Below are 144179 nucleotides of genomic sequence, written 5' to 3' on the forward strand. Positions count from 1 at the left end.
AGTGTGGCCTTAGTATAATGCCAAACTAGATTAGATCTACATATATCCTATTGGGAAAAAATGCCACTATGGAGACTTATTGTTGAGAAAGGGACATTAGTTTACGATGTGTGTGTTGGTGTTTGAACCATGCAATAAGAGGGTTGAATCGAAATGCATTAAGAAGGGCGTGGAAAGATAGGGCTCATTGTTTAGATCATGAAAAAATGTTTGTAAGAATATGTTTTATGAAATCGTGCATGTGTTCAAATATACTTGCTAAAATTTATCTCAATATGAAAGATTATAGAGGTCCACATAGATTCATTGCATTGTTCCCCTTATTGTATTTTTTAGATAGATGACTCTTAGTTGAATATTTGGAACATACACTTATAACCCCACCTCACACCATTTTAAAAATAATCCTAAACTTGATATTGTTCAAATTGTTTTTAGTTTAATGAATTGAGAAAATATTTTTATCCTTGTGTAGATTTGAAACATAACATGGAACTTGATATGATTTGCATGGTATAATAATAGAACATAAGACACAAAGTTAAACCATAATAATAAAAATGAATATAAGAAATAGATTATAATAATGAAAAAGAATATAAAAATTAAATAAACTAATATAGTTTTATCTCAACTTAATACTTTTAAGTATAAAAAAATTGTGCCTCAATTTTTTTTTAATCTTCATCAATATTTAATAGGCGCAGTCTAACCAATAGAGAAAATGGCTTATTTGGCTAGAATCCGAAAATACAATTTTTGCCAAGATTGTGATTTCTTGTTATTTAAAATGTCCTTTTGAATGTACAAATGGATTCAACACCTTAAAAAACCCCCAAGGCACTCAAACTTTGCAAATTAAACAACTTAAACTTATGATTCTAAAAAATCTCAATCAATTTTTGGATAAAATTGATTAAGAAGAATGTAAAAAAAACCATTTTTTTGATTAATTAGACTGCACAATATCTAATATATTTCAATACAAATCTATATTTCTTCCCGTCATTTAATATTTATTTTACACAAAAATGAGTATTTTGTTATTAAGTTTGTGTCAGGTCGTTACAAATACACATGGGTTACATCAACATTTTTAGAACTAACGAGAGATTAGAAAGATCACAAACCCATTACATAGTAAGACCCCAAATGACTAATAATAGACCCAATTACATCCGATTTTCAAATTTACAAAAAGGGACCAAAGACACATGTAGCAACATTCATGCAATTTAATCATTCATTGTCGTTGGCCCGTTGATATCAATATCTTGCTTTCCTGGCTCCTCCTAGTGTTGGTATGGACCTGTAGGTGCATCACTGCTTAGTTTGAGATCCATGATTATATTCTAAAGTGCATTTGTCTCATTTGTCAAGCAAGAAATCTAAAACTAGAGTGCTCAGTGTCTTCCATTTGAGTGTGATACATTTAACAAAATTTCACTTGCAGATCATAGTCTGCCCTATGGAGGGCTTCATGGGAAGACAAACAATGAGAGTAGGGGCTTGCTGCTGAGGAATCCTCCAAATTAGATTTTGAATTCATGAGAGAACGTTGATCAAGGCTTCGTCGCAGACATATAACAAAAGGGAGCGACCAAAGATTCCCCACGAAGACTTCAGGGCCAACCATAAGAAATTGAGAATAAGGGGACTCCAATTCGACCTTCCTAGATCTTAACTTGTATGAGACCCAAACCCAAATGTGATTACATAGACCATGCGAATTTTATGATGTTTCTATGGAGGAGACTAGGGTCGGCTGAGGAGCGAAACACATTGATAAGTTATTGGAAAATGTTTGATCTGAGTGTGATACATTTGACAAAATTTCACTTGTAGATCATAGTAGATCATAGTTTGCCATATGGAAGGCTTCATCAACAGATAGACAATGACAGAAGGGGCTTGCTGCTGAGGAATCCTCCAAATTAGAATCTGAATTCATGAGAGAACGTTGATCAAGTCTTTGTCACAGATGGATAGCAAAAGGGAGTGAACTGGGATTCCCTACGAATACTTCAGGGCCAACTAGAAGAAATTGAGAACAGGGGGGGCTCCAATTCGACCTTCCTAGATCTTTACTTGTATGAGACCTAAACCCAAATGTGATTACAATGATCATATGAATTTTGTGACGTCTTTGTAGAGGAGACTAGGATCAGTTGAGGAGCAGGGAAGAAGAAATTACAACACCACCTTTGAACCGAAGACATGCACATAGCTCCAAGGAAGTAAGACCATTGAGTTGTTGGGGCGAGGACTAACAAAACCAAATTTTTTCTTAATTAATTCAAATTGCAGCCTAAAACCCCAAGAAGCAAGCCTAAAATTTTGGAATTACCATCCAATCTGAGTTGATTGTCGTGAATTGAATCGAAAACGAAAAACAAAGAGATACCTTCCTGAATTAGAGCCCGAGTCAGACTGAGGTCAACAGGGAAAGGGAACCTAGGCAATGTTGGGGTGGCTTCAGAACCAGTGACCCCTGACCTCCATAATTCCCACAAACTGAAGTGTTGAACCCACAAACTCATCCCTGGAGAGAAGGAACAACTAAAACCCGAAGCGGAGCTCTTTCCAGAGTTGTCAAAAATTTGGCTGCCTTAACACCACAATTGAAACCAAAGACTGAACCAAAACCAAATTCACAGAACCATGAGGAGATGGAGTAAACAAAGATGTGCACACAGGCATGAATGGAGCTAGAGCACGACACAATCCAAAATTTAACATTACTTCCCCTGTCAATCCACACAATTTTCATTATAATGTCATTAAATTTCCAGTACTTATTTCGAAGATAACCATCATTATTATGAGAAGAGGGCGATTCCAAGGCTGGGGAAGATATATGCAGTAAATCCAAGCATGTGAGATGAAGAACATTGCCAATGCATGGCGACGGTTCATAATATATGACACGTAATGGGAGAAGAACCATTTACATAAAACCAAACCATAGAGCTTTTAAAATGATTATAAAGATTAAAAGGGACAAAGCGACGTAGGGAGGAGGGAATATGAGGGAAGGGAAACAGATTATGAATGAATATGAGGGAAACCATATTCAAATAAGGGGAGGGCCTAGGGGACAACCAAACTCTTGGGACCATATAGCAATTAGGGGATTGGATAAAGTCTATTAAAGTCATTAATTTCTAACATGGCCTCTTCTAAGGAGCGCACCTTATTAGCTTGCAGATCAACTTTGATCTGGACTTACATAGGGAGATAACATAATACATATATAAACATAAACACGAAGATAAAGGAGAAATAAAACTTCATTTCATTAATATCAACTAACTTAAATATGCTTACATACATAATGGAAATAAACTAGCTCGGGCGATGGTAGCTTATCTTTGAGAAGAGGTGCGAAGACTACATACCTTTGAACTATGTTACAATGAGGCTCAGGGGCCTTTTTATTATTCAACAACAAGGGAAAACCATAAAAAATCAAAACCCTAACCCCAGGAGATGGAACACAAATAGTTTGTGGGCCTCATTGGGGTTAGTTGGGCAACCAACTTCCCGGGGTCATAAGTTGGTCATATAATCTCTGTTTGGCGCGTACTCGTTGGAAAGATCTCTCCAAGTACTATAGGACTTGTGGCAAGCCCCTTTCCATGTCTGTGGTCCTGCTGTGGACCTCAAAAAAATGTCGTTTGGGGGTCAAAACTGCTCTGAAAGTTCAGGACCCATAAAAATTGCTAAAATAGTAAATATTGCTATAATAAAGGAAATAGATGAAACTGAATGGAGGTCTATGTGGAATAGGCGGGTGGCCACAAACATCCACCTAGATCAGTTCTCCCCCCTTAGGAAGCGATGGCCCCCATTGCATGCGGAACCTCCATAAGGTGAGGGAATTTCTGTTGAACTTGGTCCCTAGTGAAGGAGTTGGCCTGCTTTGACAACTCGATATAGTTGGATTCTCTGTTAGCATGTTTTCTTGATTTTTGTGTCCATAATCGTGTTAATTGTGGCCTGTTCGATGCAACTTGGGTTGATCTATGTTGGTGTTAGTGGCTCAACAACGTCAGATGTGTCCAAAAATGAGGGAAAATATGGATGCAATTGGGCCACATTGAATACTGGGTGCAGGCCAACAAACGGTGGAATGTTGAGCTCGAAACCATTGTCCCCTGCAACCTTTGTGATGGTGTACAACCCATATTAGAGAGGGAAAAGTTTGCAATGGGGCCCAACGAGGCGCTCCTTCTGCAAATGTAACTAAACTTTGTCGCCCAACAGGAACCTTTGTGGCACTTGATGATGATCATGACATTATTTGTACTTAGCATTGACTTTGTCCAATATGTCATGGAACTACTAGCAAATGTGCTAAATGCGCTCAATGAAGTTGTTAGCCCTGTCATCTTCAGCCTAGACATGAGTCGAATCTGTTTGAGTAGTTCCAAATGGTATGGCCACATCAATGGGACATAGTGCCTGGAATCCCAACCCCACCAGAAAGGGTTTGTGGTCGGTTGAGTTATGGAGAGATCATTAGGAGTTTTTCATCCTATGTGCATGGATGCTTCAAGTTGTACATGCGTAAAATATGCATGATCATCTTGTTGACAACCTCTATTTTCTCATCAGTTTGAGAGTGGAAGATCGTGGACTTAGTGACTTTGGTGTCCAACATCGACCAGAGGCTTGACCAAAATGTACTTAGGAACCTATTGTCCCAATCGGAGATAATGGACTGTGGGATCCCAAAGTGTACCCACACTTGTGCAAAGAAGAGCTTAACAATGGCTTTTGTTGTGATACTCTTCTTGCAGGTCGCGAGAATGGCCATCTTAGAGAACTTGTCGACGACCATGAAAACGTAGTTGTTGCCATGCTTAGTAGAAGGAAGGTCCGACATGTAATCCGTGGAGATGGATTCCCAAGGTCGACTAGGAGTAGGTAAAGGAGTATATAAGACTTATTTTTTGATGGTCGGTTTGGCATTGGTGCAGGTAGTGCATGATCTGATGTACTTCCCAACATCATGTCGAAGGTTCGGCCAATAAAAATACTTTTGCAACACTAACACTATTTTCTCTACACCGAAATGTCCAATGAACTAACTGTAGTGTGCCTCCCAAATCATCTAGGCACACTCACTTGAAGGAACACAAAGGTGTCCCATGTGGCATAACAGTGCACCTTGGAGGTGAAAATTAGGAACTTGCTTGCTTTCTAGGAGCATTTGGTATGTGTTTCCAAATTCTGGATCGCTCTCATAAAGATGTGGCCACCCCGAAATATCAGGTCCACAAGAGTTGAGCACAATGGTCAACGTCATGACCAACAGTCGGCTGAGGCAATCTGCAACATTATTGGTGCTGCCCTTCTTGTACTTAATGTTCAAATGAAATTGTTGCAAGTATGTGAACCATTTATGATGGCGATTGTTCTTCAACTTTCCTCGTGTTTGTATGAACTTCAAGGGTCGGTGGTTTGTGTGGAGACTGCTTCCTTCCCTATAATGTAATGCTTCCATTGTCGCCAAGTCTGCACAATGGAATACATCTCTTTGTCATAGGTGGGATGCTTTCAGACTGTGTCTAAAAGTGTCTCACTGTGATATGCCACTGGATGCCCCTGCTGAGCAAGAATTGCACCAATAACATAGACAAAGGCATATGTCTCAATCTCAAATAGTTGTTGCAGGTTTGGTAATGTGAGCACTAGTACAGAGCAGAGGCGATGCTTCAACTCGACAAATGCGTTCTGTTGGGATTCAGACCAAAATAACTTTGCTTTTGCTCCACCCTTGGTGACTTGACTCAAAGGCTAAGTGGTATGAGAGAATCCCAACATAAACTTGCGGTAGAAATTCGCAAGACCCAGAAAGTTGCAGAGCTCTATCAAAGTGGTTGGCGTTGGCTAAACCTGAATAACTTGTATCTTGGTTGGGTCCACCTACACATCCTGGTCATTAATGATGTACCCTAGATATTGAAACTTGGACATACCAAAAGTGCATTTATCCAAACTTGCACACAATTTGTGTTGTTGTAGGGTTTGGAATACATGTCGAATATGGTGGAGGTGCTCTTCCCAACTCTAGCTAAAGAGCGAGATGTCATCCAAATACACTACCACGAATGAGTCAGTGAAGGGCCGTAATATGTCGTCCATCAGCCTCATGAAGGTTGCAAGGGCATTCGTCAACCCGAAAGGCATGACCAACCATTTGAAAAGGCCCTCCTTGGATTTGAAGGCAATCTTCCACACATCAGAGGGTTCGATTGGTACCTGGTGATAAGCAGACTTCAAGTCAACCTTGCTAAAATATTCCTCCCCTTGAGCTAGTCCAGATGATCATCAATCTATGGGATTGGATACATATTCTATACAGTGGTCTTATTCGGGCCTGATAGTCAATATAGAGTGTCCAGGTCCCGTTCTTCTTCTATACCAACACGATCAGACTCTCGCAAGGTGATGAACTTAGCCTGATGTGCCCTTTCTGCAACAAATACTAAATTTGCCTCTTGATTTCATCATTCTCATAATAGAGCATCGATAGATCAGCCTATTGGGTATCGGTGCACTCGTGATCAGGTCAATGGAGTGCTTGACCTGACAACGTAGGGGTACCCTTATGGGTGATGTGAATATGTCCCTGTACTCCTCTACGACCTTGTCCATCTATTGTTGCCATGTGGAGGAGCCATGTTTGGAGGTCGTGGATGTGGCCACAATATTCTTCTTTCCATGAGGGTGAATCATAAAGAAGATAAATTTCTTGGTCTAGGTAATGATCTTATTACATTTCTTCGCAAAGATCAAAGAGACGGTGGTAGGTGGTGCTACCTTCGATATCCTGTATAACTTATTGCCCAAAGTAATATTAACAGTGCGAGGCCTAGGCTCATACACAACATGACGCTTCCACAAGTATGGTTGGCCTAATAATACATCACAAACTTCAAGAGGAGAAACATCACACAATACCTCAGCTATGAAGGGCTTGATGCTATAGGGAAGGTGACCTTCCTGGCTGACGTGGATAACTCATCCTTGGTGAAGCCACCTGATGATGTACATATGCGGGTGTGGTGTTATCAGTAGGCCGAACTGCTTCACAACCTCTGTTGAAATGAGGTTCTTTTGGCTCCCGTTGTCGACAATGAACTGCAGCGGAGAACCCTTCACCCACATTTGTGAGTGGATGAGGCACTCCCACTCCTCTAGATCTTCGGGCTCAATCTTTTGGGTCTTGGTGGTGGCAACAATGGCATTGGGCTCCGTGTTAATAATCTCCTTCCCTTTGTCATTCCCCTTGTTGGGTTCTGACTCATAGTCGAAACATGCATCTGATTCAAAAGCCTTCAACTCAGTCACCAATGACTACTTGGTTTGACACTCACTCGTGTTGTGAGTGGGTCTCTTATGAAACTCACACCATTTTCCTGTGTCCTTCTTTATCGTCATGGTGTTGTTCTTTGCTTGTGACTTTGGCAGGTTGTCCTGGGTCGCCCTGCCTTGGCTTTATCCTTTGTTTTGTGGTTTGGGGGTGCCTTTCCCTTGGTTCAGATTCAATATCCAAAGTCTCGCTTCTTCTATTTAAATTTCTGCTTGATCTTGACAATGTATCAATAGGTGACGCCGAGCGAGGAGATGTCCAGGAACTCCATCTCGTTCTGGATATACTTGTGTAGATAGTCATGGTACTTGAGTACCAAATGCCTCTCAGAATCCTTAATACCCAACTTTGTGTGAAGGGTATGAAAAATATTTATGACCTTTGGCACGTCTTGGTCCCTTCCTTGTCGTAGCGTGGTCCACTTTATGTAGTTATCTTCATAGCTATTGACAGGGTAATACTGCTACTTGATGGCTTCTCAGAAAGAATGCCAAGTGGGTGCGGCTAAAAATAGTGAGGGTTCCCTCGCATACCTCTTCTCACAGTAGGTTTCACACTAATCCTTGACGTGAGGGGTGACTTTGAGGAGTGAAAAAGTAAAAAAAAAAAATATTTTATTTATTTATTATTATTATTTATTTTATTTTTAATTTTATTTTTAATTTTTAATTTTTTAATTTTTTTTTAACCATTTATCTACAACATCTGCATTTATCTGGCCTTCAAATATGGGGATGTCAAAGTTGAATTGTACCTTAAGGGAAGTGGCGCCTCCAGAGTGGTTGTTGGATGAAGATGCGTCGCATGTGGGTAGCCGCCGAAGGATCTGGACAAAGTTTTCCATCATCGCGTTCCTTTGTCGCTCGAGGGCTTCTTCGAGCAATATTTTGAAAGGATCTCTTGCTCCCTCGTCTTTCTTTTCTTTTGCCATGGGAGGTCGTCAAGGTTTGCGAGACTAGTCTTACAAATGTTCAAATAGTTCGAGCCCTAACTCCTTATACCTTGACCTTGTTGGGGACATACAAAGAAAAGTAGAGAAATAACAAATCGCTCTGATACCACTGATCTAGAGCAATAGAATACAAATATAAACATAAACACAGAGATGCAACAGAAATAAAACTTCATTTCATTAATATCAAAGAACTGAAATGTGCTTACATACAGAATATAAATAAACTAGCTCGGGTGATGGTATCTTATCTATGAGAAGAGATGTGGCGACTACATGCCTCTGAACTGTGTTACAATGAGGCTCAAGGGCCTTTTTATTATTGAACAACAAGGGAAAACCCTAAATAACCAAAACCCTAACCCTAGGAGATGGAACACCAAGAGTTTGCGGGTCCCGTAACTTCCTGGGGTCGTAAGTTGGTCATATGATATTTGTTTGGCATATACAATACCTTGTTGGAAAGACCTCTCTGAGTACTACAGGATTTGTGGCAAGCCCTTACCCACATTTACGGGCCTACTACGAACCTCAAACAAACATCGTTTAGGGGGTCAAAACAGCTTTGGAAGTTCAGGGCCTGAAAAAACTTGCTAAAAATAGTAAATGTCGCTATAATCAAGGAAACATGTGAAACCGGCTAGAGGTATAGGTGGAATAGGAGGGTGGCCATCATTATCCACCTGGATCAAACTTCCTCATTGTTGATTTTGAGAATATGATATAACTTTTTGGAGTAAAAAAATGCAACCAATCTTCTAATCCTTTGGAACTCTAAGGCAAGGGAGTTATCTTTCAGACTGTGCTCACTATTGAGATACTGAATCGTAAGTAATGAATCTCCTAAAACAATAATATCTTCCACACCTTTACCTTTAGCAATGCATAGACTTTGTAGGATTCCATACATCTCTGCTTGGTTGTTGGATTTCCTTCCTAGGCTACTTTCGTTATTCCATTGCGATTAAGTGAAATCCCTCCCCCGCCCAACACCCCTCCCATCATTTAATATTATGATTTGTTATTTTTAAAATAAATTATTCCTATGCACTGGCACCCATGGGGGCTTCACTGGGAGAGCAATACCATATCACGTGGGTTCTTATTAGGGGATATATATTGAGGAAAAAATGACATAATATATTGGGGCATATATAGGGGGTAAAGGGTTTTTATATTGGCAGGTATAAAAAATGGATCTCAAAGTTAATGAAAAAATATAAAGCGGTATAAACAATGTTAATGAAAAAATGGATACCTACAATATCTAGTCAAAGTAGGGGCCTTTTAAATATAGGTAGTTGTTTTTTTTGACTCGCACATAGGTTGCCCCCGCTGATCGCCCTCGGCCCTGATCGGCCCTTCCTTGGCCCTGATCGGCTCTGATCGCCCTCGGTCCTGCCCTGTCCCGCCTATTCACATCCCTCAGGCTGCGCGCAAGTGTTCTCTCTGCTCTCTGCGGAAGGAAGCTTGCTTTATACCATGAGGCCGGCTGGTTCAATGAAGGTTTGAGTCCCGGATTGAGCTTGGCTGGCTGCTTGGGTCCATGGAGGCGTTGGGCACTCCCCAGGCGGCCCCTCGCCCCCCCTCCGTCCTCATCAGTTGAGGCCTTCAATCGACTTCTGGAAGGTCTCCCTAAGAAGAAGAATGTCGAAGCCGCGAAATTTGTCAAGGAACTGGACGATATTCCAGAGATCTCCCTCCTTGTGGAAACCCCGATCCAGGTTGCACTGTCTTTGTCTGAGAGAGCCCTTGTAGGCCAGTTCACCGGACTTTGGCCTTCTCCCAAATCCACATAGAACTGGGTCAAAAGGAACTGGACGCCGTTGATCCAAGAAAGTGTGACCTCTTACTTCTTGGGGAGAGGTTTCTTCCTCTTCGAGTTTACCTCAAAGGATGACAAAGACCTGATCTTTCGAAACGACCCCTACTTCATGGGCCCCCAGGGTCTGTATCTGAACAAATGGACTCCGGACTTCGATCCGGCAGTGGATGTACCCAAAGCTGTCCCAGTGTGGGTCAGGCTGCCAAATCTTCCAGTGCATTGCTGGAACTGGGACTCATTGAAGCATATAGGAAATGCCCTGGGGAAATTTATAGATCGGGCAAACAACAAGGACCAATATGATTGTGCCAGGATATGCGTGGAGGTGGACCTGGAGGAGGGACTACCAGAGGCCATTAAAATCAAGGTTGGAAGCTGGACTCACATGCAGAAACTAGACTACGAGCAGCTGCCCTTTAAATGTCGGAAATGCCATGTTTATGGCCATTTCGCCAGAAGCTGCCCGTCCAATACTGAATCTGTCCAAGGGAAGGAGGACGGCTGGAATCAAGTCAAGCGTACGAAAAATACTCACAAGACTCAAAAGGTGGGAGGATCCAATGGCAATCCTCATCAGGGCCCTGCTCCGCAGAACCAACCCAAGACCGCCCTAGAAAACAGGTTTGACCCCCTCAGCTCTCAACCAGAGGACACATATGAAGTCGAGGCCCAGAAATTGGTCACTCCAGAGAAAGGTGGACAACCTAATCCTTTCAAGGATTCAGGCATAACAGAAAGTTCAAAAGGAACCTTAGAAGAAGTTGAGGATGAGGACCAAGAATCGGAAGATTCGGAGGAGGAAGGAGAAATAGGAGACTCCCTAGCCTCTGTAAGGAGATCTACAAGAGGGCGCAAAACAGATCGGGAGAAAAGGGAGCATGAAACGTATAAGGACAAGTTGCAGGGTAGCCAACCTACATTGGAGAAATTGTTAGCAAAGAAACCAAAGATGGCCAAAAATCAGCATCAAAGCTCCAAGGGAGCCCTCCAAAGCAAAGGTAAATAATGAAAATTATCTCCTGGAACTGCAGGGGTATGGGGAGCAAAATCAAAGAAGAGGCACTAAGAAACTTAATAAGAATAGAAGCCCCGGACATACTCCTCCTCCAGGAGACCAAGATGGAGGATTCAGACCTCCTTCATTTAAGTAGAAAACTATGGAATAAGAGCAAAGCAGCTGCTGTCTCAGCCCGAGGAGCCTCTAGAGGGCTAGGATCTCTATGGAATGATAGCAAGTACTCGCTAATATCTGAAACTTCAACCACCCATTGGTTGATGTTGAAGATGCAACACCTAGATACTAAAGAATAATTTGCCTCTTCAACGTTTATGTGCCGGTCAGCGCTGGAGAAAAAAAGTCTTGCTGGGATTCATTAAGAAACCAAGCGGATCTGGGCATACTAGAAAATATCATCATTGCAGGAGACCTAAATCTCACGCTGCACTCTTCAGAAAAGTGTGGAGGTACCATTGTGCGAGATCTGGCAAGGGAATGGGCAGAAGATCTTCTCCATGATTGGGATTTGATAGATATCAAGCCAGTTTCAGGTAAGTTCTCGTGGTCAAACAAAAGAATAGGGCCTGGTCATATTGCAGTAAGACTAGATAGATTTTTTGTGCAAAGTTCCTTCCTCCAGTTTGGATTGGATGCCAGCATGCATATCCTTCCCTGTAGTACCTCTGATCATAACCCCATCAAGTTGACCCTTCGAACCCTCTTGGATCTTGGCCCCATCCCCTTCAAATTTAGCCCTCTTTGGACCAAGGAACCCAGCTTTCTTCAGATTGTCAAGCATTGTTGGTCTAAGCTAGTCAATGGCTCTCCATTCTATATCTGGGAATAGAAACTCAGAAGAGTGAAATCTGCCCTAAAAAGTTGGGCCAAATCTCTCCCTAATCCAGCCACTGAAAGGAAAAAGATCCAATGCATGTTGGATGCCCACCATCAGATCGTGGAAGAGGCCCTCATCACTAATGAAATTCTGGACAAAGAGACTCATCTTCAACAGCAATATCACAAAGCCTGTCTGAATGAAGAGGAAGCCTGGAGGATCAAATCTCGCTGCCTTTGGCTCAAAGCAGGAGATAAAAACACCTCATACTTCCACAAGCAATCCCAATCCAGGAAAAGCTTCAATCATATAGCAAAAATCAAAGAAGAAGCCGTGTCCTATAAAGACTTTAGAGACATCAAGCAGGCTGCCTTTCGCCATTTTCAAAATTTGTACAGCGAAGAGGTGAATGGCCCTCATAATTCTTACTTGCTGGACGGGGTCCCCTCTTCAGTCTCGGCTCAAATGAACCTCCAGCTAGAAGCCAAAGTCACCATGGAGGAGGTCAAAGATGCTCTCTTTGCCATGGATCCTGATAAAGCTCCAGGACCTGACGGGTTTTCTGCCAGATTTCTTCAATTCTGCTCGCATATTGTGGGAAAATATCTCCTCAAAATGATTCAAAAATCGCAGGATTGCCAGAAAATAGGAGGAAGCACAAACTCCTCGTTCCTTGCTCTTATACCTAAGGAGAAGGGCGCCAATTCGTTTAACAGATTCCGCCCCATCTCTCTTTGCAATATAGGCTGCAAGCTGGTCACCAAAATCATTGCTAGCAGGTTGAAACACATCCTGCCTAAAATCATCCCTGAGAATCAAGGGGGCTTCATCCATGGAAGACAACTGGTGGATAACTTCATCCTAGTTCAAGAGGCAATCATCTCCAGTCACCAGCGCAAGGAAAGAGGTATGGTCATCAAACTGGATTTAGCAAATGCATTCGATCGTGTTAGGCATAACTTTCTGTTGAATGTTTTAAAAAACTTTGGATTCGGAGAGAGATTTATAAAATGGATCCGGGCTTGTATCTCGGAGCCATGGATAGCCCCTTTAATCAATGGCAGAGCTGCAGGGTTCTTTAAAGCTACAAGAGGAATAAGGCAGGGCTGCCCCCTGTCTCCTCTGCTGTTTGTTATCCAAGCATCAGTTCTCAGCTTCCACTTAAACAAAAAAATGCAAGATCAGGAGATTCCAGGGATTTGCATTGCTAGAGGAGTCCAGAACATAAACCATGCCCTGTTTGCAGATGATACTCTGCTTCTCGGAGCTGCTTCAATCCACTCAGCCACCAGATTTAAAGAGGCTCTGGATGAGTTTGGCACGATGTCAGGAAGCTGTCTTAATAAAGGAAAGTGTCACATATACAGCTGGAATACCCCTCCCCCTATGCTCATCTCCATTGCCAGATGCTTAGGATTTGCTGGCTCTGTTGTATGGACCTCATTTAAGTATTTAGGAATGCCTATCTTCCTCAAACGTGCCTATAGCAGGGACTGGATACCTCAGCTAGAAAAATTCAAAGTCAAACTTCAAGTATGGGGTTATAATTGGTTAAATATTGCAGGCAAGACAGTTCTAATCAAATCTGTCCTCAGTAGTCTCCCTTTATTCTAGTTCTCTGTGCTCCTAGCTCCCGTCGACATCCTTCAGAAAATGGACCAGCACATTCGAAACTTCTTTTGGAAGGGAGGTAAGCAAAATGAGAGGAAATTCCCCCTGGTCAACTGGGAGACAGTCCTCAAACCTCATATGGAGGGAGGCCTAAACTTAAAGAAGCTTCCCCTCCAAAATATAGCCATGGGAGCTAAGCTTCTTTGGAAAATCATAGCGCCCAAGCCTGGCTGGGCTCAGCTTGCGCTTTGGAGGAAATATTTCACTGGCGAAAGGTCAAGATGCCTGGACGGACCTCTTCCCCAAGGCACCTCTTCATTTGCCAGACTCTGCTCTAAAGCTGCCCCTTTGATTCGTTCCAAGGCTTATTGGATCCCTGGGAATGGGAAAAAAATCAACATATGGTCAGATCGCATAATGGATCGCGATCCGATTGGGGACTGGCATTCTTTGAAGAAGCTGCGTGATTGGATCTCAAATACAGGTAAATACACTCTCTGGGACATTTCCAAGTGGGAAGGGACGCGATGGGTTGGCTGGAACTTCCTCGATACACCGGCGGAATTTCTGCAGGACGTCAGCGTTCTATGCGACTTGTTAATCGGTGCTGCCCCCTCACACATACGCAGGAGAGACAGAAGAGGTTGGGGCTCTTTGGCGGCGGGATACACGGTGTCGAGTGGCTACACGAGCCTTGCTGCAATTCCGTATGCGCCCCCTGATCCAGCTCCGTGGAAAACAATTTGGGACATACCAACATTGCCCAAGATCGACATTTTCAATTGGTTGCTCTGTCACGGTAAAATACTCACCGACGAGAACCTGCAGAGGCGTGGATTCAACGGTCCGTCGAGATGCTCGTTATGCAGAGAAAAGACGGAGTGTGTCTCCCATCTGATATTAAACTGCAAATTTTCAGAGCAGGTTTGGAGAGCGCTGATGGAGCAATGGAATCCTAATTTCGTGCTGCCTGCCTCTATATCCGAACTCTTCACTAAGTGGCAGAATAGATATCCAGCACCCCCGCCTAAAAATAAAATGATAAAGGCCGCCTGGTCCTCTCTTCTTAAAATTTGCTGTTGGCAAATCTGGCTAGAGAGGAACAGTAGAATATTCAGAAATACCCAGCATGATGTAAAAGTGGTAGTGACTAAAATAAAAACCCAGCTAAAAGAATGCCTGGAGGATTTTAAAGACGATTCGAATCTCAGCCAACTTGACAATATTTGGGGGGCTTCTTTAAATCTTCAATTCCGCCAAGCCAACAGAAGCATTATTCCTGTTGAGGAATGGCAAGTAAGAGGCATAAATAAGGAAGAGTTTCGTGCCTGGATCTCCAATCATAAGCTACATTCTCTCTTCTTCGATGGGGCAGCAAAAGGAAATCCTGGCAAGGCCGGGGCAGGAGGAACGGTTAATAGCACGGAAGGCACTCAGATTCACAGCTTTGCCTGGGGGCTGGGGTTCAATTCCAGCATCCAAGTGGAAGCATTGGCCCTGTATCAAGGTCTCAAACTGCTATTGAGCCTGGAAATCAAGGAGGCAATCATTCTAGGGGATTCTCAAGTGATCATAAAGCTCATGGTAACCAACACTGCCCCCCGGGACTTAAGATTAGCAAGGTAGATACAAAGAATTTGAAGCCTGGGAAAGCTGTTCCAAAATCTGAAATATTTCCATGTACTAAGAGAAAATAATAAAGAAGCAGATCGTGAAGCAAATAAGGCCACTCTTCTCTCCGCTGGGGCAATGATAAGGGACGGGATAGAAACTTGGGATCCAATACCATAATCACTTCAGCACCTATGTTTTATTGCCTGATTCTAAATCAGTTTGTTTGCATTTTCAAGCTTGGACAAATTACAGAAATCAACTCCATTGTAGAGCCTAAAAAGAGCTGGAAGAGGAACACAAATTCAATTCTTCAGGAGGTCGGTTCTATTTTGGATCTGGACAACTCCCTTTGTAATCAGAACTCTGGCAATTAGGCCAATCAATTAATATAATCCATAATCGTTCTTGTGAAAAAAAAAAGTAGGGGCCTTTTAAATTGGGAAGGTGTATTGGGTTCGTATTGGTAAGTGTTAAATAATGTGAATTTTAGAGGTATTTTCCAATATGTAGTCAAATTAGGGGTATTTTTTAGTATGCCACGAACGCACGTGATATGTCAGAGGTTCATTAAGTGACACCCCTATGCTGGCCCCTAGGACGAAGAGTAGGGGGTGGCGTGGCACCTCCTACATGCAACTTGGCAAATGATTTATTTATCACATGTGTGATGGTGAAGTTGGTGGATTATAACTCCAAAAGGTGGTGTTTTGAATTCAATAGAGTTTGTATGGGGGTTTTGGGTGCAACAACATCGAGGGACTCCTCTGCAACTCCAAGGAAGGAGCTAATTTCAATGATTGCGAGTTGTTTAGAGGTGTTGGACAAGGATAAGAAGGTTTTCTTTTTAGCCTCTTGTGGCAAGACCCAGACTAAGGTGTGCGCAAACTATAGCAAAATTTGGGACCTTGACATATTTAGGGTATACATGACTCCGAGGTGAGTTAAAGAGGCGTCCCAGACCTTGGTTCGGTCCATGCAGAAAGCTCAATTAGAATCTCTCTTTGTTATCATGGTAAGGTTCTTTCTCCCTGTTGGTGATGCTAAGTTTTCCATTGAGTTTGTTATTTATGGCCCTTGTTGTCTGCAGAACCTTGGAGTTTTGAAGGTCCTATTGGTTTTTTTTGTGGGAAGGTTGGAATTAATTGGGGCTAGTAATTGTAGCTACATTTCACTTGCCTGGTTTCTTTTGCGTCAAGATGTCTTGTAAGTGGTTTTCTTGTTTCTATATGGTGGTATTCCTCACGGTGGCCAAACTAGGCTCTTATATTGGCTCTGTCTGTTTGCTTTGGGGGGAATTATTTTATTTTCAGTGTAACACCAACAGTTAAGGATCGGTAATTAAGAAGTGCAATTTGTGTGAGGGTTTTCCTTACTTGGGGGCTTGACCGTACTCCTGGGGGTGTCAAGACTAAGTGGGTCATGCTGTAGAAGTGGGGGTGTGTTAGACCTTTTGCCAGTGGGGTTTGGGATTTCTTGATCTGGTGGTTTTCAGGTAGGTCCACCATGTCATCCCACCATGGTCGGGTTAGAGGGGATGAGGGGGCCGATGGGCAGTCAAGCTGTTAGGGTCCAACTGACGGTGACCTCGGTGAAGCATTTGACCCCCTTGATAATTTGAGTAGTGTGGTGTAAGCCCATTCGAGGGTAACTTTGGATAGTCAACTTGGACAGGTAACTAATCTTCTGGAGCGTCTCAATTAAGATCGCCATGAAGATAGTAACACAATTATCGATGTTCTGAATGATATACAACACAACCAGAGGGATCTGCAAGATTAACTGGTTAGCATTCAGAAGCCAAGGTATAATTCAAGAACATTTGGACCATTTTGAGGGGAAAATTACTCACATTGAGAAGCATGTTCACAGTGACCCAAAAGCCCTTCGCCTCCTGGTTTTGGTCCTCACAATCCTGTTCGAGCCCACTCAATATGAAAGATTGTAGAGGTCCACATAGATTTGTTGCATTGTACCCCTTATTTTCTTTTTTAGATAGACATCTCTTAATTGAATATATGGAACATAAGCTTGTAACCCCACCTCACACCATTTTAAAATAATCCTAAACTTCATATTCTTCAACTTGTTTTTAGTTTAATGAATTTAACAAAAAAATTTATCCTTATGTAGATTTGAAACATGACATGGAACTTAATATGATCTGCATGGTATAATAATAGAACATAAGACATAAAGTTAATCCATAATAATAAAAATGAATATTAGACTATATTAATGAAAAAGAATATAAAAATTAAATAAATCAATATAGTTTTATCTCAACTGAATACTTTTAATTATAAAAAATTGTGTCTCAATTTTGTTTAATCTCCTTCAATATTTAATAGGCGTTGTCTAACTAATATATGAAATGACTTATTTGCATCAATATTTAATAGGCGGTCTAACTAATAGATGAAATGACTTGTTTGTGTGGAATCTGACAATATAATTTTTACCAAGATTGTGATTTCTTGTGATTTAAAATGTACTTTTGAATGTATAAATGGATTCAACACCTTAAAAAACCTCAAAACACTTAAACTTTGTAGATTAAACAACTTAAACTTATGATTCTAAAAAATCTCAATCAATATTAAGATAAAATTGATCAAGAAGAATTTCCAAAAAAACCCATTTTCTTTATTAATTAGGCTACACGATATCTAATATACTTCAATACAGATATTTATTTTTTCTCATCGTTTAATATTTTGATATGTTATTTTTTAAAAATAAATTATTCCTATGCACCAACCCTTTGAACGAAGAGTAGGGGTGGCGTGGCACCTCACCTACATGCAAGTCAACAAACAATTTATTTATCGCGCGTGTGATGGTGAAGTTGGTGGATGATAGCTCTAGAAGGTGGTGTTTTGAATTTGGTAGAGTTTGTATGGGTGTTTTGGGTGCAACAACATCGAGGGAATCCTTTACAACTCCAAGGAAGGAGCTCGTTTAGGTGACTGTGAGTTGTTTAGAGGCGTTGGACGAGGACAAGAGGATTGGAATTTTAGCCTTTGGTGGAAAGACCCGGAATAAGGCGTGCACGAACTATAGCTGAATTTGGGACCTTGACATCTTCATGGGATACATGATTTGGAGGTGATTTAAAGAGGCGTCCCAAACATTGGTTTGGTGCATGCAGAAAGCTCAGTTGGAATCTCGCTTGGTTATCATGGTAAGGTTCTTTCTCCCTACTGGTGATGCTAAGTTCTCTGTTGAGTTTGCTATCTGTGGCCCTAGTTATTTATAGAACCTTGGAGTTTTGAAGGTCTTGTTGGTATTTTCCATGGGAAGGTTGGAATTAATTGGGGCAAGTGATTGTAGCTACATTCACTTGTTTGGTTTCTTTTGTGTTAGGGTGTATTATAAGTGGTTTTCCTGTCTCTGTATGGTGGTATTCCCCACGGTGGCCAAGACAAGCTCTTATCTTGGCTCTATCTGTTTGCTTTGGCGATTTATTTTATTTTCAGTGCAACACCGACTATTAAGGATTGGTGGTTGAGAAACGCAGTTTGTGTGAGGGTTTTCCATACTTGGTGGCTCGACCCTACTCTCGGGGGTGTCGGGACTAAGTGGGTCATGCTGCAGAAGCAGTGGTATGGGATTTGTTGGGTTTCTTGATCTAGTGGTTTTAAGATAAGTCCACCATGTCGTGCCACGTGGTTGGATTAGAGGGGATGGGGGGACCAATGGGTAGTCAGGCCGTCAAGGGCCAACTGACGCAACCTTAGTGAACCATTTGAACCCCTCGATAATTTACGCAGCGTGGTGTAAGCCCCTTCACTAGTCACTTTGGATAGTCACTTTGGGTAGGTAACTAATCTTTTGAAGCGTCTTAGTGAGGATTGCCATGAATATAACAACACAATTATCAGCTTTCTGAATGATATACAACACAATTAATGGATATGCAAAACTGACTAGGTAGCATTCAAAGAAGCCAAAGTAGAATTCAAGAACATTTGGACCGTTTTAAGGGGAGAATTACTCACATCGAGAAGCATGTTCACAACGAACCAAAAGCCCTTCGCCTCCTAGTTCCAGTCCTCATAATCCTATTCCAGTCCACTCTTTAGGCAATTAATGATTATTGGTTGCATACTGATTCTCAATACTTTTTGGTTTCTCTATTCTGTCAAAATTTGGCTATTAAAGATGTTCATAAATCTTGTGACAATTCTAGGTATATTTTTATTTACTAATAAATTTAATAAGAGTAAGACTAACAAATTTGTCAGAAAATGTAACCACTAATAGAAAGAAGAAAGAAATAAATTATTTTAACGTCCATGAGGCTAAAGATAGATTGCTTCTTCTTATGCTTGATGTATTCGACCCTTTTTCTGTGAAGTGTAGAAATTTCTCATTTCCCACCCCGGTTTTCAGTTTCTCCTTATTTCTCCCATATAGTTAAATGCCCTTTCCCATAACCATACATTTAACAAGCTGAAAAAAATAAATTCGCTGAAAACACAAATTCTGGAAATTTTACAGAATGTTGGAAATTGCAGAAATAAAAATCAGCAGTAATAAACAGCCATTAAAACACATTTAAACACTGAGATTTTTGGTCAATGTGACCCTGGAAAAACCCCCTACAGCTCTTGGGGAAAACCAGTTTGAGAGCTCTTATTTATTTATGGAAAATGCCCTTTTACAGTAAGAGAAATGTTCAGCAAAAAATCAGCAAACAGACTTTTACAACTTATCTCAGCCTTGCTGATACACTGCTGCTGATACTCCGCAGTTGTTACACCGCTGCTGATACACTGTTGCTGTTACACCGCTGCTGATACACCACTGCTGTTGCTGATACACAGCTGCTGATACACCACTGCTGTTGCTGATACACCGCTGTTGTTGCTGATACACTGTTGCTGATACTCCGCAGTTGTTACACCGCCCAGAAATCTCCCTTGTTTTCTTGCTCTCCTTCTCTCAATCTGCTTATGAAAGAATTTAATCGAATGTGATATTTTCCTCCTTTTCCTCCCTTAATATAACTCCAAGTGACTTTTGGGTGATCCAAGTGACTTTTGGGTGATCTCTAAATCCAATGGCGGAAATAGATTTAGATCAATGGCTGAGATTAAATGCTCATTTAAATCTCACTTTTTATTTTTTAATTCACCCCACTTTAATAAAGACCCACTTAGTCATTTATTTCCAAAGTCACTTTTCCTTTCTAATTTTTCATTGACTTTATAAAAGTCACTTTAAAATTAGACTTAGTTACTTTATCACTTAAAGTCATTTTTAAATTAGATTTAACTTTATAAAATTATAAAGTCACTTTAGGAGAAAAATTAAATTCTTTTGGACACTTTTCCCTAGGCCAAAGATCAAAGCCTAAGGGAACCACCTGTCCTCCGGTACCAAATTTCAACACTCCCTCTTACCGAAGAAGGTGTTCCTTACCACACCCATCTTGTCTCTGAAGTAGACATGCTTGCTCCGTGGTAAGGCTTTGGTAAGAATATCTGCAACCTGCTCATCAGTGGAAATATACTTAAGCTTCACAGCTCCCTTTGAACATAGTCTCTGATGAAATGATATCTGATCCCAATATGCTTTGACCTGTCATGAAATACTGGATTCTCCGTGAGTTTAATGCAACTATGATTATCACAGTAAATCACTAAAGGTCTCAACGCCTGACCCAATAAGCCAAACAACATCTTGCGAAGCCAGATAGCCTCACGACTAGCTAGACTGGCTGCCATATACTCTGCTTCCGCTGAACTCAGTGCTACTGACTGCTGCTTCCGGCTGAACCATGACACTACTGTTGAACCCAACCCAAAACAACACCTTGAAGTGCTATTCCTATCAGAAGCACAACCTGCCCAATCAGAATCAGTGTATCCTGCCAATCTCACTCCATCTCCCTGCCTGTAGTCCAGACCATAATCCACTGTCCCCTGCAAGTAGCGCAAAATGTGTTTTGCAGCCACCCAGTGAACCTTCCTAGGCTCACACATAAACTGACTCATCGTGTTGACTGCAAAACATATATATGGTCTAGTGTTGACCAAATACATCAAGGAACCAATCAGCTGCCTGTACAATGTGGGATCCACCAACTCGGAATCCGAAGCATGAAGCTTCTTCCAGTTGGTGATCATCGGTGTCGACATGGGTCTACAATCCTCCATGTGGAACCTGCTAAGGATGTCCACAATATACTTCCCCTGCCCCAGGAAGAAATGCCCCTCCTCCTGCCACACCTCCAAACCCAAAAAGTAATGCATCAAGTCGATGTCCTTCATCTCAAACTCCGTCGCAAGATCTCTCTTGCAGTGCTCTATGAGTCTCTCTGCACCTGTAATGATCAAGTCATCCACATACAACACCAGAATGAGAGGCTCATCACCAATCACAATAAAGTAAAGGTTCGGATCTGCCTCACTCTTTGTGAAACCCATCCCTTGCAAATATGTATCTATCCTGGAGTACCAAGCTCTGGGAGCTTGCTTTAGGCCATAAAGGGCCTTCTTCAGTCTGCAAACATGGGACTCTTTCCCATGCATCTCAAAGCCCTGTGGCTGCTCAATGTACACTCCTCCTGTATGAAGCCATTGAGAAATGCAGTCTTCACATCCATCTGGTGGATCTTCCAACCCATCTCTGCTGCTATCGATATAATGGAGCTGATCGAAGTATATCGAGCTACGGGAGTGAAGGTCTCCTCATAATCAACTCCCTCTACCTGGGAGAACCCTCTAGCCACAAACCTCGCTTTGAATTTCTCAATGCTGCCATCTGCAGCATGCTTTACCTTGTAAAGCCATCTGGAAGTAACCACGGATTTGCCCTCAGGCCTCGACACCACCTTCCAAACATCATTCTTCATGATAGAAGAATACTCCTCCTGCATGGCCTCTCTCCAGACCTGCTGGCTAGCTGCCTCCTCATAGCTAGAAGGCTCAGAGTCAAGGATGCTGGTAACCATCGCCATATAGCTACAAAACCTCTCAGGTGGTCTACTCTCTCTGACCGGCCTCTTCGGCTCAGCAACAGATGTGGCATCTTTCAAGGTGTCCTGAAGCCACTTGGGCTTCCTCTTCCCTAAGCGCACTTCTCCCACCGGAGAATGAAACTCCTCCTCCTCATCACCATCAGTAGCCTGAACTCCTGACTGTCTGTCTGCTGTCCTCCTGCCTGCACATGAACCTGTAGAAGCTGAGGTACCGTGTGAACTGTCCATCAATTGACTCCTTAGTGAACTGCTCTGCATGCTGCCCGGAGCACCACCCCTCTGGCTCGACGAGCCACTGCTCACTGACGGACCTGACATCCTCATAGATGTACCTCCGGATCTTCTTGATCCCTGCCCATTGGATCCCTGCGACTGACTCAACTGCTGCTGAGGGTCTAGCTGATCCAGATACTCTAACTCCCGTGACCTCCTAAAGGCCCTGTCCTCCTCGAACTTCACATCCCGTCTGACAACAACTCTCCTCTGTGCAGGAATGTAAATCCGAAAGGCCTTTGAGGTCTCACTGTAGCCCACAAAGATACCCTTCTTTGCGGTGGGCTCTAGTTTGGTCCTCTTCTCCTTGGGTATATAGGAGTATGTAATGCATCCAAAGATATGAAAATGACCAATATCAGGCTTCTTCCCAGAGAAAGCCTCCTCCGGAGTCATGTGCCCCAAGGCACGATGTAGACTCCTGTTCTGCAAGTAAACAGCTGTGTTGCAGGCCTCTGCCCACAAGAACAATGGCAACCCCTGATCATGTAACATGGCTTTGGCAGCCCCTATGATGGATCTGTTCTTCCTCTTCGCAACCCCGTTCTGTTGGGGGTTGTAAGGAACAGTGAACTCCCTCCTAATGCCTGCCTCCGCACAATAGTCAACAAACTCTCCAAGGGTGTACTCTCCTCCATTGTCCGACCTCAAGGACTTGATCTTTCGACCTGTCTGAGTCTCCACAAGAGCTCTGAACTCCTGAAACCGCTTGAAGACCTCACTCTTGGTCTTCAAAAAATAAATCCAGGTCCTCCTGGAGTGATCATCAATGAATAAAACATAGTACTCATATCCACTCAAGGAAACATGAGACATCCGACCGCTCACATCGGAATGAATCAAATCAAGTATCCCCGCCGCTCTCCTGTCACTGCTGGGAAAAGGGGAGTTGGCAAATTTGCCCATCGCACAACCTCTGCAAGTATCAAAGTGATCAGTACTGAAATCTGGCACACCTGTAGTGATCTCCTGCAATGTTGTCAAGGCTCCATGATACATATGTCCCATCCTGCGGTGCCAAATCTCACACAGCTCATAACTGCTAGCTCTGCTGTCGGTACTACTGCTCAATGCTAAAAGGGGTTGGAATGCAAACTTGTACACCTTTGCATGGCGTACACCTATCACTCTAGCTGAATCAGCTGGAGTGCCCCTGGGATACATCAACCCCTATCCTCCCCTGAACAGTACCTCATATCCTTTATCCTCCAAAGCTGAGACGGATATGAGGTTCTTCCTCATCCCTGGCACATAAAGAACCTCTGACACCTTCAAGGGAGGTTTGGACTCCCTCTGAAATGTTACTGTCCCCACCCCGACTGCTCTAACAACTCTGTCATCACCGAGTACTACCTCAATATCAGTGCCACTCTCTGAAAGCTCTGAGAAGTACTCACGGACTCCTGTCATATGATGTGAAGCCCCACTGTCCACATACCAGATACCTGAAGATGCTCCGCTACTCGAGGGAAAAGCATGCTCCCTCTGAACCTGTGTGGCAGGTGATCCTGCACTAGAGGACTCACACGTAGTGAATGCAAACTTTTTGTCAAAACGACCAGCAAAGTCCTCAATCTCTGCTGAAGCTGCCACGTCCTGTTTACCTTTACCTTTGCCTTTGCCCCCACCACTGCTTGTGGAAGCCTGCTTCTTCCCTTTGCCTTTCTTGCCTCTTGCCACCAGTGCTACATCCTCATCCTGCTCAACTGGCTTGGCTGCCCCAAACTGACCTTTCATAATCTCTGTCTGAATGCAATCATCCCAAAACCTCTCCCATGTGAGAAGGGTCTCACGTGCACAAACCCCATCAGCAAAGTTCAACCATGAACGGGGGAGGCCATTCACTGCAATCCACACCAACTCAGTGGGTGGAATGGCCTCTCCAATCGCTGCCAACTCATCTCTCACATTAGTAATCTTTGTGAGACATCCAGTTGCACTATCATTACCCATCTTAATGTTCTTCAGCTTCTCCTTCAGGACCATCTTCTGGTTCTCATTAGTACTCTGGTAGAGATTGGACAATGCTGTCCATATCTCATGGGCATTGCTCTTTCCTCTCACATGAGGAATGCAACGGTCTTTGATTCCGTCTAGAATCAGCCTCTTACCCTTGTTGTTCTTTTTATTATAAGCAGCCAACTGAGTAGCATTAGTAGGCACAACAACAGGGTTCTGTGTGGTATGCACCATGATATCCCAGACTTCTGCCTCCTCAAAGATACTCTGCATTCTCTCCTTCCAAACGCTGTAATTTATATGCCCATCCAGCCTATCCTCCACCCTCAATCCCAATGACATTCTGCAGACCTAAAACTGAAAAATAGCACTGCTGTAGTAAAGATAAAACTGTTGTTTATGAAAAAAATCAGCTTGCTGGAATTTTCTGAGTGAAAAATCAGCAACTGTAATTTTTCCTTTTGCTGTCCCAAACTGCCCTTCAGCACTCAAGCTCTGATACCATGTAGAAATTTCTCATTTCCCACCTCGGTTTTCAGTTTCTCCTTATTTCTCCCATATAGTTAAATGCACTTTTCCATAACCATACATTTAACAAGCTGAAAAAAATAAATTTGCTGAAAACACAATTTCTGGAAATTTTACAGAATGTTGGAAATTGCAGAAATAAAAATCAACAGTAATAAACAGCCATTAAAATACATTTAAACACTGAGATTTTTGGTCAATGTGACCCTAAAAAAACCCCCTACAACTCTTGGGGAAAACCAGTTTGAGAGCTCTTCTTTATTTATGAAAAATGCCCTTTTACAGTAAGAGAAATGTTCAGCAAAAAATCAGCAAACAAACTTTTACAACTTATCTCAGCCTTGCTGATACACCGCTGCTGATATTCCGCAGCTGTTACACCGCTGCTATTGCTGATACACAACTGCTGATACACCGCCGCTGTTGCTGATACACCGCTACTGTTGCTGATACACCGCTGCTGATACACCTTTGTTGATACACCACTGCTGATACTCCGCAGCTGTTACCCCGCCCAGAAATCTCCCTTGCTCCTTTGCTCTCCTTCTCTCAATCTGCTCATGAAAGAATTGAATCGAATGTGATCTTTTCCTCCTTTTCCTCCCTTAATATAACTCCAAGTGACTTTTGGGTGATCTCTAAATCCAATGGCTGAAATAGATTTAGATCAATGGCTGGGATTAAATGCTCATTTAAATCTCACTTTTTATTTTTTAATTCACCCCACTTTAATAAAGGTCCACTTAGTCATTTATTTCCAAAGTCACTTTTCATTTCTAATTTTTCATTGACTTTATAAAAGTCACTTTAAAATTAGACTTAGTAACTTTATCACTTAAAATCACTTTTAAATTAGATTTAACTTTATAAAATTATAGAGTCACTTTAGGAGAAAAATTAAATTCTTTTGGACACTTTTTCCTAGACCAAAGATCAAAGCCTAAGAGAACCACCTGTCCTCCGTTACCAAATTTCAACATGAAGCTTTTCAATAAATGCTTCCAAATTCTCGACAAACCCTTCGCCAATATAATTTTGTTAATTAATAAAAAAACCGAGAAAAATATAAAAAATAAAAATAAAAATTATTCCTATCCAACTACTCAAAGAAAACAAAACGTTTCATGCTTATTAAAAATTAATCTTAAATCATTAATACATCAATCTTACCTGTTTACAAATCCAACACAATTTAACAATTTAACCAACCACGTTTGATATTATAACATATTCCATAAAATAAACTGATCGAAATAAATCATTTTTATGGTCTACCTCAAACAATATTCGAAACTAGGCGGGAGATAGCTATGACAGGGTGGTCCCTCTGCCTTAAAAAGTCAAGAATGTAAAATGACAAAATTTGAAATAAACCGAAATACATAAACACCGTACGCTTGACCCCACATTTATAAATATAAATATATATTTATATTTATATCTATATCGATTCTCCCGCCCCTCTCCCCATTCAAAGTTGAAGGAATCCACAGTACTGCCCATTCATACTTCTGCCAAAATCCTTGAACGCTGTGGGTGCTGTGGATGCTCCAAACCCTCGCCATTTCCCTCATCTTCACTTCTCCTCGATCGCTACTACCAATTGATCGCATTGTACAGTTTATTGGTGGGCAGATTTCAAGCATTTGATATGAATCAGTACCACATCTATGAGGCCATCGGACGGGGCAAATACTCGGTATGTATTTCATTACATTTCCTTTCTTTTTTCTGTTTTGTTTTCCAGGTTTTTATTTTCGATCTCAGATCCATGGCTAACCTCTGTATTTCGCCGGTACCAATTTCGGGTTATCTGTTTTGCTTCAGACCGTGTATAAAGGGAGAAAGAAGAAAACAATCGAGTATTATGCCATCAAGAGCGTGGACAAGTCCCAGAAGAACAAGGTGCTCCAGGAAGTAAGTGTCTCACATTTGCCCCTATTCTTGCCCCTGTTACTAAATTCATATTAATTTAAGAGCAATGCCGGACTCGAACATGGTATTTGCAATTTAACCAGGATGCTTTAGATTACTGACCCAGATTTGCAGCATGAATCAGGGCCCAGGATCCCCATTGAAGCCCATTTTGTGTTTAAACTGGGTAAGATGGCTGGTTAGTAGGTTTGAGCTAGTGGTCTCCTTTGGATAGGGATCGGTTTTGTGTCAAATGGGTTATTTAGATTTTAGTTTGGCCATGTTTATTACCGTTTTTTGTTGGCACTGGCGGCCTAATTTTTTAAAAGTGCATTCTATATCATGGATACATAGCAGTTGGGGGAGTGAACGTGAATTGCATATTCTACAGTGTCAAAATTGGGAGAAGTATCCATCTATCTATGTCTAGTTCCTTTTTATTTTATTTTATTTTTAAATGTACTTTCTTTAAACTGGAGAAGCATTACGTTTAGCCCGAATACACTAGACACAAGTGGCATGCTTTCATAGAAAGGATGCTCTCAAAGCTTGAATCAGCATTTGTAAGCACTTCCATACATTTAAGTTATCATAACAGGCGTACTCTTTTGTCAACATCACTTAAGGTTTGTACCTTGGCCTGCTTTCATGGGAAGGATGTCTCTCAAAGCCTAAATCAGTGATTGTAAGCACTTTCATACGTTGAAGTTGTCATAACAGGGGTACTCATTCGTCAACATCTGTCAAGGTTTGTACCTCGCCCAACCGCTTGTTCATATTCCAAGGGAATTAAAATTGGTAGGTGGCCTAACCGGCCACTCTCTTCACCGTTGAGCCATTACCATTGGCAAGGCTGGGAGCACTGTGGTTTGTGAATTGTAAATAAGTATTTTTTTTCATGGTGCAATCAGTGAATGTGCAAAAACTCGCAGAACGAAACCAAATAAAATGCTGGTGATCTTTGTCGAAGGTTAATAGTATCAGTGAGATGGTAAATTTAATTGCATGAAGAGTCGTAATTATTTCCAGGAGACATTAAGCAGCAGCATCGTAGATTGATTCTAGATGGTTTTCATTGACATCACATAAATCACAAACTTAAAACAGAATTTGCATGCTACATAGCATGGAATATTAGAAATAAAGGCATTGGGGCTGGTCCTGCATTGTGCCGCCTCTTTGGAGGGTGAATTTGACAGAACTCGCAAGTTTTGATGAGTATGACTGAAAGTTGCCATATCATGGCAAGGGTTGATCGAGTAAAGCTGAGTTTGGCCCAAGGCAAACAAGAGCATGGAAAGCTGAATGAAAATGGTGAGTTTTGCTGAATCTTGGTAAAACTGGGAAATCTACCTAGTGCAGGGAAGATGAAGCAGGAGAACAGATTGATCTTACGTGGCTCTGTCTATTGCACTTGTCAAAGATATGCAAATTTATTCACCCAAGAGAGTGCAATCAAACGCTGAGCTCAAGGAAGGAGTCAAATGAAGAGATAATGGTCGTGTGATGGTTCCCGATCACAAAGAGCAAGTGAAAGGGGAAACTGAAATTCTTATTTATTCGGAGTCCAGACGCATGAACATTGCATGTCCAAACCTTATAGTCATCGGCAAAAAGACGATTGCTAAGTTAATAATGGCATTGGCTTGAGCTTATAAATAATGAAGCAATTGAACAAGAGAATGGACTTGGCATAGAGGAAGTGCATATGATACAAGATGAGATTTCGATTGCATAACATGACTCAAATCACATTATTTTTTGAGAGTATAGTTGATTTTGACAATAAATTATTTTCAGTAGCTGAGAAGAGGGAGGACAAGCTTCAATATTCAAGTGTATTATGACATGTTTAAATAATGGAGTGGCATTATCTAATACATCATCATTTCAAGTTAATCGAGAATATAGGGTTCCACTAATTGCTTTCTTTCAGTTTGAGAGGCATTTCTTATTGGATAATTTGTCATGGACAATTGCTTAATGTTATAAGTGTTGATAATTATTATATCGTAGCATGATTTGGTTATACATTTTGAGTATTAGATATTGTCTACATGTGAGATGAGGTGGGAAATGCTTTTTAATTGAAGTCTTTTGAAAATAAGGTTGCTTAGAGGATTAGCGATGATGATGTGGAATAGCTATAATTGAAGGTTGTGCATGCACTTGTTCTATATTTTCATTTTTTGTTAATGAAGGAAAGATTATTCTATCCAATTGTGTTGTTTGCTTCCTTAAAAGAATAATTGTGTTGAAAGGTCTATTCTATGGTCAAGTGTGGGGAGATGTGTCACAAGCAAAGTTATTATAATTGGAACTAGAATTGATTTAGGGCTAGACATAGATTAGATTGAAATTGGTTGAAAAAATGGGATGAAGATTTGATTGACTAAAAGATGACACTGCTTTTTTGCCTACATGGCTCATGGGTTGGCTTAATCAAATGTGGGTCATCCAAACTAGTTGGTTCCATCCTAAACTTGTGGGTCTAGGATCGAATTGGCTTGTTAGCACAATTTAAACCTAACAAAAGGTGAATTGTATTAATTGGAGTTAGAGAAGGAAGGGTTTTGCTAAGTTTAGAGGTGCATTAAATTTGGCAGAGGGACCCACAAGTGAAGCTAAGGCGCAATTTGCTTTTCTTATTATTTTGACTTAGGAAATTTATTTTTTGCATAGTCAAAAAGTGAATCGATCTCAGTCATCCATTGAGATTTAATCTCAGCCATTCATGGAGTTTGTGGGCCTCAGTTGACTTTATAAGGAGGAAAAGGGCACATACATGTCTTTGTATGCGCTAGACAATTTGTGTGTTTAGTTTAACAAAAGAAGGGTTTTCCAGATCAACACATTGTGGCAAGAAGGGAGGTTGAATATCCTTATTGTATTCCTTTAGCCAGAGTACATCTCCTCTAGGGTTGAATTAGCCTGCACAAAAGGGTCAAACTAGCTTGTACGAGTCTGTACAGTGCACATGCAGGAAGGTCGAGTAAGGAAGGAGTGCGCAAACTAGCTGTGTTGAGGGTTGATGGTTTGAAGGGAAATTTTCACTCATATTTGTAATCATTATTTGAAGAATTTTGCTAAGCAAAATAATAAAAACACACAAGTTGACAGGCTTTCCCCATATGGGGTTTCTTGGGTAAATTTCTAGTGTATTGTTCTATTGTGTGCTTCTGTCTTCAAGGATTTATTTCTTCTGCCGCTATTATTCTGTTAGAATACTCAACATATTTAGTAAGTGAATTTGACAGTTCAATTTTCAATTCTTTCATTTCAGAATACTTATTAAATTAGCAGTTGGGTATTAGAAAACTAACAAATTATTATGTTGTAGGAAATGTTTAGTACAAGGTTGTACCAAACTTGTTTTTGTATGGAAATGTTTAGTATAGGGTCGTACCAAACTTGTTTTTGTAAAAGAACATGTGGTATCATATTGAAACGTGTTTTTGGTTGGTGAATTGTCCTACGTTCCAAAAACACATTTTTAGGTCATATCAATGTTTGTACAATGCATTTCCATCAATAAGTTTGTCTATTTTGATGACTTGGCCTTTACTAGGATTGACCAAAAATGCTAGCAATTAATCGTAATGTTAAAGCAAAAAGAAATGCCAACTTTTATATAAATTTTTAACATTACAATTAATTATTTTAGGATGCTTTAGAGTGGTTTGAATTGTTGATTTTCCAATGATTTTTTACTCAAGTAATTACCTTCCATTGACTTCTTAATCAATCCTTCTTGTGTCACATTCATCATTAAGTAATTATACATAGAAAATCTCAACAATAAAATAATAATATTAGTAGGATCATGAAGAGACAACCAAACACAAGAGACACAAAAATTTATCTTGGGAAAACCCTAACTAAGGAAAAACTCAACAACCTTTTCTTAGGAGAAATTGTTTAATTCAACAAGAGATACAATTTGATTTTCTAGTGAAATTAGGTCAAACAAGACCAACAACTAACACAAGTCAAATTTGGTGAAATTGTCCTAAAATAACCTTATACAACCTGTGGTCAACCGCCCAACAATGTTATCAGGACTGGACCGTACCAGTTTGAATCGACCGGTTCAATTGTTTTGAGGCAAAAACCGGTTCATACCGGTGACTTGAATTTCTTTTGGTCGATTTAGTACCAAATCGACCATTTTCACCGAACTGGCCAGTTCAATACTGATTTAGCAAAGCTGCATTGAACATAGCAAGTGGGGATTGTTTTGCATTCTCCCTTATTTTTCATTTTCATCCATTTACTTAATTTTTTAACAATTCCATGAAATGACTCAAGATGTTTGAGAGTGGTTTTGACCTCATTGAATTTCATATGGAGAAAGTAGAATTTTAGATCTCACTCAAAATCCAACAAACTTAATGATTTTTCAAGATTTCAGGATTGGGGGGATTGCAATGTTTCTATTGGATTTTGTCATGTACGAAGGTATTGAACTTGCATTTAATCAAGAGCACCAATCCCTTTATATACCTTAATGTTAGTGGCATTGTTTGTTGAGGTCCTCTATCATGATCCTACTAAAAATGTACCCACCACTCAAACAAAATCTTGAATTGACATGCTAAACACTTTTTTTATTATTATCTTATTTCAATGCTTAGAGTGTGATATTGATGACAAAGATCCCTATATAGGCAAAGATTTTGATGATGTGTAGGTATTTGTTGTAGCATGATTTTTTTGGATGCTAGAGGCCATGTAGGTCTTGTTTTTGGATGCATTTTCAGTTCCAATATGGATTGGACTCGGTGTTATTTTGGTTATGTGCACCCTTACATCCTCCATAAATGAGAACTTTTGCTTATTTGTGTATAAATGGTTTTGATTCATATGGATGCACATGAATATATGTGGTTTTCTTTAAAATTTGAATATTTTATGTGTTTTTGGTTTGGTTTTTTTACTTGTTTTTGTTTGATTTTGACCAGTTCTCGGTTCGGGGGTCCATCGATTCAATGATTGGTCTGGTTCTGATAACATTGCTGTCCAGACATAGACCTAATTATAACCTCTTGTTATTGCCCAGAAACCTTGGTTTGCTGCCCAGAAATTTGGCTGCCACAAAAGAATTCCTTCCTCACAAAAACTTGGCTTCTTCCTAGGCTTCTTCGCACGTGTGAGCAAAAGATTAGATGCTTCTTGTGATGACCCGAATTGGTGTATAATGAAGGAGGTCGAGAGACTCTTTTATAGTGATCTAAGGTGCCCAAGGGGCACATCTCTTAGTGCTAAGCTGACTTAATCAAATTGGAGCTGACCTTACATTTGGAGGCAAAATTTTGAATTTTAAAATTTAACGTTTCCCTCTTTTATTTGGACTTGACTTGAATTCAAATTTATATTTGTATTTTCATTTTCATTTTCTTATGAGGGCTAATGCAATTAAAGAATACCGACCACAACTACCAAAATTCAACACCAACCTCATCAATCTTCATATGGAGAAAGTGCAATTTCACATCTCATTCAAAATTTAGTAGTAGTAGGTTTTGAGATTTTAGGAATGGTAGGATTAAAATATTTTCATTGGATTCTATCATGTATGAGGGCATGGAATTGTCATTTAATCAAGAGCATCAAGCCCTTATGTACCTTGATGTTGATGTTGTTGATTGTTGAACTCCTATCTCATTGTTTTCGCAAAAATGTACCCTTCGCCCAAGACAAAATCATTGATTATGCATGCTAAGCTTTTTTAATCATATTTTAGAGCTTGGATTAGGTAGTTTCATCAAAATTAGATGGTGTTGATAAAAGTCCTTGGAGCATCAAGGCAAAGGGAAAGGCCATACAAGAGGGAAAGGGTGATACCATTGATAAGGATCCCAATATAAGTGAGGGTAGAACATTGCTTGTCATTTAAATGCTTTTTCTCATTTAATCACAATGTGTTTTTTCAAAGCTTCAAAGTTTCATTATAATGTGCTATTTATAAAATATCACTCTCTCTTTCTCTCTCTATTTGTGTGTGTGTGTTCCTCATTTCCAAGTATTTGAGGGGTTGCATTTTCTTTTTTGGAAACACATCTATTTCATCGTACTGTGCATCTTAGGTGAATTGGTTTGGACTACTAATTTTAATAACTATTGTTACAGGTAAGTGTGTGCAGCATTGATGTAATGTTAGCTTGATGGGTTGCATTTCCCTTTTGGAAACTTGTATCGATTTCTTTGTATTTTGCATCTTAGGTGAATTGGTTTGGATTGGTTGATTTTGATAAGAATTGTCACAAGTGAGTGAGTACAACATTGATATGATGTTAGCTTTTCACGTGTAAAGAATATATTTTAACAATAATCAACTTAGATCCATTGAAACCTCAAATATATCAAATACTAAGAGGGATCAAATATCTTGAGGTGAAAACCTTTCCATAAGTTTTTGCATTGTTAAAAATATTTGTACTTGATGCAAGAACATTGTCCTTCACCTTAGTGAGGCCTCTTGAACCTTATGAGATCCTTCTCAATTCATGGCAATAGGATGCACAAGTAGGAAAGAGGAGAGAAACATCCTCATTTCATTTTAGTAGGATGCATAAGTAGGAAAGAGAAGGATAAATCTCAATTGTTTATCCTCTCTCATCGTCATTGTTTACAATGTTTGGGAGGAGTTTAGGTTAGGAGGTACAAAGGAACCTTGTCAGAATGTGAGAGTTGTTTGATCCACTCCTCTGTAATTAAGGATGTATGGTGAATTATGTGGGGGGTTTGGGTATAATGACTATGGAGCTTGATGTGCGATAAGTATTTAAATGCATGGGAGAATGCAATTAGTTATGAAGGTGATGGTTGGTGTGCTTAGAGTGATAAAGGAAAATAATGTTGGCATTTTGATAGGATCACACTCCTAGAGATAAGAAGGGGAATAACAAAAATGAAACAAATCTTTGATAGGAACCAAAACAAAGAAGAAATCCATGTTGGAGAAGCAATTTCGCCATATTCGTAAACCTATTACAGTGCAATGGAGAATTGTTAGGTAGAACTATGAGGGGAAAGGTTGCACAAGCACACAATGAGATGGCACATAAAGGAATACTAATTTCGAGCCGAGGACAACAAAGAGGTGCTGCAAATGAATTTTTGAGATGTTGAGGTCCATGTCTACTAGGATGGATGCGTAGCAAAGGAGCTATAGTTGAACTTTGTGATGTGGGTTATGATGAGTGGAACTAGAAGTTCCACAAGAAGCTAAAGAAGCCAAGCTTCAGAGGAGAGGCTTATAAGGGCATTGACAAATTTGAGAGTTAGATTAAACATGGAAATTCCTACATACTCATAACATTTGAACCCAAAATAACTTATTGGTTGATTGGGGAAATGCATGTTTTCTTTTAATTCTAGCAAAACAAAGACCCTAAGAGAGTGAAACTTGCATGCCCCAAGTTGAATGGCAATGCATTTTTACGTTGGGATAATTTGCAATTGTGTAGGTAGAGGAAGGGTAAGGAGAAAATTAGGGCTTGGGATAGGATGATTTCCAAGTTGAGGGGGAATTTTTGTTAATGGACTACTCTTTTAATTTGTTTAGGAAGATGCACAACTTGGGAGAGAAGGAGTTCACCATGAAGGAATACATTGAGGTATTCTATTAATTGCCAATGAAATTTGGACAAAGTGATGAGGGTGATGAGGTTGTTGCTAGATGCTTTAGTGGCCTTTTATATGCTCCCCAAGATGAGCTTAGCATGGTGCATGGAGAGAATTTGGTCTATTGTTGACTACTCTTTTAATTTGTTTAGGGAGATGCACAACTTGGGCGAGAAGGAGTTCACCATGAATGAATACATTGAGGTATTCTATTAATTGCCAATGAGATTTGGACAAAGTGATGAGGGTGATGAGGTTGTTGATAGATGCTTTAGTGGCCTTTTATATGCTCTCCAAGATGAGCTTCGCATGGTGCATGGAGAGAATTTGGTCTATTGTTGAGGCATACTAGTTTGCCTTCCAGGTTGAAGAGATGTTGAGAAAATAACAGAGTTCTCGAGGCAAAAGAACAATAGGTACAACTAGAAACATGTTTGGAAGAGGATAAATTGGTGTGAGCAAAGTGGAAGAGGCCAACATAAGTATTGATGGTTAATAGTTCAAGGGAAAGTATTGTTGAAGCTTATATTAGCTCCAAAAGGCCTTTTGCATAGGCTTGGTGTCTTAGCATGTGGAAGATGATTTATTGACCCTTTAGGTGCTTGCTTGGTGGAGTAAATGATTTATGTCTTCTTTCCTAAGTCTAACTTAGGATAAGTACAATAATTAAAGTCAATTAATTATTGTGGACTCATTCAATGGGGGCCAAGTTATAGGTTCCAACAATTGTATTTTTCCTTGTAATTCTCTGTGGGGTCGAAAACCTTGATTTTCTAGATTAATGAATGATGGAGAATTGTTGTGGGTATTTATTTGTTGCAATGTGTGATTGATCTCTTTGATTTTTTTTTGTTTCTTTGTTGCATATAATTAATAGAGGCTAAAATACCAGTGATTTTATTTTTTAGTAATTCAAAATTTATTTAGTTAATTAAATAAATTGCTAAGAATAAATAATTCTCGTGAGAAAATAAATTCGGGCTGGTATTAGGAGATTTAACATGGTATCAAAGCTTTCTAGATAACTTTGAGAGAGAGATCCAAGATCACTAGGGTTTGCAACAACGAGTTTCTTCTTTTACGATAGCAAAATTATTTTTTAAATTTTTACAGCTAGGATTTTGTGACCAAGGTCAATTTGTGAAGATGGCATCATTGAGTAGTTTGTGATATGAAGATAGGTTGGATGGGGCCATTAACTTTAGTCTTTGGAAAGAATGGATTACTATGATTCTAAAAATGAGTGGTCTGTGGGATCTTGTGAACACAGACATTTAGGTTCTTTTAGATCCAAACCTTGCAATAGAGCATAATCTCATTGATATGAAAGCGAGGTGTATAATCTTGGATGGTGTGAGGGATCATATAATTCCTCACATATTCGGAAAGGACATGGGACATCAGATGTGGGTAGCCCTAGTTGGTCTTTATCAGTGGACAAACGAAAAAATGAAAATGGTGCTACCAGAGAAGTTAAATAGCATTAGGATGAAAAGATTAGAGACTATAACATCTTACCTCATGAGGATCCAATAAGCTTGTGATGAACTTGCAACTGTTGGAGAAACTGTGATTGATTTAGAGCCGGTGAAGTTAGCTCTGATGGGTTACATTAAGCATTGGACCACCTTTGTGGATGGGATCCTTGCTAGGCAACAACTCCCTGATTGGGGTCGGTTGTGGGATGACTCTATCCAGAAGGAGATTTGGGAGAACTCATTGACCAAAGGACAATGAAGGAATAGTGAGGAGAAGATAAGCTTGATCTTGCTACACAAGCAAAAAAGGGCAAAGGGAAGGCAAAAAAAAAAACCAGAGTGAAGGTGGAACCTTAGAATAAAAAGGAGAAGGACATGAGCAAAGTCAAGTGCTTTGCATGTCACAAGTTTGGGCATGTTTCCAATCAATGTCTAAACAATAAGGGTAAGGGAAAGCATCCACGACAACCATTGAATAGATGGAGGAGAAGTGTCTAGTTTATTGACAGTGGAGCATCTTGTCAAATGACGGGATCTTGAGACATTTTGACTAGCATGATCTAGGAACCTAGGGATATACATGTACAACTTTGTGATAATGCCAAGTATGCAGTAGTAGGAATTGACAACATTAGTTTCAAATGGACTTAGGTGGTATCATGCAGGTGAACAAAGTGTTGTTTGTACTGAGTGTTGAAATTTTATGACCAAAAAAAGTTTCTTGCAATCCCAACTCGGTTTTAATTTCACCTTATCACTCCCATTCAATTAAATGCCCTTCCCCATAAACATACATTCAACATATAGAATTTTGGAAATGAAATTTTCAGATTAAAATGCATGGGACTGTCAACACATGCTGAAAATAAATATGGACATACCTAGACCAGCAACACACATAAAATACACAGATTTTTGGTCAACTTAGACCCAGGCAAAACCCTTTAATCTTCTCTGGGGAAAACTTGTTAGAGATCTCTTCAAATTTATTTATCTTTCAAGTTCAGGAAAAATGCATTTGCAGAAAAAAACAAAACAACAAAATACAACTTATCTCTTCAGCGCAAAACTCCTTGAAAACTGTGCCCACTTTGCCTCGAATTCCGTGCCTTCTTGAAGATGAAAATATGTATTGTAGGATATGACTATACAGACTGTACTGTACGTACTTAGTACGGACTGTATAGATTTTCGTACTGCTGTGCAGACTGTACATATTTTTTTTCAAAAACTTCTCTTGAACAGTGTGCAGCTCACAACATTCAATGTTGTTCGTATTGTACCTTCTGATGTTTTCTATGCCTTGATTTCCATGCCCAACTTGGTCCAGAAATCACTCCTTTAGCTTGCTGCAACAAATTTCTCCTTCAGAACTTTTATCCAACTCTCAGCCTCCTTTCTCCAATCTGCTCATGAAGAATGAATGCAATCTCTCTTTTCTTTTCCTCCTTTTGTTTCCCTATATGACTTTTGGGCAACCCTAAGGTCTAATGGCTCAGATTCATTTAGATCAAGGGATGAGAATAAACGTGCATTTAATTCTCACTTTATTTTTTTAACTCACCCATTAAATAAAGTACCCACATTGTACTTTATGTCTAAAGTCACTTTTCACTTTATAATTTAACATTGACTTTACCACTTATAAAGTCACTTTCACTTTATAAAGTCACACTTAGGAAAATAATTATTTTGGACACTTTTCCCTAGGTAGAGACTAACCCATGGGAAACCACTTGTCCAAGGTACATTAAAAATCAACACTCCCTCTTATCGAGGAAAGTGTTTCTCACCACACCCATTTTGTCCCTGAAATGGACATGCTTGCCTCTTGGCAAGGACTTCGTGAGAACATCGACCACTTGCTCATCTGTTGATATATACTCTAGCTTCACTGCCCCCTTCTGAACATAGTCCCTGATGAAATGATATTTGATGTCAATGTGTTTTGACCTGTCATGAAACACTGGATTCTCCGTGAGTTTAATGCAACTCTGATTATCACAGTGAATAACCATTGGTCTCAACTCCTAATCAAATAGGCCATACAACAATTTCCGAAGCCAAATGGCCTCACAACCAGCTTGACTAGCAACCATATACTCAGCCTCAGAAGAGCTCAAAGCAACTGACTTTTGCTTTCGATTGAACCACGACACAACTGCCGAACCCAATCTGAAGCAACACCCTGAAGTGCTTTTCTTGTCAGAAGCACAACTTGCCAATTTGAATTTGTGTAACCTGCCAACCTCACTCCATCTCCCTGCCTATAGTCCAGACCATAATCAACAATCCCCTGCACATAGTGAAGAATGTGCTTTGCAACTACCCAGTGCACCTTCTTGGGCTCAACCATGAACTGGATAAGTGTGTTCACTACAATGCATATATCTGGCCTAGTGTTGACCAAATACATCAAGGATCCAATAAGCTGCCTATACAATGTGGGATCCACCAAACTAGAATTTGAAGCATGAAGCTTCTTCCAGTTGGTGATCATAGGTGTAGACATGGGTCTACAGTCTGCCATGTGAAATCTGCTCAACACATCCACAACATACTGCCCCTGCCCCAAAAATATATGCCCCTCCTCCTGCCACACCTCAAGCCCCAAAAAGTAATGCATCAACCCAATGTCCTTCATCTCAAATTCCATAGCAAGATCCTCCTTGCAACCACTAATCAGTCTCTCTGCCCCAGTAATGAACAAGTCATCAACATACAACACAAGAATGAGTAGATCATCCCCTACAACAATGTAGTATAGGTTCGGATCTGCACCCGTCTGCTGCAAGTAAGTATCAATCCTCAAATACCAAGCTCTCAGAGCTTGCTTAAGTTCGTAGAGTGCTCGCCTCAACCAACATACACGGGTCTCTCGCCCAAGTACCTCAAAACCCTGTGGCTGCTCAACATACACCTCCTCCTATATAACTCTGTTCAGAAATTTAGTCTTCACATCCATTTGATGGATCTGCCAACCCATTTCTACAACAATAGAAATAAGGGACCGGATAGAAGTGTACCGAGCTACGGGAGTGAACGTCTCATCATAGTCAACTCCCTCTATTTGTGAGAACCCTCTAGCCACAAACCTCGCCTTGAACTTCTCAATGCTGCCATCTGCAACATGCTTGATCTTGTAGAGCCACTTGGAAGTCACAACTGACTTGCCCTCAGGGCTAGGCACCACTTCCCAGACATTGTTCTTAATGATAAAGGCATACTCCTCCACCATAACCTCTCTCCATACCTCCTGGTTGGCAGCCTCCTTATAGCTAGTAGGCTCAAAGTCAAAAATGCTGGTAGCCTTGGCTACATAACTGCAAAACCGCTCAGGTGGCACACTCTTCCTGTTCACCCTCTTCGGAGGACCAATAGACTCTGCTTCCTTCAAGGTGTCTTGAAGCCACTTGGGCCTCCTCTTCCTTGAAGAAGCTTTCCCATAGGGAACCTCATCCTCTGCCCCCTAGTTTGGTGAACCTGAAGGTCTGCCAACTGACCCTGGTGTGCTTGTACCAACACTTGTCCTCAAAGAACCTGTACTAGCACCTGTGCCTGTGTCGGCTGAAATGCCATGTGAACTCTATACTAGTGGACTCCCTAAAGAAGTGCTCGGTGAACATGCAATTGGTGCCCCATATGTCACTGACACTGAACTACCTCTTGTACTAGTCGATCCAGAACCCTGAGGTCTTTCTCCCTGTACCTGACCTCCTTGCTGAGAAGAAGTCTATGACTCTCTCTCATCATACTCCCGTGATCTCTGATAGGCCCTCTCCTCCTTGAACTTCACATCCCTCCTAATCACATCCCCCCGTTTAGAAGGAGTGAAGATCTGACAGGACTTCGAAGTCCCGCTGTAAACCATAAAGATACCCTTCTCTGCCATGGGTTCCAGCTTTGTCCTTTGCTCCTTGGGGATATAAGAATATGTGAGACATCCAAAGATACGAAGATGTCCCACATGAGGCTTCTCTCCAGTGAAAGCCTCCTCCGGAGTCATATTCCCCAATACTCTGTGAGGACTCCTGTTCTGAAGATAAACAACAATATTGCAGGCCTCAACCCACAAAAACAAAGGCAACCCCTGATCATGAATCATCGCTCTAACAACCGCAACAATAGCTTTGTTCTTCCTTTCAGACACTCTATTTTGCTAGGGGTTGTAAGGAACTGTGAACTCCCTCCTAATGCCCTCCTGTGCACAGAAGTCAGAAAACCCACCATCGATGTACTCACCACCATTGTTTGACCTCAAGACTCGAATCTTCCTACTTGTCTGCTTTTCCACAAGAGCTTTGAACTCTTTAATGCGATTGAAGACCTCACCCTTGGTCTTCAGGAAATATATCCAAGTCCTCCTAGAGTAGTCATTAATGAATATAACATAATACTCATAACCACCCAAAGACACATAAGACATACGACCACTCACATCAATATGAATCAAGTCTAGTATACTTGTAGATCTGTTGTCACTCCTTGGGAATGGTAACTTGGTGTACTTTCCCAAAGCACATCCTCTGCAGACCTCATAATGCTCGACATTGAAATCAGGAACTCCAGTAGTGATCTCCCTTAGTACTCTCAAAGCTTCATGATGCATATGCGCCATCCTCCGGTGCCATAACTCGCACAAGTCTCTACTGCTGGTGGTACTAGTGTGAGTGCTACCATATGTGCTACTCACCAATGCTCCTACCGACTGAAAACTGAACCTGTATAGTTTCTTAGAGCGGACTCCAATCACTTTGGCCGAAGTGATGGAAGCTCCCTTGGGATGCATCAATACCTGCCCTCTTGAGAAAGTGATGTCAAACCCCTTCTCCATAGCAGACACTGAAATCAAGTTCTTCTTCATCCCCAGAACATACAAAACATCCATGACTTTCAAAGGAGGCAAAGACTCCCTCTCAAATGTCACAGTTCCCACACCAACAACTCTCACAGTGCTGTCATCTCCTAGTACAATCTCAATATCAAGTGCCTTCTTTCCAAGCTCTGAAAAGAACTCCCGTGCACCTGTCATATGGCGGGAAGCCCTGCTGTCTATGTACCACATGTTGGATGATGTACTCCTACTAGATGTAGAAGTAATAAATGCAAAGTCCTGGTCAAACTGTGAAGCAAACTGCTCCACTATTGCTAAAGTTGCAATACCCTTCTTCCCCTTGTTCTTCCTCTCAGGACACATAGCAACATAGTGTCCCATCTTTTGACATGCCCAACATTTGACTTTGGACATATCCATATCTTTCTTCTTCTTCTTCTCCTTTACCTTAGTCCCATCTGATGAGGCCCCTTTATTGGCCTTCCCTTTGTTCTTCCCCTTGGCTGTCAAGGCTACATCCTCCTCTTGTGTTATCTTCACCCAACCACTGCCAGTCTTTTGTATCTCACGCTGCACACAATCATCCCAAAATCTATTCCAATTGGGAAGATTCTCCCTAGAGGTAACAACATCTCCAAAGATCTCCCAAGACTTAGGAAGTCCCGCTACAACTTTCTTGACTAACTCTGTGGGTGCAACTGCCTCACCAATAACAGTCAAATCATGACGTACTTGTTTGACCCTGCCAAGATAATGAACTACACTTTTAGCCTTTGTCATCCTCATGTTCTTCAATTGTTCTTTGAGTACCATCTTCCTACTCTCATTGGTACTTTGATAGAGAGTGGTTAGAGCTGTCTACATCTGATATGCATATGTGTTTCCTCTCACCTGAGGAACCACATGATCCTTCAGTCTGTCCATCAAAATCGTTTTTGCCTTTACATTATTTTTTGTGAATTCAACAAGTTCATCTGCAACAGTAGGAGGTACAAACACTTGTCGCACTATGTCCCAAACTGTTGCCTCCTCAAACACTATCTGAATTCTGTCCTTCCAAACGGCATAGTTGGATATCCCATCCAGTCTGTCCTCTATCCTTAAGAACATGGCCATGACTGCTGTCCAAAATTTACAAAACCAAGAAAATGGAGAAATGAACTTTCCAGCACACCTTGCTGTCCCAAAAGTTTAGTCTGTGTGAAATTTCACCTTGCTGTCCCAAAATATCAATTTGCTGTCCAAAAATTCAGTTTGTTGTCCAAACCACTGTTTGCTGTCCCAAACTATTGTCTGCTGTTCAAACTGCAATTTTTAGCGTGTAGCTCTGATACCATGTTGAACTTTGATGACCAAAATAAAGTTTTCTGTAGTCCCAACCCGTTTTAATTTCACCTTATCACTCCCATCTAGTTAAATGCCCTTTCCCATAAACATACATTCAACATATAGAATTCTGGAAATGAAATTTTCAGATTAAAACACATGGGACTGTTAACACGTGCTGAAAATAAATATGGACATAAGCAGACTAGTAACACACATAAAAATACACAGATTTTTGGTCAACTTAGACACAAGCAAAACCCGTCAATCTTCTCCTGGGAAAACTTGTTAGAGACCTCTTTGAATTTATTTATCTTTCAAGTTTAGGAAAAATACATTTGCAGACAAAACAAAACAACAAAATACAACTTATTTTTTCAGCCCAAAACTCCTTGAAAATCGTGCCCACTTTGCCTCGATTTCCGTGCCCACTTGAAGCTGAAAATATGTATTGTACTAATACCACTGTACATACTATATTGTACGGACTCCGTATGGATTGTACATATTTCTGTACCACTGTAAAGATATGACTGTACTGTAAGAACTTTGTACGAACTGTATGTATTTTTGTACCACTGTACGAATACAACTATATAGATTGTACTGTACGGATTCTGTACGGATTGTACGGATTTCCGTACCATTGCACGGATTTTTTTTTCAAAATTTCTCTCGAACGACGTGCAACTCACAACATTCAATTATGTTCGTACTGTACCTTCTGTTGTCTTCTATGCTTTAATTTACATGCCCAACGTTGTCCAGAAATCACTCCTTTAGCTCTCTGCAACAAATTTTTCCTTCAAAACTTTTTTCCAGCTCTCAGCTTCCTTTCTCCAATCTGTTCATGAAGAATGAATGCAGTCTCTCTTTTCTTTCCCCCCTTTTGTTTCCCTAAATGACTTTTGGGCAACCCTAAGATCTAATGGCTCAGATTCATTTAGATCAAGGGATAAGAATAAATGTGCATTTAATTCTCACTTATTTTTTTGAACTCACCCATTAAATAGAGTACCCACATTGTACTTTATGTCTAAAGTCACTTTTCACTTTATAATTTAACATTGACTTTACCACATATAAAGTCGCTTTCACTTTATAAAGTCACACTTAGGAAAAGACTTATTTTGGACACTTTTCCCTAGGTAGATACTAACCCATGGGAAACCTCTTGTCCAAGGTACATTAAAAATCAACACTGAGTTTGGAGAAGAATCTCCTTTTTGTTTTAGCCATAGATGACAGAGGACAAAAGTTAGCTTCACGAGAGGTGAAGTGGCTATTGGGCCAAAAGGAAATGATCCTAGCAAGATGCGAGTAATTGGGAGAAGGGAGAAAAATCTCTATTTGTTGAGAGGATAGTCGGTGAAGGTTCTCGTACATGAGAGTGACAACTAGAGTGATATCTAGCATAAGAGGATGGGACACCTACAGTATAGGGCTCTTGCTATGTTACATAAAATGGTTTTAGGTTTTCCATAGGTAAGGGTGCAACATGATGGACTGTTTAAAGGGTGTGCACTTAGCAAGCAGGCCAAGGTTGTGTTTCCTCACGACGAGACTAGGTCTAAGGGAGTGCCAGACTTGGTGTACTTAGACATTTGTGGTCTTATGTCTGTGGAGTTGATCATAGGGTCTTTGTACTTTGTGACATTCAGAAATGATTTTTCAAGGAAGACTTGGATCTACTTTTTGAAGACCAAGGGTGAGGTTTTCGATCGATTTCAAGTGTTCAAAGCTCTTGTGGAGAATAGATTGGGAAGAAGATTAAGGTGTTTAGATAGAATAATGGGGTTGTGTATACCTCCAATGAGTTCTAGGATTTTTGTAGGGCAATAGGGATTAAAAAGGAGCTGATGGTACCTTACAACCCTAATGGAGGCAACGTGGGCAATGATTCATGACTTGGAATTGTCTATGTTTTTTTGGGTAGAAGCCTACAATACAACTATTTATGTGCAAAATAGGAGTCCTCGCGAAATATTGGAGGACGTGACTCCTGAGGAGATGTTTACAGGAGTGAAATCGGATGTGAGCCATTTGCGCATCTTCGATAGTCTTGTATATGTCCACATTCCCACGGAGAAGACTAAACTGGAGCTCCTGTAAAAAAGGGCTATATTTGTGGACCACTGTGAGGTCTCAAAGGCTTATTGAGTCTACATTCTAGGATAGAGGAAAGTAATAATCAATCGAGATGTTAGATTTGATGAGGGGAGGACCTTTAAGAGGTCTCAGGAGAGAGAGGCAGCAGGGGTAGAGGATCGAGAGTGAGAGGCTCTTAAGGTTGATTAGGGACTAGCAACACCAACAACAAGGACACAACTTGTAGATATGGAGGAGCGAGATATTCTTTTGAGCTCTACCAGGAGGAGGTCGAGATGTGCTAAGTAGACCTTAAGGGATGCTGAGGAGCACGTGGAGGCTCCTAGTAGCACTTTCATGCATAGTAAACCATCAATGAGATTTTCAAATTATTTGGGCTTATTGAGAAACTTCAGTGAGTTTGAGCCTTCCACTTTTGAGGAGGTTGCATATGAGTAGGTTTGGAGGGCTGCCAGGTGGAGTATAGCTCCATCATGCAGAATGATGTATGGGACATAGTGCTGAGACTGAAGCGAAAGTTTGTGATCACTTCTTAATGGATCTATAAGATCAAACATGCAACTGATGGCATTGTCGAGAAGTACAAAGCAAAGTTCTTGGCGAGAGGGTTCTCCTAATAGGAGAGAGTGGATTATGAGGAGATGTTTGCACCTGTTGCTAGATATGCATCCATTATAGCAGTTATGTCCATTGCTTTAGAGATGGGGTGGATGATATATCAGATGGATGTGAAGATTGCTTTCCTTATAGTGTAATTGAGGAGGAGCTCTATATTGAGCAGCCTCAGGGGTTTGTGGTGCATGGGAGAGAATCTCATGTATGCAAATAGAAGAAGGCCCTTTATGGGATGAAGCAGGCTTTGTGTGCATGGTACACCAGGATTGATGGATAACTTCTTGGTTTGGGCTTCACCAAGAGTGAGGCAGACTCTAACTTGTACTATGTACTTGTTGAGGGTTAGTCGCTCATCTCAGTACTTTATGTGGATGATCTCTTCTTGACAAGATCGGAGAAGCTCATAGGGATGTGCAAAGAGGATCTTGCTTGAAAGTGTTGAAATTGTACTAGGTTCAGTCTTCATAATTATGATTTTGTAATGAGTCAAAAATAATTTATTTGATTCAAAAGAAAAATTATTTTCTGATGTCCCATTTGGACATTTAAAAGAAAGAAAATATTTGCATCAATACTCCATTTGGCAACCAACTTGAATCTCATCTATGGAAGGGGAATTTAGAATTATTCTTCTGTAAAATTTAGAGCTATTCTTTTGGGGCAATCAGAGCTATTTGAGGCACTATACTACTCTAGAATGTGAGCTATCTGTGGCACTACATCTTTGAAGTATGCGGGCTCTCTGTGGCACTACATCCCTAAAGAATGTGAGCTATCTGTGGCACTATATCTTTGAAATATGCGAGCTCTCTGTGGCACTACATCCCTAAAGAATGTGAGCTCTTTGTGGCACTATTCCTTTATGGAATGTGAGTTTTCTGAGGATGTATTTATGTAGTTATGCGAGCTATATATTTTTGTGATTAAGCAAGATTCTTGAGGCTACCTTCTTCTATGGTCATGCAAGTTTTCGAGACACATTCTTCTATGAGTTTTTATTTCAATGATATATGGCATCCAAAGAACATATTTATAAACAGTCTTATGAACAATACTATGGACAGACATATGGAGGGCTGACTTGGCACTTAGGAAATTGATCTTTTGTTATGGCTGGTTATAACTTGGATATGTCTCTTGTTGACAAAGATTATATAAGGAAAGGATTGTTGGGTTTTGCCTTGGCTGCTGGCCTAATTTTTGGTGTCTCTTGTGCACTATGATCTATTCTTGAAGTGAATGTATAATTGCTTGATGACATAAATTAATGAAGTAGAAGCTAAAAGTAAACATACATGTCAATCACAAGTAATTATCATGATTAGAAATTCAACTTGTAATCAAATTTGAACACAGAGTTCGAGATGAAGGACATCGGCTTGATACACTACTTTTTGAGATTGCAAGTGTGGCAACAACTAGGAGAGATTTTCCTTGGGCAGGGCAAGTATGCAGTTGAGATGTTGAGGAGGTCAATGATGGAGGATTACAAGCCTATGTCAACATCGATGATCACTAATCTGAAGAAGCTGAGTGCTTTTGAAGGCAAGTTGGTGGATCCCACATTGTATAGGTAGCTGATAGGGTCCTTAATGTTTATGGTTTGATATCTGTTTTGTTGTGAACACACACAACTAGTTCTTGGTGGAGCTAAGACAGGTTCATCAAAGGGCAGTGATGCATGTGCTAAGGTACCTGCGAGGTACAATGGACTTTGGATTGAGATATGTTTGAGTTGGTGGAGTGGAGTTGTAGGCTTACATAGATTCTGATTGGGTTGGGTGTGTTGTGGATTGCGAATCCACATTTGGATGTTGTTTTAGCTTGGGATCAACCTTAATGTCGTGGTACAACAATAAGTAACAATCAATGGCACTTAGTTCAGTAGAGGCATAATACATGGCAATGAGTATGGCGAGTTGTGAGGCAGTATGGCTTCACAAGGTGCTTGCAGGTCTATTTGATCTTAAGATGGGGCCAATGATGATTCACTGTAATAATCATAGTTGCATTAAACTCTGAGAATCTTGTGCTTCATGACAAGTCCAAGCATATGGAGACTAGATATCATTTCATTAGAGACAAGGTCAAGAGAGTTGTTGTGAGGTTGTAGTACATTTCCACAGAGGAGTAGGTGGCAGATATTCTCACTAAGCCTCTAGTGAAAGGGAAGTTTGTGAAGTATCGAGATAAGTTGGGGGTGGTGGAGAATTCCTTCCTTGCTAGGAGGGAGTGTTGAAGCTTATAGTAGCTTTAGAAGGTCTTTTGCATAGGCTTGGTGTCTTAGCATGTGGAAGATGATTTATTGCCTCTTTAGGTGCTTGCTTGGTGGAGTAAGTGATTTATGTCTTCTTTCCTAAGTCTAACTTAGGAAAAGTACAATTATAAAAGTCAATTAATTATTTTGGATCATCAGGTCATTTTCTAAGGACAAATAATTTAATTATTTAAGTGACTTAGAAATGATCTCAACCATTGATTTCCAAGATCTTCTAGAAGGGAGATTAGGGTTAGATATTTGGGCTTAATGAAGATTATAAAAAGAAAAGCCCAAGAAAGAGGTGAAGACACAAGAGAGGAGACACAACAAGAGAAAACGATTTTCTCTAGTGCGAGTGGCTTAGTAGACTGAAGTGCAGTAGAGTAAGACTACAAGAGGATTCTAGGGCATATCCATGAAGTTGAGTTGTTGGGGATTGCAGGGTTGAGTTGTTGAAGAGAGAGAGAGGTTGATTTAATTGGAGAATCTGATTTGCCGGAGGATGAATATCTTGAGGCATAGGGGTAGTTCATAGGGAAAGGCTCAGGGTCAATTGGCCAACAGATTGATTGGGAAAAATTTCTTTAGGTTGAATTCCTTTAGAGGTTGATTTCTAAGAGGTTGAATTCCTTGGGTTGAATTCATCCAATGGGGGTCGAGTTACATGTTCCAACAATTGTATTTTTCCTTGTAATTATTTGTGGGTCAAAAACCTTGATTTTCTAGATTAATGAATGATGGAGAATTGTGGGAATTTATTTGTTGTAATGTATGATTAATCTTTTTGTTTTATTTTATTTTATTTTATTTCCATTGCATATATTTTCTAGAGGTTAAAATACTAGTGATTTTATTTTTCGGTAACTCATGATTGATTTGGTTAATTAATAAATTTTTGGGAATAAATAATCGCCGTGAGTATGAAGCCCTAAGGTTGAGGAATACCTAGAGGAAGTCAAGGAGGATTCAATAGAGCATGCTTTGAGTGGAAAGTGTAAGAGTTTTTGACGTATGAGTGTTTGTAGAATTTGAATACCAACACAAGGCAACAATGAAGAACTCACATAGCTCAAGCTGTGGAGAGTTTAACCATTAATTTTATTGTTGTAGACCACATTGACGAATTGTGGCAAGAGCATGGTGAAATCCTCATGTACTGGAGAGTGTTGTTGAAGTTGGAGTGACAACTTGAGGAGAAAGAGTTAAAGTAGTGGAAAGCAATTTTCTAAACGAAATTCAAAATTGGAGATAAGTATTGTTTGCTCATTGTTGATGGTGGTGGTCGGTGGAAACCTCATGTCTATTGAGATAATTTAGGCGCTGTATTTGAAATGCACCCACACTCGAATGCATATAGAGTTTTTTTGTTATAGAAGGGACACCATGTTATTCTATTTGAGTTGTGTTTGGTAAATTTCTACCTTGGGAAATATCATGATCAAGTTGTATGTGATCTTGTGCCTATGGATGCTTGTCACCTTTTTGTTGGGAAGGGTTAGGTTGCTTCCCATGAAAGAAGGAAAAAGGAACACCAACAATAACTGTGGTAGCGATAATAGAGTAATGTTCCATACAATAAGAGAGTTTTTGAAAGAGTAGAAGGAAAAATGCTGCTTTGCAATTTGGCTAAAAGAATCATGGTCTAATTTGGTCTAAAAGAATCCCAAATTAGTATTAGAGAAGAGAGAGATTCCAATAGAGGTCAAAGAAATGTTGTTAGAGTTTAAGGAAGTCATTTTTGATGAACTTTTGAAGGGATCACTGCTTATGAGAAGTATTTCCCATCAAATAGATTTGATCCTAGTTTTGATTTTGCCAAGTAAGGTATCTTCTAGGTTGATTGAGGTTGAAAGGGAAGAGATTAATTGATAAGTTCAAGAGTTATTAGATTGAGGATTGATAAGAGAGTTTGAGTCCTTCTGTAGTACTTGTTGTACTGGCATTGAAGAAACAAGTGGAGTGGAGGATGTGCAGTGATTCAAGGGCCATCGATAAGATCCCCATTAAATATCACATCACCATGATTGGATGAAGTATTTGAGTGGAGCGAAGTACTTCACAATGGTTGATTCAAAGAATGGATATTAACAAATTTGAATTTGTGAGTGTTATGAGTGGAAGATTATGTTTAAGCCAGATGAAGTATTATATGAAAGGTTGGTCATGTACTTGGGTTTATGGATGCACTCAAAACTTTCATGAGGTTGATGAATGAAGCATTTAAATTTTGAAACCTTACTTGAGCAAGTTTGTGGTTATATATTTGGACAATGTACTATTTTTTGGCAAGACAAAAGGAAGAGCACATGATGCATTTGAAGCAAGTGCTACAACATTGGAAGTGGGAGAAGTTGTTTACAAATCTACAAAAAGTTTTATTTCATGAAGGAATAATCAATGTACTTGGAGGTTTGTGATATCTCAAGATGGGTTGAAAACGGATATGGAAGGCAAGAGCCCTTATGTGTTGATGATTGTCACAATAGACAGATACTTTTGCATAGGATAAGTGTCAAAGATGTAGGAGTAGTCCAAGACCTTCCTAGGAGCTTGCCTATGTTGAGTGAGTGTATTATGATCTTTTTACTAAGTCTAACTTAGGAAAAGCACATTGATTAATTAATTGGTTAATGTTAGATATTGGGCGAAGGTTTTCTAAGGAAAAGTAAATTATTCACTTTAGTGATCTAGATCTAATCTCAATCATTGATCTCAAGTGGGTTAGGATTTAATCCTAGCCATCTATCACTTTGGAGATTAGGGTTTGAGATCTAGCTCAATGAAGAATTATAAAGACAACCTAAGGGAAGGAGGAATACATGATACAATTGCAAGTGATTTGTAGATTTGAGAGAGAGATTTTCTCAAGTGAAGAGTGAGAGAATCAAGGTTGAAGAGTAAAAGTTTGTAGCTGAAAATTTTGGAGAAGCGAACTTAGTGGAGGTCAAGGTCGTACGAGTTACTAAGCACTAGATTTGTAGAAGGCCATACATTGTGTTGAATGGTGTTGTCATTGATGCTAATGTTGGTCCTTGAACACTCTTTTTAATATTCGTCTAGTTTGCATTGATTGGAAGCTCCAAATAACAAGAAGCCTTGGAAGAGAGGATGAGAAGCCCTAGATGCCCCACACTTGTTGAAAAATTTGAGGATGAAGACTAGTGAATTTGCTCCCATAATCATCATCGTTTGATTCTCCTCGTTGTGTCGATTCCAATGATAAGTGGCATGTCATGTGGGTCCTCTTAGTTGAGGAGATATGGCTTCTTGAAGTTGAAACCCCATTTGTTGGTCAAGGAACCCCAAAGGAGGTGCTACAAGCAATTTTATATTATACAAGGAAATTAAAATTTAAGGGGACTATCCTAGTCAAAGTTAAAAAAAGAGAGGGATTTTATCAAGGATAAATCATGAAAAATTGAATTGAAGTCAGCCTCCAAAAATAAATTTACTTTTGGCTCCAAGAATTTAAATTTGAATTTGAAACTTAAGGTCGACTTCCCACCTTAAGCTGGTCGACCTGCACCTCTAGGATGCCCTTCAGCCTCTACAAATACAAGGGCCATCTACCCTCCATGGACAAGTGAGTAACTCACACATATTATTTGAGGTTTCTGCAGACTAGCATTGTCATGATTATTTGAAGAAAAGCTCGAAGCATTATGAGGTCGAGTTCTGGGAATTTGGTTTGGGAGGTGCATCATTTCAGATCTTCAAGCGGATCTGATCTTTTGGTCGAGTTCTTTGCGACTTTTGGCACAGTCCTTTTGAAGTCATTTCAATGTACTTGTTTGAGTTGTTTTAGGTGGATTTTGAAGCAGGATCTGAGCTTCTTTTGAGGCACATACTTGGGCATCTCTTGCTGTGATTTATGAAAGGAAAAGCTTCCCCTAATCCACACTATCTCTGAGCAAATTTATTCGGCCCTGAGTGGCATCCTTTGTATTATCTCGAGGCTGATTCATGGTACCATTTCAATAGCTGGAGTTGAACCATTTTAGGTCTTCATCTCAGTCATTGTGGCATTTTCGTATCGATTAAGGACTAATTAACACAAGGTTCTAATCTGAAGCGGTTTCTTGTATTTTTTGTGGTTAATCTCTGCAGCATATTAAGCCTCCTAAGGTTTAGACTTCGGCCCTTCTCTCTGAAGCTAATCTTGGTTCTTACTCTCTTTTCTGAAGTTATCAAGGTTATTTTAAAGGCTTTTCTTTTTTGGCTTTTGAGGCTTAATACTACACTAATTCTTTATATATCTGGTGGTTAATTTCTGAATGGCTTGCGACATTTTTCTTCAGTCCTGAAGCATTTGTGAAACAATTTTCCATCGTCTCCATGGATGGGTATTGTTAAAACACTGTAGACTAACAGAGTGGTTGATTGAGCAAAGAATGTGTTGTCTTGTCTAGAATATTGTGCTGCTAATTGAGGCCAAATTGGTTGAGCAGTGAAAGGTTACAAGTGTGTTAGTTTATGGTTGATGTGACTTGTTACATTGCTGCTAAGAGGATGACAGTGGGGCTTGTATATCTGAGCAGAAAACTTTGTGTTAGGTACCCTATTTTGAGGAGTAATTTGACAATATTCTTGAGGCCATCCTCGGCATGCTTGAGGCTCAGATTAGCACTTTCCTTAGGCCTCACGCAGTGGCACAAAACTTAGCTGAATTAATAAGACCTAAGACAAAGCATCATTACATCATCAAGGAATGAAGTATAAGCATAATTTCAAGGATTTATTTAAGGACTGTCTATGGTTTCCAAAAGTTTGTTGCATTGACAATATATTGCAAAGGACAAAGGTATATGATCAAGCAATAACCAACCTTTGTGAGGTGTGATAGCTCAAGTGATTGAAAGCTAATTGAAGTACTGAGCAAGTTTTAAAGTTGTACATTGACTCATGATGTAACTTGAGCAGAGCTGTTGTAGTAGTGCACTTGACTGAGTTTTATGCTGCTAAGCAGAGCAGAGATGCTAGGGTTCTCTCATTGATGATAGTGTTGAAAGCTATTGGAATGTCCAGCTAGGTTTTGATCTTTGTTTAGAGAGAATATGAATGTTGTCTGCTAGAGCTAGGGTTTGGCTTGATGATTTTTGTTGAATGCCATGCATGTGAGTATGAGTTGTTGAAAATTGAGTATTGCTTGAGTAATAGATTCAGATTAGATTGGTTGGTTGATTGATATATGCTGCAATAATAATGATCAGATTTGTAATATGTTGCTGTTAAGGTTTTTGCTTGAGTTGTAGTAAGGGTTTGTGGCTAATTATGAGCAGAAGGTTCAGGGTTGTTTTAATGGTTGTTGATTTGAGTTCATAAACTAATGTATTTTTGAGAACATATTGATGCTGCCAGGGTATGACAATGAAAGTGTATCATTTAACTAAGAATGTTGTTGATTGTTGAGCTAGGGTTTTAGTTGCAGAAGTTATATTGTTGTAGAGGTGGATCTAGTTTGAAAATTGTGAAAAATGGTCCACTGTGGTGAATTGTTAAGAAGGGTGGCAGGGTGGTGCAAGGCAGGAGATTGGAGGCTCCTTTAGGTTGGAGCTTGTGCATGGTGTTGAAGGATCCTTTCAATCAAAGCTTATAAAACTAGGGCGTTGGAGTGTACTTCCAATTGGAGTTGGTAAATTAGGGTGTTGGAGCGTCCTTCCAGTTAGAGCTGGTAACTCCGGGAGTTGGAGCTTCCTTTAGGTTGGAGTCTGTAAACCAGGGGGTTGAAGCCTCCTTTAGCTGATGTTGAAAATCTTGGAAGTTGGACCTTTCTATTGATGCAAATTTGAAGACCTATATTAAGAAGAGTTTAGTAGTTTGAAAAACTACTAGTCTACTGTTTTGGATGTTGTGCTTTGATGAATGGTGTTGTTATTTGTTCATGTGATGTGATGCTAACTTATGTTTTAATCTAATGCTGATGACAATCAATGTTCTGTGAAGTTAAAATCAATTGATTGAGGTGAAATACTGATTCACCCCCCTCTTAGTGTTTCCAACACGTGGGAGTGAGATCTAGCTCCAAGAGAGTCACATGAGCTGAGGATTTGTGTAGGAAGGTTGCACGTGTGACAACAAGGTCGAGTTCGGGTCGCATGTGTGAATAGAGTAGTATGCAAGTTGCACATCTGATGGCTAGGAGAAAGGAAGGTCGTGTGTGTGAAAATGAACCATGTAAAAGTGCAGTTTGAGGTATTTAGGGAGTTGAGTTTTCCAGGTTCCATTTATTGTAAAAAATTTGTATTTATTTGTGGGCCAATTTCCCTATAAGGGATCCCTTATCTATTCTGAGAAATAAACGTGAAGGATAAATTAGAGGGTTTATATTTTTTGTTATGTGTGATTGATTTCCTACTTGTGCTTTTGCTATCGAATTTTGAGTAAAAAATACCAATGAATTATATTCAGTAATTTTAGAAAATAATTTACTAGGTCAAATATTTTATTGGGTTATAAAAATTGCTTGGAATATAAATAAGATTTGGTATTCAAGATATTAACATGATATCAAAGTAAATAAAACAATGAGAGAAGTAGGAGATTAAATTTTCACATAAGGTTATAACATATTAATTTCTAGTAGTAAAATTTTCTTTGGTTGAGTATTTGATTTTGAAGGATGGTTGCAATTGGGTTAAGATTTGAACATTGGTTGCATCCAACTATAGTCCTTGGAAGGAGATGATAACATTGGTATTGATGGAGAATGATATTTGGTGTTTGTTGAACATAAACTTGTCCCTCCTATCATTGTTGCATAATTGCCCACCAATAATTAAAAGGATGTGAAAGCTAGGAGGACTATTTCGGATGTGGTGAAGGATCATGTGATCCATCATTTATTTGGAAAGAAGACTGCCAGGGAGATGTTGGAGGCTCTCAGAAAACTATACTAGAGCGAAAACCAAAATAGGAAAATGGTGTCGAGGGAGAAAAAACTCAAGGGCACCAAAATGACCAGATTAGATACAATAACTTCTTATCTCACCAAAGTAACACATGCTTGTGATGAGTTGGCTGCAGTTGGAGAGGTTGTGATAAAGCAAGAGTTGGTGAGGATGGTCTTAAATAGTTTCACAAAGCCATGGGCTCCCTTTGTCAAAGGCATTGTGGCATGAGAAAACCCTCCAAACTGGGGGAAACTTCGGGATGATTTCAGCGAAGAGGAGATTTGAGAGAAATCTTTGTATGGAGGTTAGCAAAAGGGTGATGATTATAACCTTGACCTTGCCAGTCAGGCAAGGAAGGGCAAAGGGAATTCCAAGAAGAATCCAGGAGGAGAGACTACCTTGCAGGATAGGAAGAAGAAAGACATGAGTAAGGTGAAATGCTTTGCGTGTTGTTGTCGCACAAAATGTCTAGGCACCGCATGACGACGACTCAGATCGGGGGCTGTCACCTTGATCCCCAATCTTTCCGTTTAAGTTGTCTCCTAACATCAGACTAATGGGGTTAGACCCTATGGAAATGGATGGAAGAAAGATTAGTTGGGAACCAACCAATCCAGGAGACACAGTTGAGCGGCCAAGTACTTGTTTAGATCTAACAAGATTTAAAGGATTCGATTATATTTAGATGTTTGAAACCAGTGCTTTATGGAGTCAACTCTTGCTTATTAAATTTAGGACCAAGTACAGGATGGGCAACTGCTGCTTTAATGAGTAACTATCGTATATGAAATGCAATTCCTACGATTTAAGTGAAATGCAGGAGTCTTGGTTAATTTTATTTAAATCCTTATTCTAAGTATGTCTTTTGATCTTTGTCTGTATTGAGCCTAAACTTTATAGCGAATGGCAGAGAGAAGTCAAAGTGCAACACACGAGGGTGTGATTAATGATCCCTCCCCTTGAAATCTAATGTACCTGGTGCCTTCGGCGCTGTAGAGGTTGGGGCTTTGACAATTGCAACGTCATCATTTTAGACACTAAAAAAACTAGACTTCTCAAGAGAAGACGGAAAAGTGTTCCTATCTTTCTTTCAACCAAGCTTAAGCTTGGAAGTACATTTTAAAATGCAATACTAACCTAGAATGCAGAAATGCAAGGCATAACGATTGTCGAAGATGATAGGATAGAGCGAGACTTAAGCTTTAGGAATGTTTATATTACAGTTTTTTCTGAGTTATATGTTAAGGCTTCAATTTCACTTACAAATATAAATGCCCACTTCAACAAGCAATGATTGAAAATGAAACTTCACAAGGTATTCAAGTCGTTGCAAATCTTCATTTTATCCCAACTTCAATATGAAAAAGACCCAGAACAATAGCTTTAAAACTCAAAGCAAATTATTTAGAGATGCCCAACACGTAATTAGATCATAAGCTAATCAACTATCCTTGGATTATTCAAATTATTTTCAATGTCACTTTAGCTCAAAGAGAACAAAACTCAAGACAATTACCCTTAGACTTTTCAATGAACAAGGAAAGCCAATCTGAAAATATACTATGCTAAGCACTTCTAAAACTGAAGATATTAAACCCTTGTACATTTGGAACTTCAGATTTTGAAATCAATACCAAAAATGAGACAACAAACATTAAATTTTCTAAATATCAATCTCAAGATTATCTTTCAGTTCTACTAGTGATTAAAATAAGGACAACAATGAATTAAATTTTGTTTTAGTGTTTCAAATTCAGAAATTTAAGACAATATACAAATAACAATGAACTTGAAATGCCAAACAGATGCCTAATTAACCAAATGCCTATGAAACTTTTCACTTATGATGAAATCAATTTTCGTGATCAGTCTTCAAAAAATTTAGGAGAGAGAACTCAAATTTGCAAACCTTCTATCCTCGGTGATTGTATTTGATGTATTCGATTTCTATTTAGTAAAAAAGTAAGAGTTTAGAAGATGAACTAGCCCTTGAAGCTTCTTGCCCCCACTGTTCTTCTAGTGTTGAGCAATTTGAAGATACAATACTTACCCATAGCCCATTTCAATCTCAATTTCAAATAACAAAATCCTCTTTAACTTGGGATTTTTTTTTGGAATTTTGCAGCGTGAAGGAAGATGGCTAAATGATGAAGAAAATGTGGGCAAGAGGGATAGCATGGAAGAGGAGAAGGTAAAGCTTATGGTGAGGCTGAGAGGAGAGGCTACCAGAGGCAGTGAGGGATTGAGTGAGGGCTGCGGGTAGCTAGGTGAGAGGAGATGGAATGGAGAGTTGAGCAAGGGAGAGCTGAGCAGTGAGGCAAGGTAAATGGGCTATCGCAGGCAGAGGGCTTCACGACAAGCAAAGAAGGGCTTGTAGCCAAGCGGAGGGGTGCCGAGGACGGTAACACATGGCAGAGAGTGGCAGCCACGAATTTAATGCAGGCAGGGATATGGTAGGGGTAGCGGTAGCCAGAAGGGGCAACAAATAGAGCCACCAAAGGCTGAGAAGAAGCTGCGAAATAGAGGCTGGGATGAGAAGGAAAAGGGACGAGGGTTAGGGCCGCAGAAGGGTAAGGAAAGGGGATGCGGGGTGGAGGAGTGACAATGGAAGGTAGAGGAAGGCTATTGGGCAGCGAAAGGAGAGGAATGGAGGAAAGATGCCGTAGACAAGGCTGTCAGCAAGGAAAAGAGCCAACGACAATAGGGAATAGAGGCCATGACCAAGGTTGAGCCGAGGAGCTCCTGACAGGAGAAGGAGGTGCCAAGGAAGGGTTTAAGGAGATGAGTAGAGGTGAGGGACTATGCCAAGGGAGCTAAGGGTTGTCCCAAGCCCAAACAAACAAATATATATATATATATATATTTTAAATTTAATTTCTATTTTGAATTATTTTTACCCAAAAATTCTTATTCCGAATTGAGATATGTTGTCTTCAATCCCTCTCGAATTTTCTGTGAAAAACCCCAGATCCAAAACTTTAAATGAATGACCTAAGCGCGCAAAAGTTTGAGGCGAGATCTCGCCCTCCAGGGCCTAGATCTGCCTCAAAACCAAGAGATCTCCTTGACAAACTTCAAATCTGTGCTTGCACACATTAAAAATGAAACCATAGATCCCACATATATACAAAAATTAAATTAAGAACCCAAACCCAGATGTTAGAAATTCGAGATTATATTATACAAATGTCAAATCTATACAAATAAATTACAGATCTATCAGATTTGAAGAGTATGAGGCCGACTCTGCTATCAGTTTTGTAAATTTATGCTTTTTCTAACCAGATCTAACTATTTAGCACAATTTATTAAAGATAAATAAAATTCTTAATTTAGGTACTAGCCCATAAAATCCTTGCAAGAAAAAAATTGTTAGATAATCTTAGGATTTTAGTGAGGAGGGCTCTCTAGATCTTATGTCTCGGGAGTCGGTTGGTCCAATGGAGGACTTACCCAAATGCTCAATTTATGAATACGATTGTTTTCTGCACACTTAAGATTTAAGCTGTCAAATCAGTAAAGATATAAAATAGTGATTAAATCTTCAAAGATTAGAGATACCTACTAATCAAATTAAGTTATAAAGCTACTTTAAAGCCAACAACCTATGCAAGATACCTGTGCAATATGTTATTCCACAAGAGATATTAACTAACAACTTATAAAATAAGATCAACAGAATATTAAAAACAATGTTACCATAAAATATCGGAGAGGAACACTGGCATCAATAAAACCCAAAGACTTTGCACTGTTACTATTCTAGAAAAAGATTGCAAGAGAGCTTCAAAAGCTAGTACACGATTCAATAATCAGATCCTTTGTGAGACAAATGACTTCTAACTTATAGATAAATTTTCCAAATGGTTAGTTGGCTTGATCCCTATCAAAGTAATCTCGATTGTTAATAAAGAGTTTATTATCTTTTAATCATCACCTAAGTCACCTGACACGGGGATTCGGGACACGTAGGATTCGAGATTCGTGGTGTCGGATTCGGACACGCTGACCCCCCAAAATAGGACACGTTATATATTCTTTTATATATATATATATATATTAAAAATTAGATATTATCATATTTCTTACACAAATTTTAATTAATGATACAAATTTAATAATTTATTGATTTCAAACATAGATCTTCATCTATAGCTATTAGCATGCATAGTACATACAAAATTCAAATACATGTCAATCTATTATCTATTTATTATGCTTGGCCCTCTTGCAACCACGAGAAATGTCTAATTTTTTAGTCTTGTTGGAAAATCAGGATCTTTGTCACTAATATCACCCTCTAAGCATTAATATCCAGAGGTATCTTTGTCATTACCTCTGTATCTATATAGGGATCTTTGTCATTAATATCACCCTTTAAGCATTACCATAAGATAGAACAAGCATAACATGTCAAGTCAAGATTTTGTTTGAGTGATGCGTACATTTTTAGGGGGGTCATGATAGAGGAGTTCGACAACCAATGTCACTAACATCAAGGTACATAGAGGGATTGGTGCTATTGATTAAATACGAGTTCCATACCCTAATACATGACAAAATTCAATGGAAACATTGCAATCCCCCAATCGTAAAATCCTGAAAAACTGATAAGTCTGCTGGATTTTGAATGAAATCTAAAATTCTACATTCTCCATATGAAATCCAATGAGGCCGGAACCACTCTCAAACATCCTGAGTCATTTCATGGTAATGTTAAAAATTTAAGTAAAAGGATGAAAATGAAGATTAAGGAGAATGTCACTTTTACTTTAAGAATTTAACATTACCATGTGTACGTTTCCCAAAATCGCGACATGCTTTTGAAAAGCGTGACACGACCTCGGATTTGACGTGTCGGAAAAAGACACGACGTGTCATATGATTTGGACACGAATCCGGATTGAATCGTGTCGGATTCGCTGGATTCGGGATTCGTAGGGGGTTTAGGACGAGTCCGGTGACTTAGATCATCACTGTTGAAATTATTTATTTTTTGGGGAAATTTAAATTTTCATTTTATTGATTTTTAATTAATTCAAAATTAATTATTTTGAATTAATTTCCTCAAAAAATTGACTTTGACTTAACCACTAAGGCCCAAGGGTCCAACATTTATTGAAATTTTCAATATTCTCTTGGTGGGGGGACCTCTAAAAATTAATTTCTCTAGAACCCACAATTTTTTTTATTTGGAGAATTTATTTTTCCTAAGACTTAATTTTGACTCAAATTAATTAAATTTCTGGCTTAGGATTTTTAATTTATTTTTGCCAAAAAATTTAATTAATTGACACATGAGGGGATTAGTTATTTTTTTCCAACCCTCTAATATTTTAGCATCACAGCTAAAATATTATTTACATAAGATAACTACATTTAACCCATTAAGGGGGTACACCCACTCGTTATAGACCCTCAATTATTTACCCAATTCTGTGACTCAAATTTGATCTAGTAGACCAAGTGATTTGCAATAAAATAATTTAGCTAATTAGTGAAAATTATTCCTAAATCACTTTACAGAAGATTCGACTAGAACACTAGGACTTACCTAAAATCTTGACGACAAAATCCACTCTAGCTTTGGGGTGAGGCTGGAGGGGAAAACTCTGTCAATCATTTGTGTTTAGAAACACAAATGAGTTGGTGAGACGAAAAACCTCCTAGGATGAAAATTGTCATCAAAATAATAGTCTTACCTAGGTTGTTATATACATTATGATCTTACTAAGATCATTTACATTATAAACTTGTAGAATGGATTTACAACTTTGACAAATTGTCGACTGATGAATCCAAGATGATTTGAATGCTCGAGCATGATGGAATTCCTTTGCGAAAATGTGTATTGCTATAAGGTAGTTGACACAGAGTGGTCAACACGTGTCACAAGATTGGCCATTATGTAGGTCATTGTCTGAATAAGAAGAAAGGAAAGGGAAAGGTACAACAAGTTGCAACCTTGGCAAACACACATGTTAGTAATTTTGCCACCAAGTTTGAGAAGGAGTTCTCATTGGTATCTTGTTTTTTTGGCATTGCAGCCAAGGGTGCTTGGTTTATGGATAGTTGTGCTTCTCGACATATGATGGGATCATGGGATCTATTCACTGGTATTTCAAAGGACGAATCATATCAACATGTGGATTGACGTTAGGGTGGAGATCACTTTTTCCCACAAGTGTTGTTTTTTTTGGCATTTTGTTATGGTTTAAAGCTATGTCAAGGTTCACTTGTGACCTTTGGCCTAATTGAATGCCCAAGTAAACCTGTTTTAGGGCTTTTGCTTGTAAAATTTGTGAAGTGAGATTTGGTTTCCCTCATGGGGAGTCTCACTCACTTATCCGTCATTCATCACACTTCTCCTTCTATGAAAGTACACACTAGCTATTGTTGTCTTTCTTCCTTGGACTCAATGTAGCTTTATGGAATGAATTGTCTTTTGAGGAGGAATTTTGCATGAGGAGACTTATTTGGGATTGATTGAAGAGATTCTTGTGGAATGTTTGTAAGTTTAATGTTTATCTTCCATTTTTGCATGCTGTCTTATGAATTGGGGTTTCTATATGTGCCTTATTAAAAATTGCAATATTTATCTTGATATCTTAATTTTTCATGTTATGCAAAAGTGTTTTCCTTGAATCCTTCAAGAGAACTATGGTATGTGCATTTCTTGAACTTAAAATCTTTCATTTAAGGAAGTCATTAGGGTTTGTAAGAAGAGACTCTTGCTCTCTCACCCTCTTCATCAAGGCCATTTTCATAGAATTTGCCCTAAAAACTTCTATTGCTCAATGAGATCAAGGCACTAGTCTAGTAGGTGTTGATCAATTTTTATTTATACATATTTTCTCCCTCTCTCTAATTTGTAGGTATCTAGGGTTAGGGTTAGGGTTAGGGTTTTTCATGAAATTGTGCTATACAGTAATTTTACTTGATGCGTTATTGCCCTTTTAATAGGGATTGCATTTAATAAATTGAAAAATTAAAAATCTAGCATTAATTGCATAATACAACCCTACAATTAGGGTTGACATCATTTTTTTATCATTTTTTTTTCTATCATTTTTGCCATACAAACTCACTGGCATACCCTAAGCCTTGCATGCCTAATTGATAGCCTTGTTCTTTGATTGATCCATCATTGGAAGGCTATTTATTCTAGCTGTTATATGACATTGCAAGCCATATCATTTAAGATCTCTCAAACCCTAACTTATAATAGTTCATTAATCTATTTAAGAGGTCTAAGAATAGAGTACTTGAACCCTAGTAAAGAGTATCTTAGCCTTCTTGGCTTTGCCAGTACCTTATCCCAATCATTAGACTTTGCATCACCTTAAACCCTTCTTGTTGAATATCCTTTAGGTGATCTATATAGAGAAGCCTACCTTGTGGGATTTAATTCACCACTAAACAACTTGAGAAAGTTCATCGAGGTGATAGTGGTGGTCGATGTCTTGTTGCCATAAGATCTAGATTGACCTAGTGGGGCTTTGCACTAGGTTGGCTACATTTTGTAGTAATAGTACCAACTACTGTTATCAGGAATTTGGCATCATCACTCTTGGGTAGATGTTGTATGCCTAGATGCTCCACTATCCACGTACCAAACATTCCTTGGAATCGTACTGGTGGAGACGCAAGATACAATTAAGAAGTATTTCTCAAACTTGAAAACAAAATCATTCATTTGAGCTTTTGTAGAAGTTGCTACTTGCTTTTGTTGTCGCTTCTTCTTGCCCTTCTCCAGACATTGTGATGCCAAATGATCGAACTTAGGACAGATGAAGCACTTGATTTACTTAAGTCGTTCTTCCCTAGTCGTGTGGATGACTCCTCACTCTTTCCATTACCCTTGATGGGTCCTTTACCTTTTTGGTTGACCAATTATAGATAGGTTTTCGTCACTTTCCTTCATGATGGCATGTGATCCCATCCAAATTTTCTCTTAGATATAATCTTGCCACAATTTATAGCTAGGAAGGTTCTCCCAAGCACAAATACGTTTGACAAACGGTTCCGATGAAGTTGGGAATCCATTTAGTGCTATGTTCACCAACTCTGTATGTGTAACCTTATGCCCAACTGCTGCAAGTTGATTACATATATGCACGATTTTCATTAGGTAACTGGTAATGGTGCTTGATTTGGTCACCTTTATGAATTTGAGTTTCTTTGGCAATATCATCTTTCTAGTAATGTTCTCACTCTGGTAGAGGCTAATTAGGGCATCAACCATCTCCTTTGCCATTGTCTTCTTAAATATGTGAGGAATTAGGTGATCCTTCACAACATCCAAGACCATTTGCTTTTCATTTTCTTCTTCTTATGTGCTACCGATCGTTGAGGATCTGTAGGTGGAGGCACAACATCCTTGACGATGTCTCAGAGATTATTTTCTTCCAATATCATGTTACCTTGACTTTCCAAGGCAAGAGTTGGAGGCACCATCCAATATGTCCTCAAATTTGAGGCTTGTTGATGCCATCATTGAGTTTGTTGCACAAACTCGTAAATCTGAAAATAAAATAGTAATAAATTTTGCTTGCAAAAGTGCTTAATCCTTTGAGCAACAATATTGAAACCCTCTAACTTTTGGTCCTTGGTTTTGATAGTGGAATCTGGATATATTGTCATAAACCTTTGAGGATCTCAGTTAGAGACCTTGCTCTGATACCATGTAGATTTTAAAACCCTAGATGACCATTGTTCTATGTTTCTCTTAATTAAATAAATCAGATTTGAACTTATTTAATCACAAAAATAAATATTTTTGAACTTGCAACAATCACACATATAGCGAAAAATGAAAAATGGAAGCATAAACATGATATAACAATAATTACACCCTCAAATCAACTTTTCACTTAAATATTCCAAACTTATAGGGAAACCTTCACTGACTATCAAAGCAATGTTACACAAAGCAAGCGTGTTTTTTAGAAGCAAAGGGTCAGAAGTGTCATTTTTAGAAAATCCTTGGAAACGAAGTGTTTCATTTTAAAAAAACATCCAAAATACCAAATTTGTTGCAGAATATATGAAAACATGCATATTTGTAAATAAATCAAGATAGAAATGGCATCCATAGTAATTTAATGATCAATTATTCAAGCATGAACCATCTAGACTCTAGATTCTATCAATTACAAACAAACATACAAATTTTTAAATCATATAATAGAAAGTATGTCATTCACTTTTGGATAAAAAAGGTTAGCTAGCAACTATCAACGATTACATGACCAAATAGATATGCTTAGAAAATAGGACATCTACACATCGAAATATGAAGACCAAAAGGTCCAATACAATAAACTAAGCTAGTTGCAAAACACTGCTCTATAGAAGAAATGTTCACCAATTATGGAAGCACCCATGTTGCCAAATGTTGTAGCTGTGGGGTAGCACCGCGATGCATGTTCCACTCCTTGATAAACAATGTTCCACCATCACTTATTTTAGGATCCTCATCACTAGTATCATCCTTCATCCTTTTCTTCTTTGTCTAGGCTTTGTCTCTACCTTGATTCTCTAAGGACATAAGTCAACACCGCCCAATTTTGATAAAACTGCTTAACTCAAGCCATAAAATTTGGTAAAAAAAACTTAACATCCCTGATCAATGGTTTCGATTTGATTGAATGATACATTTTTGCTATGGTCATGACAAAGGAGTTCAAAAATCAACACCACCAGCACTAGGGTGACATATAGGAATTGGTGTTCCTGATTAAACCCCAATCAAATACCCCACACGTGATAGAACCTAATGAAATGCTGCAATGCCATTGATCGTGAAATCCTAAAAACTATTAAGTCTGCTGAATTTTGAATGGGATATGCAATTCTATTTTCTCCATATGAAATCCGATGAGGTTGGAACCACTCTCACACATCCTGAAACAATTATGATAATGTTAAAAATTGAAGTAAAAGGATGAAAATGTAAGATAAAGGAGAATGCTACTTTTAAATTAAATTACCATTAGGGAGCATCTAGGAAGCGTCTAGGGAGTGTCTAGGGAGCATCCAGGATGCATGATTCAACACTTGGGAGCACGGTTTGGCACATGATGGTTCCAAATTTCCATAAACTGCGCAAATTGAGCCTGAAGCTTGGTTTTGCTTTTTGGAAGCATGGTTCCAGGGGTGCTTTGGCAATGATTTTGCAAGGTTCTAGGGTCTGGTGCGAGGGAGGGGATGGTTCCTGCAACATTGTGTCAAACTAACAGCTGTACAGTTTACACAAAAACCAGATCTGCACTTTTGAGATAAATCTGCCTATTGCATATCTGAGAATCTGCCTGCTTTGGCTTGCTTCTCTACCTTGGCTCCTTTCCAATGCTCGGAATCTATTCAATTGGTCTCTCATGATCAGTTCTTCCTGGTGTAAAAAAATGTGTTGCGACACACCTCATCTTGTCTTATTTATGCTTTGAGAGAGATTACTAATCTGCTCAATCATAGCTACTGATTTCCCAAATTTTAGCAACCAACCTCCTTAATTTTATCAACCACCTTATCTCGATAATGAGGTGTATGACTAAGATTAGAACAAATTTAACTCACTATATTCTAGAATCTCTAGGATATTTCGTTTACATTTCTATGACTATGAGAATATAGGAAAATTGACTTTCACTTGTATTTATTTAAGTGAAATTTCATGCTTGTATTATTTCCCACTTTTATTAGGTGGTCACTGGAAGTTGTGTTGAACTACTATTGATCCTGAAAATTTTTAACCCCGAATTGTTCAACAGAACGGAAAAGACCCAATAACCTAGATACTTTTTGTCACTATTCTTTACATCCAGGATTATGTCCTGGATCGTTTGATATAAATCCAAAGATAAGAGAAATGAAAGATATCACTACTATGTGCTGTGTGTGCTTCCAGTTATTTTGATGTTTGCTCTGAGATTTGGATTGCAGCCCTGTGGCTAGCTTTGGCCTTGCACCAGCTCATTGAGGGATTTGATTCCTCTAAGTACTTGATAAGTTTGGAGTTAAGATGGATTTATGCTGATTTATTGGAGTTGTGTTGCATTATTGACTTATTAATGTATTTTGATATTGCCTCGTAGCCTGACTAAATGGTTTACTGGATGTTATTTTCATAGTTGACTATTAATGAATGCCAAATGGATTCTAGGCTCGAAACATTAGAGTGGAACATTATCTGGTAACAAATTATTTTAAACATTTGTGTAGGCTAAAACAAGTAATAGCATCATCTGCTCAAAGTAAATAAAGTAAATTAACAAAAATATTTTTTAAGTTCACAAGGAATTTAGCTTGCCTAACACTGTGGATTTCAAATCAAATTAGCGAGCATTATTTTTTTCTGCAGAAATCATCCCAGCTGATAAATTGAGAAAAATAAGTTTCCTTTTAGAAAATGCCCCATATTTGGTAGTTGAGATAGTGAGACAAATGCCTGCTTTACACTAATGTACTTGAAAGAAATTTGGAGTTTAGTGCAGAAATATACAAGCTCACTCTTACTAAAGATACCTTTTTATGATGTAATTTGTTTTCAAAAACTAAAATCAGATGGCCTGGCATAAATCTGTTGATAGAGATGAACCAAAGACTAAATGATATAGTCAAGTTGTCATGGTTGATAAACATCTTCGTTTCCTGAATCTTGTGTATTCAAAGCTGCAGTGTGTAAACTAGTATAGCTATCCATTAATTTCATTTCAAGTTTGATTTCATTAAACTTTGATTGACATGTAGGTGCGGACTCTTCACTCTCTGGATCATCCAAATGTCCTCAAGTTTTATGCATGGTAAGTTGAACATGATTAGTCTTCTGATGGATTTCACCTTCTATGTGCCTTTTTTAATATTTTGTCCTTTTAGTCTCTTCAGGTAAACATTTGCTGTTATTCCGAACTTTCATTAGCCAATATGTCTCCCATGAGGAGAAAATTGAAATATTGAGGTTTTACCTTGATACTGAATTTTGTGATTCATAATTTATTGGGATGCTTTTTTTAGTTCTTTTCTGAGTTTCCAAGAAAAGAAGGAATAGTTCATGTTTAGTAGTCGTTTGATATTCATGCTTAATTCAGTTGTATTTTTTAGGTACGAGACTTCCGCTCATCTATGGCTTGTTCTTGAGTATTGTGTGGGAGGAGATCTTCTGACATTGTTGCGGCAGGCAAGTACTTACTATAGGTGCCTTTAATTTAGTAACATATATATAAATTCATGATATTCTCATGTTGCAGATTCTGTGTTTATTTGATCCGCAACTTTACGACTGCCTGATAAATTGTTTTTAATGAAATAAATTGATATTCCTTGAAGCACACATTACAGAGTAATTTTACTAGTCAATACAAACAAATCTTCTCGAAACTTGAATCTGTTCAGAGTATGTTTTTTTGTCTTATCTGGAACATCTATTTGTAATTGCATTTTGTTCTTCAAACTCTGGCATATGGTTAAAGGCTTTATTAATTTGATTGGATATTGAAGGATTTTTTAATTTTTTAATATTTTTAACCCATGAGAAATATCTTTATATTCTATATGAGGAAAATACATGTTTCTGTTCTCAAGGGACTACTCAGACTCAACAACAATGCTCAAAGCCATTACAACAATGCTCATCAAAGCCATTACAACAATGATCATCATGTCATTTTGGGGATTGAACCTGGATGTGGAGGATAACAATCATTTCTCTAAGACACCCAAGATAAACCCAATTGACTAATATTTAAGGAAGTTATGCAGATAACCCATGCCAATTCCACATCAACATATTTCATCATCAGATTCATGATTTTGTTCTTGAGGTTGAGTTGCATTGTTTCCTATTTGGAGGCTTCCCAAGTCATTGCAAGAATTTAGGTGCCTAATAAGCAGGGAGATATGTTTCAGCTTAATATAATTGTGAGTGTGGGTTATTTATGTTGATCAGGTTGGTTTTGCTTTGTATCTGCTTTTTTATGCATGTTGATCTCCTGTGTGGTCGATGATTCTGGTCTGGCGGTATATGAGTATGTGCTTTGTCACTTAGATTACTAGATTTTTGTATGTGTATTTCTTGTGTATGACATGATACAATAAGATGTGCAATGCAAGGAAGACTTAGTCGCAAACTAAGAAATTATCACCTTTTCATTTAAAGCCACAAATATATGAACTTTTAGCTAGGGTATGCATTGCTGTGCATTTTGATGGTCGAAGTTCCCTACTTTTCAATCTGATTAGAGAGTGGAGACTTGGCCTTTAATCCAAGTGGTTATAGAAAGTTGCATGATGGTAGACGTTTTTAGTATACCTGGAGGTTCAAGAAGAGTTGCTGCACGGGTTGGGATTGCCAACACCATTCCATAGGTCAAATAGTGGCTAATTTAATGGTGCCACATTCAAGAATGTAGGGGTGAGGCATTTTCAATGTAAGAAACATTTTGATAAATCTAAAATAGATTCTTTTATTAGCCTAACTTTGACAAGCATATTGTCATTTCCTGTGCATTTGGATGGTTGGAGTTTCCTACTTTTCAATCTGATTAGGGAGTGGAGACTTGGCCTTTAATCCAAGTGGATATAGAAAGTTGCATGATGGTAGACATTTCTAGTATACCTGGAGGTTCAAGAAGAGTTACTGCACGGGTTGGGATTGCCAACACCATTCCATAGGTCAAATAGTGGCTAATTTAATGGTGCCACATTCAAGAATGTAGGTGAGAGGCATTTCCAATGTAAGAACCATTTTGATAAATCTAAAATAGATTCATTGATTAGCCTAACTTTGACAAGCATATTGTCATTTCATGTGCATTTTGATGGTTGAAGTTTCCTACTTTTTCAATCTGATTAGAGAGTGGAGACTTGGCCTTTAATCCAAGTGCTTATACAAAGTTGCATGATGGTAGACGTTTTTAGTATACCTGGAGGTTCAAGAAGAGTTACTGCATAGGTTGGGATTGCCAACACTTCTCCATAGGTCAAATAGTGGCTAATTTAATGGTGCCACACTCAAGAATGTAGGTGAGAGGCATTTCCAATGTAAGAAACATTTTGATAAAGCTAAAATAGATTCTTTGATTAGCCCGACTTTGACAAGCATATTGTCATTTGAAAGCTTGTTTTCAGCTTTTGGATTATGTTGCGATGGAGAAGTATGAAAGTTATATAATTTGGACTTTTTCTGGCAATCATCATTGGAATCCAGCTATATAATTCCTGGTTAAATTGTAATTTTTCATTGCTGAAATTGCATTTTTGAATGCATAAATAGATTCAGCGTCCTCAAAAACCCCTATTGCATTTGGAATTTTGGATTGTGCAATCTCAATGCTTGTTATCTCCAATTCTTCTAAATTTTTAGCTGGATTTTGGCAAAAATGGTTGGAAAAATATGGCCATAAAAGGTCCAATTGTAGTATGCTTAGACTACCCCTGTTGCCATTAGTTAATGGAGTTTGTTATTGGACCCAACTTTGGTGATCCCACAACAAAAGTTAAAAGGAATGATTTAAGTTGTCCTTGTTTTGATTTTTAGAAGTAGGTACTAGTTATCAAAACCATAATGCCTTTTTTTTGTTTCCAACATGGCACTGATGCTATAATTGCTAAGATTAGTGCTATCCATAATGGTGGAATTGTCCGGTCCGATCGTTTTGATGCCTAAACCGGTTGGACCAATAGCACAAAATTGGAAAAGGTTGGTTCTATCGAATTGGCCATTTTTCACTGAACCGACCAGTTTCGTACAATGCAACCAAGGACCCTTCGAACACTCTCTCTTTTGTTTTTTTTAACAATCTATGAGCGGGGAAACATAATATTCAACCCTAGGGGACTACTAATGCTAAATAAGTAATGGTAATGTTAAATTCTTAAAGTAATTTTACTTAAAAATTTTGGCATTACCATAATTGTTTCGAAATGTTTGAGAGTGGTTCCAACCTCAATGGATTTCATATGGAGAAAGTAGAATTTTATATACCACCCAAAATCCAATAGGATTAACAATTTTTAGGATTTTAGGATTGTGGGGATTGCAATGTTTACATTGGATTCTGTTGTGTATGAGGTTATGGAACTAGCATTTAAGCAAAAGAACCAAGCCCTCTATGTACCTTGATGTTTGTGCCATTGATTGTTGAACTCCTTTATCAGCTCCCGTGTCAAAATGTACCCATCACTCAAACAAACTCTTGATTTGACATGCTAAGATTTTTCAATCTTATTTTATTGCTTAGAGGGTGATATGATGACAAGGATCCCAATATAGGAAATGATTTTGATGATATGCAGGTATTGTTGTAGCATGATTTTTTTTTGGATGCTAGAGGCTATCTAGAGTCTCTTTGTTAATGTGTTTTTGATTTAGAGATGGATAACGGATTGCACACAAGGATATTTTGGTTATAACTTATATGTACGCTTGCAATATATCTGTGTGTGTAAGAAACATTGAATATTTTTTTCTAATGGTTTGGGTTCATATGTAGGATGCCCATGAATATATATGTGTGTTGTTTTTTTAATCAAAATTTGAATATTAATGTATTTTTTATTTGACCGGCTTTTTGGTCTCATTTGTTTTGGCTCTGATCTGGTTCCGTATTTTGGAGTCAACTGGTTTGGTTTTGATAACATTGGCTAAGATGCTTCAAATTTGGGAAGGATTAGCTAGCATGGAAAAACACAGTCTAGTGGCTCCTTTGGATCCTTCCTATAAAAGCAAGTTACAAATGTGAATGATACAATAAAATAAAACTATATGAAAACATAAGAAATGCAGGGTTATCAAAGATACAAATGGTCTAGGTGGTCTCTCTTCCCATTGAGATTTCAAATCTAAATCTTCAATATATAAATATCTTGAATTATATGTACTTTGATGTGTACTTATATGACTCTCGAATTGCATGACCCAATTACTGCACATTTAATCTGGATATAATTGGCTTACAAAATTAGCAAACCAATAAACATGCCCTATTCTAAATCATAGTTTAACTATGGTTATACTACAAACAAGGGTTAATGTATCGCTGCAATTGTGATAAAAGATCACAACAGTGTGTCCCTCCACAATGCCTCTAGCAAACTATTATCTTGTTAGCAGCCATGAGATATTCTTGTTGCTTTTTAACTCTCTTATAGTAAAGTACAAAATATCTGGATTTGTTATTTTATGAGTTGTCCTAGAAACCTACCATGCTATCCACTTGCAAGTATAAAATTGGGAATGCCTGTGAGTGTCCACTTAAATTTAGTGGGTGATAAGCTTCCAGGTTCTTCAAAAATTTGTCTAAAGATATAACTTTTTTTAATAAAAAAATTGCAAATCTGATATTTCTGTGATTAGAGTTTTCAAGGTTCATGCATATGTTCCTCCAAAAGGACAACATTTTTATTAGAGCTAATCTTCCTAACATTATGATTAGCACAAATGTCTAGTTTCTACAATTGCATAGAGATTGCTACATTGAAATTGCATCATTCTAAAATAACCTACTATATGTGTTCTTATGTCTTTCATTACAATGGCCTGGTTTTAACCACTGGGGAAAGCGAGTTTATTTTGATCTTGCTAATTTATGAAATGTCCTAAAAGGATACCATGCTACCGACTTGTAAAACCTTGGCATAGCAGATATACCATTGGTAAGGTTCATGGTTGGTTGGTTCTAGACATCCATATTCATCAAAGGTTTTTCTTCAACCGGTAGTAATTGTTCACATCAATATGGTTGACAATTGCAAGGTGTAGAATTATTTCTTTAGTTAAATATTCAAGGTTAGAGCTAGTTCTCCTCCAAAAGGAGAATTCCTTTGTTAGCGCTATTCTTACTGACATTATGATTAATATTAACACTCAGTTTCTAGCTTTCTGCATTTGCTTTGAGATAGTTTTTGTTAAATAAGTTTCACCATTCTAAAATACCGTATAGGCTATTATATGTGTTCTTATGTCTTTCTTAAAATGAACCCCTTTTAATCGCGAGAGAGAGATTTTATTTTTGAATTTTGAAGATTAAAATTTATGTCTTCATTTATGGGTGATGTCCAGGTGCTAAAGAGTGCAACTAGTGGCTAGTTCCTCCTCTTGAAAGCCCCTCCTTTGATGACTACATTTGGCTCACCCTTGATGGCATCGCCCTTGTCCTCAAAAATCAGAATTTTTGCACTCCTACAAGTGCCTCATTTTCAAGTTGGCCTCATATTGACGTGTCTGCCCCTCTTCAAGTCGGCCCATTAGGTGAACAGACACCTCTTTTGACCCGAAGTTAACCACTATAAATTAACCTAATGGCCTCCCCATTTTGGCATTTCACTCACCCATCTCTCTCATGTTCTGATTGGTTCGTACGGCCTGAGGCAGCATCTTCTCTTGACAAGTGCGAAGGGTTTCTTGGCAGCTCTGTTTTCTCTGCGTTGACTTTCTGCAGCTAACTTTGACCAGCCTTGACCAAGGTGACTTTGCGTTGTTTGACTGCGTTTTTTGTGGAATATTCTCTGTTTGGGCAGGCTGGATCTTTTGGCACAGAATTCGAGGTTTTCTGGGCAGGTTGACCAGCATTGACCGTAGGCTGGACCGCAGACTTTAACCGCAGAACATTGACCAAGTTTGACTGGTTTTTCTTCACTATTTTGGGTTGAATTTAACCTGTTCTAGAGGCTGAGTTCCTTGCTGCCTTGACCGAGAATTTTGGAGGCTGTTTGACTGGTATTTGACCATTGTTGATTTGATGGGTTAGGGCAAATTGCTTGCTGTTAACAATTGCAGAATTGCAGACTTTGGCAGGATCAATTTTTTTTTTGGCTATCATTGTACTAAATTGGATCTTCTCTCTGTGCTGAACATTCAGTATTAATCAATAAGAAGGATTGGTTGTGTTTTCCCCCTTGTGGGGTTTTGCCCTGGCATTAGCCTAAATCTCCATGTTCATTGTCTTGGCTCGTCTTCTTGTGCATATTGTTGATGATGTTCTATCTACAATTACTGTCAATAATGATCTAAAGTAAATGCTAAGTGATTGTTACTGAAATCTATTGTGACTGCTATTGGAATCTAAAGTGGAATCGCTATTGGTCTAATAAGAGATTGAAGTAACTGTTGCAAGCATAGAACATACCATAACATTAACATGGTATCAGAGAAAAGGTGAAGACAAAGCCCAAGGAAGATGTAAGCAATCACTGTTGGAATACTTGCTGCTGTTGAACAAGGACTATAGGGACAAGTCTCGATGGCTGCTACCTCTTATTTCAAGACTGAGGATAAGCTCAACGACAAATTAGATTATCATGCCTGGAAGATGATCCTTGATTTGACCTTGGAGGAACATGAAGTGTTGGATTATGTGCAAGGGAAAGTGGTGGAGCCTCCTTCAAATGCACCTGCTGCTGCTAGAACGAAGTATAGAAAATGTGAGGTCAAAGCTAAGAAAATCTCAGTTGACTCCATTCAAAAGCATTTAATCTCTTGTATTTCTAATTTGGGAACTTCCAAGGAAATGTATGATAAGTTGATAGGTATTTTCAAAGTCAACAATGCAAATCAAATTCTCTTTCTGAAGAATAAGTTAAGGGATATCAAGATGGACAAAGGGGAGTCTATACAAGACTACTTCATGAGAATAACTCAAGTAAAGAATGATTTGCTATCTATTGGAGAAGTTATCGCTGATAGGGAACTCATCCTCATTGCTCTTGGAGGTCTTTCAAGGCCATGGGAAACATTTGTCACCACCATTCTCAATAATGACAAGATACCTGGTTTTGATGAACTATTGGCTAGATGCACTCAAGAGGAAATAAGGATGATGGAGAGAGATAAGTCTTTCAATGGAAGTGAACCTACTGCCTTCTCTACTCATGCTAAAAGGAGGAATGATGCTGGTCCATCTAATTCAAGAAAGCAGGGTCAAGGATCTAAGAAGGGATTCAAAGGAAAAGGCAAAGGAAGATGCTACAATTGCAACAAGTTTGGCCACTATGCTAGAGAATGTCCTAACAAGAAAATTCCTCCAAGGGACAACAACAACAACAATGAAAGAAACAACAAGCCTAACAACAAAGAAAGAAACAACAGGTCTAACAACAAAGGAAAAATAAATGCTCCTGCTGCTCGAGAAGGAAATAATCGACCTCCCAAGAGGACAAGAAATGCCAGGTATGATGAAAATAATGTTGTTGAAAAACAAGATGAATATTATCTCATTTTTGCTTTGTTTACTGCCTCTCCTCTGGACACCTTGGATCATTGGTTAATTGATAGTGGAGCCTAAAGACATTTCACTGTATATAAGGAGGTTCTTTGAAATTTAGTTGAGAGGGTGACTAATCTAAATATTATTATTGGAGATAATGCCACCTACCCAGTGAAAGAGATAGGAATTGTTACTCTTCACTTGAACTATGGTCAAACTATACATCTTCAAGATGTTTTGTATGTGCCTGATTTGAAAAAGAATTTGGTGTCTATTTCTGTGATGGAAGAGAAAGGTTTCAAGGTAGCATTCATTGATAAAATGGTATGCACATGGAATAAGAACTTTAAAGATGCTTTTACTCTTGGGTTTAGGGTTGATGGTCTTTATCAAGTTGGTGGAAGGCCTTTGGGAGCTTTAGCAAATGACACCTCTATTCAATGTGAGCTATGGCACTGAATATTTGCACACTTACATTACAAATCCTTCCCTGGCGTAAGGAAGATGGTTACAGGGATGCCCAAGTTTCATATGAATCGTGAAGGAGTTTGTCAAGGTTGTGCAGATGGAAAACATACAAAGGGACCATTCCATTCTAGTGAGAGCAAGACATATGATATTCTTCAATTGGTCCATTCTGACATGGTTGGTCCTTAGTCAAAGTCCCCATTGTGGACTCCTAGGATTAATATTGAGTTTATAGAGTCATTGTATATTCAAAGAGACCTTTCCTGGGCTTTTGAATCATGTAAAAAGGTTTGCTATTGAGTGAAATATAATTTATGTATCCTCCACATCAAGTCGGCCTAGAAGAGATCAAGTCAGCCTAAGGACACTATTTCAACCTCACTTGGAGCCTGTTACCACTCAAACCAGCAGGGGACCTAAAGGGGTTCCTAAGAGGGCAACTGCTAGGTTGAGGGCAATGGTGGAGGCTTAGCCCATTGTCACCACAGCTAAGTCTCCTTGCTCTTAACGAACTTTCACTCATGGGAGGAGTCTTGGTAGTGTAGGGATGACTTGTAAATTATATGTCAGTGGATAGGTGAGAAGTGACCCTAAATACCCTTTCCCAAGGATGGAGTGAAGAATGGAGCTTGCTTGCTATTTAAGCAAGGGACTTGATCCACCAGGGATAAGGGGTGAGGATTGGAGGGTTGAGGGAGAAAGGATAGGCTTATAAATTCCCAAATGGTCCTTGACAAATAATTTTTATTGAGAAGTGGGACGACATGGGGCCAAGTGGACCCAACCCAAGTTCGGGGATGGAATGTAGTAACCGATGATGTTCCCACCCTGGACAAGGTGAGGGGAAAGTACCAAACAAGAATACTTGCTTCAAAAGGTTGAATTGATCCTATTGAAGTGTAGCCTTAGGGATGCCTAGGCAAAATTCGGTCCTAGAGCTGGGGCTTGGGATTCTTGGAGATTCCACCGTAAGAATTGCCTCAAATTTGGAGGGGAGGAAGCGGACCCACCAGCGCAGTAGCCTCTAGGAGATTGAAGTTTTTCCTTGGATCAATTCCAGGGAAATTGATGCCCTAGGTGACCTAATGGTGCTAGACTTGGGGAAAAATGTGAAAAGTTGAAGGGGATGACCACCCTTTTAAAGGATTAGTGCCTAATTCACATGGGGATATGGATTCAAGGATGATGATGAGTAAGAACTTGGTTTCTTAATCAAGGAGGCCCAGGAAGTCAACTTTATCCAATATTGAGAGAAAGAAAAGAAAAGTGACCTTCAAGCATTTATACTTCAAAGCAAACGATGCAAGCTTATCGACACAAATAATCTCTAGGACATTTCATTCATATAACATTGGCCAATACATTAAATTAGCTAAAACATGCTCAATTCCACATTTCAATCACACAACAACTAGGTTTAATTTTAGCAGTATGCAACAATAGGAATAATAACATCAAAATTCACTTACAATGTTATAGAGTATATCCAACCAACATTTCATTCACAAGACAAAGCTCCAAGAAAGGATAAATAGCCCAAATCCATATGTCAAAATTCATCCATCTCCTAAAAATATCCCCCAAGGAAAAAATACAAAGTTCTCTATGATTAAAGAGATCCCAAGTTAAGTGATGATACAAATGAATTTATCTAACATCAATATATAGCGTACTAAGGAGTTTGAATTAGCCTATGGGCCCTAATGATAAAATAATGTGCAAATAATAACCCCTAATTGTGACATGCACACCATACTAGCTCATAATGTAAAAACAAGCCTCACAGGTGGCCAAATAATGATGTATGCATGTCGTAGGGCCCTCCAAAGGCTTAATAACATCCTGAAGTGCCATTTTGAGGAATAAATTCCTCGGAATATGATGGACAAGGGGGTGGCCCCTTGTTCTCCAATTAGTAGACCTATGGTGCTTTCAGTGGGTCTGAGGGCACATCAATGACCTCATGGGTCTCCATATGAATCAGAGATGTTTGTAGATCCTCTACAATCGTTCATATGGTGGAATGAATGCTGCCATGACATCATACAAGTGTTGGGACACTTGCCAAGAGTGTGGGGTTCCTGTGGGGGCCTACTAGGCATATTGTACCAATCATGTCACCCTCGTCTGAAAAGGGGATCGCTAGTAGTCTCTAAATATCCATGAAGATCTGTGGAGTGTTGTCTGTTGCTGTGGAGGCCCATGGCTTTCTATGCACACCCTACATGTGCCAGTGTGGACCTCTGAGGGTCAGGATCCCATATAGGGAAGCCAAACCCAAATGGAGACCACCTGCAATCTTGCATAAGATCTAATGTGTCCCCTAGGCTTCTAGTACAATCAGTCATTGGAATAATCAAGTAAAGGAGCTTACAAACCATGGATAACAAAGTGGGCACTTCATAATGGGATGCCCTTCTGTAGTGGGTTTTGGCATGTGTTAGTGTCTCCAAAATCCAAAGGGGGTTAGCCAAGTACCTTATTAGGTTGTTTCAATCCTTAGAGGGGATAGTATGTCTAAGGTGCACCCTTCTAATGGGGGTGGCAAGTGACAAATAGGTGAGATGGAATAGGGAATGAGAGGGGTAGCCTAGGTCACATAAATGGGCATAGGGGTAGCTAGATAAGGCCAAGTCCACACCTGGGTATATAATGTATAGGAGGGAGCAATCATGGTACATGAGGTGCCCCGACATTGATCTTTCCACCCTTCTTTACATGCCTTTTGCATTTTATGAATTTTCCTTAATTAATTGCTCAGGGCTCAAAGGACAAAACCTGATGTGTATAATATAGCAGTGATTACCGCTTTTGAGGTAGGGTGGCTCACTGACCTCCAGGGGTTGGGACAATCATGGGTTCTTGAATGATTGAGGAGGCTCATATAGGGCCTATGGAACTAGGGTGATGGCCATGGATGGGGTAGAGCTCATGTGTCGGCTTTTGCCCACGTGCTAATTATTTTTGTCCCAACCATCTTTTGCATTTTGTGGTACAATTTCTTGTTAAATGTGACCAATTATGCTTTTTCTTCTTTTTTTAGTTGCTTCAACCTCCGGGGCATCATTCTAGTCTTGACCCAAGGTGGGGGCAAAGGGGATAGGGAGGCTAGCCCTATGCAGACCCAAGTGGGAGAAATGATGAATGGGGGTATAATGAGTGGAAAGGGAGTAGTATGTGCGGGTAAAGGAGTGGTACCACACACCCAAAGTTAGGGTTTCCCAAGTAGTACCACCATAGAACCAGATGGCCAATAAAGGAGATCCTACGGGACTAAGATCCAAGGAACAACCAAAAGAGACCAAGGGGACAAGAGTACAAACTAAGCCCACTCTTTCCACCAAATCCCCCCATCAATCCATACCTATAAGTATCCATGTTAAGTAAACCCAATACTCAATTACCAAATGACAAGACATACCTTTAGATTCGGGAGGCCCACCTTCAAACATACGATCAATATAGGTGGGTGAGGGACCAGATGGCTGGCTCAGGTGGCAGAGAAATGGCACAATGAGCTAGTAGGAGGCTGTAAGGGGCTGCTCGCTGCCGGCTGAGGCTTATCATGGAGAAAATTTTCTCCTGGGGACATCATCCACGGAGTGGTGGGTAACATATTAATAGAAGCAAGTCGAAGTCATTTGGAGCATCTCATCTCAAGCAAGTTCGAGATCTCAAGAGAAATTGGAGAAGTGCGAAGTAGGATGAAGTGGGTCTAAGGAAGTTGAAGGAAGTGCGAATTTGTGGAAGTCTAAGGAGAAGAAGAAAATTGAACTTTTGGTGCCTCTCTTTCTGTGTTTCGTGCCCTAGTTTGGGAGATCGAAGTCTTCCAAGTTTCATTGATGCCGAAAGTTGCCTGATGCTGGAAGTTGCTGCCTAGTTGAAGTTGCTGGAAAGGAGGTCAAAGATCTGGGAGGCTAACTTGGTGTGGAGGGAAGGTTTGGTCTTTGTCTAGGGTGAAGCATAGTGCCTACATCTTGTGTCTCTTTTTTTGTGATCTTCATACACACATAATATGGTAGTTGTTAGAGAAAGGTAAGATAATAAAGAAGTAAAAGATGGCAACACACTCACAAGTAATATCAGGAAAGGAGAATCAAACCCTAATATAATTGCTTTGATTTTCCAACAGATGGATCCTCTTATCCACCTCCTTGTGATCCTTCTACCTTAAAGAAAAGACCATTATGGCTCCAAGATACACTTCAAGATGATGAAAATCATGTTGCTCCAAGAGGAGCATTTTGGGAAAGTAAGAAGCCCACTAGGTATCAAGGATACTTGGCCTCCATGAGTACTATTATTCAAACTGAACCTTGCACCTTCGAAGCAGCTGCAAAGCACCAAGTATGGAAAGATGCTATGGTTGAGGAATATGAGTCAATCATGAAGAACAATGTCTGGGAAGTGGTGCCTAGACCCAAGGACAAGTCCGTGGTCACTTCAAAATGGATCTACAAGATTAGGCATAGAGCCGATGGAAGTGCTAAAAAATAAAAGGCAAGGTTCGTGGCTTTTCTCAAAAGAAGGAGTTGACTATGATAAGATATTTGCACTAGTTGCTCGGTACACCACTATATGATCCATCATTGCAGTTGCTGCGAATCAAGGTTGAAAAAGACTTGCCACTTATTTTGGTCTTGTATGTCGATGATATATTTCTGACTGGTGCAAACCCTCTCATTTATCAATGTAGGAGGGAGTTGACTTTTGAATTTGAGATGAAGGACCTAGGATTGATGCATTACTTCCTAGGCTTGGAAGTCTGGCAAAAGCTAGGTGAAATTTCCTTTCTCAAGGAAAATTTGTTGTGGAGCTGTTAGAAAGATGTGGCATGGTGGAATGCAAGTCAATAACTACATCGATGGAACTAAATTTCAAGAAACTATGTGGAAGTGCTATTGGTCCGAATTTGGCAAATCCTACTGAATATAGACAACTTGTGGGAGCATTGATGTTCTTGGTGAACACATGACCAAACATATGCTTTGTTGTTAATACATTAAGTCAATTTATGGTTGAGCCTCATCATATACATTGTGTTGCTGCTAAGAATCTTTTGAGATATCTTCATGGTACTATCAACCATGGACTGAGGTACACTATTGGAAATCTAAGACTACATGGATATACTGATGTTGACTGGGCTGGCAATGTGGTGGATAGAAAAAGCACATCTGGGTGTTGTTTCTCTTTGGGATTTGTTTCTATTTCACGGATGAGACGGAAACAGAAATCTGTTGCACTAATAAGCACTACTGAGACTAAATATATTGCAGCTAGTATTGCTGTTGTGAAGCCATTTGGTTGAGAAAGCTCTTCAATGAGCTATTTGAGCATGTCCTAGATACCATTGTCATTTATTGCGATAACCAAAGTGGGATTCACCTTTCAGAGAATCTCGTGTTCCATGAGCGATCCAAACATATTGATATTAGGTACCACTTTATCTAGGATATGGTACAACAGGGAACAACAAGGCTTTAACACATCAGGACAGATGAACAGGTTGCTAACATCCTCATGGAGCCCTTAGGGAAGGCCAAGTTCTTAGCCTTCAGAGAGAGACTTGGAGTTGTCGAAAGACCCTCCCATGACAGTCCTGCTTGAGTTGGACATTGAGCTCTGGGAGCTCCTGGGGGCCTGGGGTACTTCTTGGAGCTATATGAGCACAGGGTGAGTGGTTCACCTTCACCTGTAGGGTACTTACCCTAACATGTGAGCATAGGGTGAGTGGTTCACCTTCCTCTATGGAGTACGTTATATGAGAATAGGGTGAGTGGTTCTCCTTCCCTTGTGGATACCCAAACATACATTCACTTGCAGTCTGGGATTCTTAGGAAGTACCTCTCATTTGGCCAATGAGTTGGGAAAAGGTGGTTAGGGTTAATTAGTATTACTGATGGACGCGTCAGGTACTACTGTATTCCCTATGACTAGGATGAATGATGTTCAACAACTTGATCATTAAGGATCAAGCCTCGTAGGGGTTCTATCCCTTGGACATGAGGACTTGCCTTTATCATTTTGGCGAGGGTGGCAGGGTCTGGTGACCCACCCTCTTTCAATCCTTTCTTATTGGTTTATGGTATCAATCTTCAACAGATATGAGACAAGTTGCAGCGATGGTACATGATGGACATGATGGCATAACAGTGGATTGATATTGATAGGTGGAATTCATCCCTAGTTGAGAGGGAGTGTTAAATAGTGCAACAAGGGGCTAATTCCCCCTCTTGAAAGCCCCTCCTTTGATGACTCATTGCACATTTGGCTCACCCTTGATGTCATCTCCCTTGTCCTTGAAAATTAGAATTTTTGCACTCTTACAAATACCTCATTTTCAAGTCGGCCTCATCCCCACATGTTTGACCCTCTTCAAGTCGGCCCATTAGGTGAACAAACAAGTCTTTTGACCCCACGTTTACCACTATAAATTCACCTAATGGCCTCCTCATTTTGGCATCTCACTCACACATCTTCTCTCTCATGTTTTGATTGGTTCGTACAGCCTGAGGCAACATCTTCTTTCCACACGTGCGAAGGGTTTCTTGGCAACTTTGTTTTCTTTGCGTTGACTTTCTGCAACTAACTTTGACTAGTGTTCATCGAGGTTATTTTGGCACTGTTTGATTGCAATTTTTGTGGAATATTCTCTGCTTGGGTAGGCTACATCTTTTGGCACAAATTCTGAGGTTTTTTGGGTAGGTTGACCAGTGTTGACTGCTGACTGGACTAGGTTGACCAATTTTGCCTTGGCGTTATCCTAAATCTCTGTGTTCATTGTCTTGGCTTGTCTTCTTGTGCATATTGTTGATGATGTTCTATCTACAATTATCGTCAATAATGATCTAAAGTAAATGTTAAGTGATTGTTACTGAAATCTATTGTGATTGTTGCTGGAATCTAAAGTGGAATTGCAATTGGGCTAATAAGAGATTGAAGTAATTTTTGTAAGCATAGAAAAAAGCATACAATTAACACTAGGGAAATATTTGATGCGGTGGATGATGGTTTTGATGTAGTTGTAATATTTGCAACAACTTATCTGATAATTTTTCAAAGGAGTTATAATATTTTCTTTTCTTGTATTAGTTGAGAATAACATTCTATTATCAATTTCATTATGTGGTGAATGACCATTTTACAATGAAAAGTTGGTTTCCTATTGAGAAGCCTTAAGTTATTGGTCAGTGAAATACGCCACTTCATTGGAAGTGGAAACCCTTTCTTAGATTGTTTGACTACTTGGGCTAAGTTTCAAGAACCGTGATCCACAAAACATAGATTTCCATAGTCATACACTTAATTAATAGAAGGTAACCAAAATTGACAATTCTTTACAATGTAGAGGAATTTGTTTGGCCAACCCCAACACCTTCAACACCCCTAAAGGACATTTGTCAATGTTAAAAAGGAACCAGTGAACCAAAACACAAGAATGCATCCTTGGGTTAGCTCGTTTATAATATATAAATTGCACCAAATGTTCTATTTGAAAATAGAAGGGTTGGACATTAGACTAATTATCAGTGACATTGAATAAGAAACTCTAGGGGGCACATGGAGAGATTGCTCCATGACTTTCTTAAAAAGCATTGTCACCCACCCTTAATTGAAATTTGATACCCATAAAAGTCAATGGCGTATTGCCTTGAAATAGTTGAAACTCTTTGGAATATGAATCAATTAGTCCGAATTATCTCCTCGTGGGATGATTGAGTGGTTTGGCACAATGGAATGTTATCCCCTCCACCTGGTTTCAAATCCCACGATAAGTCATCTTTGGCTCGTTGTGATAAGGCTCAAGGAGTAGGCTTTCCCACCCTCGTGGAGTCTCAACTGTTGCTAAGTTATAAATTCTTGGTATATTTGGCTTACGGGCTGTTGGGTTTACTCTTGGGCCTTGTCTAGATTTCTCCAGTGAGTTACCAATTCACCATAGTAAAACAAAAAGAAATGAATCAATTATTCCAAATTGTTCTCTCCACTAATTTGTTTTTTGTGAAATTTAGAAATGTGCATACAAACTTATAATAACCTTTGGCTCTATAATTCAATGGGCTAAAATTAATTATTATAGGCGAGACCAATGTGAATTATTGAAGTTGCTTTAGAACCCATGAAACTAACATGGACTATGCCTATATGCCATTGGTTTGTTTGACTACCTAGATGCCTTCAAAGGTTAACGACAATAGTTGAATGTTCGACAAGCAAAAAGTTTACCCATGAATTTAAAAATTTGCCTCTTAATGATAATTATACTTTTGGATTTATTTCCAAATTTTATTCATGAACATGATTATGAAATTTCCACATTCGCTATTTTTTGGGGGTATATGAATGTATGCATGTATTTGTTGCATTCTAGTTGTATCTTATCATGATTTTCTAAAAAATTGTTGTATCCACATGTATCCACGGGACTTAGCTTTTGGGCAAGGCTATTAGTAGCCTTTTAAATACATCAATTCAGTTGCACTAGACACTGTGTTGGTGTTCAGATATGAATTATAGAATTCACCCTTTTCCCACATTAATTGTCAACCTGAGGCTCGTCTGGTTATTTCAAGGCTACCATGCAAGGTCTATGTAGGCCACAATTTCCCTACCTAGCATTGAGCATTCAATCAACAACATAACAATGTGTAATAACAAGCAATAACAAATGCAGGAATGACTCAGTCTGTGTGGCTGCTGAGGTTGTCGGCCTATCTTCCGTCGGTACTACTGATGAAGTTGTTTCGGCTCTGGGAGTCGCGACAGCTTGACTGACGTTCCTCTTTTGCTTTCTTGCCCATCTCTGCAAGTGTAATACTTGCCTCCTCAACTTAATAATTTCCATTTTTAATTGCATGTTTTCTCTGAACAACGACCGATACTTGTCCTGGATGGGGGCTCTCCTTTTTGCACATTGTTCAACAAATTCTTGTTTAATAATGACCTCCTCCATCGGTCTCGCGACTGGTGTTGGGTTTGGCGGATTGACGTCAATGAACTCATCAACCAGTTCCTGTTTTACCCTTATCTCTTCCATTTGTTCAACAATTCGAGGGGCGGCTCCAGTGCCTTCTTCTGTAGGTCCTGGTACCTCCACATTTCCTCCAAATGGCTCCGAAGCCACTGCAGGTTCCTAAGGAGTAGTATCCTCAACGTTTTCTTCCTCGACCCTTCCTCTGCCAACAGTGCTTCCTCGACCCTTGCTAGCATCATAGCTGCAAGCTCTTCTTCCGCTAATTCAATGAATTGTGGCCAAGTCACAGGCGTCTGTGACAGGGCATGCACTAGCAGCAGCTTGACAAGCCCATGATTTGTGAGGAGTAACAATGGTTGGCGCGACTAGCATATAGACTGTGCCATTAACAGAAGATTGTTCCAAAGGAAAAATGGCATATCTAGAGAATGCACTTTACGGAACCGAAGACACGCAAGAAGCTTAAGATGATATTTAAACAGAGTGGAAAGCTGACCTTCACAAGTGATGTATCGCATGACGAAGTATGCAACCTCGGCCCATGGATGCGGCAAAGATCTTCGATTGTATCCTCTCCCCCTCTGAACCACAATTTCTCCTACCTGCAAGAACAATTCTAGAAATTCTGGCAAGGGCGTTCTCCGAGCAAACCATTTCTTCCCTCCTTGCGGCAATCCGCTAACAGTCGAGATAATCTCTTCTGTTACAGGAATGTCCAGCCCACGGACTCTGGAATAATTCCCTTCCAAATTCAATGCAAACTCGACTGTAACGCCTTCGTCAAACCCCTGCAACCTCTCAAAGTAGGTGTGCCATCCGAGATCCCGAAAAACCTGCCATATATCCGGTTAACGCTGGACCTACATTGTATCTTCCGGCTCATGCCTAACAGCTTGACCACCCATTCCGCCAGTTGCTCTATAGCAGCACTCGGAGTAGCAACAAAATTGTTGAGGGGGTGTTAGCCGGTAAAGTTGCGGTGACAGGGATTGTGGTAACAAGGAATACAATGATAGGGAAATACGGACAAAGGTTATGGAAAAATCAATGGTAAATTCGTGATGATTATGGTAATTAATCCAACACATTGGAAAATATCGCAAATTAATGTTGTCGTACATGATTCAAGTTCCAATGTGCGTGGATAAATGTGCAGGGTATGGTGGGGATCACAAATTGATATAGATCACGGTGGTAATGATTGTGGGATGTACGAGTTGGAGCGAGGTTTAATAGCAATGATGGTCTGACATTATTGCTATTAAATACGATATCTTTAACATTAAGTGTGATACCTCCCCCCAACTAAGGGATGACCGTCCTCGGTCATGTTTGGTCATGTCATAAGTGAAATACCAATCAAATCCACAAAGTCAGTCGGGGACATACCTGACGACTTACCTTGGCAGAGTATCAACATGGGTGGAGTAACAACATTGGCGGAGTAACAACACCGAAGGAGTAACAACACCAACAGAGTAACATCAATGGAGTAACAACATTGGTGGAGTACCAGCACCGACGGAGTAACAACATTTGTAGAGTAACAATACCGACGAAGTTACAACATCGACGGAGTAACAACACCAGTGGAGTAATAGCACCAGTGAAGTAAAAACATCGACGAAGTAACAACATCAGCGAAGTAACAACACCGATAGAGTAACAATACCAATGGAGTAACAACATGAGTGAAATAACAACATTGATGAAGTGTCAACACTAATGGAGTAGCAACACTTGCAATAAAATAAGTACTGATAGAGTAGTAACAACATTTTATTATATATATATATATATATTTTATTTTTTATTATGTGTTATTATTATTGTTTTTTTTATTCGTTAGATAAGAGGTGCAGAGGAAGAGTTCTCTGCACAAACAATTTCAAAACTAGAGTTATCAAAGAAATGCTTGATAAAGGAGTCCCTAGAAGTTGGACGATGATACAATCTGAGGCGATGTCCGTTTACAAGCAAAGGAGTATGTGCCTCATCGATTGTTACAAGTTTAACAGTCCTATTATCAAACAATGTGTCAACTTCATATGGTCATATCCATCTAGAGCAGAGCTTCCTCTTAAAGTCCTCGAATCTTAGTCATAGAGTAACACCCAACCACCCTTTTGAAACACCTTTTTCTTGATGAATTTGTCGTGCCACTTGGTTCACTGCTACTGGATTTCAATAATATTATGGATAGCTATCAAACAAATTTCATCTAACTCATTTAGCTATTCTAGTTGGTGTTTCTGGGCTGCTCAAAGATCCAAACCTACTTCAAGAGTTGTCTTGAGCGTCTTAATTTCGAATTCCACCAAAAACAAAGGGGATTTCCCATAGACAAGCTCATATGGTGAAAATCTTGTTGTATTCTACCATGTTGTTCTATACACCCAAAGTGCTTCAAGAAGTTTTTCAGCCCAATTTCAGCAATGGTTCACTACAGTCTTTGTGAGGGTATTCTCCAGTAACTTATTTGTGCTCTCGACTTAACCATTCGCCTGAGGATGATATGTAGATGTCACTATGTGTTTGTTTCCATACTTCTTCATGAGCACTGCTATTAGATGTGATGTGAACTGCGCCCTTGCATTTGAAACTATCTCTCTAGGAGCTCCGTATTGAGCGAAAATTTCTTCAAATAAAAAGTCTGAGACAACTTGTTCTGTGGCTTTTGCGACAGCTTTGGCTTCTACCCACTTTGTCACGTAGTCTGTGCAGACCAGAATGTGAACTTTCTGATGTGAAGGAGGATTGAATGACCCAACGAAATCGATAGCCCATTTCTCAAAGGGCTCAAGAACTAATTGAGGCTATAACGACATCTCATCCGACTGACTAGGCTGACCGATCTATTGGCAACTGTTGCACCCTCGAACATATTTCCTTGCATCATGAAAAATAAAGGGCCAATAGCACCCCATCTGCAACACCTTATGACCTGTCCACTTGTCTGCAGAATGGCCCCCACAAGGGCCATTGTGGGTAGCTTTCAGAACGTCATAGTTGTCATCCTCACCGACACAGCGTTGGATTTGCTGATCAAGTCTTGTATAGAAGAAGTATCCCTTTATCCACGAGTAATGAACGTTGTGATGGATGATTCACTGCTCTCTGTATGGCAAATGATGAGGTACTTTTCCTTTGGCAAGATAGTTAGCAATATCTGCGTACTGTAGAGTGTGAGTAGAAATTGCAAAAGGTGTTCATCTGAAAAACTATCCTCTATAGGTGTATCTTCATCATTAGTATTCAGCCTAGACAGGAAATCTACTACTGCATTAACTTTTCCTATTTTATCTACAATGGTAATATCAAATTCTTGTATCAACAATAACCATCTTGTAATTCGACCAGGAGTTATCAGTTTATTCATCAGATACTTGATGGCTGAATGATCAATGTGCACGAAAGTGGGATACCCTGTAATATAATGCCGAAATTTATTAATAGCATAGATAATAGCCAAAAACTCCTTTTTCAGTTATCGTATAGTTCAGTTCAACATAAGTTAGGTTCTTGCTGACATAGTAAATCACATATGGTTTCTTGTCCTCCTGTTGTCCCAAGACTGCCCCTACTGCTGTATGAGAAGCATCTGTGGAGATATGAAATGGGAGCTTCCAGTCAGGACCACATAATATCAGAGCTTTACAGACTAGTTCTTTGATTTCCAAGAAAGTTGCTTCACATGCATTTGTCCACACAAATTCTACATCTTTAGGTAATAATTGGAAAAGTGGAAATGCTATCTTAGAATTTTTCTATAAAACGTCTATAATAGCCAGCATAACCAATAAAGCTACATACCGTCGTTGGTGTCTTTGGTGTAGGAAAATTTAAGATTACCTCTACCTTGGCAGGATCAACCCGTATTCCTGCAGCTGAAAGCAAGTGTCCCAAAACTATTCCTTCTTCCATCATCATGTGGCATTTTATTGTACTAAGAGAAACATGTGTCTGTTTGCATTGTTTAACAACTTTCTCCAAGTTTTCCAGACCTTCTTTGAAAGAATCCCCATATGGGGTGAAGTCATCCATGTAGATATCAACGCTGTCATTAACCAGATCAGAAAAAAATTCCCAGTATTGCCCGTTGAAAGGTAGCGGGCGCATTACAGAGGCCAAATGGAAGGACTCAGTATGCGAAGGTTCCCCAAGGGCAAGTAAAAGTAGTTTTATCCTGATCCTCAAGAGCTATCTGGATTTGGTTATATCCACTAAATCCGTCTAGAAAGGAGAAGAACTTCTTCCCGGCTAATGTATCAAGGACCTGGTCAATAAAGGGTAAGGGAAAGTGGTATTTTTGAGTTGCTTTATTCAATTCCCTGTAATCAACACAGATTTGCCACTTGCCATTTTTCTTTGGAACAATGACCAATGGGGATACCCATTGACTGTCCGAGATTGGATAAATAAACCCAACATCTAGTAGCTTCTGTAGTTCTTCTTTGAAAATATTCTTCAAGGCAGGATTCATCCTTCTCTATGGTTTTCTAATAGGTCGACATTCTTCTTTTATGTATATGTGATGGGTACATAGATCAACAAGGATTCCTTTCATATATGTATATTCCCAGGAAAAGGCTTCCTTCTGATCCCAAAGGACTTTCAACAATTGTTCAGACTGGGAAGGTGAAAGGTTAGGATTAACATTCAACATTTTCCCTGGATTGATTTCTACATGAATGCTATTATGGGGTGCAATAACAGGAATGTTTTCAACTTTGGTTTCTGGTTCAATGGTTTCTTGAATGGTGCAACTCATAATAGATTCTAATAACTGGTGGGTTGAATTAGAAACGAAGTTGGGACTACTGATAAATGTGTTAATAACATCATCTTCTGTTTCATCTTTAAAACATAGGGCTTCACTGATGGTAAGAATTGATCTAATATCTTCATTTTCAGGTTCAGGCTCCTTCGTAGGTGGAGATTTTTGCATTAAGGTAAATCCTGGTTTAACTAATGAACTCGGTTCTGCAGGGGGATAAAGGATAAGATTCTTTGTGATTTCCTCGTTGGATATTACCATATTTCTCAATTGACACCCAATATAAGCGTCTGCGATCGCAAGCCAAGGTCTTCCTAAAATCAAAGGATGTCCCTCGACTGGAGATTTGGTATGCATCACCAGGAGATCGATAAGGTATTGCCACAAATCTACAAATATGGTCACATATTCCAACTTCCCTATCGATCGTACAATGGATCGGTCTGCAATTTCTAAGACTGTAGGAGTTGGTTTAAGATCAAGCACGCTTAAGGTAAGTACAATTATGAAAGTTACGACGTTAATTGCAACTCCTAGGTCTACCAGCACATTTTGGATATCAACTCCATTAATCTATACTGTAAGAATCAGGTTCCCTAGATCCCCATATTTAACAGGTGTAGGCTTTCCCAACATTATATATGATAATTTCCCCATGACATGGATAGTGAGTGGATCTTTTGATTTTCTTCTAGGTTTCTTAGAATAAAATTCTTTGATCGTTTTGGCATAAATCGGTACATCCTTCATAGCTTGAAGTAACGATATTTTGACAAATAAGTTTTGCAATTCCCCCAAAAAGTCAAATTCAGGATGAGGAATTTGTTTGCTCAAGGATAGTCTCTCAAGATAAGGTGGACCAATCTGACATCCTCGAGTAACAATTGTTTGAGAAGGGGGTTGTTGTCCCATGGGAACTTGCGGTGGATAACCGCCAGTTGTTCTAGCAAAATTCTTATGTTTTGGTTCTAAGGCTTCATCTTTAGTATGTTCAACAATTTTCGATGAAGTTTGAGTATTTACGACGCGACCGGACCAAAGATTCAGTTCATTACATTCCGCGGTGGCAATACTATATGCAGGAAGGTTGAGTGTCTCAACTTGTTGAGCCCCCCTATTGTTCGAGTTCAGGTTGGATTGAACAAGTAGTTGTAGACGAAGAGGAGGATTACTGGTGGAGGCATTAAAGGGAAGCTGTAACTGCTATTGTGACATAGGCTGGGAGAACTGTCCTGAAGGAAGAGGAGGTCCATGCCAACTTTGGGACCATGAAGGGGTTGGACTAGGTTGGGGGGACCATGATTGCCATGGCATTGGATACTGATAGTATTGCGGCCATGAAGGTGAAAAGGTACAGACTGAGGCCCAAAATTCAAATTATTAAAACACTGAGAAGGGTCTTGAAGCATACCTTGGTTCATGTTCTGTGGCTGTGGTTGCCATGGCTTCTTGATCCCATGGAGTACAACTGATCTGCCTCTTCATTTGCTCCTTGGAAAACTGCCTTTAGCCTAGGAAGAGATGGACATGTGCTAGTAGAATGACTCTGCTCACATATCACACATGTTTCAATAGTGTTGAGTGGACATTCCTTCAACAGATGCTTCTTCCTGCATTGAGGGCAGAAAATAGCCATTGCCTTCTCGGCTTCCATCTGTTTCTGTTTTGCCTAAAGAACATCTAGCTATGAGGACAAAGTGCTTAGAATATCAATCCTTAAATTATCCAGCAAGTTTCTAATTGCTATTTTTGTAACCCCATTGTTGGATGTCTTGAGAGTTCATACTCCTTGCTTATGGCTCACAGCTCCACGCGAACATTTGATGCACAACTCATGGATGGTGTCAAATTCTTCCTTTGAAATATCTTCCCTTCCTACCACATTTAGGAGTTCCAAAGATTGTTCCTTAGTGCCCGAAGAAAGATTATCTTTAAGATATCTTTATCCAGATCACTATGGCCCGATCTTTGCAAACTGTATTTGAAGCGTTCCATGAAGTCCTACATGTTCTCATCCTCTTTCTGCATAATCTTAAAGATTTCCTCCTAAATGTCTTGGGATTAACAGTGGTCCTGATATTTTTCAAGGAAAATTGTCTTCATGTCATCCCATGTTGTTATAGATTTTCCTCCTAAACCCATAAACCACCTCAGAGATGTTCCCTTCAAAGTAGTGGGGAATATCTTTAATTTCTGAGCATTAGAAATATAATCATATCCCCGACAAACAACGTCGAATTCAAAAAGGAATGTGTCTGGATCTTCAGAAGAAAGACCATGGAAATTGGGCAATGTTGTCAAAGGAATAGGCTTCATAGGCGCATCACCTCTAATACCTCCAATTGGAAATTCGATCGTGTAAGTTGGATGACCCATGAATATTTTCCAATATTCACTTCTAACAACACTTCCTCGATCAAATGGTGGAGTAAATTCCGTCAAGCCTTCTCCTTCTTCTGAATTGGCAATGCTCAATTCTTTTGATCCTCTGCTTCTTATTTCTTCTTCCCTGGATTATGCTTCTGCTATTGGGGAAGGTTATGGTTGTGAAACTGATTGCCCTCCAAATCTCGTATGAGATCTAACCCTCATAGTAGCTCGTGACAATGCTCTGGACTTAGCTCTTGAAATGATTTCGTGGATGTAGGTAACTTTGCCTAGACTTTTCCCTCTATTTGGGGGTCTTCCTTTGCCCCTTTTATTCGTGTTTCTGTTCATGCAATCAAAAAGTGAAGGGAGAACATTCAAATAGATCTGAAGCTCAGGACTTGGAACAGGGTGAAAACTTCCCTTCCTGGGACAAGAGAGTGGCCCCTAAAAAGAAGACAAAAGAAAGAAAGACAAACCAACCACAAAATCTAAGCTCAGGACTTGAAACAGGGAAAAAAATTCCCTTCCCAAGACGAGAGAGTGGTTCCTAAAAGAAACAAGAAATTGAAACAACGAAGGCAATTAATGCTCAAGACTTGGAGCAGGGTGAAAATTTCCCTCCTCAGGATGAGAGAGTAGTCCTAGAAAAACAAGAAATCGAAATAACCAAAGCAATTTAATGCTCAGGACCTGGAGCAGGGTGAAAACTTCCCTCCCCAGGACGAGAGAGTGGTCCTAAAAAAACAAGAAATCAAAACAACCAAAGCGATCTAATGCTTAGGACCTGGAGTAGGGTGAAAAATTCCCTCCCCAGGACGAGAGATCGGTCCTATGGTCAATACTGGTTGTACTTTCGCGCCTTCGATAGCCTCCCCGACAACGATGCCAAAATGTTGGTGTTCAGATATGAATTATAGAATTCACCCTTTTCCCACATTAATTGTCAACTCGGGGCTCGTTTGGTTATTTCAAGGCTACCATGCAAGGTCTATGCAGGCCACAGTTTCCCTACCTAGCATTGAGCATTCAATCAACAACATAACAATGTGTAACAACAAGCAATAACAATAACAACAATTAGAGTAACAACAAGTTAAGATTCACAGCAACACAACTTAATAAACCATTACAACGATAAAGAAATAAACATAAAAAAAAGATAAATCTATGCACACCACTAATCCAACAACACCTGGTCAAGAGAGTGGGCCCAACTCCTTGATCAGGGTTGTGGTAAAAGATCAAAGACTAATAAATACTCAGAAGATCAGGATTTGCATTAATCAAAATAAAAGTACAGAAGTCTGTTGTTACATGCTCAAAACTCTCTCTCTCTCTCTTTAGCGGTGGCTTGCTTTTCCAGCCTCGTAACCTTACTTATACGTTAAATGTTACAAATATAGTATCAATAATTTCCAGAGATTACGACAACTGTCCGCCTCCAAATATACAATGATCATCGAGACATAAACAAAATACGAAGATAGCAAATGTATTGGTCCAACAGACTCGCTTGGGTGGAATCATCGTTATAGCCAGCATCTTAAGATAGCGCTGCCAGCGCATCGATAACCATACACTGAATTGTAGTATGCTGATCATCGTCCTTACAAATTTGCAAAGAAACAAAGGTTAGCAAGTTGCATACGCAACGTTCCCCTAAGACTACGCTTCATTGATTAATAATTCACAAAGATATGACAAATAGATATACCTTCGTGCTTGAGATACAAATTAACCTTTTAAGGACATGAAATAGGTGAAGGAAAAACGGGTAAAAAGGTAGGTGAAAAGTAAGCAAATTTAGCAACCAACACACTGTACATGGGTTACTTTGAAGTTTGGCATTCTAAATATAGTACTCTTTATTATGAAATTTTATGTAACTTGTTTGGTTGAGTTTGAATGAAAGATGGTTAGCTCATTTTTGACGTCATGTTGGACAAATACAATTTATTTATTTTATTGTTTTATATTTGTGATTGTAGCATGAGTAGGTATAGGGAACCACCCTATTGCAAGTATTGCCAACAAAGAGAAACGTGTGTGTGAAATTGCCACTTTATTGTAGGCCAAACCAATACATCATAGAGGGGTGGGGAAGAGAAGAAAAGAGGAAGGCCATTAGATCAATTGGAGTTCCAATATCAAGTAGTTATCTAGGACAGTAAGCTAATTAGGGTACTTCAATTAGGGTTCCCAACAAGTAATTAGCAAAATAAATCTAATTAATTTCAAATCTCCTTTGGTGATCTAATTAATCTAAGCGTTAGAAATGATGGAGAGAGGAAATGGAAGAAACTCACTCGTTCGAGTGTTGTTGTAGGTGTTGAAGCTTCTTGTGCTAAAGATGGGAGTTGTGATAAGGCTTTAAGAGAGTGTTCTCCCTTCTATACAATCCTATACTTGCAACTCAATCCTTCTACAAAACAAACTTGCATTGATATCCAATACAATATATAATGATATGACAATACACACTAAAACACTAGATCACCCATATATAATGATATGACAATACGTACTAAATGGAGATCTAAGTGCCCTCAAAAAGGTTTGATGCCTCTGTTTCTCTAGCTGTGTTGGAACCTATCATGAGGTTGTATGGTTGAATTGTCCAACATATAAGAGGACCAAGATCCCAAGGATACCCTAGGATAAATCAACAAGTCAATAAGGTTGTAGCCAAACTAACAACCAGAGAGGTGTTGGAGCAGACAAGTACAAGCGAACCAAGAGCTTGGTAAGAGAATTGGGAAGCTAGATCAAGATATGACACCAATCTGAGGGTGCACTTGGAAGCTCATGAAAGGTGGAAAGGAAATCAAAGATGCTTTCCAAACGTGAATTGAATGGTATAAATGGAAAAATGAATGACCTCAGGGCATATGTGAACAACATACTAGTTGTTAAAGAGGGAAGATTGTACAAAAAATTCAAATTGTGTAGTGTTTGACTACTTATTGTGGGTATCTGTAATACATGTTCTTTGTTTTGCCAGTTGCAAGACATTCATGTTATTGCTAGGAAGTGCACCTGGAGACCATGAAATGTTTAGGAATGTTTGACTCATTTGATCCCACAAATAGCAAACCCAAATGGGGTTGGGTCATTGTGGACTTGTAATGAAGCATTCTGAACAACTATGACCCCAGTCAAGGGTTTGTGCCCCAAACTGAACCTATAGTGTAAGGAAATACCCCAAATGAGTGCTTCAAAGGGTCAAAGTGAACCAAAATTGGTGATCAAAGGCCAAAGGACAGAGCAAGAAAGGCGATAAATGACCTTGTGGGTAAGTATATGTGAGGACTAAGATGTGAAATCCTTGTACTACAATTATGCATGTTATTGATTTGAGGAATAGTTTTTTAAACAAACAAATTTCATTCTTTTGAATACTAGTCTTGAGTTGATTCAAAATTCTTAAACAATCCTGTGGACAAGTTGTAGTCAAGGTGCCAATTCAAAAGAGAATAGAGATCGGAAAAAGGAACACACTTCTAATAGATCGTGTAAAAACACATCGCAGTCATTAATAGTACTTATATAGTATATAAATTGGTGGAGTAGCTTTTCTTAATAGATGAAAGCCAGGTATGGAGTTTTCGTTAGTTGTTACTTGTTTTGATAGATTGATCAACCTCAACAAGCTGCCATGTAAATAAATATTGGTGGCATGAGTGGTTGATTATAGTGCTTCTTCATAGATTTTGATCTAGCTGAAATTCAATTTATGTGTTGTGCAATTGACTAAGTCATCTGCTTGAACCATTATGTAGTAGTCTTTATAAAACTTTTTGTTTGAAGATCTTTGAAAGACTGTAATATCCTTTACGAGAATTTACCCTTGGCGTTAAAGAACATATGACAAATTTTGTTCCAGTATCACAGTATCCTTTTTCAATTTGACAGAGATGACATTGAAAACACAACAATGCAAACAAGTAGATGATTTTCAACAATACCAACAGTACACATCAAGTTACAATTTCCACAGATTCACTTCTAGGGCTGTTACACTAGCAGAGTCTGCTGTACAGCACTCAATAATTTAGTAACAGTAACAACACTAATTACCCTATCAGCAACACAATTGACCAGCTTACAAGTTCTATCCCGTTACTGCTCACTTTGCCTCCACAAATTTGCTGTCTTGCTGCCCTGATGTCATCAGAGAGCCCTAATGGGCCTTAGTTGCTGTCCTAGAATGGATGCTACTTGCTCAGACTGCCTTTTCCAGCCCCGGCTTCACTTGGCTGCCACAAGCTGCCCCTGACTATGCCCTTAGAGACGAGTCGCTGCCTCAGATCAGGGTCTTAGGGGATTCCACGGCCAGAATTCTATCCCTCAAATGACCTCTCTGCTACAGGAAACCTTGCTCAGGATGGTCACATGCCTTGGAGTTGGGTGGCATGGCTGTTTTGCTGCTGGCAGACCATCACTGCCTTCACAAACCTACGCTGTCACAGAGTAATCCTTTACTGTCCAAACAAAGCGACAGAACCACAAAATTCTCCTTCCTCAGAAACCTTTGATAAATAAACAGAGCAGTGTTGGACAAGTAGAGGTGTTGTGTGTTTATATATTACAGATACAAAGCCACAGAACCACAGAATTCTCTTTTATTTATTAGAGAGGATTACTGCTTTTGAATTAAACAATATACCTTAAACAAGGCCAAACTCTGTCACCTAGATATTTGTGGAAGTTCGATAACCCATAAAGCAATTTTCCTGTTTTGATCCCTTCAATGGAATTTTTAAATATGGATTGTATAACTCTTTGGTCATCATCAAAATATATGAACTTGCATTGTCTCTTATCTGACCTGGGTACGCTGATGTATCTTTTGTTCTATACTGATCTTTTTCTTTACACTTGTGAGAGTATCCATGTACTTTATCGTATAGTTTTTGGTATTACTGGACACTTGATATGTTTTGTTGGGGGTGGTTGTCTTCTCTACTACTATTTCTGACAATGAATATAGTAACTTGAGAAAGAGTGTGAGGCACTGACATGGTTTCCCATTTTAATTTTCAGAGAAGGCAATTGAATTTCAAGACTTTCATTTAGATCTGATAGATTGTATCTACAGAATCCATTCTTTCCATTGAATAATGTCTCAAACTTAACAAGTTTGACCAAGCTTTTGACGGACTCGCTTAAGTTATAGTAAAATAGCCAAAAAGACAAGATTCTGCCTAATTTTACATTGCAACTCTCCTAACTATGAAACAGAAGATTTGAAAAATAAACTTGTATGTTGAGAGTAGTAGTGTTTTGTTTGGTTTTAAGTCAGAATAACGTGGTTTTACACCTTATGCAATGCAGGATAGCCAACTTCCAGAGGAGTCTATACATGATTTTGCACGTGACCTCGTACATGCTTTGCAGTAATGTACAACAACCTTGCATCCAACATAACCTTTTGGCAGATTCTTACTGAAATTACTGATGTTGATTTTTACTGGTATTCAGGTTTTTGCATTCAAAGGGTGTGATATACTGTGATCTGAAGCCCTCCAATATTTTACTCGATGAAAATGGACGTCTTAAGGCAATTCCCTTCCACTTGTTATTTTCTTTTTGAAACTACGTCAGTGTTCATTCATATTTTCAGTTTATAGAAGATTATATCTTTTTGATTCCCAGGTCTAATTAACATAATGTGGTTTGCAATGCATGCATGATGCTGTGCATGTTTTAGCTTTGTGATTTTGGATTGGCAAGACGACTTAGTGATATTTCAAAAAGTTCCATTTCTCAGGTCAGCTTCAATGGTCCATCTTATTGTATTGCTTTGTAACTTTCCATAAAAGAGAACAGGGACGCTATAATAGAAACAAAATAATCCTTTCCAATCAGCCTTTATGGTATATTACACAATAGATGCTTTTCTCTAAAGTTCATATTGACACATTTTTGTTGTTTGTGCAGTTGCCACAAGCAAAACGAGGTACACCTTGTTACATGGCCCCCGAACTGTTTCAGGAAGGAGGTGTACATTCTTTTGCATCAGACCTTTGGGCACTTGGTTGTGTCTTGTATGAATGCTATGCTGGAAGACCACCATTTGTTGCTAATGAGTTCACTCAGCTCGTGAAATCTATAATATCCGATTCAACACCACCACTACGAAGTAATGCAAGCAAAGAGTTTCTTGACTTGGTGAATCGTTTACTGGTGAAGGATCCAGCTGAGAGAATGCACTGGCCTGAGCTACGAGAGCATGTTTTCTGGAAATCAACAGTCAAAGCATTACCGTTACCTCAACAACCAGCTTTTAATAATCTACTCCAGTTGTATTCAAAGTCTGTTCCCCCTGAAAGGTGTCAAAGAAATGCAGAAAACACTCTCTCTGATAGAGCTCAAGGTGTGAAAAACACCAAACCTGGTTTACATGGAGCTCAAAAGCAAAATGAAAATGAAACGTGCCCAGCAAAAGGATTCTCAACTCCTACTAAAGGCACCCTAAATTTGGAAAATAATCAAAATCACCACATAAAAGGCTCAACTGGGGTCACTAAAGGACCACCGCTGAAAGAGTCTTCTGCCAAAATAAATGCAGGAGTAAATTTGCTTAGGCTATCAAAGATAGTTAAAACTAACCTACAGAGGGAGAATGAGGGTGAAAATTACAGGAAGCCTTTAACAAAAGACTGTGGAAATGATACTGATGTCAAAATAGAGAATAATGACCTGGAATTAGATTTTGCTGAAAATGCTGAAACTGATGCACACGAAGAGAGTGATGTGTCTGAAAACTCAGTTTCTGTGACCCCTGTTTCTGAAGGTAAGACACCAACACGAGCCCGATCAGCTAATGTATTGCCAGATAGACATGAACAAGAAGAAAATCATGCCAATATGGTGTCACCCAACCTCTTACAGGATAGTGATGGCAATGAATCTGACTCTTCAAAAGCTGTTGAAGAATGCACAAACTTGCAACAACGGGAAGTTGCAGCAACGCCTCCTTACGTTGGTCTTCAAAGAAGAGCTCAACGTCCTGCAGATTTTGCCGATGAGATGGGTAAAGGGGTCTCTGTATCTCCGGCTAGTGCAGATCCTTCCAAAGTATATGTGAATCTTTCACAGGCTCTTTGGCACCCGTCTGATTTGTCTGTTAGACCAATCATGCTCAGCAGGAAAAGTGATAAGGCTATTGAACATGTTCTTGATGTACGCATGCTTCCATTTGATGCTCTCTCTGCTTCTGACTTCTTGAAACTCTCATCAGATCAGATAGAAGCATTTATTAGTCGTATCGTTACCAGTGTCAATGGCAACACAACTCTCGGTGAAAAGCAGAATGCCCTGAGATACCTGGAGACCCTAAGCAGCAATGTTGACGCAGCCAATATTTTAATCAATGGTCCAGTAATGCCAATGCTTGTTAAGATGCTGAGGATATCAAAAGTTTCTGCTTTGCGTGTTCAGCTTGTTTGTGTGATGGGTTTGTTGATTCGACATGCAACTCTTATTGAAGACGAAGTGGCGAGTACTGGAATAATATCAGTGCTAACTGATGGTCTTCGAGATAAGCAGGAAAAGGTGAGAAGATTTGCCATGGCAGCACTAGGCGAACTTCTGTTCTACATCTCCACTCAAAGTGAGAATTCTCCAAGAGCTGCTGTTGGTCAGGAAAGTCCAGCAAAAGATGGGCGGGCATCATCATCTACCTGGCAGGTTAGATGCTTAAACCTTTTAGGATGTTTAAATATTCTGATAGACTTGCTGATGCAGTTTTGTTTGATGGAATTCTTGGCCTGATTGAATTAACTGCATGTGTTTTTTAAGTTTTAAATTCAGATGTACTAGCTTCAAACATTATTTAGACACTGCGTACCTGTGACAGGTTCCCAGTGCATTGATTGGCTTGATATCATCTATTTTACGTAAAGGTGAGGATGATGCAACTCAGCTATATGCATTGAAAACAATTGAAAATATTGCTAGCCAAGGTGGTGATTGGGCTGTACGCTTTGCTAGCAATGAAGTGATTGGTAACCTATGTTACATATTCAAAGCCCCAGGGAAACACGAAAGTCTACGTTTAACAGCTGGTTCTTGTCTGGTACGTCTTGTACGGTTTAGTCCTCCGTATATTCAGTTGGTTCTGGAAAAGTTGACATTTAAGGAACTTGTGGCTGGCATAGGCAAGGGAAATCAAAAGGAGCAACAAATCAATATAAATCTTATTAATATGGCTCTGCTTGGGAGCAATATGATCAGCAATATGGGAAAGCATATTCTTTCTCTTCTAGAAGAGAAGACCCTTGTTCCCAGTCTTGTGTCACTGTTGGAACAGGCCGCTGAAGTGCTTCGCGGCAAAGCATTTGTATGTGCAGCTCTTCTTTGTAAAACTAATCGTAGGTGGTTACCTTCGCTTTGCAATGCAAAAGTGCTACCTGCGATGGAAAGATTGACCAAGGAAAAGGACTTGTATGTGCAACAATGTATGGAAGCTCTTGTACAGACAGTGGTTGGTGTTGTGCCAGGGATACTGGATAGCATTAGCACTGATATTCAGCACCTGTCTAGTGGCAAGCGCTCAGTGCCCGCTACCCCACACTCAGGTCGGGCTCAGTCCAGAAGCAATATCCATCTTTTCCCTGTTGTGTTCCATCTTTTTAACAGTCCAGTCTTCAAGCAGAGGATTGTCAGTGGTCAAGTGTTGCAGCAACTTGCACTATTTATGAAACTTTTGGAGACTGCATCCTTCCAGGTAGAATATAAGAAAAGTTTGTCCTTTTCCAAACTGGCAAGTTCTGTTTGCAATTAAATTGTTATGTTTGTCTCATTTAACCTTCTTATTTTACATTTCTAATGATACAGGGCAGAGATGATTTTCTTTCAACTCTTCTCCGCATACTTGAATTGGTTGGGCAAGAGTCAACAATTCTGCTTGAATTTGCTGATATATTTATCAGTCAAGTTCTTCCGAGCCTTTCCATATTATACAAAAACAATACAGATGGAGATGCACGCTTCTTATGTCTGAAAATTTTGTTTGATGTACTTGTTGTGTTTCTAGAAAATATATCTGATTCTCCATCAAATCAGAATGACACAAGAGCCAAGGATCTGAAATCAATTTCTGAAAAATACTTTTTGCCTCTATATCCTACACTTATTGAGGATGAGGATCCAATTCCTATGTATGCTCAGAAGCTCCTGGTTATGCTTCTGGATTTGAAATGCCTCAGGATCACAGACATTCTTCAACTTAAACTGGTGTCACAGTTCTTTGAATTTCTTCATGAAGACCTGTCTGATGCAAATGTTAATAATATCAGGCTTTGTGTTCTTTTGGCATCTGCTCCTGAAGTGGAGACTGGGATCCTTTCAGAGTTGAAAGTGGTGAAGAGAATTGGTGCTTTACTTGAGTTTGTACATGCCAGAGAGATGGAAGACTTTTTGGAACCAACCTTATCTTTATGCCGGTTTTTCCTACTACGCAGCAGTGGAAAAGAAAAACTTGGTGGTATGGCAGGAATACATAGCAATGATATTATAAAACTAGGCAATATGAATGATCCGGGGGAAGCCGGTAGAGATATTAGAGACTTTGGAAGTTATATTAGTGTATTTTTGGAGCTATGTGGATATCATGAATGTCAAATTGCAAACTTAGCTGCAGAGTGTTTAATTCTTTTTACTAATGCAGCATCAAAAGAAGCAGCCATGAATTTGTTCTCAAATCTTTCATTGCTTGGAAGGGTTTTAGAGTTGCTTTCTCTCCGGCAAAACCCATCGGTTTCTGCTCAATTGCAGCGGCGCCTTCTGTATGCCTTATATGTTTCATGTAAAGAGCAGCGCTCTGCTCAATTAAATTCAGCAATGCCATCAGTTGCAATTTCAGACATAGCAAGAATTGAGGCCATTGTATCTAACCTTGGCAATTCAAGCAACCCAAAAGTTGCAGAGGCTGCTTTGGATGTGGTCTTGGAATTACAGTTACTGCATCACGGGACATAACATCAAAGGGATGTATAGTATATGAAAAAGATACATTAGAAGGTATGGGGTCCTGTACTAGTTTTGGATTCTTATCAACTTAGGCGTTGGCTTTCTTTCTGTACCATTGAATATTCTTCCTAAATTCTAGAAATTGAAGTCAGAAAAGGCTTCTGTATGCAAATCAGCTTGTGCTTGTCTGGCACTCACCGAGTCTATACTGTGTTGAGATTTTGCAGCCTTATTTTAAATATTGGTTAGAATAATGGAACAAGTATACGCTACGCATCTAGAAAGTAGTTAGCTATCTTAGTTAGATTAATGGGTCAATTTATATTAAGAAAGTAATAAGTTGTATCGCTAAGTTAATTTGGATAGCATTGACCGCTATACGATAATTATGGTAAATTAAGAGGTCATACAGGAAATATATATTAATGGCACGCACGGAAGTCTTGAAATTGATTTAATAATGCTTCGTTTTTAGATGACAAATGTAAACCTGATTGGAATCTTGAGGACCTTTGAGTTGCCGAGCCTACTTTAAATGCAGTATTTGATGTCATTATGCCTATGCACTGCTCCCCATAATTTCCAGAATGGGGCTGCGAACCTGCAAAATTTGGTCCCTTCAATTGGAATTCACCTATGTTGCATTGGCTTTCCGGACAGGGGTACCGTTCCCTGGACGGCTAGAGGCACCCCAAAGTTTTCAGAGGACATATATATATATATATATTAGATTTTCTTATAAACATTTTTACCTGCCTCATTTTGTAGGGATAATAAGTTTTGTTACATTTGGATTATGCACAGCTGTTACATTTGCCAATTCTGAAATTTGAGTAATTTAAAAATTGGCCAAGTGACACTTCATTATTACCCGCTATATATGACCAATATACAGTGTAGCTTTAAGAAAACTTTTAAACATTTTTAATTTGCAATAATGTAGAGAACCGTCTCTGTTGCACGTTTTCATCCTCAAATTTACTGTTAATGATGGTTATGTTAAAAGGGAAAGGGCATTCTCTTCTCAATGTATAACCTTGTAGCTGTGTTGAAAATCACTATTAAAGTTCTTTAAAGAGATGATATTCTTATTGCAGATTAAAAGGGTGTTTGATTAAGAATTTATTAAAACATCTAGTAACTAATTCAAATTACTACTATTTGATTGCTTTCACAATGTTTGAGATTGGGATGGTGGAAGCATTGGACTGAAATGACTCCTGGAACAAGGTTACATGAGAGGCCCCTCTCTCGCTCTCGTTCTAGCTCCCAAATCTGCACTCCCAAAAAAAAAATGCTCCCTGCCTTTTTAGGAGCGTTTAGTCTTTTTTTGCAATAATATTCCAAATGCACTTTTTTTCAAAGAAACAAATAAGTTTTGAGTGGGGCAGCTTAATGATCAAACCTATGGCTCTAGTATTGATATCCAATTCATGGTAAAAGTGACATTCTCTTTAATTTTCATTTTCATCCATTTACTTAAATTTGTAACATTACTATGAAATGGCTATGCTTGAGAGTGGTTCCCACCTCATTGGATTTCATATGGAGAAAGTAGAATTTTAGATTTCATTCAAAATCCAGCAGACTTAGCAATTTTTCAGGATTGGGGGATTGCAATGTTTCCATTGGATTTTGTCATGTATTAGGGTATGGAACTCGTATTTAATCAAGAGCACCAATCCCTCTATGTACCTTGATATTAGTGACATTGGTTGTCAAATTCCTTTATCACGACCCTTCTAAAAATGTACGCATCACTCAAACAAAATCTTGACTTGACATGCTATGCTTTTTCTATCTTATGTTAACGCTTAGAGGGTGATATTAATGACAAAGAACCCTATACAGATCCAAAGGTAATGACAAAGATACCTCTGGATATTAATGACAAAGATCTTTATTTTCCAACAAGACTAAAAAATTAGACATTTCTCGTGGTGCAAGACTCAAGAGGCCCAAGCATTAGCATAAGATAATAGGTTTACTTGTCTTTTCTAGTTTCTAGTAGTTTTTATTACTATTGACTCTTTCATATTTATTATGATATTTTTTGTAAACAATATATGACAATTTAAGTTTGAAGTTTGAAGTTGGCAATTATAACTCATTAATAATGAATTATGAATATGATGCTTCATGAAAGTTGAAAGTTGTTTCATTTTATTTCATGTTAGATATTATTTGTTGTAATGATTACGCTTAGCTTATAAGTACAACTTTGGTGATCAATGATGGTAAATGTTATATATTGAATTTTGAAAGCTTGAAACTTTAAGATTGATGAATCACGAGACTCAATATGTTGTATGTTACTATGTTACTAACTTGTGGACATGCTTGATGAAGATTATAACTTCTAGATGATTGTTGTTATATGGTTCAGTTTATGTTTTTTATATCTAATTCATCATTTTACATGCTTTTTTTAACATATATGCATCAAAATATTAAAAATATAAAAATATATATAGTGTAAAAAATGCTCTTGGAATTGCTCCCAAATTGAGAGCTTTTGAAAATGTTGCTCTTGCTCCCCGTTTTCGCTTCCACTCCCAAGTAACCTTGTCATGGATACCCATGTACAATATGTAAATGTTGAGATGATCCAAAAAATGAAGAACAAGAGCAATAACCACCACAAGGATCAACCTGTTTAACTGTTGCATTTCCTGTTTTTTAATACGGAGGTTGTTTTTGTTGTAATGTTGTCCCTGAAAATACAATGTTTAATCACCAGAAATCCAAATTGAAATCCATTATAGAAAACCAATGATTTGATTTGTAACTTGTACAATAGATTTAGATTCAGTGCAATACAAAAATAATTGATGAGAAAAATGGTCATATTGTTTAATCATCAATGTCCATAATTATTGAAATTCAAAGTATATATTGCTTGGAATATTTTTAAAATTTGTACAAGAAATCCTTGAAAACTTTCTAGAAAATTCATCAAATCTGTTTGGAATGTCCTTGAAATTTGCTAGAAATGTCTCGGGGATGGCTAACAAGTCTTTGAGTCCAAGTGAAGCCCCTTTCTGTTTGGGAATGTCTTCAAATGGTTCTCAAGTCCATTAAACAGAGGAACATAGGGTACATGGTTTTTTTTAAGGGAGATAGGTTCCTATGCAACATAGGAATTCACTAAAACCATCTTCACTACTTGTTGTGAAGAAGAAAAGGTCTTTGAGAAAAAGACATGATAAATAGCAAAAGCACGAGCATTGGGTGTTGCCATGATTTTAAGGGAAAGTGAATCCCTTACCTTAAATAATGTTGCAAAAAATGGGAAATGCCTAAATTGTGCCTAATCTACAAATGTTGCATAAGAGCCACTTAAATGACTTTCATGTTTGGTAAGATTTTTAAATCTAAAAGAAGTTTGAATTATACTCGAAGAGATTTATTCTTGGGAGGTTTTGCTTTAGTGATCCAAAGCTTTACAAAAAAATGATTAATTAATTTCTTTTTATAGATGAAATGACTTGTTTCGCGACATTTTTTCTGGTTAAGTTTAATCAAAATCTATTTAAAAAAAATTAGTTTAAGCTGTCTAATATGTTGAATTCGAGTCTCTTAGAGATTTTTTAGGGTGTTATATCTATTTATGCATTCAAAAATGTATTTTAAACAACAACAAAAACACATTCTACGTTGAAATTATATTGTCGGATTCCGGTGAAAAGACTATTTAGTCTATAAGTTAGAATATATATATATATATATATATATAGACACACACACACTAGAAATGGCTTTCTCAATTTTCAATATCTTTTGAAGGTTAAGTGATTTCCACCTTGATTCATATGGATTTCAAATTTTTAATATTTTGAATTGTTTATAATTACAATATGATAAATATGTTTTTCTTAATTTAATATTCTTATTGGAATGCAATTAATTTTTTTTGTTTGAGTTGGATATAATTTTTAACAATTCATTTTAAAATAACCACAAATATCTGCAGCTTCTTACGGCTATCACTGCGGCTCTTACTGCGCAGAAGTGTTTGGCATTTCTGCGGCTTCTTACGGCCATTTTGTATATACGGCTCTTACTGCGGCTTCTCGCAGAATGGTGAGATCTGCGGCTCACTGTGTAGATTCAGACCGCTGCGGAGAGGCCGTCTCTTCAGATACCGCCTGCGCATGGTGAGATCTGCTGCTCTTTTTTCCGTTTATAGTACTGAGAGGCCGTCTCTTCAGATACTGCCTGCGCATGGTGAGATCTGCGGCTCTTTACTGCGGAGATCTACGGAGAACTAGAATACGGCTCTGGGCGGGAATCTAGAAATTGGACTTTTTTTTTTACTGTGGTTTATAGATCTGCAGCGCTTCACTTCTTTTAGGCAATCTTCTGTGGCTTCTCTTCAACAATCTTTTATACTCAGCAGGAGAACATTTTCCAAATGGCTCCCAGCTTTGCCAAAATAGCTGTTGGCTCAGTTCCATCTACCTCTGGGGGGCAAGCTCCTACACATATCGTCAGCGAAGCCCCAGCTCCCACTGTCCAGGTGGTGCAGGCCTCACTCGATGAGGCTTTGAAGTTCTCTGAAAGTGCCTTAATCTGTTGATTCAATGGTTTTTGGCCGCGGTTGACAGCTCTCCACAGTTGGATATCTGAGGTATGGAAGCCTCTAATTCCTGATGCAATTAATATCTACCCCTGTGCTAGGGGTTTCTTTATAGTAGATTTTGAAAACCCTGAAAGCAGACAATGTATTATAGATTTCGGCCCTTGGTTTTGGGAAAAATTAGGCCTATTCATGAGGCCATGGAACCCATCATTCGATCCCTCAACAACAGTCATAACTTCAGCACCAGTTTGGGTAAGATTGCCAAACCTACCTTTGCATCTCTGGAATTTCTCTTCGCTAAAAGCCATTGGAAATGCAATTGGGAAATTTTATTGTAGGTGCCCAGAAACAGAGGAATATGCTAGAACCACCTATGCACGCATCTGTGTGGAAATGGACTTCAGCGCCGGATTCTCAACTGAAATACACCTAACAAGTAAAGACTATGTGTGGAACCAGAAACTTGATTATGAAAGTGTCCTCTTCAGATGTCGATCCTGCTTTGAGACAGGCCACCTAGCGAAAAATTGCCCAAAAGCCTCCCAGAAAAATTCTGCTAGAAAAAATCACCACAGATCTACATGGTGGGAAGGAGCACAAAAGGAACACTACACTGTCATCAAAGAAGAATACTCTCGAGAAAACTCTGAATCACAAGAAATCGAGCAAGAAAGAAACAACTCTCAAGACAAGCAGGGGGAAAGCACCGCCCAACAACAAAAGAGTAAACTCGACAACCCCTCAAGCAGTTATGAGGGTTCGAATATTGCGCAAAATAAATCTTCATTTAACAGCGAAGCAGATCTCATAGACCAAACTTCTTCTCCAACTATCTTCAAAAGGACGAACACATTAGATCGCGAAGCTAAGACACCAATGTCCCAAGAATCAGAAGAGATGAAGGAGATGCAAGATAAAGAAAATTGGAAGACCGTACAAAACAAAAAGAAAGCTACAACACCAATCTTGCCAAGAAAGACGAGGAGCCAGACAATTAAAAACTAAGAAAGAAAATTATAGGTCCGATAGACCAATTTGGTCTCAGTAGACGTTAACCATCATCATCATCATCATCATTAAGTAAAACGTTGTAGCGAGGGTCACAACAAATATACATCAAATCTGTTTTAGGAAGTTTTAAATAATATTTTAAATTAGAACAAATTACTATCCTATAGCTATAGTTAAACAAAGCCAATAATCATTGCTTGCAGTAGAAAAAAGGCCTAAAAACTAACTGCTTTAAAAAACATACAATCTTAATAAAAAGCATGTTCGTTGACCACTCCATCTAGTTGCTAGAGAATATTTTTGTCTTTCCTTGTGGCCTCGCAATTGGAATTGATGGATTTGTTGAGGGTCAAATATGCCCTGTTGACCAGCGTTGACTTTTCTAGTTAGGGCTCTATTGCTGTTGTTATAAATGATCAGATTTGTAAATTGTACTATCTCTATCTCTGCTGAAACTATTAAAGACTAAAGAAGAATTGATCAAGGGTTTCCCCATATTGGGGTTTGTCCCTGGCTGGTGCAACATCTTATGTCCTCTTGTCTTGGCTTGTCTTCTACTGTTTATGTTTATGCTCTATTTGTATTTTACTATCATGTTGATGTGATTGCTAAATTGGATATTGATATTGGGTTAATAAAGAAATTGAATTAAAATTGCTCTAAAGCATAGAACATACCATTGTTGCCTAAAATTAACATGGTATCAGAGCTGAGGTGAAGACAAAGCCCAAGCAAGAGTGAAAGAGCAATCACCAAAGATAGATGGACAAGGACAAAAGACTCAATGAGTTCTCATCTTACTTCCCGGCTGAAGACAAGCTCCATGATAAATCTGACTATCATGGATGGAAGATGTATATTGATTTGACCTTGGAAGGAAAAGAAGTGATGGATTATGTGCAGGGTAAAATCCCTAAACCTCCTTCAAATGCATTGGTTGCTGCAAAGACCAAGTACAATAGGGCTGAAGTCAAAGCGAAAAAGATCATGAGGGATTCCATTGACAAGCATCTGGTGGCCTACATCTTTGAATTGAAGACTTCCAAGGAGATTTACGACAGGTTGGTCGACATGTTCAAGGTTAGTAATGCTAATCAAATTCTATATCTCAAGAATAAGTTGAAGGATATTAAGAAGGGTAAGGACGAAGACATTCAATCCTATTTCTTGAGGATTACTGAGATCAAGAATGATCTACTTTCGTTTGGAGAAGTCATTCATGACAAGGAGCTTACTCTCGCCACCCTTGGAGGACTCCCACCTGAGTGGTATATATTTAGAACCACTATACTCAACAATGATCAAATTTCAAGCTATGAAGAATTGATGTTGAAATACATTCAAGAAGAAACAAGAATGGTGGAGCAACAAATGCCTTCTAATAGAAGCAACCCCACTGCATTCTTCGCTCATGCTAAGAGGAAGAACAATGCAGGTTCAAAGAAGCAAAGTCAAGGAAGACCGAGATTCAAAAATGGAAGAAAGAGAAGATGCTTTGTTTGCAATAAGTTTGGGCACTATCCAAGGGATTGTCCTAATAGAAGGGACACACTTCGAGATGATGACTATCATAACAACTCTAGGGGCAACTTCAACAACAACAATCAAAGGAATGGCAGGTCTAATGGCAAAGGAAAAAGGAATGCGGGACATCAAGGAAATGGTCGACCCTCCAAGAAATCAAGGAACTCAACGCATGAAGGATCCAATGTTGTTAACAATAAGCAAAAAGAGTACTATCCTATATCAGCACTCTCCACTGCCTCTCCCTTAGACACTTTGGGAAATTGGCTAATTGATAGTGGTGCCTCAAGGCACTTCACCGGATATAAGGAAACCCTCTCTAATTTGATAGAAATGGAGACAAACTTGTAGATCATCCTTGGAGACAATGCCACCTATCCCATGAAGGGAGTAGGGAATGTTACCTTTAAATTGAATCAAGGTAACACTATTCATTTGCAAGAAGTATTATATGTACCTGATCTCAAAAAGAACTTGAGGTCCATTTCAGCCAAGGAGGACAAAGGATTCAAGGTGGCATTCATCGATGGAAAGGTACGTGTCTGGAAAAGAAATTTTAAAGATGATTTTACTCTTGGTTTTAGGGTTGACACTTTGTATCAAGTTGGAGGAAGTACATTGGGAGCCATGTCTGGCGACACATCTCTACAATCTGAACTATGGCACCAAAGGTTTGTCCATCTTCATTATAAGGCCCTACCCGATGTGAGACAGATGGTGACAAGTATGCTCGAGTTCAAAGTAGAGCATGAAGGTGTATGTCTGAGATGTGTCGAAAGAAACTTACAAGGGGACCATTCCCCTCAAGTAATAGCAAGACCACAGATATATTGCAATTGATCCACTTCGACATATCTAGTATGATGTCCGTAAAATCTTTGGGAGCATACTTACATTATCTTACCTTTATGGATGATTATTCTCATAAGATTGGATCTACTTCTTGAAGTAGAAGGATGAATTGTTCACTTGGTCTTGACACTTCAAAGCCTTATTGAAAACCAATCCGAGAAGAAAATCAAGATATTGAGGACTGATAATGGGAACACGTACGAATCCAATGAATTCCAAGATTATTGCAAAGAAGTTGGCATTAAGCTGCAAATACATCGTGTATGTTCAAAACCGATGCCCTTATCAAGCATTGGACTCCAAGACTCCCGAAGAAATGTTCACTGGTAAGAAACCTGATGTTTCTCATTTTAGAATTTTTGGAAGTCTCATATATTTTCATGCGCCGAAAGAGAAAAGAAGCAAATTGGGTGCATCTGGGAAGAAATGAATCTTTGTGGGCTATAGTGAAATTTCTAAGGGATATAGAATTTATGTGGCTAGTCAAAAGGAAGTTGAGATAAGTCACGATGTCACCTTCGACGAAGATATGGCCCTTAGGAAGATCAACAACCTTCCTATCCTAAGGAAGGACAAAGAAGCTGACACTGGAAATCATGGTGAAAAAGAGGACGAAACGATGCTTGATGTTGATGAACGTATGGATCCTATTGATCCTCCTCCTCGTGAGCCCTCCTTCTCCAAAAGGGGACCCTCATGGCTTAGGGAGACTCTCGAAGATGCTGAGAGATACATTGCACCAAGGGGGACTTTATGTGAAAGCAAGAAGCCGAACATGTATCAAGGATATTTGACCGCCATGAGCACTATCATTCAAAATGAGCCTTCATCATTCGAAGAAGTCGTGAAGCATCAAGTATTGAAGGATGCTATGAATGAAGAATACAAGTCAATTATGAAGAATGATGTCTGGGATGTGGTCCTGTTGATGCCTCGAAAATCGCTGCAACAACATTGGGGGATAACCACCCGGTCCGGACCTTAAAAGTAGCTCCTTTTCCGTTTGGTGTGGTGGTTCCGACTGTTCATCTAGGTCCAGTTACCTTCTCCCTATTGTTATTGGTTTATAATGTACCTTTAACTACCAATAGACAGGGACATCAGATCACTTCTTCTTGCTGATCAGGCAAGAGAATGACCCTTAAGCTGATTTGGGTTCAGCCAAGCCACAACTAAAGTTTTGCCTCTTTGAGGAGAGGACTTAAAAGAATGTAGAATTTACTCTAAATGCAAGCTTATTCTATGATGTAAGCAAAAGAAACTAACCTAAATCCTATCTTAATTAGGCAGATATAGATCTAACCTAACTAAGAGCAAGATAATTAAAATATTAGGATTTAAATATGTCTTGTTTATGATGAATATCAAGTTAATGAAGTAGTTCAATTAACTGATATTATGGTTACCAAAACACATTCTATTGAGACCTTAAAACTGAAATAATAAACCAACAACATTCAGGAAGTAGTTCACAAAATGATATTGATTATCAAAACAGCAAACCCAATAACTAAACAATAATATGTGGAAATAGTTCACAACATATTACCACTCAATAAATCAGTTTTAATAAGACAGATTTCTGAGTAAATAGTTACTCAGAAATTAGAAGTTAATCCATAAAAAACAGAGATACATAATAACAAGATTGAGACAAATTACCCATATTGACAATAGTGCACAAACATGAATAAAATGAGACATCCCTGTCACTATAAAAATGAAACTGATATTTAAAACAGTAGTTTTAGAAACACCAATTTATTGCATCCATTTCTCTGTTCTTGGTCTCCAACAGCCCTTTACATTGCTTGAACTTCTGCCTTCAAAACTAGAGCCACAATAGTGCAAACTTTGCTCTTCATGCATAATTCAATATACAAAGGGAAAATCCTCAATAATCCCCAGATCTGAGATTTTTCACTCCTCCCTCCTACAACTCTAAATTCCCTTTTACAATAGTGCTTTCAGCAGTCTAAAATTGCAGAGGAGAGCAGCCCCTATTCCATTTTGCAATCTGTTATTTATACTGTCTGTGAAGGAATTCTTGAGAGGAAAGTTTGGTGAAGAGAAATCTGCCAAATCCAATTCTATTTGCTCAAAATTCCTGATCTTCAATTGCTGGAGCCTTCTCATTGATTGAGATCTTTTTCTTCATATTCTTCCCACTGTTTTCCTGCAAAAAGAAATCAAAATAAATTAAAATGCAACAACAAAATCAATCATGGCATTGCTGACATTTAAATCAAATCCAATCAAATTTTATTTAAATAAATAACTGAAAACAAAATATAAACTTTGTATCGATGCTTGGAATGGTTCGATTGGTAAATGATATCATTGACCAATGGATCTGCAATTAGAAGAGGCTTTGGACAAATGAAATTCAAAACAATAACTCAGAAAATTGATTTTGTTTTCAAAATTCGGAGCCTGATCTTCTACCTGATTTTTGGCCCAATAAATGATCAAATCTGTTGGTGAAACCTCCTTCAAAATGTTCTCCTTGATTTTCTCTTTCCAATGAGCCGTCCTGAGCCTCATTTGGCCAAGTATAACTCATTCTATGAGCTTCCAAAGTTGATGAGTCAAATATGGCATGAATCTGAAAATTCTGTTGCTGGGCTAAAAAATGTAATTAAAAACTAATCCTAAATTAGTCTCTAATTAATTGCTAATTATAAATTAAACTAATTATTAATTAACATTAATCTAATTAACTAATATATAATTAGCTATTTATAAACAAATTTAATTTAATTAAAAACTAATTAATATTAATCTAAATAATAATTAAATTTTAATTTAATTAAATTCTACATATTAATTAATTTATTTAATTTAAAATCTAATATATATATCATATTTAAACTAACTATTATTTCCATATCTAATATATATATAAAATATTTAAACTAACTATTATGCCCATACGTATGAGTTAAATAGAAAAAGTCATTTGAAACAAACTATTCCAAGCTTTATGTAATTGTTTTTTTTATGCCTTTTCGCTATTCGGTAATCGGGAGGAGGGGATATCGGGGTCGTAAGATATGTGCTTGTTTAAAAGCCTCCCGATGCGATAACCAAGTTAGCCCCCGATGCCATAACCAACTTATTTGCCATGCGATATAAAAGACTTTTGTTTAATCGGTGATCGGGGGTATGGAGTATCGGCAATCGGGGAGAGTTTGGTGTCGGGATTTTTTTTTAAATATGTTCAATAAAACTGCCGACGTGATCTCCCGATTGCGAAATAAGTTTTATATATATATTTTTTATATATTAAATTTTAATTTAATTAAATTAATTATATATTAATTTAATTAAATTAAGATTTAATATTATATTTTTTTTATTTTGATTTTATTAAAATGGAAGTTAGTTAAGCTGTGAAATTATTTAAATTACAGCCACATGAAAAATAATTAAAAATAATAAAAAATAAACTACAGCCACTTGAATGATTGGGTTTTTTAGTTTTAGGATTTGATTTGGAATTTAGAGTGAATTTCTTAAAACCCCGATAATTAATAATTCATGACTAAAAAAATGAAAAATGTTAGTAAAAACTTGCTACGGGTTAATATTTAAAATGAATGCCTTATTGAACTAATTTATTTACAAAATGCAATATTGTACATTTTATACATTTTTAACACAGGCTAGATAAATGATGAGACTTCAAAGGAGTGCCATTTTCAAACCAGTTGACCAAATGAGGCGAAACAAGCGTCAATGGGAAGCTTGTAAAAAATCGATTCTAAGACAACAATCAAAACAAAAATCCAAAGAAAACTAAAAATTAACGAAAGCGTAGGGCAATCAATTAAAATAAAAATCAAAAAGGTGCTTAGCCAAAATTTTTATAGAAAGGGTCCCCATTATTCGAAGCGGACGCATCAATAATGGGGGGTGTTGTGTTTTTACCACAACAATTGGCGACACACGGGAGAAGAACCAGTTATCTCTGTTATGAATGAGATTTTCCTAAAATTAAAGCAAAAATAATTAAAGAAGAGAAAATTATGCTTGAAATGCTTGACTAAGTTCATTAGTCTGACTAAAAGCAAGAATCATCTAACTGTAATTTTTCTTAAAATTTCTCATAAATTAAAATATTTCAAAACTCTACATCAGTCCTTAATTAGTTGTAGAGATAAAGCAGGGGTCACTTTACAGCTTAGCTTTTCAAAATATACTCGTTTGTCACAGGTAGAGCCACTGCTGCCAGCAAACATCTATAGTTTCGACAAGGTTACCTTTTAATCATAAATGATTCAGAATCCCATCTGTTTAAGAATTATTGATCTAGAGATAAATCCATTTATATATATATATATATATATATATCTTTTTTTTTTTTTTTTTTTTTTTTTTTTAACTTAAAAGCCATTGTCCTAGTATGGTAGCCAGATAGTTGACAATGCCATTCACTGGTTAAAATTGGGCTGAACAAGCTGGCTCGTGATGAGACCCCTTGTCTTATAATTGTTTGCATCATAAGCCATTACCCTGGTTTGTTTAGCAGTGTTGGTAATGTCAGCCTATTTTCCCCTATGATCATGGTAAGCAGGCTCATGATGAGACCTCTTATCTTCTTAGTTTAAATATATTTCAGGATTATCCTCTAGAAAAATAAGACTCTTTGGGATAGGGAGAATCATTGACTCCTTAAGAGTTAAGAATGACAATTTCAGAGTTAAAGGTGCTTTGCTGTAAAGTGTCTTTACTTGGTTATAAATAACTTTTCTTGACTGATAATAGAACTTTGAAAGATCTTAATAAAATTTTGAAATCTCAAAATGATTACAGTTTGATAAAAAAGAAATTTTCAGATTTTATGATACTTTGCCAACTTTTCTTGACTGGTAATCTCTTCCTTAAGTATGTCTACTTTTATAATAAGAAAATCAAACTTTACTAAGAGATTTAAGAAAAAACTAATAGGTAACTATTAACATTTTTTTTCCATGAATGCTGACCATAGTTAGGTAACAAGAAGACCTTCCATATAAATCACGGCAAAGTCACCAAAATCAAAACTAAAAACCAAAAGAAAAGAAGTCTTATACTAAAATGAGAAAGAAATCAGCAAACAAGAAATAAAAATGAAGAAATTTTAAAAGTGGAAAAGAAAATCCAAGTTTCGAAAGATAAACTCAAACAAGAATGTTTATACCAATGCCTCAACAATATGAAGAAAAAGAAAGTAATCATGTAATCATTCCCTCTTATGTTGAGATTTAGAAAAATCATACCTTGCAGGGTTGTAAGTGTTTTTTGGCTTTTTTGGATAGCAGCGACGATTTCAATTCAGCCACAATGAATACTTTCTATCTAATATGAATCTTCTTGTTTCCAAGCATCATCTTAACCATTTTCTAAAATATGAATGCTTAAAGAAACAGATTAAAGGTTCAGAAACTTCCTGGTGTGGCTGTTTCAATGAGGATTATCACTGCTTCTTGAAATAAAGCCAGCAGAAGAGTATGGACTTTCGAAAATATGATCTGGCAGAGGATTGAAAGCTTTTAAATGGAGAGCTGCAAAACAGAGTTTTATATCAGCATAATTTAAAAACAAAAATGAAACTAGAGTGATGAAATGGAAATTAATGAAAGTGGGCACATGAATCTTACCATTGGGTAATTGCTTTTGATCTTACCTGAAAGGTATCAATTTCCCCAAAGTGGCTGACTCCTTATTTTAATTATCATTAAAAACATGAAGAAATCCCACTAACCAAAATCCTATAACCCAAAATCATTATTTATTTTATTTAAACTAAAGAAAGCAGTAAAATGTAAAAATAGAATGCTTAGTGTTCAAGGGAGTTGAAATTAAAGCAAACGCATCAAAAATGAGAATGAGAATTTGCAGCAATGACTGTTTCTCAAAATATCACAAGTTTCATATAAATTCCATGATTTTATAAATAGTTCAGAATCAAGACCAAATCTACGATAATAAAATTTAAATATGAAGAAAGAGAGGTCTTGAATTCCATTTTTAATTATGGAATTATATATTTAAACTAAAATGTATGAGAAATTGAAATAATTTGAATATGCTGCAAATTGGTCATTAACTGTTTTCTTACCATAGTGGTTGCCCAAGCTCGCTTTTAAAATAACATATCGCCGTATCGGATGATTCACATAACATGTTTCTTCACCATGCTTCAAATTTAATCTGCAGAACTTCACCTTTATTGCTATGCCATATATCGATTAAATGTTAATAGCGCAAAGGCATGCATTGGAAGTTATTGCATCGGAGATTGCAATGGCAAATTGCCGATAAGAACATGTGCAATGAAATGAAGCTATCGCATCCTTAAAGAAATATTATATCGGAGATCAGAGAATCGATTGCATCGTGCTTCCCACATTGCAAAATACACATTGTAGATTCAGAGAGGTGATGTGAGCGTAAGAATGTGATGAAATGATTGCAATATCGGCGATGCGATGGAAGTCGTAGCTAATCGGAAATCGGCAAATTTTGGTTACCCGATGTAACACAATATGATTGTGATGCCGATATGCGACGAAGAGCGGACCCGATAACTTTTTATGATGAGATTTTAATAACATATCGGATCCGAGATATCGGCCATAAATAAAACTGCAAGGAAGCGATTGCGATATCGGCGATGCGATGGATGACGTAAATCGGCGATCGGCAATCTTAAGCACCCGATGTAACACAATATGATTGCTGCGATGCCGATATGCGATGAATGACGTGGCTAATTGGCGATCACGATCGGCAATGTTATGCGCACGATTTAACAATTCTCAATACGCCGATATGTGATGAAGAATGGACCCGATAATTTTATGATGAAAATTTAATAACATATTGGATCCAGGACATCAGTCCTTTTAAAGTTATGGTTTTACCATAATTGCGATTGAACGGACGCGATATTTTATGAATTTGATTTGAGTTTCATATCGGGTCCGGAATTATTAGTCATCGCAATATCGGTAAAGTCGATTATCGGAGATCGGCGATTCATATTCATGGAAGTATACTTCACTTGGAAAGCTCCGATATGCGAAATGCAATATGGCATATGAGTATGATAATACATCGGAGGTCTTCGATGAACAATTTATCAAAAGAAATACTAAAAACTTCTTCCGATAAAATCTTATGATGTGAATGGTCTTATGATATTTCTTGAAATTTCAATTAGGTTTTCTAATGAATGAAAGTAAAGCTACAAAAATGCTTAAACTCTAATGAATCATAATTGAATTTCCCTGAACCTGTTTGCAAATTTAAAAAGAGTTTGCTGCTTACTTCGAGTTTTGAAAAGAAATAAAAACCTGCAAATAAAACAGAACATAAATCAAAAATAAGCTAAGGAAAAGAGAAACTAATAAGAGATGAGAACAAAGTTGTAAATGCGTACCTGGAAGGAATTTGTTTGTAAATTTTACCTGATAATCTTCAAATTCTTCCTTTGATTAAAATCATCTCATTATTTATTCTAATTCTAAGTGTGCAATCAGCCTAAATGAAATCAATCATTCATGTTCATGGAATATAAACTTTACCAGAAATAAATATGAAACTATGCTTCCCTTTCGAAGTGAAGTAACAATTTATTACCTCTGCTCATTCCGAATTAATCTTGAGAAAAATCTGTATTGTTATAGTGACTTTTTAATAATGCCTTTAGTAAATAGACATGATGCTTTTTTACAGCATCAGATAATAAACTAAAGATTAGAATGAGATTAAGCCACTAATTTTAAAAATGTCAAAACAGATTTAAATGTGTGCACTTGGCAAAATGGGCATCCTTAAGATCAGCTTTTGGCAAATTCCGAGGAATATAATATGAACTTCATATGATTACCGTGACAGGTTATATTGACTAATAATGATTGAATTATAATTAGGCTTATCATAGTCAATCAGACATCTCATGGGATAATGGGATCGTGAAGCTTTTATATCCTCAAATCCTTACCATAAAAATTTCAAAAGAAAATCTTAGAAGGAAATCTCGAAATGAAGAAAAGTGGCTTTGAGGCCATTGATGCCAAGTGCAACCTCAATTGAATTTAATCAAGACATTATTCAAAATAAGCAGAGTTAAGGTATTGCTGCAAGAAATTTTAAAAGGCAAGCAACAATTAAAACTTTCTGATAAGGAGAAAATGTTTCAGTGAACATACATGAGAATGGCTGATTGCTTTGTTTTATTTTTAATCTACAGAGCTGTTGAAAATAAATTAACTACATAAAACAAACTAACTAAATTAATTCTACTCCTATTCTAACCATATACATGAAAATGACTAGGTATAGTCATATTTCCAGTGTAACCATTCTCTCATTTTTATTCCCGCGTTTATGTACAGTTCAAATGTTAACAATAAGAATAAAAATTTAACTAAACTAAGGAAAATAAATCTGAAATAAGAATGTACAGTTATTGTTAGCAAGTTGATTAAAATCTTCTTCTCTTGAAATTTGCTTTCCAATTCAATACCAATTGGATCATAGAAGTCTGGATGGACCTCTATTAAGGATTGAGAAATGTTCAAAGGAAGAGATAACAGGCCAGATTGTGAAGATGAGCTTTTAAATTCAAAGGCCTGGAAAGAATTGTTAGTATTATGTACAAATGTTAAATCATTGACAATTCTCCTTGAAGGAAAAACTTCCAAATAATTTTCAAATGAGTCAATAAAAAATGAATGGAAGTCTGTCAAATGACATGGAAAATTATTAATTAAATTGGATTGCTGGCAGATTTCTAAAAATACATTCTCTTGTTGACATTGCCTTTGAAAATGTAGAAGCTTTTGATGAAACATTAGCATTGATATAAATTGGAATCTTAATATCTTTTGATGCTCATGATTATAATATGAAACTTCGATTTCCCAATCGGACAATGCATCAATTGAGTGTTTGATAATAAGGTGTTCAATATGCCAGCGAAGAGTGTGAAAATTTTGCAAAATAAAATCAGAAAATAAATCTAAGTTTAAACAAAATAGTTGAGGAAACAAAAATAAAATGAAATCACTATTTGTACAACTAATGTTACAGCACAATTGGAATCGTTTTGAAATAATTTCATTTTCACAAGGAATGGCCAGAATTATGGAATTTGGGTAATTTTGAATTCCAACTTGTGAAATAGAAAACGAATTATGATTATGAATAGGAATGGGAGTTTGATCCTCATGATATGAATCATAAATTAGAATGATTTCTTGAATGGTGAAATCATGAAGATAATTTGCTGCTCTAAAATGATGATTAGTTGAGATAATTCCTAAATTGAAGCGTTCTTCATCCTCAGATGTTATTTGAATTTTATTAAGAGGATTCTCTTGAGAAAAATTGAAATCAACATCCTCAATATCAGAGTAATCATCATAAATGACCTCACAAGATTCTCTAGAATTCCCTTCAATCTCATCCAATATATCAAAACAAGGAGGGACAAGAATTTCATGTTCATCAGTGGCAAAAGAATGATCAATTATTGTTTCTTTATCTTGATAAAAACTTAATGGTAATTCATTTAGATCAGCCTCTTTAATTTCTGGAATATCATTAACATCAAGAGGAAAAATATTACCATTATTGAAAATATCAGGATAAAGGGAAAAGTGTGAACCTGAAACAATGCATTTAAAATTGTCTCTGTTTGAGAGCTCTTGTGCATTATGCTCATTGTAAATTTCAGATTGCAGATCATTCCTTTGCGTGTATATGCTTTCTTGAAGAACGCTGCTTTGCTGCTCTGATTTCGGCATTTGTTCATCATGGAGAAATTCAGAAATTTGTACAGCAGTTTGTATTTTATTTGCTTTGATTGCTGCTTGTACTTGCTGATTTGCGATTTGATTTTCCGAATTTACTTCAAAGTAGCTTTCAGATTTCAAGGCGGCTTTTTCTCCAAAATTGCTGCTGTTGTCTTCTTGCATTTGAATGGAAATATTTTCCAAGCTTTGTGAAACCGCTTCATCAGCATTTATTTGCACATCCGTGTTGGGATTTTCATTTATGTTGGAAGGGGATGAAACAAAACTTGAACTAATTTCATATGGATTGGGAATGGGAGGCAGAGAACATACATATTCAAACCAATCTAATGATTCTTCTTCCGTGGGTTTATCTTCGTCTTTAAATCTTAAGCAATTCAAATGAAATCGCATATAAAAATCATTAACAGACTCATTTTTAAACCTTCGTAGATATTCAATTTCTTCACATACCTGTTCATAATCGTAGCCGTCAAATTTACAAATGAAAATTGTAACAAATTGATCCCAGCTATGGATTGAGGCAACTGGAAGAGTTTTACACCAGTTTCTGGCTTTTGCCGCAAATGTGAGAGTAAAAATTCTGCATAAAATGCCTTCATCAATTCCTTGAAAATCATAATTTAAAACATTTTGAATAAAATTGAAACACATGGTTAAAAGCAGAAGAATTTCTCTTACCATTAAACTTTGCCTGAGACAAGAGTCTTACCACTTCGGGTGGAGTATTGGAGGATGCACGTCCATGGATACAACTCCAAATTGGAAGTTTGAGAGGAGCCATTGTAATAAATAAAACATTAATATTGAAAAGACTCCAATAGACAAAAAGTATCAGGCCCTCCTTCTAGCGCCAAAAATGTTGATGCCTCGAAAATCGCTGCAACAACATTGGGGGATAACCACCCGGTCCGGACCTTAAAAGCAGCTCCTTTTCCGTTTGGTGTGGTGGTTCCGACTGTTCATCTAGGTCCAGTTACCTTCTCCCTATTGTTATTGGTTTATAATGTACCTTTAACTACCAATAGACAGGGACATCAGATCACTTCTTCTTGCTGATCAGGCAAGAGAATGACCCTTAAGCTGATTTGGGTTCAGCCAAGCCACAACTAAAGTTTTGCCTCTTTGAGGAGAGGACTTAAAAGAATGTAGAATTTACTCTAAATGCAAGCTTATTCTATGATGTAAGCAAAAGAAACTAACCTAAATCCTATCTTAATTAGGCAGATATAGATCTAACCTAACTAAGAGCAAGATAATTAAAATATTAGGATTTAAATATGTCTTGTTTATGATGAATATCAAGTTAATGAAGTAGTTCAATTAACTGATATTATGGTTACCAAAACACATTCTATTGAGACCTTAAAACTGAAATAATAAACCAACAACATTCAGGAAGTAGTTCACAAAATGATATTGATTATCAAAACAGCAAACCCAATAACTAAACAATAATATGTGGAAATAGTTCACAACATATTACCACTCAATAAATCAGTTTTAATAAGACAGATTTCTGAGTAAATAGTTACTCAGAAATTAGAAGTTAATCCATAAAAAACAGAGATACATAATAACAAGATTGAGACAAATTACCCATATTGACAATAGTGCACAAACATAAATAAAATGAGACATCCCTGTCACTATAAAAATGAAACTGATATTTAAAACAGTAGTATTAGAAACACCAATTTATTGCATCCATTTATCTGTTCTTGGTCTCCAACAGCCCTTTACATTGCTTGAACTTCTGCCTTCAAAACTAGAGCCACAATAGTGCAAACTTTGCTCTTCATGCATAATTCAATATACAAAGGGAAAATCCTCAATAATCCCCAGATTTGAGATTTTTCACTCCTCCCTCCTACAACTCTAAATTCCCTTTTACAATAGTGCTTTCAGCAGTCTAAAATTGCAGAGGAGAGCAGCCCCTATTCCATTTTGCAATCTGTTATTTATACTGTCTGTGAAGGAATTCTTGAGAGGAAAGTTTGGTGAAGAGAAATCTGCCAAATCCAATTCTATTTGCTCAAAATTCCTGATCTTCAATTGCTGGAGCCTTCTCATTGATTGAGATCTTTTTCTTCATATTCTTCCCACTGTTTTCCTGCAAAAAGAAATCAAAATAAATTAAAATGCAACAACAAAATCAATCATGGCATTGCTGGCATTTAAATCAAATCCAATCAAATTTTATTTAAATAAATAACTGAAAACAAAATATAAACTTTGTATCGATGTTTGGAATGGTTCGATTGGTAAATGATATCATTGACCAATGGATCTGCAATTAGAAGAGGCTTTGGACAAATGAAATTCAAAACAATAACTCAGAAAATTGATTTTGTTTTCAAAATTCGGAGCCTGATCTTCTGCCTGATTTTTGGCCCAATAAATGATCAAATCTGTTGGTGAAACCTCCTTCAAAATGTTCACCTTGATTTTCTCTTTCCAATGAGCCGTCCTGGGCCTCATTTGGCCAAGTATAACTCATTCTATGAGCTTCCAAAGTTGATGAGTCAAATATGGCATGAATCTGGAAATTCTGTTGCTGGGCTAAAAAATGTAATTAAAAACTAATCCTAAATTAGTCTCTAATTAATTGCTAATTATAAACTAAACTAATTATTAATTAACATTAATCTAATTAACTAATATATAATTAGCTATTTATAAACAAATTTAATTTAATTAAAAACTAATTAATATTAATCTAAATAATAATTAAATTTTAATTTAATTAAATTCTACATATTAATTAATTTATTTAATTTAAAATCTAATATATATATAATATTTAAACTAACTATCATTTCCATATCTAATATATATATAAAATATTTAAACTAACTATTATGACCATACGTATGAGTTAAATAGAAAAAGTCATTTGAAACAAACTATTCCAAGCTTTATGTAATTGTTTTTTTTATGCCTTTTCGCTATTCGGTAATCAGGAGGAGGGGATATCGGGGTCGTAAGATATGTGCTTGTTTAAAAGCCTCCCGATGCGATAACCAAGTTAGCCCCCAATGCCATAACCAACTTATTTGCCATGCGATATAAAAGACTTTTGTTTAATCGGTGATCGGGGTATGGAGTATCGGCAATCGGGGAAAGTGTGGTGTCGGGATTTTTTTTTAAATATGTTCAATAAAACTGCCGACGTGATCTCCCGATTGCGAAATAAGTTTTATATATATATTTTTTATATATTAAATTTTAATTTAATTAAATTAATTATATATTAATTTAATTAAATTAAGATTTAATATTATATATTTTTTTTAATTTTGATTTTATTAAAATGGAAGTTAGTTAAGCTATGAAATTATTTAAACTACAACCACATGAAAAATAATTAAAAATAATAAAAAATAAACTACATCCACTTGAATGATTGGGTTTTTTAGTTTTAGGATTTGATTTGGAATTTAGAGTGAATTTCTTAAAACCCCGATAATTAATAATTTGGCTGCATGACTAAAAAATGAAAAATGTTAGTAAAAACTTGCTACGGGTTAATATTTAAAATGAATGCCTTATTGAACTAATTTATTTACAAAATGCAATATTGTACATTTTATACATTTTTAACCCAGGCTAGATAAATGATGAGACTTCAAAGGAGTGCCATTTTCAAACCAGTTGACCAAATGAGGCGAAACAAGCGTCAATGGGAAGCTTGTAAAAAATCGATTCTAAGACAACAATCAAAACAAAAATCCAAAGAAAACTAAAAATTAACGAAAGCGTAGGGCAATCAATTAAAATAAAAATCAAAAAGGTGCTTAGCCAAAATTTTTATAGAAAGGGTCCCCATTATTCGAAGCGGACGCATCAATAATGGGGGGTGTTGTGTTTTTACCACAACAGGTCCCTAAACCCTAGGACAAATCGGTTGTCACCTCTAAGTGGCTCTACAAAATCAAGTATGGAGCTGATGGAACTGCAGAAAAGTTCAAGACTCACTTTGTTGCTCGAGGCTTCTCTCAAAAGGAAGGTGTAGATTACGATGAGATATTTGCACCTGTTGCCCAATACACCACCATCCGCTTTCATAGCCCTTGCTGCCTCGCAAGGATGGAACCTACATTAGATGGATGTCAAGATTGCTTTCTTGCATGGTTTGATGAAAGAGGAATTCTATGTGGAACAAACCGAGGGGTTTGAGGTTCATGACCAGGAATCTCATGCACGCGGGTTGAAGAAAGCTCTATATGAATTGAAACAAGCACCCTGGTCTTGGTATGCTAGGATTGATAACTATTTGATGAAACTGATATTCACTAGAAGTGAAGCCGATTTGAACCTTTACTTTAAGGTTGAAAATGATAAACCTCTCATTTTGGTACTTTATGTGGACGACCTCTTTCTGATAGGTGAAGGTCCTCTCATTCACAAATGTAAGAGGGAGTTGGCTTCTGAATTTGAGATGGACCTAGGATCGATGCACTATTTCCTAGGGTTGGAGGTCTGGCAAAAGCCAAGCGAAATTTTCCTCTCTCAAGGAAATATGTGGTGAAGACATTGGAAAGATTTGGGATGGTGGACTGCAAGCTTGTGACTACTCCAATGGAACTTAACTTTAAGAGGTTATGTGGTAGTGCTGCTAGACTTGAATTGGGAAATGCTTCTGAGTATTTTCAATTCATAGGAGCACTGATGTTCTTGGTGAACTCTCGCCCAGACATATGTTTTGCAGTTAACACATTGAGCCAATACATGGTTGAGCCTCATCATATACATTGGATGTTGCCAAGAATCTTCTGAGATATCTTCGGGGCACAATCACTCATGGACTGAGATACACTGCCGGAAATGTGAGGCTGCTTGGTTACACTGATGTTGATTGGGCTGGTAGTGTGGAGGATCGTAAGAGCACTTATGGATGTTGTTTTTCTTTGGGTTTTGCTTCGATATCCTTAATGAGCAGGAAGCAAAAATTAGTTGCCTTGAGCATTGCTGAGGTTGAATACATAAATGCTAGTATGGCCTCCTGTGAAGTTGTCTAGTTGCGGAAGCTCTTCAGTGAGTTGTTTGGACATGTGTTGGATACCACCGTGATCCTCTCCGACAACCAGAGTGGGATCTAATTATCAGAGAATCTCGTGTTTCATGATCTCTCCAGGGATATAGATATCAGGTACCACTTTATCCGGGACATGGTACAACGAGGAGCAATAAGGCTCCATCACATTGGGACTGATGAGCAGGTCGCCAATATTCTGACAAAGCCCCTGGGGAAGGTCAAGTTCTTGGCCTTCCGAGAACGACTTGGAGTCATGGAGAGACCCTCTTATGAGGGTTCTGTATGAGATGTACATTGAGCGCTGGGAGCTTCGGGGGTCTTGGGGTACTTCTTGGAGCGGTGAGCAACCATAAGGTGAGTGGTTCAACCTTCCCCTAGTGGTTTGTTGTGTACAGGGTGAGTGGTTCAGCCTTCCCCTGCGATACCCCTTGGCAACATGTAGGCAGGATGAGTGGTTCATCCTTCTCCTGCTGAGACATCCTACCCATGCAGTCTGGGACTCATGGGAAGTACCTCTCATCTGGCCAATGAGTAGGGAAATGAGGATAGGGACCATAGTACTACCAATGGACACATCATGTACTATCACACTCCTTATGCTAGGATGAATGATATTGGTCTAGGATCAATGGGCACTGACATCAGGTCTATAAGAGTGGTATGAGTCTCTCTTCTGATTGTAACCGACTTCCGTTAACTAAGAGTGGTATGAGACACTCTCTTTTGATTGGGACTAACTTCAGGTCAGTAGGGAATGGTATGATACATTCTCGATCACTTCTTCTTCTTCATAGTTCAACAAAGCAGTGCATTGATGGCAGAGATAGTATAGATTGGTAGATGGATTAGCAGATGGAGTTCTCCCTAGTTGAGAGGGAGTGTTAAAATTGAAAACTAGGGCCAAACTCCACATGGGTCATCTTATTTATGACAATTGATATTTTTCTTGGATTCCTCTCTGTGAGAGGTGTAGGATTGATCTAGAGATCATCTGATTCTGACATGTACAAATGAAGTTATGAATTTATTTTGATTATGGACAAATTGTCAAGGTCAGCCATCAAACTCATGTAGGCTCAGAAGCCCAACAATCACGTCTATTCATCCTCAACGTTTGCTATAAATACATGATGCCTCATCCTCATTTAGACACATTCACACTTCACACATCTCTCTCTCTCTCCTTATCTGATTGGGTACGCACTTCTGGGCAACATTTCTCTCCACACATGCAAGGAAAGAAGGGCAAATTTTCTGTTTCAGCCTTGACAAAGTTTGACCAAATTTCAGAGGCTCTTTTTGGGCTGCATTGACCATCTTTGACTGTGATTTTTAGTGGAGGAACTCTATCCCAACAGGCCACATTTTTGGGCACAAAATCGAGGCAATCCGTTGACTTTGACTAGCCTTGATTGCAGCTAGGGTTGATTGCAGTTGATTGTTTGACCAGATTTTGACTGGCTTGACTTCATACTGTTTTGAGGGTTGATTATCTTGTTGTTTGGAGGCCAAATTTCACTGAAGTTGACCGATTTGTTGAGGGTCAAATCTGCCCTGTTGACCAGCGACGACTTTTCTGGTTAGGGCTCTTTTGCTGCTGTTATAAATTATCAAATTTGTAAATTGTACTATCTCTCTCTCTGCTGAATCATTGAAGACTAAAGAAGAATTGATCAAGGGTTTGTCCCTCGCTGGTGCCACATCTTGTGTCATCTTGTCTTGGCTTGTCTTCTACTATTTATGTTTATGTTCTATCTACATTTTACTATCATGTTGATGTGATTGCTACATTGGATATTGATATTGGGCTAATAAAGAAATTGAAGTAAAATTGCTCTAAAGCATAGAACATACCATTGTTGCCTAAAATTAACACTATCAGTATGGCTTCTCAATGCTCAATTGATTTTTGGCAATTCTCTATCATCCATCTGATGACAAATATTGTGCAAGGCCATTTGTGAAATTGGAACTCTCATAACATAGTTCCACTTTGTTATAAAAATATCTAAGACCAATAATTCAATTGGAGGAAACTTAGAACTTGAACTCTAGGAGTCATGTTGATAATAAGGGGAAAGAGAAATATTGTGCATGACCGATTGCGAAATTGGAACTCTCATAACATAGTTCCACTTTGCTACAAAAATTTCTAAGACCAAGAATTCAATAGGAGGGAACTTAGAGCTTGAACTCTAGGAGCGATGTTGATAATAAGGGGAAAGAGAAATCCCTCATCCAGAGACACCAGTGAAGACACCTTGCGCAAAACAAGGGAGAATCAAGCCTTTTGGAACCATAATAGCTCTACCTAATTGAAACCAAAACCAGAAACTGAATAAAAAGCGTTAATAAAGAAATATAGCATTGCAAAATTTAGAGGCATTTCAAAAATCAAATTACAACCCTGTTGGAAACAAAGACCTAAAATGAAACCTTAATACACCAATTGTTTGTTTTGACTGAAAAGGAGAATAATAGTTGGATCAACTTATAAATGCTCAAGAGTAGAAGTAAGACCAAGCATCTTAATCAATTGAAGGGGCCAATCTTACTACATCGAAGATTGAGCTTGCCCTTTTGTAACTGCACTTCAAATAATCATCTTTCCTACCATTATCCTACAATGACGCTGAAGTAAACCTACCATGAATCCATGGTAGTTAAAAATGAATGTTGCTTCATGTGAATCGAGTGAGACAATCACTTCAATTTAGACATTCCATTGAATGATGACTAGTCCTTTTATGATGCTCTGTGTAATTAGATGGAACTGATGTGCCCTATTCTTCATGTAATTGGTTGGTGGCTAAGGTTGCCATTAACCATGATTTATCTTATTTCTAATAGCATGGCTTCATTGGCACAATTATTTGGGCATTGTGCTCTCGTAAAAGATGGAAATACTTGTATTTTTAAAATTTTAACTTTTTCATTTATCCATTCCAATAATGAGGTTAAAAATATTGCTTGGATTGGTATATAAGATCAAGTGTCAAATGATGTTTTAATAACCTACCACACAATATTTGGATGCCAATTACCTATTGTGATCTTTACGCCTTGCAATAGAGTATATGCTTCAACGTGATTATTTGTTGATATACCCAAACTCCAAGAATATGTAAGTTTAGAAATTCTGTGAAGGCTCAAAATAAATCCCCATTCTTGTCATACAAGTTATAGTGAACAATTTACTTTTTTGATTAGCCATAATTCAGATATATTTGTATGTGTATATATATGTGTGTATGAGAGATGAGAATTTTGTATTTTAGCAAAAATTTTGTGCTTGGGTTGCAACTTGTACATCTAGATTACAATTGCTTTTAAACCAATACATTCAAGTCAAAATTTGCCTTACTAGGAATTGATGGCTATGGCTACTTGATTAGTAATTCAAAGAAATTTGATGATAAAGAAAAAATTGTCTTATTAGGAATAGATGGCTATGATTACTTTGATTAGTGATTCAAAGAAATTTGATGACAAAATAAATGAATGTCTTTATTATTCTAAAACTCTCATCAACTTTTTGAATTTTTGATTCTATTAAAAATTAGGTAAAATCCCTAAAAACATTGTTCCACTGTACATAAAATTATCTCTCTAATTTATACAAAATTCTTATTATACTTGCCCAAGCATGGTATTACACATTTGGATTTTCCTTTGATTCGGTACTACTTTGTTTTTGACTATTTTTTTTTGCAGTTTTTCCATAATTTAACATTATGGATTGAATTTTATTATTTTTTACCAATTGTGCCTAAAGGCCCTCTCTAGTCTAGTAGAGACGTTGTAACATAATGTTTAACATTTTGACTAAGTCAAATTACATAAAAATAAATAAATAAATAATTTAATGTAATGTAAACCTTTTAAATCCACAAAAATAAAAAATAAAAACTTATAAAAATAAAATAATAATAAAAATAAAAATGACTCATAGTATTCAGAAGCCATGTTATTCATGTGGAATAGAGCATATTTAAAAGAGTAAATTGAACCAACCTAGATCCACCTTATTTGCAATATGATTGGTTCAAGTCTTATTATGTAATGATTGTTATCACAACCTTTGCACAACATAATGCCATGTGGATAATTTTTCCACGGAGTTGCAATATTTATGCCACCATTTTTAGATACTTTTAGATTTTTCATTGCTAAGCTTCATAAAAAACCACAAAAAATAACATATTTACCATCAATTACTACCCACCTTAATTTAAGCAAGTATTTGCATAAAAAATGAATAGGAACAAGATTAAATAAATACACTTACCAAGGGTTGTTAATGCCCACCATTATTCTTGTTTTCTTCAACACTTTAATAAGTAACATAAAAATTTATGCAAGTCTTTGCCCTTAGTAGGTAATTAATTTTCCAATTTCATATATCAATTTGCAATTTTTGTGAAAGCATACCAAAATTTATGCAAGTGTTTGCCCTTAATAGGCAATTAATTTTCCAGTTTCATATATCAATTTGCAATTTTTCTGAAAGCATACTTTCAAGTGTAATGGGAGGGACTACCCTACCTTTGTAACGCTTGTTCTTATCCATTTTTTTCTAACAAAGATTTTATAAAATTTGAGTTTAGTTTGTTTAATTTATAGAATTTGAGTGCCCCAAAGGTTTTTGAGGGTGTTAAATCCATTTATGCATTCAAAAATATGCTTTAAACAACAAAAAAAGCACAATTTTCTTTGAAATTGTATTACATGAAAGGCTATTTCGTTTAATATCAATAATAAATCAGTTAAAAAGAATTAATAATAAGATTATTATCAATTCAAAAACAAATAACTAAATTAATAAAAAAAACTCCATTTTTAATATTTGTATTTAAAAATATATATATATTTACACTAAAAATGTCTTTTTTTTTTTAAATTGATCAGACTAGATATTACATACCTCTTTCATCTCCATTTGACACTACGTACCTCTTTCATCCCCATTTAACATCTGTCCATCTATTATTTCGCCCCTTAAATGACATTTGTTTGCTAAATTAAATAACCATAACCCATGTAACCATTGGAAAAGTTTTCATATGTCGATGTCAAGCTCTTAAGCTGCGTTGAATCCCATTCTGATTGAATCCATTCAAATTTTCACTTTAATCTAAGCTTTTTATGTGATGCCCTCGGATATGTTATGTTCTAAGCCATTCAATCGTTTAAGAATTAAATACATAAAAGAAGCAGAATGAACCACTGCTCCTGTAATTCGCAGTGCAGTTTTGTTGCATATTGTCACACGCAAATATTAAACGCTAATCTAGAATTGAATGAGCCTAATATGTGAACATTAATGCAAGGCTAATCATGTTGCACAAAATTGCAAGTGACATCATAGCAAAGGAAACAGCCAAAGTCAAAACGAGCGCAAAAATGAGGGATGATTTGCAGAAGCAACATTAATCGAGTTTCTCATCTGAAAAAGGTTGATATTTATGTTTCCAATATCATGTTTTTGGCATATTTTTAAAGGGAAAATTTTAAGGATGGAAATTTATATTAAAGATTAGAAATTTTGGCGAGTCTTACTAATCCATAATATGCAAATTAGAAATTTGTCTACTTATGTGCAAAGTTTCAAAATGGCCCTCCGCGACAACTTTTTTGATGTGTAGACTTAGTCCATCCATAGCAAGAATAAATAAAAGGGGAAAGAGTGAGCATCCTTGTCTCAGTCCCCTACCCGCTCCGGAAAAACGGGATGGATATCCATTTACAACTACAACGTCCCTGACATTTGTAACACATGCCATAATCCATTCCGCACCACTGGTCTGTATCCCAATCTTGTGAAGGACCATCCGGAGATATCCCCGGTCTAGGCAGTCATATGCCTTTTTAAGATCGACCTTCATAACCACTGCATTCATTTTTTTAACATGTATGGAGTGTAGACTTTCTTGTGCAATAGCCACAACATCGTGTATTTGTCTGTTTTGTAGAAAACCATACTGTTCTGGGGAAATGTTCGTGTATCACACAGTTTTTTTGTTGATGATATACTGATCATGGCTATGATTGATAGATTTAAATGGCTCACATTATTTCAAATATTTAACAAATTTGGTCGAGCCACAGGCCTCATTATGAATGTTCTTAAATCTACAATTTTATATGGCACATGTAATTTAAGTGACATTGCATATATATAGAGAATATTTGGGGTGGGTGCAGATTCTCTAGATGTGGGCATGAAATATCTGGGATATCACATAAAGCCTTGTAAATATCGGAACATCAACTGGATGTGGTTGGTTGATCATTTTCACAAGAAAATCCGGGGGTGGGAATTTAGGTGCCTCTCTTTGGGGGGACGCATTACTCTCACTCAATCAGTGCTCACCCAGTTGGGGGTCTATTGGGCCCATCTATATCAACTTCCACAACTCATCATCAACTCATTGAACCGCATTATGGCACATTATATTTGGTCTGGGGCTGCGCAAAATTTTAAATACCACCTAGTCAAATTGGAACATATTTCTAGACCAAAAAAGCTGGGAGGATGGGGTGTTATAAATCTTCGGCGCTTTGGATGGGCGTTGTTGCTGAAGTCACTATGGCGCGGGTTATTTGGAGAGGGCATATGGAGTAAAGTGATAAGATTCAAATATCTTAAGGACAAAGACTTTGTATTCTGGATGTGCCTCGAGTCCATCGGCTCCTATACGGGGTCGACAATATGGTTTAGCTTTAACAAGATTAAAAAGATTTTTCTGCAAAATCTATGTTGGCAATTTCATATTGGGTATCAGATTTTGATTGGAGGGGATCAAATCCTTGGTATGTGTAGGAGTACAAACATTTCTGTTGACTTATTACATATTTTCAATTGTAGAGGTTTTTTTTTCTGGAACCAAGTCATCTGGGAATGGCTTGGCTGCATACCTATTTGGAAGAGGGCCAATGAACTGGGATTGACTGGCCAATTGGCTCTTGAATGGGAACACATCCGAATCACGATGAAATGCCTTGGTATCTGCCGCGATGGTTGAGGAGACCAGGTCACATGGGTTGGAAAGAAGAAGATCGGGGAGATAGAGGTTGCGACCACCTATTACTATCTCTGCACACAAGAGCTTCAACACATTGAGGTAAGCTGGTTCTATAGTTTTTGGCGCACGAAATTGCCCACTAAGATCATCATGTTCCTTTGGCTGGCCTGGAATAACAAAAACCTTACCTGGGACAGCCTGCAAAAGAGGAAGCAACAAAGACCAGGGATATATTATCTATGCTGGAATGCAAGAGAAGATAACAATCATCTATTTTTACATTGTCCATGCACGGTTCGCATATGGCAACACTTTTATGTTAATATGGGTTTTCCATATCTACATGTTAATATTCCTGACTGTTTAAATTGGTGGAGCTCACAACGGTCCACATGGAGGATGCTCCCACTGGCTGTTTTCTGGGAAATATGGAAGTGGCACAACCAAATAATTTTTGAAAATGTCAAAGTAAAAGAAGATAAGGTTCTGGCTCGCATTACCCAATGGATTAACGTTGATTGTGATAATAACAATGTGCCCAAGGAGAAGACTGTTATGGGGGCTGGTCCATGCACTGCATCCCTCCCGTAGGGGTTTTTGATGAGGCATCTCAAGGAGGAATGTGTGGATGTGGTTTTTGGATCAAGTTTTCAGAAATACAAGAGTATTGGGTACATTGGAGTGCGGGAAGAGGCATGGACATGAAAGCTAAAGCCATGGCTATATGGGGCTTACTGTTTTTCGCAAATTACATGGACATACCTCTCATGCACTTTTTTGGGATTCCCAGACCATTATTGATCATATACTAGGAAAAAACAAGATTCTACAGAGCACTCTTCAAGGCTGGCTATGTCTGATTGAAAAGTAATGGGCCACTTTTCAGGATTCCACTATACAACATATTGGACGGGACCATAACCATAATGCATATCAAATGTCCAAAAAGGGTCCACTCCAGACAGAATGTCATCGAGAAAAGATGTTGGATGCCTCCACATACCAGGGTAGTGATCATATCTTACATGCTTAAAACAAAGACGGACGCTGCCAGTAAAGATAAGTATACATCTTTATGTTTTCATTTTACATCCCTTTTTTGTATATGATGCATATATAAATGGAGGTATATAGTGCTTCAGTACATGTAGATAAGGTTGGATACTCTCTATTTTTTGTTTACACATTAGTGCCATTGATGAATACAAATTGTATGATGATAATGGAGTTTTATGCTTGTATGCTAAATATAGATGATGGATACACACAAAAGGAGGCCACAAATGCCCAATATTCTGAATTATGTACGTTTTTATATAATATAAAACAGATGTTTTTTTCTTGCTGAAATATATATATATATATATATGCAAACTATAAAATGCTTGGTGATATTTTAGTAAAAATATTCAAATTTTTAATGATTTTATATAATCTCTATAAAATTTTGGCAATTTTTACGTTAAAATATTTTTTTTCTTATAAAATTTGGGCGAATCATTTGTAGGAAAAAGTTGAAATTGAAGAATTTTTTTTTTGGAAAAAGCATGGAAAATTAGGTCATTTGCGCATATTAGCCCCCTAAAATTTTTCAGAGCTTGTACAAAAAAATCCATCCCAGAATGACACTATTCTTGTTTGACACTGACACAAAATTAATGTATAGGATTTATAAATGTATGGGATTTATAAATCTACATCACCGGGTGGCAATGAGGTAGAACAAAATTCCTTCTGAGGATCCAACTGGTCATTTCCTGCTCAGTTAAATACTTTTTTGTCCTCGTCTCTTTCACCTAATTTGTGAATCAAGTGCACATGTTGAGAACCATTTGCTTCATATTAGGCTCCATCATTACTTTTGAGTACTTTCTTTTATGGAAGTAGAAGTGTTGTCATTCCATGAAGCTGTAAGCATAATCAACTGGATTATGATATGAAATTCCGAATTCTTGCAACAAATTGAGTACATAGTATTTCTTGCAACAAATTGAGAAAATAAATCACATGGCTTGGATTTTGGCTGTTATGCGTTTTTTAATGGCAAATCTATTTGAGTGCATCTAATTATACAGCTGGAGGTTGTCCTTTGTATGACTAATGCCCATTTGCTCTATGTGGAGGTTCACTTTTGTATCAATAGGCATTGGCTGCAATTCCTTGAGGAAATATTCAAGAAGGCCATAAAAGATAATTATAATGGAAGAAACAAGTTAAAGTTTGAACTGAGTACAGAGCAGGTGAGTATCATCCCATAACATGAAAATTGATAACGTGATTCCATGATGTGATTAATTATATTTTATTTGTATTTGGCTTTTATATGTAGGTAAAAAAACTTTTCTTGTGTTGGTCTATTGTTTAGTCCTCATTAAATCAAAGTGAGCCTGTTTTTATCCCATCAAACTTGAGTGCAAAGGTAAGCAATAGAGTAATACTTTGTTGTTAATGATGATTATAAAGGTAAGCAATAGAGTAATATTTTGTTGTTAATGATGATTATAGCTATGTGTTTAAAAATGTATTCATGGTAGGTAAATATGTGTTTAAAAATGCATTCATAGGAAGTAAATATGGATAAGTATCATAATACTTATTTTGTGATATATTTTACATTGTCTAGGTAAAAAAATAATTTTATTAGAATTTTAATTTAAATAATAATTATTATTATTTATAAAATTAATTAATATATGAGTAAATTTTAAAAAGCATGTAACAATATTCTTAACCATAAAGAATTACTCATATTTACTCATGAAAAATATTGATTCATAAATAGCTTTTATTACAATACCATGATTTGGTATTATGGCTTATTAATACAACATGCCATATGACACATTTTGATATATATATATATAATTAATTTGAGATAAATTAATCAAAAGAATATAACTAATTTTCATATAAATCTTAACCCTTGATTTGTGAATACTATTATGAATATTTCAACATATTTTATGCAGATTTAATATTTACTGTCCACTAAATAATTACTAATGACTAAATTAAAATTTTAGAAAGCCTATATCTATAAATATACTTAATTAAATATTTTTTCATTAATTTGCATTAGTTTATTTTGATTATAAATATTTACATATTTAATAATGTAATACAAAATTAAATATGTTTAATTTTTTTTATCATTTAATTATTAGAAAACAGAACTAAAAGTAATCCTTGCTCAATTAAGGAATAAAAAAAAGCATAAGAAAATGTTTCAAAAATTAAAAAACAATAAAATTGAAATAAATAAATAAATAAAACTTATAATTAATAGAAAAAGAAAATATATATGGCATGTTATGAATATATTTGATTGTTATAATAATGTAAATCTCTAATTTACAATTAATAACTATTTTTATAAATTTAATAGAAAATTCAATCTAATTCAATTCTTATTTACATTTTTTACAAATATTTTTTTTCTTCTTATTTTAAATCTCTTTTAACGAATATAACTTGATATTTATATACTTAATTATATTAAATTTAACTATTTAATATATATTTTCTGAATTTTATAACAATTACTAAACGACGATGCATCACTTGTTTCATATTATATCTCTCTCATACAACTATTAACTAGCAATTGCACCGAGAGGTGCAAAGGAATGCCCATAGGAGTAGAGGGGAGAATGTGGAAGGCATTAATGAAGCAAAATATATGGACAATGAAATATGATTGAAATCTGAGTTTCTATATATCTTCTAAAAAATGTATTAGGAGGTTAAATTTAAGAAGAAAGTTACACTATGATAAATATCCCAGAACAATGGCAATGGAGAAAGGAAATGTGCAACTCTTGAAAATGTAGTTAACGTACTGTTTTCATAACAAATTATAATTTTGGCCACATGATGTGAGTCGAGTCATTGAAAGTAAGGCACAGTTACAACACCCATCAAGGTTTGAAGCCTCTTACATCATGTGGATGTTTGCCAAGAAAGTGGGTCTGTGAACCCCCAGAAGGAGGTTGTTGTTCAATGAAAACCATCATGGTCATTAATTCTGGTCAGGTGGTCAGGGACTAAATCAGATTTGAACCTGCGACCTATGGCCTCCCCATTGGCAACATGTCTTGGGTGGATGTCTCAACCTAAAGAGGTAAGATCCTTGAAGGTAGACTATTGTTTGGGGTAATGCATCACACAACATCACAAAGCCCTGATTTGAAGGCTTCCATCCTGCATTTTTGGAGTTGCCAACCATTCCAATCTCAAGAAAACTACCAAACTTGTCCCTGCATTTTTGGGTACAAAATTATTTCAAAGCCATAGATGATGGGCAATGTTATTAGCCAGTTTATTTCAATTTCATGAGAAAGAGAGTTTCATTCTCTTAGTGAAACATACATCGAACTGGTTTGCAGAAAGGTCTTCCTCAAACAATCATGCTCGAGTATGAACACATTTATTGGAAATGACCTCTGAATTATGAAAGCATTGTTTTCAGGTCTAGACATTGTCACATCCATGGTGATTAAGATGCTTCCCACACAAAAAGGAGTTGTCAATGTAATGAATTTATTGCAATAGAAAGCAAGCTGCAATATGAAAGTTTTCACAGAGGTAAATAGGATAAGTACATCTAGAATGGAAGGTTTGGTTAGGCCGTTAGACAACTGCTCCAACAGTCAAAATTATTCCAGAGAAAGACTAGGAAGACATGCCATCCTCAGGCATAGACACATTTTTATCACTTTCAGAAATTTCAAGATGTTTTAGACTGTACACCTGAGCAAGGAAGAAAATCAGAGATGTTGAAGGAAAAAGAACAAAAAATTGAAAAAGAAAATGGTAACAATAATGAGAAAAAGGCATCCCCTTCAAAAGGGAGCAGGCATCCAAAAAAGTAGAAAGGGAGGGGAGCCTAGATAGTCTCTACTATAATTATTCAACTTGCCCCCTAACAAGTTTGAAGAAAGTTCTCTGTAACAGTTAAAATTGGGATAACGATCACAACTCCTTTAGTTTGCAAAGAAGCAGTACCACCTTCCCGGTTGCTTTCACTTCCAAAACAAAACCAAGAGAGGATTTTTTTCCTTCAATTTGAAAAACCTGATTTTGATTTGGAAGCATAAGTTAAGAATAAAAAGACAGATTTTGTCTCAATGATCCACACAGGCATAAGTGAAAATGCCCATAAAAACAGATACATACATGTCCATGTACACATATATTAGAAATGTTACTTTATCCAGAAGCATGCATCAATAAAATTTGTAAAATCGGATGTACAACATTTATAGGCTTGGATAAAGGAAATGATGGAAATGAACTAAGTTATACCCATGGCAATAAAGTTGGCAACTTGCTCATCTTCTGCATCAATGAAGAGTACCTGATTGGAAGTAGCTATAGATGGTGGCTTGTGAGGAAATAAGGTAGTGTTAAATAGTGGATTAAACCTTTGCACAACTTTTACAATGTCCTTCAGAAGAAGATCCACACTTAACATAAACGCTTAATATAAACAAGACTAAGCAAGCAAAGGCAGCGTACTAGGGAATCAATCTCCATAATGTTTTCCTTCTTTTACTTGTCGCTTCTTCATCTATCCTGAATCCACCTATGGTGGGAAACATAGACATTAATGATCATCAATTGTCTATTGCCCATTTCAAGAGATTGAGATGCGTCATCTTGATCAAAAGAATATGGGTCATGCTTCCATTTACCAAAACCAAAGAGGAACCCATCACAACTAAGGACAATGAAGAAAGCTGCCAAGAATCAGAGGTGATGCCCCTTCCTTGGGAGAGGTGGTAGGGGACATTGGCATTCCCAAAAAGTTAAAGAGGAATAGGTTCTGAGGCAGTTGTACATGTATCACCTAGAGTATTTTCACAAGGCTTGGACAACTCCACCCATTCGGTAGTATTTGTTGAATTCTTCCACAAAGAATGGCTCTGAAGAGATGCTTTAGATCTCTTCTGGTCCTTTGCATTTGGGAAAGAAATCACAATGTGTCCATGTTCAAAGGGTCGTCGCCACCAGAATGAAATATGTTCATAATTCACAACTTGTGCCCAACGGTGATCACCATATTGCAACACATTTGATCCAACATCCCTGTGCTCATCTCAACATAGACACTATATGAGAGCAAGTAGTTACAGATTTCACGTCGATTGTTTTTGCACAGACCAAAAATATTTCCAAGAACATCGCCAATGGCTTCCAAGGATTTGAGGCTCCAAAACTCCAAGGGAAGCTTCGACAAAAGAACCCAGAGGATCCAGGATTTGGGGTTCCAATATCTGAGTTGCTTCATAACATATTTGTGAACTTATGGACAATCGCTTCCATTGTGGGAACTGAATACTTTTATCAGTTTTTATGACTTCTCTAGGAATTCATGGGTTTACTTTATGAGGAAGAAAAGTGATGCTTGAAAAATTTAACATCTTTGTTGTCTTGTTGGAAAGGAAACAAGGTGAATTCGGAAGAAGATTAAGGCTTGACAATGGTGGTGAGTATTGCTCCAAGAAAATTGAGGCATTTTGCAAATCTTGGGGAATTGCACGCTTGAAGACAACTCCACATGGTCTCGAGCAAGATGGCCATGCTAAGAGACCAAATCAGACCTTGATAAAAAATGCATGAAGCATGAGAGAGAATGCTAGCTTAAGCAAAGAATTTTGAGCTGAAGTAGTTGCTACAACTAATTACATGGTCTCGAGCAAGATGGCCATGCTAAGAGACCAAATCAGACCTTGATAAAAAATGCATGAAGCATGAGAGAGAATGCTAGCTTAAGCAAAGGATTTTGAGTTGAAGCAGTGACTACAACTAATTATTTGATTAATATGTCACCAAGTTCAATTTTGTGTGACATGGCACTAGAGGAAGTCAGAGTGGAAAGAATCCCTCTCTTGCACATCTTAGGTTTCTGAAGTGTGAAACATGCATGTATGTGGCTAAGGTGGATAAGACAAAACTTGACAACCTAGCTTAAGCAAAGGATTTTGAGCTGAAGTAGTTGCTGCAACTAATTATTTGATTAATATGTCACCAAGTTCAATTTTGGGTGACATGACACTAGAGGAAGTCGAAGTGGAAAGAAGCCCTCTCTTGCACATCTTAGGTTTCTGAAGTGTGAAACATGCATGTATGTGGCTAAGGTGGATAAGAAAAAACTTGAAAACATATTGGTCAACTGCCTTGACCCTTTATTGGCTATTTAGAAGGAGTACGAATCCACCACCGTTAATAGCAAGGTAACCCCTAGCAGATCAAGGGCTACAAGTTGTGGTTTGAACATCGACATACCTACAACCATGCTTACAACCAGGATGTGATTTTCGAGGAGGAGAAATCTCGTGGAGATCAACATCAAGAATCCATTACAAAACAAAAGTACAGCCTGTGGTGATTCCAGATGAGCATAGATGAATAACTACAATAGATGTCGAATGTGGAAATTTTGCAGGAAAAAGATGAAATTCATCTTCCTTTTGCATTCCAGCGAGAGGAAAATCAATCATCAATGACAATTCAAAATGTGCAAGTTGAGCATGATCAACCAAATTGGGGGTAGAGTTTGAGGAACCTTCGTAAGTGAATGGGGCCTAAGTGATATGGCTATGAGCCATCTAATTTTAGTTGTTTTTCTTTATCTTCCATGGGTGATGAGCCAAAAAATTTCAAAGAGGCTCTTAGTGGAGATGAAGCTTCTTATTGGAAGAAAGTCATGGATGAAGAAAAAAAGACCATGGAACATAACCAAACCTAGCATTTGCAGGAGTTTCCTAAAGGAAGGAAGGCCAATAGATGCAAATGAGTGTTTAAGGAGAAGTATAAGACAAATGGTCCAATGCAGCAATATAAACCTCATTGGTAACAAAGGGGTACTCTTAAGTTGAGGGTGTTGATTATGATGAGGCTTTTTCTTTGATGGCCAAAATGACCTGCATTAGGTTGATGTTGGTGCTAGCAATTGCTTATGATTTGGAAGTGGAGAAAACAGATGTGAAGACCACTTTTTTAAATGGTGAGCTCAAAGAAGAAATCTTCATGAAGCAACCAAAATACATGGTGTTTCAATTGAAGAGATCAGTATATGGATTGAAGCAGTGCCAAGACAGTGGTACCAGTGGTTTAAGAAATATGTTGTTGGACAAGGCTGCATAAGGAGTGATGCAAATTAGTGCGTTAAGCAACAATATAATCACTTCATTATTCTGAGCTTATATGTTGATGACAAAAAGTTTGATTAGTCACAATAAAAAAACTATTCAAGGAAACCAAGTCCCAATTGTCATGTAATTTTGACATGAAGAACTTAGGTGAGTTGCACTATTTCTTGGGAATTCAAATGAAGAAAGACCACCAAAATTGGAAATTGTTTATCAACAAAAGAAACTATTTGTAAAACATGTTTGAGATTTTTAGGTCATAGGATGGATAAGTGTAAACCAGTTTGCACCCGACCTCAAGTGGGATTGTGTTTTTCCACTCACATGAGTCCTAAGAGCAAAAACGAAGACAAGGAGATGGGAAGAATTTCGTACTAGTGCGGTTGTAGCCTTATATATGTAATAGCATGTACAAGACTGGATAACATCGGATAGGTGTCAAGGGGATATTTAGGTACATATGGGGCAGTAATGACTATGCTATTTACTATGAGGCTGCATGGGTTTGTTGATGCTGACTAGGTAGATGATATGCACAATGGAAATTCGACTTGTGCTGATCTATTTATCTTGTTTTGAAGGAATTTTGAGTTGGAGTAAGAGGAAATGAGTGGTTTCCCAATCAAGCATTGAGGTAGAGAACATTGCAATTTCTTAAACAACCAAGGAAGTTGTTTGATTGAAGAAATTGTGTAGATGTATTGGGTTTGAATAGGGGACCATGCCTATTTGTTGTGACAATCAAAATGCAATTTCTTTGAGAAAGAATCCCAAATTCCTTTCTCAAAGAAGCATATCAAGGCAAAATTCTACTATATTAAAAGGCGATGAAGTCTAGTGATGTAACTCTACTAAAGTTTAAGGCCAACGATAATGTTGCAGATGCTTTAATGCAATGGATTGAAAGAAATTAATGGGGCAAGGTGGGGAGCCAATCTTGTTTGAAGTTATTGCCAAGTGACATATTGTTAGGATATGTGAAAATTACTTTTTCAACATAGCAGATCTGATTTTTCTGTGTGCGTCAAATGTATAGTTGGCATGGCCCTTGCTTTCAGAGTGAATAGAATTGCATAAAGCATTCAAAAATTTCTAAATTTTGGGATTTTCATTGAAGTCTACCTATATGTTTTACAACTTACTGTAATTCTTCAAATTTTATCTGATAAATATCAGGAAACATGATCGAAAAAGTTATTTTCTCCCACCATTATTGGAAAATGGAACCCCATACAAACACATTAGGAGTCTCATGCTTTGAGTTTTTCCTTTTAGAGAGTCATTTCCCTTTGCACCCCCCTTCCCGCCCCACAAATATGTTAGGGTCACTATCGGATTTTCATGACAACCACAACCTCTAGGATAATTTTCATTAGATATTTTTGGCCCTTCCTGTGAACATGGGCATATTGTGAACTTCATGTTGAATTTATATTTTGAAGAACATAAAGAAAATTGGAATGGTGACATGTGCATCTCATAAATGGAATATTACTTTGCCTGCTATAGAGCATTGTGGTCAAACTCGGCCAATTCACTCAGAATTAGTTGATTTTGACTCAGCTTGGTGACAAAACAAATTGAATTTGTCTAATGACTTCACAGAAGACATGTCAACAACTGGCCTAGTCTGAGTTGACTCATTCTGTCCAGTCACATAATGACTCTGTCAAGTCAATGTTAATGTTATAATCTTATTTTCCATCCTAAGAGTCTACCTTAGAGACACCTTGATGAAGCACCATTTTTCTGCCCTTGGAAACAAAGATTAGCAAGTTCATCACTCCTTATACATTGACAAGGAGTGATTATTGCTTAATGCCCTTCAGTAGAAAGTGATGACTTGGTCAAGCTTCTAGATTTGAGGATAATATCACCATCTGATCCCTTCATGTCCCCACTGTCAGAAGAGGGGCTATAGAGCAGCCAAAGATATTTGGAACTGGCCAATGTCTTGTTAGGTTGCTGATAATATGCATAGGCAATATCCATTGGAAAGTTGCACTATGGGGTGACTTCACCTCTCTAGTCAAAAGCCAATTTTCTAGAATATGACAGTGCATCTGGAAGTCAAACCTTTTTGTTCTTTAAAAATCTAAGTGTACATTGGTTTTTAATGGGTCACCATCTTGTGACTTGTCAAAATCGGTCCTGTCACAATTAGCTATCTTAGTCACAATTAGCTATCTTAGTTAAGGCCAGTATTAGAAACTCTAGAAAAAATGCAAGATGTCTAGATCTTGCATCAAATGGATCTCATGTATCTTTCATCTGCCCTGAGGGATCTTAATCATAGTGATGTAGCATCTATATTTTATCAAATTAGCAACATTGTTGTGACAACTAAAGTTAGGTTTAATATATCAGAGCTTGCAAATGGTCTCTATGTAATTTGATATAAAGAGGAGACTTTGAATTGTAGATTCTGGAATAATAACCTGGGCATTTTAAGGTGGATTGAGGCACAATTCCTCTTTGAGGATCCTTTGAGGTGGAAGGCTACAATTCTAGGAGATTGTTGGATGAGTAGGAATGACAACAAGGATTTGTGGATTACCATTCACTTGATAAGTCTCTGTTTATGGAGAGGAAAAGCTACCTTTTGTAGTGATGCATCCAAATTCAATCACGGAGAAATTCATGTGTTTGAAGCCAACTTAGCCAAAAAGGTATCATCTAGATCAACTATTTTTCGTTCAGATATTAATACATTAGAGTTTGGGGGTAAAGCCGACATGTTAACCATACTCACTTATATTGGGTGAGGGAGCTCTAAATATTTACCCTGTTGTGAGACATATAGTAATATGCATTTCTCAAAAGAAGAAGACATTAGATCAAAAGAGAAATTAAGACCTCCTCCTGCAACTTCTTTTCACCCAGATGCAACTTATCTGTTGAATGCACATCTACGCTAGTAGGTTCATCCAATCTGATCTTGAGATCCTCCAAGTTTCCTTTCAGAATTTCCTCCCTTTTATTTGCTTTCATTGGGTCACTTCGTGCTTAGAAGAAATATCCGTTAGTTTATTTTTTGTCTATGAGTACTCTATAGTTAAATGATGATTTTCTTTAACCAAGTTGGAGATCTGCAAGAGAAGGAAAATGACAAGACTCATGAGATATCCTCCCAAAAGGCCGGAAGTCCTTTTAAGACGACCATGTTCATCTAAAAAGGAACTAAATAAATCATCCATGCAATTTTAAGAATATGTTGAGAACTAGAAGTGACCAGATTAAAATAAGGAAACTACACGTTCCGAGCTAATAACAGTGAACACATGGTAATTTTTCCTGACAAGAGATTAGTATCTCCATTACAAAAGAGTTCCAGGTAGGTGTATTTTTAATCTTTCAACCCTTTTGAGGGTGATATATATATATATATATGAAAATTTCCATCCCCCATTGGGAATAAAATATTTAGATCAAAGCTTTCAAGAAAATAAAAGGGTAAGTGAAAACCTATTTCTCAGTAAGAGTGCCCTAAAATGGGTTAATAAACCAGAGATCATGTTAGAACAGTGAGTGTCCTAGTGCTAACCCACCACAGGTTCAGGTTGGTGGTATTTAAAAATAACAAGAAAGTAGATCACTTTAAAGTTTAAACATGCACATCCACAGAAGATGTGTAATTTCTCTGCTTATTTCTGGATAACATAAAATAGAATTGAAGGCTAAATATGAAGATAAGCAACTTAATTAAAGAAGCTACAATGAAATAATATGCAACTTTAAAAGTGAGGAAACAGACCTTTTTATGAAGTCTTTGTCTTTCATTTGCCAGCTGTTCAGTCAAGGAAATTATGTTTTTAGTTGTAGAGCTAACCAAGTCAGCAGTTGACTGTTTCTCAGTCTCAACCTCATCTAAACGTTTATGTATTGCATCCATGTGGACCTGGAGACGTGCAAGGTCATCATTCAACTTCGAATTCTGCTTAGCTAAAGCCACTGATCCTGCTTCAGCAATATCAACTCTGCTTTTTTCAGCCACAAGTTTGCCTTGAAGGTCTTGCAGTACAGTTTTCATCTCAGACAACTTGCCATACAATACCTGCAATTCAACCCCCATTTCCAGAGATGATACAGATGCCTGTGATCCTTGGTAATCAGATTCTTTGACACAAGCTATGAGTAAATTCAACTTCTCACTTAATCTTTTAGCTTCAGAGTCTGTGTGTGCATAATTCTCTTTTGTTGCTTGCAAGTTAATTTCTGCATCATTTGCTTGTGACTCAAGCAATTGTTCAAGTTCCTTGCCTCTTGTTGTTGCAAGTTGTATAGTTTTATCCTGCATCGACAATTTTTCCTCAAGCTCTTTCAACCTAGTTCCTAGTTGAATTTCCCTCTGTGAAGCAATCTTCAGATCTTGTTCAAGAGTATCTATTTTTTCTTGTGCATCTTTTGAAATACCTCAGAAAACCTCAACTAAATTCTCAACCTCGAAAATTCTATAAGTGAAGTTCATTTCCATCTCTTCATAGATAGATATCTTATCTTGTGCAACAAGCAAGACTTTTTACAGTTCTTGCTTCTTTTGCCTTGAAGCCTGTAGTACAGTCTCAAGCTCATTTTCAAGGGGATCGTTTTGACTCAAGTGTTCCTCCAGGAAGTTCAAACAAAGCCTTCAAATGCCTTGGTTGCAAAGCCTTCAAATGTCTTTGTTGCAAATGCCATGAGAGAGCCTACGATTTGTCGATGATTCGAATCCCTATGAATCATCACATTGTGGAAGGTTATTTAACACCAGTAACGCCATGTGAGGGAGATGGCAGATGGGGCTCGGTGCAATTCAATGCAAGAGGCTCAGTGAAATTCAATGCAACAGGTATGGTGGATGGGGCTGGGGCTCGATTGACTAGCAGCAAGAAGAAGGGTACAACATGCCAGAGAGGAGTATAAGGCATGAAAACCAAAAGTGGAAGGGAGGGAACATGTATGGCGAAGGATGTGTCAGTAAAGTGCTGCAGAAACAGGTGGTATCGTGGGCAGAAAATAATTTTGACAGATGGAAAAATTTTATTTGTTGGAGGAACAAACACATGGAAAATTTTTATTAGTTGGAAGGGAGAAATCTAAACTTTCCCATTGGCTGGGGTGAACAGTGTTTGCCCACCCCATGCTAGCAAAGAAAACGCCTATCGACGTAATTAACATTTCTTACAATACAACTACACTCTCCTTTATAATAACTATTCAATAGAAACAAAATAACGGTTCGAAAGGCAGAATATATTATAGTTAATTCAACTAACAAATTAAACTTGAAATTTCATTTTTCAAATATATATGTGTTTGTGTGTGTGTTACTATTTATTGTGATAATCATAGATTCGCTACGATAATCATCTATATTTGTTGTAAAATAATTTAATAAAAAAATTATACTATACATTTCTACAAAATGTTTTTGATTATTAGAATTTTATATTTAATCATTTCTACATTTGTATTTATTCAACAATGTCAAAAAATTATTATGCATTTGTAAATGTTTTTTCCTTTATGATTTACCTAAAATTTAAAGAAGAGGATGTTATTAAAAAATTAAACTATAAGGGTATAGACATAGGAAAATGATCTTATTAAAAAGAGATGTTATTATAAATTTCAACTATTAGCTTTTAGATACATTTTTGTTTTCTTAGTACAAACAACTTTACATTCTCATATATTAGTTCATTGATGTTTTGAAAAATCAATATGCATCTCCATACATTGTTCTATTCAATCTAGTATTAATTATAAGGAAAGGAGATGACATTGAGAATCACATATACTACTTGATTGATAAAGATTGCATAGAACCTACTTCCCTCTTTCTAGAAATCCTATTATATAAACACTTGATTGATAAGGGTTGCATAAAATATTGCTTCCCCTTTGTAAAAGCCTTATTATATAGACACTCACAAAAACTTAATTTAAATAACATTGCAATATTTGAAAAATCTTTCCCAAGAACATTATGAACAATTTCTATTAATTCACAAAATCATCTACCTCTTAGATCAATTTTGTGAAACCACTTGTACTTCTCCAAGTGATATTAAATAAGGATACTATTATGTACTTATATATCTTGAGGATGTACTTGTTAGATTTTAAGGTTATTTGGAAAGTGTTTAGAGTATTTCTGGGGGTTTCATGGGATTTGGGGTACATAATGTATGATTAGCCCTCTGATGGTTCATGATGGATTTCTACATGGGAGAACATTTAAGATGGATTTACACATGGGAGATAGCTTACTCAGTGATTGTTTGATATTAGTTGGGTGCTTGCATGATATTCTTCCATAAGTCATTAGAGATCTTTAGATACTTGGTGACATTCTATGTGATGGGCATACGCAGATAGCTAATGTATGGAAATGCACTACATAGGAAGATGAGTCTTTCATCGAT

General features: G+C 37.8%; 1 protein-coding gene across 1 annotated transcript; it reads left to right on the forward strand.

Annotated features, from left to right (window-relative positions):
• Positions 1-26420: 26420 nt before the first annotated feature.
• LOC149139794 (serine/threonine-protein kinase RUNKEL-like) lies at positions 26421-99956 on the forward strand. Its single transcript, XM_089448978.1, has 10 exons — positions 26421-26659; positions 26788-26877; positions 65764-65816; positions 66115-66190; positions 95141-95202; positions 95288-95366; positions 95517-95576; positions 95747-97498; positions 97668-98537; positions 98648-99956. The coding sequence occupies exons 1-10, from the start codon at positions 26612-26614 to the stop codon at positions 99788-99790; spliced, it is 4233 nt and encodes a 1410-aa protein (XP_089305104.1). The 5' UTR covers positions 26421-26611; the 3' UTR covers positions 99791-99956.
• The last annotated feature ends 44223 nt before the right edge of the window (positions 99957-144179 follow it).

Source organism: Pinus tabuliformis, chromosome X, assembly GCF_031772625.1.
Source record: "Pinus tabuliformis cultivar Carrire ecotype Pingquan chromosome X, CPIR1, whole genome shotgun sequence".
NCBI classification, from domain to species: Eukaryota; Viridiplantae; Streptophyta; class Pinopsida; order Pinales; family Pinaceae; genus Pinus; species Pinus tabuliformis.

Coding starts and splice junctions, on each gene's coding strand:
- LOC149139794 (XM_089448978.1), top strand. CDS start 26,612: ATGAATCAGTACCACATCTATGAGGCCATCGGACGGGGCAAATACTCG. Junction 95,203..95,287: donor GACCTCGTACATGCTTTGCA/GTAATGTACAAC, acceptor ACTGGTATTCAG/GTTTTTGCATTCAAAGGGTG. Junction 97,499..97,667: donor CATCATCATCTACCTGGCAG/GTTAGATGCTTA, acceptor TACCTGTGACAG/GTTCCCAGTGCATTGATTGG.